The sequence below is a fragment of the Echeneis naucrates genome, chromosome 9 (genome assembly GCF_900963305.1).
Source record: "Echeneis naucrates chromosome 9, fEcheNa1.1, whole genome shotgun sequence".
Taxonomy (NCBI): domain Eukaryota; kingdom Metazoa; phylum Chordata; class Actinopteri; order Carangiformes; family Echeneidae; genus Echeneis; species Echeneis naucrates.
The window spans coordinates 10,462,500-10,606,291 of NC_042519.1; the positions used below are offsets into that span (position 1 = coordinate 10,462,500).

The 143,792-nt window shown below is 41.9% G+C and overlaps 6 protein-coding genes across 9 annotated transcripts; 4 read left to right on the forward strand and 2 right to left on the reverse strand.

Moving 5' to 3' along the window:
- Positions 1-5,113: 5,113 nt before the first annotated feature.
- LOC115048399 (aquaporin-3-like) lies at positions 5,114-10,063 on the reverse strand. Its single transcript, XM_029509844.1, has 6 exons — positions 9,802-10,063; positions 7,132-7,258; positions 6,858-6,995; positions 6,597-6,712; positions 6,289-6,506; positions 5,114-6,186 (listed from the first exon to the last, which is right to left on the reverse strand). The coding sequence occupies exons 1-6, from the start codon at positions 9,907-9,909 to the stop codon at positions 5,988-5,990; spliced, it is 906 nt and encodes a 301-aa protein (XP_029365704.1). The 5' UTR covers positions 9,910-10,063; the 3' UTR covers positions 5,114-5,987.
- A 5,782-nt stretch (positions 10,064-15,845) lies between these two features.
- On the reverse strand, positions 15,846-29,103 carry nol6 (nucleolar protein 6 (RNA-associated)). The gene is made up of 26 exons (XM_029511110.1): positions 28,972-29,103; positions 28,492-28,704; positions 28,280-28,396; positions 27,986-28,159; positions 27,686-27,854; positions 27,445-27,573; positions 27,164-27,327; positions 26,940-27,060; positions 26,760-26,818; positions 26,544-26,645; positions 26,317-26,432; positions 26,003-26,180; positions 25,634-25,756; positions 25,238-25,386; positions 22,232-22,307; positions 21,604-21,744; positions 20,650-20,767; positions 20,228-20,382; positions 19,835-19,998; positions 19,467-19,619; positions 19,241-19,338; positions 18,957-19,081; positions 17,130-17,219; positions 16,843-17,043; positions 16,260-16,361; positions 15,846-16,096 (listed from the first exon to the last, which is right to left on the reverse strand). The coding sequence occupies exons 1-26, from the start codon at positions 29,008-29,010 to the stop codon at positions 15,947-15,949; spliced, it is 3,426 nt and encodes a 1,141-aa protein (XP_029366970.1). The 5' UTR covers positions 29,011-29,103; the 3' UTR covers positions 15,846-15,946.
- Positions 22,285-24,761, forward strand: LOC115049128 (zinc finger BED domain-containing protein 1-like). 2 transcript variants are annotated; one of them, XM_029511113.1, is made up of 3 exons: positions 22,285-23,196; positions 23,287-24,017; positions 24,150-24,761. In XM_029511113.1, exons 1-3 carry the CDS (start codon positions 22,518-22,520, stop codon positions 24,696-24,698), a joined length of 1,959 nt encoding a protein of 652 aa, XP_029366973.1. In that variant the 5' UTR covers positions 22,285-22,517; the 3' UTR covers positions 24,699-24,761. The 2 variants fall into 2 exon arrangements, with proteins under 2 accessions (XP_029366973.1, XP_029366971.1); XM_029511111.1 differs by having other exon boundaries at positions 22,285-24,017.
- Positions 24,790-35,194, forward strand: wdr54 (WD repeat domain 54). The gene is made up of 12 exons (XM_029511114.1): positions 24,790-24,948; positions 25,211-25,406; positions 26,008-26,218; positions 31,853-32,123; positions 32,725-32,787; positions 32,935-33,001; positions 33,181-33,237; positions 33,343-33,470; positions 33,660-33,760; positions 34,058-34,220; positions 34,570-34,644; positions 34,786-35,194. The coding sequence occupies exons 4-12, from the start codon at positions 31,899-31,901 to the stop codon at positions 34,915-34,917; spliced, it is 1,011 nt and encodes a 336-aa protein (XP_029366974.1). The 5' UTR covers positions 24,790-24,948; positions 25,211-25,406; positions 26,008-26,218; positions 31,853-31,898; the 3' UTR covers positions 34,918-35,194.
- A 9,875-nt stretch (positions 35,195-45,069) lies between these two features.
- On the forward strand, positions 45,070-84,421 carry rhobtb4 (Rho related BTB domain containing 4). 3 transcript variants are annotated; one of them, XM_029510144.1, is made up of 13 exons: positions 45,070-45,180; positions 45,939-46,076; positions 60,448-60,912; positions 67,131-67,332; positions 67,615-67,718; positions 71,336-71,521; positions 71,813-72,632; positions 72,721-72,940; positions 73,904-74,022; positions 77,681-77,831; positions 78,072-78,160; positions 78,345-78,450; positions 78,944-84,421. In XM_029510144.1, the coding sequence occupies exons 3-13, from the start codon at positions 60,884-60,886 to the stop codon at positions 79,120-79,122; spliced, it is 2,205 nt and encodes a 734-aa protein (XP_029366004.1). In that variant the 5' UTR covers positions 45,070-45,180; positions 45,939-46,076; positions 60,448-60,883; the 3' UTR covers positions 79,123-84,421. The 3 variants fall into 3 exon arrangements, with proteins under 3 accessions (XP_029366004.1, XP_029366005.1, XP_029366003.1); XM_029510143.1 differs by lacking the exon at positions 45,070-45,180 and adding an exon at positions 45,269-45,661 and having other exon boundaries at positions 78,944-79,122; XM_029510145.1 differs by lacking the exon at positions 60,448-60,912 and having other exon boundaries at positions 78,944-79,122.
- A 4,809-nt stretch (positions 84,422-89,230) lies between these two features.
- LOC115048424 (drebrin-like protein) lies at positions 89,231-116,389 on the forward strand. The gene is made up of 16 exons (XM_029509872.1): positions 89,231-89,552; positions 104,267-104,322; positions 104,500-104,612; positions 105,434-105,508; positions 110,091-110,234; positions 110,491-110,568; positions 111,030-111,181; positions 111,342-111,396; positions 112,856-112,930; positions 113,062-113,170; positions 113,372-113,911; positions 114,470-114,907; positions 115,061-115,159; positions 115,261-115,385; positions 115,619-115,670; positions 115,785-116,389. The coding sequence occupies exons 1-16, from the start codon at positions 89,461-89,463 to the stop codon at positions 115,919-115,921; spliced, it is 2,340 nt and encodes a 779-aa protein (XP_029365732.1). The 5' UTR covers positions 89,231-89,460; the 3' UTR covers positions 115,922-116,389.
- Positions 116,390-143,792: the final 27,403 nt, after the last annotated feature.

The following is a 143,792-nucleotide window of genomic DNA, read 5'->3' on the forward strand; positions in this document are numbered from 1 at the left end:
CCACAATAACTGTTCAATATTTGAATTTAATTAACCTTGAATCTACGGTAAGATTAACCATACTTTAATTCTTTACTTATTTTCTGTCCTAGTTGCCACACAGATATCAATCCACTGTATATTTAGAAAGTTTTATATATAATTTTATGTCTTGTCTTGTTACTTTAGTTTTGGAATTGAAATAAATCATAGAAATAAGTAAAAAGCTTGCTTTCAGCTCATTAATTCAGGGATGTTTGCATACACATCCACAACACTGTAGGAATTAGAAACAGGCCATTTTATTCCTTTACAGCACTGCACAATACGATGTCAGGCTTCCTGAAAACCGAGAGTGAAGATTTGTAAGTTTCCTTACAAATCTGGTGTACCAGTGAGTTCAAAGCCAAAACAAAAGAGCTGCACCACTGTCCAAACCCAGGCAGGCTGCTCCATATATGCACAGACATGTCTTTTTACAGGTGAGGCAGGAGGAGGAGGGAGTGACCCCGTGTGAATGAGAGGTGTGACTCACTGACTCAGCACTTTCAATAGCTGGTAGATGACATGTGTCTGGTTTCACCCTCCCAACAAAGGATCCTTCAGGTCAGACCGTTCCTTCAAACAGTTTAGTAAAATATAGCCGTTGCCTGCTGATTGAAAAGTTACCTGCCGAGGATCTCACACTAGTCCGATAATATGTGAAGGTTACCCTGTCTCATTTCTTGAAGAAGGTCTTCATTGCTATAGCCTGTGTTTTTTCCCCCAATCCTCCCGAATATATCCTTCATTCACCAGGATATATTGCTGTTGGGAGACCAGTCTCCTGACTGGAAATATAACCACAGCAATATCCTGCTCATCCTTAGGCATCATAGTCATACCACATGGTTCAACTGTGATACTCGATGAAGCAGAATTCCTGAGGCCGCTTTGACCTTCAGAGGACCTTTCAGAAATGTATACAGTATCTTCTGACTAAACACCAGTTCCCTGATGGGAAAAACCTCTACGCTGTGAAAGGACTGAGAAAAGCATTTTAGTGCGTGGTCACAAGGGAGACGACGACAAGACCAAAGAACAGAAGCAACAGTAAACAGATGTGGTCCAGATTTATGGGCTTCCTCTATTGCCTTTGCAGCAATACACAATGGCCACTCCTAAATTTAATCACCAAAGAAACATGCGGACATCTTTGAGCATTCGCTTATTGCTTTTGTAAGGCTGTGTATTCCCCATGTACGTCAAAAATCGAAACTTTTTAATTCTGTTAAATTGCAACATAATTTCTGGGGGAGACATGGAGCTGTTAGACTAGACTGAACTGTCACAACTGTACTTGTCACAGACTTTTTGTGTGGTCAGACTTAACAAGGCTGACTGGCCAAACTGAACATCTGCACAGCAGCTTTAGCCCGTAATTCCAACACAAATGTTAGGAGGCATAGTCGCCATGTTTGCTGCACGACTATTTCTGCTCAGTTTTCTATGGTTGCATTTTGTTCAGGAATGATAACAGTTGTAGGTATAATTTTTTTTTTTCATGGTGTAAATCTGAGACCTTTTGAAGTGTTTCATTGGCAAAACACTTCCCAAGCTTCAAAATAATACACGTGGAATAGAAAAACATTTGCTGCATGTGTGGTATATGTGTTTGCGTGTGGGTGTGTGTGCCTGTTTGTGTAACGAGCAGATGCCCAACAGGTTGGTTTGCTCATGTAATCTCAGGTAATCAGGCCTTAAGACGGTCCAACAGCGTGGTGAATTGAATTTGATGTTGGCTGTCTCTTATTTGTGTTCACTTTGGCTTTAAAGCGCCACAGTGAATACTGCTGCTGTCACACATGGCCTGCACATGTGTACCTGCTCTTCCCTTCGGTGTTTCATACTGTGTATAACAAACAGGCCATTAGCGTCCATTGTATGGCGCGTCTGAACCAGACACTCCAAACACTCCACACAAATGTGTGATACTTTTTACTGCTCTGTAAAAAATAGGGGGAAAGTTGTTTGAACTTAGCAGGACAACTCACCTTTAACGCACAAATGTATGCAAGCTCAATACGCAACCCCCCCTCCTTCTATCCATACCAGACATGACAGTAAAAGGTAAAAAAAAATCTGCCCCATCAGTTTGTTTTTCCTGTGTAAATGAGCTATACTCCATTCAACCAGGTGGTAATGTTTTGATTACCTGGTATGCATGAGGCTTACGGGATCTAAATGAGATTTTACAGATTCACCCCATCAGATCCCGTAAAAATGAAAATACTTGGTATGTGCAGTGTTACATTTAGAGGATAATACTGTTTTATTATGAGAGCGTTCTGTTCAGACACCAAAAGCTCTTTTTACTTTTATTTTTACAGCCAGCCATCATGGGATTTAGATGTGAACTTTCATACAAGATATAATGTTGGAAGCCTGTGTGCCTCAACACAAACATTATGGTAATCTTACTCACCCTTGTTTTTCTTGTCAGTTAGAGGGCCTGCTGAAACAAGCAATGTAATTTCACTATTAACCTTTTTGGGTTAGTGTAACAAATGTAAAACTGGAAATGTGTTGTTAATAGAGCACACATTGTCTATACTTGTGCAAGAACAACACAAACCAAAACCCTTGTTAGTTAAAACCCAGTTCATTAAGACTGCATACATGTCTTCATTAAATGCTTCCTGCCACACTTTGAGCCAAATGAATCCTACAGACTCCAAAACAGTGAGTAAGAAACAGAAAAGCTGAAAAAGCAGCCAAATGGTTACTGGATCTTTTTGTCATTCCAACAAAGCCTTCATCATTTCATCGTAATTTCTTATATATTGTAGACATTGCACCAACTTGAAATATTGTTTGCTGGCAAGAGGATTTTTTGTGAATATTCCTCGATGATACGTTCAACCATGTTCCAAAAAACCCATCTGTTTGGAGAAATCTTTGATTCTTTTATCATTACCTGGAATCACTCATCAGTAACTTATATTTAGGGCATAAGTTATTTGACTTTCTTGCGGAGAGGCCCACTTGCATTTTTCCCAGTGCTGATGTTTAAACTTGATTACCCGATCAACGTTTACAGCATGCTTGGTATTTGACTTGCTAATTTCTGCGAGACTTAAGTAAAAGTCACATAACTGGGGCTAAATATTTATGAACCGTACGTTTAATCTACCTCAAGTTTGTTTTGTTTTTTCGGTGGTGACAGAGAGACAGAAGAGTATGGGGGATGGACTGCAGCAGAGTTATAGATCAGATTCAAAGCCATGGTGATGAGCCTGTAGTTCTCATTAGAATTAGTAAGTCAGTGTTTTCTGCAAATGTCCCCTGAGCATGCAGCAAGTGATGTTTAGCCACTTGGCGGAATGGATCTGTAAATACTGCGCTGACATGTCATCACCTTCTAAGCCGATATTCAGCCAACCTGCTGGCACACAGCTGGTACACAGAAACAACTAAAGTCATCTTTCAGCCACCTGGCAAATCCAAGTCTAATCTTTATTCTCTTTTAGCTGTGCAACTCCCAAAGGAAACATCTGGCTCTAGTTACTGAGCAGTCCAGTCTGCCATTGGTGCTGCACTGTAAGAGTGCAGTGCCTGAAGAAAGCTGCCTGCTGTGGCCAAGAAAGAATGCCGATGAGATCAAATCTGAAGACCTGAGGGAATCTGTGGAGTCGGGTCACAGCTCTTGATCAAAATAAGTGACCAAATTCACAAACAAACGTGATCTATTGAATACATAAAACAATAAAGGCGTCTTTACAGATGAAGAGATTAGGTTTAACTCGTTCACTCATTCATCTTCTACTGCTTATCTGTTTCCAGGTCATGGGGGGTGCTGGAACCAATCCCCGCTCACACTGCGGGAGGGGCGGGGTCACCCTGGACCAGTCACCAGTCCATCACAGGGCCAACACACATAGACAGACAGAGACCAACAACCCCTCACACTCACACTCAGACCTACGGACAATTTAGAGTCACCAGTTAACCCAAGCATGATGTGTTTGGACGGTGGGAGGAAACCCACACAGAAAGGCCCCAGGCCAGGAACCGAACCGGCAACCTTCTTGTTGTGGGGCGGTGCTAACCCCTATACCGCTGTGCTGCCCCTTTTGCAATAAAGATATATAATAAATACCTCTTACAAAACTTCTTGTGACTGATACACAATTTGTCATTATGACTCAGTATGTTTTACTGAAGCTTTCAATTGTTATCACGATGAAAAAGAGTCTTATCACCAGTTTGTTTTGACAGCAGTAATGCCAGAAAGTGCTCAGTAGAGACTGTAGTTGGTAATCTCCACTAGTGACCTGCTAAGACCTGTTGGGAGTAATTGTACAGAAACGTTGATTCATAATTATTCACTGTCAGAAACCAAACTCACACTGCAAGAACGGATTTGCCCTTTGCGTGATTTTTTTAGTCATAAATTAAACACTGAATGGGTGTATCAGGCTGAATAGACAGCAAACCTGTCCAAATTTTGTAGGCAAGAGTTCCTTTTTAAATGAAATCCTTGGCGTGGAGGACCGGGGCCGATTTGATTTAAGGTTGAAGGACGGCGGCCCAGTTCTGGTCTTTGGATAAACAGCAATGCTTGGAAATAAAGTGTAGCCTTGAAATAGCAGTATAAAATCTGCTGAGCACTGCATAATGACCAGGCAGGTTTCCTTTTGGGGAAAAAAAAAAAAAAAAAGAATATCTTTAAACCCTTTAAAGAGCGCAGAGTGAATGGAGAGCTTACTTTGTGTTGTCTCCTGCTTAGCTCTTCACTTTCACTGGCCACAACTGGTATTTTTTGTTACTTTCACAAATACATGCTCCGACCTGAAGCCATGTTTTATAAATTTTGTGTTGCCTTGTTCTGTAATGTTCAGTCAGTAACCATTCATTCTCATGTACATGTAAAGAAAAAAAAAAACACTTCTGAATAACAATGTTTGAACCCAAACTGATTTTCTGAAAGTAATACATGAACTGAATAGATCTAAACCCTGTTTTTTCACTCTGCTGAGAAGCTAATTTTACCCAAAGAATCTCATCTTACCAGTCGTCCCACCGCATGCATTGTTTCCTGATTTAATTTGATTACAGCTTCCCCCCCCAAAAAAAGAGAGAGAAACATGAAGCGCATGCTTGCAACAGTAAAAAAAACAGAACTTTATTGTATTAGTACAAAAGAATTTCCCCTTGACATACATACAAAATATAAAAGTGCTTAAAGTTTTGCACCCAACATGCATGAACAGAGTGTCACTGTACATATAACCACTTTTTAAAGTGACAGGACGCGGGCCTTCTCACAACACTTTTTAAAAGTCTAGTCAAGTTTGTTGCCAATGACACACTGCAACAGTTTGTAAGTTTGTTTAAGTAATGCTGGTTCGGCCTTAAATGGGGAAAACATGTCTACCTCATGTCTTTTACTGCACAATATCCTTTTCAAGCACCTACCTGTTTATTAACAGTTATTTGAGCAGTTAGGTTTCGGATTGAAATTTTGAGGTTAACAGTGAAAGGCCCGGGACCAGAAAACTGCAGACAAATCAGCTGGAAGGACGTGTCTCCCTGAATACATCTACTACATAACTAATCAGCTATTTAGAAAAGGAATACAGGCTATATTAGTATGAAGCATACAATACTGTTCAAACACGAGTGTTATTGACACTAAGAGCCAAATGTTTATCCATCAAAAGAATTAATGTAATTCTGTGATTAATGCTTTGTGTTTCATTCCGCTACACTCAACTGTACAACTGTTCCCCTATCATTGAATACAATCACAAGATAGTGTAAATACACACGCGCGCGCGCGCGCGCACACACACACACACACAGACATCTTAGGGCACATCAACAACTGAAGAAGTTTGTTTTAAGAAAACAAAACCAAAAAAAACAAAACAGTTGTGCTCTCCACAATTGTAGTGGGAAAATGGTTGGCCAGTGAATTTAGAGAATTTGCATATTTCAAGTTGTGTAGCAGAATATCTCTAAGACACTCAGTGGGCTTCTTTGGTTTCCTCTTTGGAATTGTTGCTGTTGACATTGGTGAGTCTGACATTTTCCTCCTCCCTCTTGTTTTTTTCACGGAACTCTCCCTCTATGTGGAAGCCGACCATCAGCTGGTAGATAATCACACCGATGATGGTGCCAAGGAATGGGGCAAACAGGGGCACCAGGAACCAGCCTTGTCTGGCCCTAAGGAGTGTCAGAACAAAACGTTAGGGACACAGTTTTTACTTTTAGTTACATTGTGGGAACTGTGACAGTGTAGCCAAGGACTTTACAAGGGCCACTCACGAGAAAACTCCGCCGCCCCACCCAGCTATGGCGGTGAAAATACGTGGTCCAATATCTCTGGCAGGATTGACAGCATAGCCTGAGTTAAAGCCCATCGACAATCCAATAACCAGAACTACAAATCCCACGGTGAAGGCCTCCAGTCCTTGGGGGATGGGGTTGTTGTATGGATCCACAATTGCCAGAATACAAACTATTAGCGCCGCTGTGCCGATTATCTGGGGAGAGTGAGATGTAAGAAGATATGAATGGGGCACTTTCAGCTGCATTATCCAGAGTAAAATTATGTCTTCGTGCCAAAAAAGTACCTGGTCAAAGAAGCCATTGACAATGGTGAGATGTCTCCCAGGGTAGGTGGCAAAGATGTTAGCTGTGGCATTAGGCCCAGTCACATTGAAACTTCCAGGTCGGTCCCACAGGGCATCTGAACGGAGACAATTCATCATCAAAAATCTATTTGAAGGTTTGTTTAAACAGAGTCTGTCTAACCTACAAGATAAACCCCTTCATACATGGTGGGAACAACACATTTCTGTAACTCAGGCATTGCATCTGCAGTCATCTCTTACCGTAGTACATGCCGAAAATGATGGCAGCACCGAAAAATGCACCGATTGTCTGAAAGAGGAAATACATGGGGAATTTTTTCCAGCGCTCTCTTCCAAGTAGACACAGGGCAAAGGTGACTGCAGGGTTCAGATGGCCACCTGAAAATGCACATGAACAAAAACATACGCCCTTCATATAAATACTGGTAGAAGTACAGGCTGATTGATATGAAGACCAACTCAGATTAATATGTGGCCCTGCAAATGATCATCTTCGGTAAAATGATTGGTTTACCTGATACCTGGCCACAGACCAGGATGCCTAAGGTGGCAGCGAAGCCAAAGGCAAAGTTAACTGTGAGGAACATGCCGTGGGAGCCCCCGCTCAACACCAGCTGGGCCACAGCACCGCAGCCGAACATCTGAAGACGGAGAGCAGAAGGACACCTTACAATTGTTCCCTATGACTCTCCTGTTCACGGACAAGCAATCTAATGGTGGTGACATGAAGTGTGCGGTTTTAAATTAGTTCGTTCTGTGTCGTATGCATTTAGTGCTCTGTCAGGTGATCAGGGTGAAGCCAAGGAGTTAATCAGAAGTAATCTGGTCATTATCAGTCACACCAGTCAAACAAAGAGCCATCCGCCCTGAAAGCATTACACGAAAGCTGAGGCAGAAGGGAAAAACCCACGTTTCTTTGGACGAAGGGATGGATTCATTTGAAATGGGAAGGTTTTAAAGGATGCAGGCTTCAGTGCTGCCAAACAGGTGCAGTACTGTGTGATCATGTGTCTTGGTATGTGTTGGGAATGTAAGTTTGTGTGGTCCAAGCCGAGGCTGCCGCTCTCTTAGCCCCCTGATGAGGATGCTTTTCAGTCAGACCGGTTAGGGTTAGGGTTATCTGAGGTTACTTTGAGGGAACAACACTAAGAGAGTGTGGCGCCTGAAGGGTGTTCATCATCCCTGGGCTCAGTCTAAACTCTTTTCCCACCTGCAGGGGCCAGTACTGGGAGTTGTGCGTTGCTGTTTTGCTTTTGGAGTGTGCCTCAATGTCCCCCTGATGTTTAGCGATGATAGTTTTGGGCGAGGTGAAAATAAAAATTCAAAAACTAGTGGTCATTCTTTAAAGTTTTTCCTTGATGTCCAGAGAATCAGATTACAAATGCTCGATCCTCACACCTCACAAGCGCCAACTTCCCTTCTTAGATCAAATTACGCGAGAAAGCGCTCATTTCCAGTTTGCACTGAATCGGGGAACCACAGGTTTTGTTCCTGATGCTGATGTGGTCATATTCACCGGTGTTTTCAGTCAGTTCAGAAGTCTCTTGAATTTACTATGTTGCTGTTATGATGTTTTATTGGGTTAACTGCACCCCGACACCTCCTCGGTTAACATCCAATATTCCCTGATTCAGCTGGTTCTGCATCCAGGCAGCTACTCACAGTTTTTAGTGCTTACAAAAAAAAAACCCAGATCAGTCGGTCTATAACACACATTTGGAAATTGTTAAGAGCTGAAGGCAAAAAAAAAAAAAAAGCTGCTGGCTGGGAAGCAGTCTGTAAATCACTACCTGCGTGATCTTTGCAAATTCAGGAAGAAGAGCCTCAGAATCCGTGCCTGGGGCTACTCTCCAGGGCGGAGGGCAGTTGTTTGAAGTGGGAAATACTGTACATGTTTTGAAAGTGCAATGAGGAGTTAACAAAACAGTCACAACAGCAAGATGGACAAATACATTATCTGCCTATAGGGTGCCTCAGCATGAACTGAATTCAGGAGTACCCTGAGTAATGATCCGCACAAGGTGGCTACAGTCATCAACACTATGACAAGAACGCCCCATTCTGTAAACACAAAGCAATGAACACACACAAACACACATGTATGCCCATACACACCCTCACACACCCTCACACACTTTCACACGCATTGCCTATGTCTCTTGGTCATCTTAGAGTCACAGGTTAACACTGCAAACAGGTTTATTAAGACACACTTTTTCACTAGATAAAAATGTATTGATTGCATTATCTCAAAAATTGCGCAAATACAGAATCAGTTCTTTGCGATACTGGAAGTGACTCCCATTGTTGTGCACCTGACACTCCCAGTGCTGCCAGTGGCATGTGTCACCAAAACTTTCTGTGCCATTCCTATGTCACAATGCATGTTCAGCTCAACTGACTGCAAAAATGTATGCAACGTTTTCAGGCCGTGGGCTACACCAGTGTTTAAAGCAATCATTAATATAGCAGAATCAACCCGCTTCTGATTCTGGTTGACATGGAGTTGGATTATACATGAGAATGAACCAGCTTCATTAATGGCTTTGTAAATCAATATTTAATACAGTGAGTCACTAAATTCAACACAGTCACGTTATAAAACCAGCAGGGGCGGGATCCTAAGCCGCTTCTTGTTCCAACTTTTCCAAGTTTTACTTTTAACATCTTTTTATCGTGTGTGTGTGTGTGTGTGTCAATTTTATCATCTTTATATGAAGCTTGCAGTAATGCTGCATCTCAACACACTTTTCAGCTGATCTGACATTCAGCCAAGAATTCAAATCCTGGATCCTGGCTCCAAGCAAATATTGTAGTGTGAATTGTAAATAAACTTTTGTCCACAGTAGGCTGCCGTCCTGTGCAACCTGGTTGCTCTGAACTCTGAACTGTAAATTATCAAGCATTTACAAACTTCATTGACTCAGTCTACAGTAGGTGTCACTCCATCACCTTCGAGCTCTATGTGTGGCTTATGAACTACACGCATTTCAATCATTCATTCGAGACAATCTTTCAGAAATGCTGAGCGTTTGATCATGTGGCATCAAATCAAAGAAAAAACAAAACAAAATAAAAACTGAGTAGTAAGGGAGGAGAGAGAGGCAAACACTCACTGGAGAGCTTGGTCTGATGGGATTTATATTCCACGTGTACACACAGACCCAGGCACACACACACTTACCACAAGGATGAGGGTGCCAAGACACTCTGCCAGCGCCTGCCGAAGCAGTAGGTTATGGATCTGGAAGAAGTGGGACATTTTGTCCAAATACACCTTCTGCTTGCCCATGATGTGTGCTGATGATAGCGTGAGAAGACAGGCGCAGTGGATGGATACGTTTTCCTGAGAGGTTGTGTCGCTAAGAGAACCGGGCTCCTCTTATAGAGCCGAGATGGGCTTGGACTCCGGACCGGTGACAAGCATGGACTTGGCCCCACCTTCTGCAGCACGCCTCCTTGCTCCTTGCAGCAGTGTGATTCACACTGATCTCTCCTTTGCTCTCATAGTTCACACACACACACACACACATATTTCCAAAGCTAACTTTACCTTTAAATTCCACCACCACAACTCACAGCTGGTCCAAATATGCTCCAGTTCTCACATGATGGATCAGATTGCTCAATTTCAATTTCAAACCTTTGTCATCATTACACAGATTGTGAAATGAAATGTGAGGGCAAGTTCTCCGGTTAGAATTAAAGTGTGGGCAAAAAATTTACAAATTAATAAGTGTTGAAAAAGATTTTAAAAAATCATATCCTCAAAAACTAAAAAAATAATCAAATAAAATAAAAAGGTCAAACTTGTTAGCAGTATTTTGTCTTTTATTTGGCTTGGAAATTTGAGATGAGGCAGATTACAGATTAATGTAGGCTACGAAAAAAAACTTTCTTTTTTTTTTTAAATGGACTGAACGTCCTCAGTTGTTGTTTCACGTCTTTGTGAGCGATTTGATCCTCGTTAGAGCAGAAATGAAATACTCACACATGAATGTAATCCATACCTGTTTGCAGATTCTGCTGGTCCATTCCCATGTGTTAACACATCGTTCTCTTTTCCCTTTCTGCCCCTCATTTCATTTTCTCTGACCTGTTCTTTTGTCCTCTGTCTGAAACCTCATCACCACACATTGTACCTTCCTTGTTTGGTTACAATAGAGGTGTGAGAACATTTCCACTATTAAAAGCCTTACAGGCCTGGCTCTACTGTATCAGCAGGAATCAGCGCACCTTTTCTTTCCACTCTGTGCTATTTCTATTTAGTTGTGACTGTGGAGATCACTATCAGCTCGGATCACCTTAATATCAGCCTGAAAAACTATTTTATCTGTAGAGCTGTGTAGACAAATCTGGAAAAGGTGTTTTTTTTGTTTTGTTTTTTGTAATATCCCTCCTCGCTGACATGCAAAGTGCATTTCAGTGCAATCACCAAATATAGAGTCCTGGCAACTTTCCTTTCTGAGGCACCCTGAGGCGATCTGAGTCACCAGTGCACAGCGACAAACCATTCATGCGTCATTCACAATGCAAACATCATGAGAAAGGGAGGTATGGTAAAAAATGACATACATAGAAATATGAGAGTGAAATCTCATTGACGTTCGCAACTGAGATTTGTGGAAATAGACTGGATGTGAGTTAGAGAAATTCAGGTTTTTCAAAATCGTACAGAATACTTGGATACCATTGACTGAAAGGTGGTGGCTCATTGTGGTAGGTGTGACTACTGAGCCACCGTGAGGTTCCTCCCAAAGTTCACTGCCTGCCGGTCAGCTGGATTTCCCATGGACACCTAATTATTTGGCTTAAGCCTGGTCTTACGTCCTCTCCAAGTCGTTTCTCTGCTTTCTACCAAGTGAATACCTGGATGGGTTTCGGTGCCCGTGGCCACTGAAGAGCAGGTATAGAAATGCGAATTGTTGGTAGTTTGCTCCAAAATCCCAATTCTTATCTGACAAATTAGTAAAAACATTTGTCTGTAAAGACTGTATCCTCATTTTCATTTCCAAAGACTGATTTAGATTTAGCTCTATTACGGATAATATTTAACTTAGTTTTTGTCTTTGTGTTGCAGTTGACAGCTTCAGGTGTCCACCAGACCAGGAAAGCTGCATTTCTGGGCTGCGTGGTTTAAAACAAAATTTTTTCCTTGAAAAGTCTCACACAGAAAAAGTACAGTGCACATTAATGCCAAGTCTCTATTGTTGCTCATGAATGCTCAACAGTAAAAAAAATAAATAAATAAAAACCCAAATATCTGTTGCCGCAAGTTTTCATAATGAAGCTGTGATATATGTTGTTTTGTGTTGTTTTTTTTTTCTCAGAACTCTAAGGTTCCAATGACAAGAAGAATAAACATCAACACAACATCCAAATGTTGTGAGTAGTGATTTTAATGTCAGTGATCAATGGGACATATATAGGTTATCATGTTTCTACCAGATTAGCTGTAGCAGCAGACGTGCCAGTGTGGACGTCAGATGTTTGAAGTCAGGACAAGTGCAGACACATGCAGAAAGATTGTTATCTGAAAGACAAACAGCACAAAGGATCACGCTGCCTCCGGGAATAGTGGTGAGTGCTGTTTCGCCACGATGAGAAGGTCTGGGGCCTTTCTGTGTGGAGTTTGCATGTTCTCCCCTTGCCTGCGTGGGTTTCCTCCCAGCGTCCGTAGGTCTGAGTGTGAGAGTGAGTGGTTGTTGGCCCTGTGTTGGACTGGTGACCCTCACCCAGTGTGAGCTGGGATTGGCTCCAGCACCCTCTGTGACACAGGAATTAAGCAGTAGAAGATGAATGAATGATTGAATGAAATCAAAGGATAAAACAAAGGCAGGAAATCGTACTGTTAAACATTTTAGATCTCTTCCTTTCTGAGCTCACAATATAGCGCTTTGGTAAAAATACTAACATAAACCTAACCTATGTAGGTGTGTAGCTTTTAGTTAACTTTTAGCCATATCATATCCACTGTAAGACACGTTGAATGTTTTTAAATGAGCATTTGTAGTTTACACTTGAGCAATAGGCCTCGTGCCATAATGTGGCCTGGCAAAACAGGATGAAAGTGTAAAAGAAAATTCTGTCAGACGTGTCAGGTCATGATATCGGTGACTAACACACTTTTCCCATTTTATGGTGTCATGCAATGAGCTCCACAGTTACCTGTGAATTTCTGGTTATTGTTTGGGGAGTCATCCAAATGTAGTCACCCAGAGACACAGATCATCATGTTGGAAAGGCCAGATACATTGTTAACAACACAACTTTTCTACTGAAATTTGGGCAAAGTTTGTAAATTCTATGCCAAGCACATATCAACTTTCTCCGTAATTACACTTGAAAAGATTGTTTTCTCTGCCAACAGCTGCAGAACCACACAAACACTAACACTGCATGGTAATTTACATTTTTTACGAGCTGCCTTTGTCATCAGGCAGCACACGTCATTACTGCTGTATGTCTGGCAGCAAGAAACAGACGGCACATCTACATGATTGACATCCTAGTCTTTTTATTCTTCTTGTCATTGGAGTCATCGCTTTTTAAAACATATTTGTCGTGTGTGCGTGAGTGTGTGTATGAGTCAAGTATTTAAGATAACGTCAGAGAAGTGATAATCACAAAAAGATATTTTTTGAGCAAAATAAAACTTAAAATGTGCACCAGCTTCAGCAATAACATTATGGCCTTTGCCTGACCCAACAAGGGCTGGACTCTAGACCTCTGAGGGTGAATGCAGTATTTCGACCACAGATACTTTAAATGGTAGACGTTATGAGCTGGAGCCTCCGTGGAGCAGACTTGTTCCCACAGATGCTGGTTTGGAATGCTTTCTGGAGAAATTTGGTGGAATCACCTCGAACCGGTTGACATTCTTGAAGCCATTTTTTAACAATTATCCCATTGTGGAAGGGAGCATTAGCCTGTTTAAACAGGCCACTGCCTTTAGGGAATAACTTTTTCTATTTTGTGTAATTGGTTTGCAAACAAGTTCAGATAGCTGGTACGTGTCAAAGGAGCATCCCAAAATGTCACAAAGGTTCCAGATCTTCGCCAGGTAGCTGATGTACGTGCACACAACCCTCCACATCAGACCAGAACACCTTCTTGCATCCAGCAGTGGTCCAGTTCTGAGGCTCATATACAGCAGTCAGCATGGCCACCCTGACCAGTCTGTGCAGTCCCGTTCACAACAAACTGCGACACCCTGTGTGCTCGGACACCTTTCTGTCAGCTACAGTAGCTTTTCTGCTTGTTGGATCCAACCACACGTTTGCCTTCACTCACCACGATCCTAAACGGGCCTTGGCAAACCCTCCCATAACTTTTGTCCTTCTTTGGAAATCCTCTGACAGGTCCTGGCGCCTGCAGACTGAGAACATCCCGCAGAGCTGCAGTGCTGGAGATGCTCTGGCTCGCTCGTCTCCACATCAGCAAAGTCGCTCACATTCGCACACTTGACCATTTTTCCTTCTTCAACACCTCATCTTCTGGTTAAATGTTCACTTGCTGCCTCCTGATAAGTTCCACCCACTCCCATGCACAGTGCCATGGTAACCAGATAGTTATTCACTTCACTGGTGGTGGTCATCATGTGATGGCTGACCGTGTGTGCGTACTGTAGGTATATTATTGTAGACCCCGCCCAGGGTTTGGTGCCATGGGATATTTTTTTCCCCTCACATGCAGACAGATACACAGCTCCAGCCAACAGCTTAGGAACCAATTTTTGGTGCGTGAGACTCAATATTTTCTGTAACAGACTATATTTATATTGTTTTTGTAAAGAAAAAGCTCACATTTCTGTGACCGTATTTTCAAACCACACTAAATTGTGCATGTTTTTACTGCAAAGGTGGATGTTTATGTTAGGAACATAATCTTCACTCTGCACTAAATTCTGTACCTTCACTTAAAGCCCCCACACCTCCATTCAAGTCTAATTTTACTGCCCTTTCAGGAACTGGTGAAGGTTGTCCAGCTGAAATCTTAGAAGAACCTCGCAGAGCACTGCGTACCTTTTCCATTTTTTGCATCTGGATCGCAGACTACAACACAAAGGCCTGTTGAAATAGGCTTTACTTAGTGCCCATGATTATTGTCAGAGAGGCTGTGAAATCTCACCGCCGACACTCTTGCACAAGAGAACACGTAGAAACAAGCAAAGGTGAACCTATTGTTGGAGATGAGCTCAATTTTACAACTAGGAAGTCTAAATTCACTGCCATTCCTAGTTCCAGTAAAGTGACAAACAGCTTCAAACTATGAATACGAGAGCAGGAAACATTCAGATGGTGTTTCAATGAAGCAATAAGGAAGAAAGCTTCACAACAGCAGTGATGAGACATGACTGGGTGGGTGGGGAAAGAAAATTATTACAACGCTTTAACAAAGGGATGCGCAATCAACCATTCCTAAAGGAAAGAAATGTTTTGTTCAACACAACAATAAAAGGCTCTGCTCTCTAAATATGAGTTAAAGTCTTCATGCACATTTGTCATACATACAGATCACTGTATTCTGTATTAAATGGAAGTCGGGGGGGGGCCTTGGGCAGGAATTGATTCAATCAGATACACACAAAGGAAGCTTGAATCTAAAGTGTTACACAACGATGCTTACATGGCACTGTTGAGAACTTGGCTGGCTAGTCTTGAGTTTATGCAATTTTCTAGATTTTGTGCGATTAGAGATTATCCTCATATTTGTCAACACAACTTAAAGCAGAAGCTTCAGCACCCATTCGCTGATTTCTTTTAGAGAAATTTGGTGAAACCGTCCTGTTACTAGAAACAAAGTGTACAAAGTGTCACATGCTGACATCAGGTCGACTGGTTTGTTTCACATCTGCTCATTGTGTGTTTCTGCTTTGGAGTTAGTCTTATAAGAAATTATGTGCAGGCTGCATTATGTCACATTTTGCATGATTGATACATAAAACTCGAACCTAAAAATTTAAGAAAACTGCAGCCAGGTAGATGCCAGGTTGCTAGATGTTGGACTCTTTTTGAATATTTACTGAAACGATTTGATTACCAGAATTATTGTATTTTCCATCGGTCCACTTATGAATGAAACTAATCATTTACACTGATACACTGAGATAGTCAGGAAATTTAAAAGAGTAGACAAGAGTAGACGTGTCTGGTCTTTAATACAAAAGGTATTAACAAGATATTGTTAACAACAATTTCATGCTTTGTTCCATTACAATAAGTCAGACAAAAAAAAAACAACACATTGTATCAATAAACCTCCTGTAGGGAAAATGAATCCATCTCTGATCAAAATGGTGTCTCTGTGTATGTGCACAGCTCAGTTGTCTAGAATGACCATCTTTCAGTCCTGGCTTCCACTGATTTGACTAACCCCTGTCCCATGATGCGGAAGTCCTCCAGTATTGCTTCAACGTTAGGAACTGTATTTGCTTCCTCCCCAGTCACTTCCACGCTCCGAGCGGACACCTGTGACGTCTGTAATGAGGTAAACATTTTAAGGAAGGTTGGTGGATTAGATGCTGATGTGGGAAAATTTACAGAATTGAAGTGAAATGAAATATCATGTTTATGATAGATCAAGCTCTCTGCAACTGCGTGTCCTCCCATATTCATGCTTCCAGGGTATTAGTGACTTTACCTTAAAAGGCATCGAGATGAAAGCCTTTGGTTTCCATAAAACTGCAATCACTGTTCCTCCATAGGGGTCACAGAAGAAGAGAGCAAAATCTCCAAACGCATCCTGAAAAAAGATGAAGTGATGAAAAGTCTGAGTGACAAGTAAAGCCCATTTATTCACTAAGTGGATTTATAAAAAACAAAACAAAACAAACAAACAGTTATTTCCAAAATCCACATAATATACCAATTCCAAAAAAGTCACGTGTGCTTTTATTGCATTAATGGGAGCTGCAGTGAAACTGTAAAACAACACATAAATAAAGACAAATTAAAGGAAGAGGAAAAGGAGAGATTCTTGTCAGGTTTTCTGAATAACAGCTCCAGACCTATCCTTAAAAAAAAAAAAAAAAGTCAGAAAAGTTTCCCAGGGTATTTCTTATCTGTTATTGATTTTCTTATTACGAGGAAATTGCTGAATACCACAACCCAGCTGTGACTTGCATGAATCTGACTAGATACTTCCTCCTTACATCCTGTGTTGACAAGTTGTTATTAAACCCTGTCTTTTAAAATGAGATGTTTTGCTGAGGGATGAGACTCACTCTGAGCTCCATCAGGTAGAGGGACACTGGGTTGTAGTCAACAACGGGCAAGGCGCCTCCTGACTGGGACACACCGTCAGTCATGGCGCCTCTGCTGAAGTTCAAAGCAGGAAGGTCCACTGCTTGGCTGAGAAGGGGAACCTGCTTCGGGTTCAGGTGGATCAACACGTCGTAGACATCCAGAGGAGGGCGCATGACCACCTACACAAACCGACATTTTCATCACGATGCTGATCTCTTAGCTCAGATGGCGAATGAAGGAAAGCTTTCAAGCACTTGTTACCCACCCTGACGTCTTGTATCTGGCTAGCGTCCATCAGCTGATGCTCCAGTACTTTCAGACTCTCTGCAGCCACCATCACAACACGATGCAGCAACTGAGCACACAACCAAAAGTAGCTTTGGACATCCTCACGTGTACAATATTATGCGGTTTCACAGCCACACTAGAACGGCATCACAATTTCCCAGGGCACAAATTATGACAAACAAATGCAGACACAAAAAGGCTATAAAATTATAAATAAATTATGACAAAGAGCAGCTGTGTTCATATCACTTAACCCAGAGAAAGCATACCCTTATATATTTTATTATATTAGAGGATAAGGTCCTTTGTATGCAACTGGGTTTAAGATAATCATAGTGAAATTAGACAAATATTTAGCTTTGTATTAATCTGAGGTGACACTGAGGCATACAAAATTCCCAAGCCATTCAAGGCGCTTTTCTGTTAAAGTAACTCCGTTAATGTGATGTCAGTCTTCTAAAGCAATTCTCCTTATTCATTTATTCCAGAACTGGTCCTCTTTCCTCCAAGTAGAACAGTGGTTTTGTAATTTGACAATTAACTTAAATTAAACTAATTTTAAATAATCAGATGTACATGGCTAACTGACATTTCTGCAGTCATGATTGTGGTCAATATTATGTGTTCAGAGGAACCTCAATAATCATTTAAAGTCCACCAGAGTCTGCTCTCTAGTGGTCATTCAGAGGAATTAAATTACACACCAGGATCTTCTACTCTCCTCATCTATGCCAATTATTTAAAAAGACATTTTTCAATTTTGGGAGTGTATGAAACTGGGCAGGAGAACTCACAAGAAAGTGATGTATTCAACCTGAGCTCCCATATCAGATGAAATGGAAATATTCCTTAAGATTGCCAATTAGACATGGAGAATTAAGCCCATGTGGACGTCACAGAGGACAAAGTTCCTGCTCTCCGCCACTGTTATAAAAAGGGGATTCTGGGAGAGGCTCTGTGTTAATGTTGGGCTTGTAGGGGGAGTGAGGTGGGCAAGTGCAGGAAGCTTATCTGGGTCAGCGACGCACCATGGGAAGCTGGTGTGTGTACCTTTTCTGTACACTACTGTGTGCTGCTGGAATATTTCACAGCTACGGTCGCATCCAAACAGAGGAATCCAAACCAAAATATCTCCCTTATTTCGCTACGACAGAGGACGGCAATGAAAAGCAACTGGTGAGCTACACATGATGGCGTTCAAAAAACACTTATCTTAGAAGGTTGTTGCCGTAAATTCTGAAAACGTCAGTAATCAATACTTCATTTATTTTATCATATATTGGGTTAGGGTTAGGGTTTTCCTAAACTAATGCAAAAATATCCAATTCCAGATCAATGACTTGCACGAGGTTTTGGAAAGACTTCAAAACAATCACTTTCCAGCTTTGAGAAAAAAGCATGGCTATCTGCCCGTGGTATGTAATAAATTTGACTACTCACCTGTTAAAAGCAGCACAGTTGTTTACTGTTCACTCTTGCACAGTAAATTTCTCATTTTGATACCATTTCATATTGTTTTCAGTGTGACCCAGGAGACCTGTGCGCACTAAGGAAAGGCTCCAGGATTGGGAAACTATGTGACTGTTCGTTGCCAAGAACATGCAACTCTTTTCTACACCGATGCTTGTGACTCTTCGTCTGTTAAGGATCTGGGAAAAGTTTGTGACCTACTTGATGACTCCATTTTATCTATTCTTTTCCTTTTTACTGACCTATGGGAAGGTTTAACCATTATAAAAACTGTGCTAATCTATTAAATATATAGCTGTGTGAGTTGTGTACTTGTATCTGTGAGTCTACTGACCTGTACACTGGGTGCTCGCTTAGTCCACATAGATACTTTTTTGTCCTTAGGCGTAGCTATAAACATGACAGGCAGTGACTCCCTGGAGGCCATGAAGTCATTCTTGATTTCTATGTAGTCGGCAGCTACACGTGACAGGGGTGAACAACAATTAGAGTCAGTGTTGAAACGGCGATGCATACGAGCAGGATGTTAAAGTATGTCGGGTGTGTAAATAGAAGCAGGTCAGGAGGGCTTTGTTTGTGTGACACAGAGGGAAAAGGCAAGCGTGTGAGAGTGCTTGCCTGTGAGCTGGTTGTTGAGGTTGACCACCAGTGGGTTGTTCCTCCAGTCAAAGGAGGAGAGCAGATGAAGGAAACGAAGGAAGCCCACCTGAGGAGAACTGAGGAATACAGAGAAATTCACTCACATGGCCTACTAAGGGATCAAAGGGAATGTGACCAAGATGTATATCCACAAATGTGTCTGGTGAACTGGACAGATTATTGAAAAAGTAGAAGTGATAGTCACCCAGGAGGAGTAAAGGGTGCAGGCTGCAGGAAAAGTGACGCCACCAGCAGGTCCGCTGTGTCCTCTGTGATGTCATCACTGAAGAGCTGAGCCCCCAGCCAGCGTTTGGCCAGGCGGCACACTGCCCCAAAACAGGGGTGCTCCTGCTGAAGCCTACAAGAAGAGAAATTTTAAAAGTTGGAGTTAAAAAAAAAAAAAAAGGGAGGAAATAGTAAATGCTGGGCACCAAAAGAATGGAGAGGAGGGAAAAAATAAAGGAACACCAAAGGAATATAAGTAGGCCATACGTTAAAACCACAAAAAATCTGCAACCCTGCATTCTCACATGGAGACACAGGTACTGCTTTATGATGTAATTTCAGTTTTACCCATGTAATGTACTGGTGAGCAGAGGCTTGTGAATGGTGGCCATCTCCAGAGCTTGAGCCTCCTCATTGTCCCTTACAACCAGCAGACCCTCAGCATTCACACTCTCCCTCAGAACCTGGGGCTCCCGATGATATGCCACCTGGATGCGGAATAACAAGCCATCCTACATAAAGAAAAAGTGGGGGAGAAAAAAAACAAAAACAAAAAACAAAACCGTGTTAATGAACAGAATACTGTGAATTCCAATAATAAAAAAATAAATAAATAAACCAAACAAATGTTCCAACAACTTGCTTGTAACTAATAACTTGTGTTCTATATTACACACATTACCTTTATACAGTCAAGTTCTCAAACAAATGTGGAACATCTACGCATACTAAATAAAATACCTTCCAGACATCCAGGTGTGTGGGGCACGGTCTGCATGTATAATTATGGTGCTTCTTGAGCAACTCTCCCAGGCATATATGGAATGCAGTGCGGATATGGCGGATGGCGAGGCGGTCATGAGGCCACTTTCCACTCCCCTCCATGTGACAGATCACTGCCAGAACAAGGATTGGTGACTTACTGGATACACTGTTTTGTATATTTTTATATCTGTGGTTAAATTACTGTAATTTATTAAGCTATTTTGTCATCCCAGAAAGTGGAAACATTTTCCGATGCACATAGTGAAATAGTGAAAACTCATATGCATCCCATTCTTAGTGGCAGCCAGCACTGAAATTAATTTGACTTTCATGTAGTTTGCAACCTATCAAACAAGAAAAAAACTTCTTGATTAGTGGCTGGTGGAGGAAAAACTAACCTGTAATAGGGGTAATATAAGCAGGGCATGGCTTGTCTTCCTTTGGTATTAAAGACCTGGAAGTCTTTTCTCTCTCAAAGAAAGAATAGTCCAACTTCAGAGGCACTGGGGGAAAAACCTGCAAAAGCTCAAATGTTAGAACTGCCACAAAACCAAAGAAAAAAAAAGTTATAATGATCAATACAGTTTCCATTGAAGTTGGATTTTGAGTAATTCTGCATTGCCAGTAGGCAGAACAGTCAAGTGGTTGTCACACTTTTTACTTTCATATGAATCCCTCAACAACTTTCCCACTTACATTTCTTTTTCACTCTGCAATAAAGGCATCATGTGTCAAAGAGAAAGGCGTGCCATTACTCCCCTTCAGTTTATTAACTGTCAAATACATCTAGTGCACCCTGTCATGGGGTCAGGAGTCACACACTATGAGGTGGGTAAAATTTGTGAAAAAGAGCAAACATTTAGTTTTAGTTTTAGTTTAAGATATTTTTTACCATTCTTGTTTAATGATGTAGAGAGTAAAACAAACTGCAATAATTTGTCACAAAGTGATAACCAACTGCAAAGTTGACAAATGTCTCCAAATAATATTTTTGCTAAGTTATTTACCATCAACATTAACAATTCATGCTTTTTTTAGTCACAGCTTTTTTTTTTGTCTAAACCCATTGTGTAAACAAGTGTAAACTTTATGGTGATGGATTGTTACATTTTTAGGAGAAAAACATTAAAAGTCCTCTCACTGGAATGTTAAAGCACTTCCTCTGGAAATGTTTATCCATGTGGCTGCAGACTGTATTCTGAGCATTTCTGTAATACTATAGTTTATAGCTGCGCCCTCTTGTGGGTGAAATTTTGATTAAAGTGACACAAAACCATGTGAAACAACCAGCCACCTCCCCCTGCCATAACATGAATGAGAGCTGCTCCCCATTAAGAAAGAAGAGGCTGTACCTGTGTATATCTCAATACAGGATGGGCTCCTTGAACTGCTGTGATGGAGAGAGGCAGCCCCTCCAGCCTCCACAGTTTTCTACTCAGGTCGTCATAGGACTGAACCACCTGTAAACTCTCCTCCTCTCCAGTGCTGGACACCTGAACAACACAAATTTAATCACACGGTGTCCACATATGTTGCCACAGAATACATGAATTAAGCACTGATAAACACCTCTAATGGTCCACACCATTTAAACACTCACAAAAGAACTTAATATGAATTCATCAATCTCCTGAGCCTGAAGCTTTTTATTTGATATTACATGTTGGTGGCAAATGTTGGCCATCTTAATTGTACACTAATCACTGAAATATGCTTTTCTGACTACAAGATGGTGGACAGTGTCCTCGAATAAGGCTAAGAGGTCTAAATGACATATAACGGCTCAGAGGACCCAAACAGTAAAGTCTTTAATATGAGCATGAAGGGCCTTAGGAGATTAATAATAAACAGCATTTCATTCTAGTATAAAAACAAATCTCAAGGGTATAAAATCAAACAAGCCAAATGTAGAGTTTCCACATAAGAATATTAATCAAAAATTGAAACAAATACAGTTCAATTATTTGACCAACTACTTACCTCACTTCCCGTCCTGATGACGTCATCCACCATCGCCCCCACATACCGTAAACTGGACGGGGGGATATCAGCATGTCTGATGGGTAATAAGTATGTTACTTTAATTTTCAAAACGATGCGTCCAAAAAAGTCACACCTACAGTCATCTTACAGTCAGTTTCTGTCAGGACATACGCTGACGTGAAACCTTTCACAACCTTTATACTCCGACAAATCCCATTTATCGATGACATCGGCGCTAACATTAGCTAGCTTGCTAACGTGAAACAGCAGACCGGGCTCGGACATGAAGCGCACCGGCCGGAGACGGAGCTCCGTGTGGGACTGCTTTGAGCAAGTGGGCAACTTCGTCCGCTGCACAAAATGCGACGCCACGCTAAAGTACTGCGGCGGAGCCACCAGCTCCATGATGAACCACATGAGCCGGCACCATCCGTCCACGGCCCCGCTGGACGAAGACGAGAAGCCGGTGATTTGTACCGTGCAGTGCCTGGAGGAGGAGAGCGCCAACAACTCCGACGTCACGCAGGTCGCCATCATGTCGCCTAACTTGAACGCGGCAGCCGGCCAGGCCGAGCGCGACTACGGGGAGAGGAAGCGGCTGAAGCGGAGCTCCGTGTGGGACATCTTCATCAAAGTGGACGACGAGGTTCACTGCACCATGTGCGACACCAAGCTCAAGTACAGGAGCAGCACCACCAGCATGATGTACCACATCAAAAACAAGCACCCAGACACCATGCCCAATGACGGCGTGTCACTGGCCACACATGCAGAGGTGACCGAGCTCATCTCCAAGATGATAGAGAAGGATCTGCTTCCCATCAGCGTGGTCGATGGTGATGGTTTTCGTGAACTACTGGCATACACAGTGCACAATTATAAAATGCCTTCTGCTTGTGATATCACACGTCTCATTGAAGGCCATTTCCACGAAAAGGTGGAGGAGCTTCTAGTGCAGCTTGGTAGGGTGGAGAAAGTGGCTCTTACTGCTGACTTCTGGACAGCTCTGCCATTTCAGAGATACATTACGGTTTCCTGCTCTTTCATTACAGAAGAGTGGCTGGGGAGGTCAGCTGTGCTGCAGACACACAAGCTGTCATCGGACGGCCACACTAGTACTGAGAGCCTCACGGAGAGGATTCTCAACACTGTACAGACCTGGGGCGTTGCTGGCAAAGTGACAGCATGTGTTCATAACAACACTCGAGACATCTTCTCGGCCAACACGTGTGCCCATGTCACCTGGGATTATGCCACTTGCTTTGCCACAACGTTGCAGCTAGCAGTCAATGATGGGCTGAGTGAGGATCTGGTCCGCATCATTGTTGCTGCAGGGAAACTGGTCAGACACTTCAATCACAACTTGCTGGCGAGTGAAGCCTTGCAGCAGAAGCAGGTTCAGATGTGCCTGCCGCAGCACAAGCTTATCCAGTCCAGCAAAGCCAGATGGGACACTATCTGTGATATGTTTGAACGGTTACTTGAACAACGGTGGGCAATTAAAGCTGTGCTCTCTGATCGCACAATCACCAACAGACAGGAAGCCCAGACCCTCGAGATCGAAGATGACTGCTGGCAAATAGTCGAGAACTTTACACCTGTGCTAGCAACACTGAAATGGGCAACAACAGTCATATCTGCTGAAACAGAGGTGTCGATTTCAAACATCTACCCAATCACATTCAGCCTCATCCAGACTCACCTCATGCCTAAAGAAAATGATGTTGAGCAAGTCTCTGAGTTCAAACTGAAAGTTCAGACATCACTTAGAAATCACATGGAGGTAGGCATTAACTAAGGCCAAATATCCCTTTGTTCAAGTAAAGTCTGTTTGGCTGTGATGTAATAGGAAGAAGTGCAAACAATTTACAACCTCTTTATTCAATTTTTGTTCTAAAATGTTTTGGGTTTGCAGGTTGACTCCAATGACCTGGCCTCCAAACCAGCCCTGATTGCCTCTATGCTCGACCCTCGTCACAAACATCTCAGCTTCCTGACACCGACGGGGAGACTAGCTGCAAAGGTCAAACTACATGAACTGGTTTCAAAATTAGATGTGATAGCTACAACGGTGGGCCCAAAGGATGAACAGCAGGAGACCCTGGTCACGCCTGATACTAGCCAGGTGGCCATGCCCTCACAAGTGAGAAGTGAAACGAAAAACACAATGATGCTGCTCCTGGGAGACAACTACAGTTCATCCTATGCTACAGATGCTGAGGCTCAGGTAGATTACTATTTAAGAGACATTGCACCCTCATTGGACATAAATCCTCTGGATTGGTGGAGAGTAAACGGACCAAGATTCCCCAAATTAGCCACTCTGGCGAGGCACTATTTATGCGTACCTGGGGTGTCACTTCCGTCTTTGTTGTCAGAGACTGGGCAAGCATTTGCAACAATGCGTACCAGACTGAACCCAGAGCATATTGACATGATGATCTTTGTGAACAGAAACGTTTAATTTAAATAACCCTTTCTTCCCTGTCATCACTGACTTCCTGCACAAATAAGGAGTAAGGTTATCATAGGGCAGAAGATGGTAAGAGTGTGAGAGTGCGAAGAGTCACGCATGATATAAGGATGGCACAACAGTATGAACTTTCTCCACCGTTGATAATATTTTATCTGCTGGTGTCTAACAAGCCATGAACTCTAGAAAAAAAACTAATTCCTCTCTAAACCAATAATGGTACCTGAGCTGCAGACAAAACGTAACTATACTTCATTAACACACCACTCATATCACTCTTATCACTTGGCTTGATGTCAGACATGCAAGTAAACATTGGTTGTACACTGTTACATACATATAGTACATAGTTTGCAAAATAGGATACATACCCTAGAGAACAAACAAGCAAGAAGTAAAGTCTATTACCATAGTTTGTATCATCAGTACAGCTAGTAACTCACTGACCATGCTCTGTATAATCACCCGTATTAATGGGATCTGTGTTTTGTTGTGTCTCTCAGTGTGACGTGCCAAGATAAAATACATACAGCTGTAGCAGGTGTGTGATGATCTGTTTAGGGACCAGGCGTTTTTGGCAGATGCTCTCTCCCTCCCACACGACAGCCTCAGTGATGGCACCATCCTGGAAGCGACGCAGCTCGGAGCGAGAACCCCACAGCCGACGAAACTCAGCCGCCTGTCAGAGGAACAATGCTGGTATTAATAATGAGTCATTGCACAAACATGGTAATGCACGAGTAACACAGAATCAAATCGAGAAAAATACAAAACCCAGTTGTATAATAAGAATTTGATTATTACAGTAGTATCACATTCTTAAATGCAGAATACAATTACTTTTGATTGATACATTGATGCAAAACGACTTTAACCTCAACGTGAAAAATCTGAAATCAAACACAGACACACACAGGTGAGGTTACCTTTGGGCTGTCTGCAGGTGGGCCTCTCTCCAGGACAGAGATGGCCAGCTCTGGTCTCAAAAGCAACCCGAAGGAAAGGGGAGGTTGAGCTTTGTGTTTTGGGGCTTCACTGTCCACAGACCACTGCAGATAAACAAATATAAGTTCAACAAAATCAAATAATTTAAACATTGTTAATATTTACAAAGCAAGACACTTTCATTAAAGATTTGTGTCAATATGTGCTTTGTTAATAGTTAATAATATACTTAATAATAGAGCTTAGACCAATAACGAAGTGAAGTGCTGAAAAAAAAATTGGCGTGCATATTCTGCTGTTGAGTATAGAAGGCATGGATAAGTGTAGCCCTTGAATGTAATCTTTCTTACCTCAGGGTCAGGAGAGAGGGAGTGTGTGAGGAGGAGGATCCTTTGGCCCAGTCCTTGCTGAAGCAGTGACAGAAGAAAAGGAAGTGCAGTTTGGACATAATTCCCACTGTGGTCCATGAGCTCACTGAGGAGATTCAGCTTCTTACAGCTGGACTGAAGCTTTACTAGCTCACAAAGTCTGAAGAGGTGAAAAGCACAAAATAGAAGATTGACAAGGTGAGGAAGTCAAGTAAAAAAACAAGCTGTGAAAATGGTACACAAGACATGTTGGTTGAGATTGGTTTTAGCTGTGTTGGTTAATCATTTGGTCATACTGGAATACGTGGTCACTTGTCCTTATCATGGGTTTGGAGGTCATGAGGAGGCTGTGGAACCCGTCCACTGTAGGGTTGTCCCAGAACTGCATTGACACAGATGCCTCATGTTGCAGCTGAAAAAGTGAAATGAAAGTGGTCAGAACCTGTTGCTGAACGTTACAGAAAAATGATCATCTTTGAAAAAAAAAAAAAAAAAAAAAAAAAAACACATTTTCGGTGTTAACCTGTTTGTATGTGCAAGCGGTCATGTCAGCGCACATGTTGAGATGTCCTGAGGGGTCAACAAACACCACCTGGAAAGCATTATGGAAGTCTGCAAGAGACGGCTGCCATGACAATAAAATAAAAAGGGGTTAATAAGACAGTTCATTCAGGAAGTAAACAAAGGTGTGAGTAAACTGCATTCAGAAGTTTATTTGTTCAAGTTTGAGCAGACTCACAGCTGTGGAGTCTGGATCTTTGGATAGGCTAATCCCATTCACTGTTATGTCTGTAGATGCTGTGGGTAGGACAGAGAAGTGTGTAATTTTTCAAAACTTTCAGAGGTGATAAGCATGTTATATATCATATCATAACATTCATCAAAACACTGTGTTTTAGTTGATTTTAAATGTTCTTACCCAAGAAGTTCAAGCTGTTTCGAAGCAGCTGATAGGCTGTCATGGTATTACTGACTTTGTGGGTTGTCAGCAAATAGGCAAACAGCATTGAAGCTAGGAAGCCATTAAAACAGCCAGTGCCCTGAGAGAGCAACACGGAGGAAAAATATAAACAGTGTCAGAGTTGTAAAAAGAAGCATTTCATCTTTATGCAACAAGAACGAGTGCCACTATAACCTTCCTACCTGGTCGAGCCCTCTTTGACGAAGCCAAACTTTGAGCAAAGCCACCCCATCAGCAAAAGCTGAGCACTGGGTGCTGACAGCAGAGAGAAACTGTTGATGAGCCCTGGGCAGTAAATCCCCCAGAACAGAGCTATTATAATGTGGAGTGGGAGGTTCGCTGCTCTCTGTAAAAAAACAAAACAATGGAAATTGGCTTGGATAAAAATGTTGCTAGACAAAAATTTGGTCCTGGATATGCTTTTCATTGTTGTATATCTAAGTATTTGAAGAACAAACTTTACCAGACTGTGGTGTCTGCAATCCAGTGTACCACTCTGTCCGGACATTATTCCTCTGGGGGTGGAAACGGCTCGGCTTGAAGAACCCAGGTGATGGACAGGCATGAATACGCACTGAGAAGCTGGAAATGTCTATGGAAGACAACATTACACATCTTGAAATTGCTACTAAAATCTAAACAAGTCAAACTAAGTGCAGTGATTGCGAAGGTTGTTTGCATGCTGTAAAGGAAAAGCTAAATACCTGGAGGAGTCAGCAGCAGAGTGGGTCTAAGTCGATTCCCATTTAGACAGGAGTATCGCATGGTTCCAATGTCAGAGGAGGATGCAAGGTACTGGGCCAGGCCTGCCAGGTAGAGAGCTCTTTTTCTTGGATACCTTTGGTTCAAAACATCCTTCGGGTGGAGGACATTCTAACCACAGAAGGATAAGCAGACAAACAGTGTCATGAACTCTTAAAATCTAGTGATTAATGCCATAATTGGTGCAATCGTCTCAAAATTTCAAGCGCTTTATATATTAAAAAAGGAGCAATGAGACTCACAGCTGGGATCGTGACAGCCAAGTCCACCACAACGCGTGGTTTGGTGCAGGTGCCCAGAGGGTAGCTTCCGATCAGGTCGACTGAAGTGGGAGGTGCCATGTGGAACTTTCCTTTTGTGGTTTTGGGGACCAGGAGGAAAGGGACCTTCACTGCAAGCCATGACAGGTCACTTACCTGAAAACAGAGCAATACTGAGTGTGTAATACATGTAATTGGAGATGTGCATGAGTTTGTGGAGATCTTCATGAAAGGAATGGAGCCAATCACAAGGCTTGCAGTTAATTTACTACAAACCTCTACTTCTGGTGAATCTGGCACAGTCTGTAGCAGCTTTGTGAGGGTCTGAATGAAGGAATCTATTTGTCGTTTCCTATTGTCACTCAGGGCGACCTCTTTAAGCAACTCCTCCATCTGTTACCAGCGAGATATCAGAAACAGTCAGAAGGAGTTTGTAGATTTTTCTCAGATTATGTCACTTCCTCATACGATCGAGTCCTGGAACTCACCTGCATTTTGAGCAGGCTGCAGTGAAACAGGCTTTCGGCCTCTTTTAGCTGGTTTAGTTCCTCTACAGTTGGGGGTCTGTAGAGATCACTTCGGGAAAGCTTCACCGGGCGATACACCTGCTCCTCCCCACCGGCCTCCTCAGATCTGCTCCTTTTGGCTTTAACCGGAGCTTCACCTTCCTCTTCCTCATGGGACGCGTCCGAGGCGAACATCTGTGACAGAAGCAAAACACGATTCAATTTAAAACGTGGCACTATGTAACAAATTATTTTATGTAGGTCTGAGAACCCTTTATTATGATGTCATCCATGGTGTTTGTCTCAAGATAGGTTTTATCGATTGCAAGAAAATCGGCTAAAATTTGAATATGTAAGAAAAGCATGCAGGCAACAGCCGTGTATCAGTGAGTGGAGCGATCCCGTTTAGCTGGTAGTTAAGCATCAAACACTGAAAACCGCAATAAATGTCACCAGTCTGACCTTTTCTGTGTCCTCCGCGACTGCCTGTTTTTTCTTCATGTCTGATGCACTTTCAAACTAATGCCAATTCCGATATGTTAGAAAGTTTAGATCAACACCGCTCTGCCTTCATCGCGCTCTCACATGTGCAAAGGGTCAGTGAAACTTGCTGCGAGGCAAAATAAGTCTCTGATTGGATTAGTGACGGTGAAGGCGCTTGATGATTGGCTCGCTGGCCGTCCTCATGACGTCAGCTTCAACAAGATAGGTTGCATGAGCAGTCTCCCACACGGTGCGTCGAGCTGGTGAAATGTGATATACAGTACATTCACTGAATACACGTAGACACAAGGATAATTCAGGCAAATTGTTAATGCAAAATGTGATTTTTAATCTGCTTTTAACGCAGTTTTCATTAGAATCACTTAGTTTTTACAGGAAATGTTTGCACCAAATGGATTTTGTCAATGACGTGTCCATACATTTATGTAACTATTAGTTTATTACAGTCCTACTTTAATGAAGGTTATAATGTGTATTGCAGAGGTTTTTATTCTAAAGCTCGATACAGAAGTACATTCCTCCTGTTTTATTTCTTCAAAACATTCCACATTCTGCTCTAAATGTTACAATCAGTTGGCATAGTTCTCTGAGTGAAACAAAGGGGTGACTTGAGGTGGTTGACCTGCAGTCAGCTGATCAGCAGAAAAAAGAGGCACCGCTATATCACTACGTATGGGCCTCAGCTTGATAGAAAGGGAGAGAGGGGTACATTTGAGAGGGCTGTCAACAGCCTGGGAATCCTGGAGAGAAACACCCTTAGACAAAACCATTGTGTCCAGCCTCAGAGAACTTGAGAACCCAGTCCCTTCTCGTCTATGTCTAGAGGGAGATATTTTCTTCAGGACATCAGCTTCATTTCTCCTCTGAAGCTTTGCTTGCTGATCCTTGGAGCTTGTTAGCAGTGTCAGGGTGGTTACTGACCTCTCAGTTTGCCTTTTGCTATATTTTTGTTCTAGTTTGGATAGTCCACTTGGTTTCTTGTGGTTGGGGGTTGTGTAGTTTTTGTCCACAATCTCATATTGAGGGAAAATGCTGTGTTGAGGCAGGCATGAGGGATCAAGTTTTGGTATGGACTGGCAGTTCTTTGGTTGATGTAATGGTCCAGTCATATGGCCATAAATTGAATATACTCTATTTCTAACGTGTATATCCACATTTGTTTTTTCTGCTGAGCAGGAAAGAACTGGCAGCAATTTGTCTGGAACAGGCTTGGGAAGTAAACTGACCTGCTGCCTTTTCTTTCTGTCAGTCTTTGGTGGGGGGCGAGGACTAAGCACTCTGCATTGCTTGTCACTAGCTGGTTCCCTGGGACTTGTTTCATTCTCATATTGCATTGGAGAGCTGTTTCTCAGAGAAAGTTTACATTTGTGGTTCACTTGCGCTTCAGTCTGTGCTGGCACCAGAAGGATGTCAGCCTCCTGTTTGAAATTAATTCAGAGATAGATATAAACATACAGCAGATATATGTGAAGAGACGATTTTACATTAAAAAAAAAATTTAGCAGTACCTGTTCTTCAACTGGATGAGGTCGAGGGATGGCACTGACAACAGGCACGCATCCTTGAGCCCAGGCATCAGGAATTGTTGCCACAGGCTCTGAGTCTTCAGTTTCACACACCCCCTCTGGTCCTTCGCCTTCATCTGGGCACAGGATTTGTTGCTGTAGAATTTGTGTGAGGTAGTTCATGGCCCAAGATGCGGAAAAAGGTGCTAGCTTTGAATGACACCATGGATGTTACGCCAACATGAGGTTGAAATTGATGAAAGCAGTAATTTAAGTGAGCTCATTAAAACATTATATCCACATTGAACTGGAATGAAAATGAAAAGTGGATAGACTTTCTCATTGTTACCTGTCGTTCAATGTACACCTTCAAACAGCCTTCCATTACCCTGCTCATCAGTTCATCCATGAGCTCCCCTACTGCCTCTTCTGCATCCTCCTGGGCCATCATGTCCGTCCACTGTGCCAGGGTTAGGCGACCAGGAATGACACCTTCCACCTCCAGCTCCTGGGGGGGAGGTGGGCTCATCTGGACGGCGGACATGCGCCTGCTCCTGTCCGTCTGGGACCTGGCTGCTGAGCGGGGCATGTTTGCTCAGAGGCTGAAACACAAACAACACAGGAACGGAACTGCAGAATCAGTGCACACATTGCTGATGTTTGCGATGAATATATATATATACATATATATATAAATGGGAAATGTATAGTGATCTAAAATGATGGTGCCCAGAATGTGTTTGGCTGAAAAGTCTCCTGCATCAAAGATAATTCTGCGCGGTGTTCTGAGACCGTCATAGCCTGAAGGGCTATACTGGCCACACACATGATCGTTTATCTGCAACACCGACAGAAATATGCCAGTTTTTGTGAAAACCCGGTGATACAAGATCAGCAGCTCAGAGGCAGGTGAAATTCTTACCTTACTGCACTGTGATTACGCGGCTTTGTGTGGTCTACGGTCTCTTAGCAACCGAGCACGACAGCGTGACGTAGCACGCAGAGGTGGCGTTGTCTCTATGGCTGCGGAGGACGCGGAGGTAATCCTGCTGCTAACGACCTCGACAAAAGTGTCTCGTTTTCGTTAACTTTATAATGTAATGGTCCACCAGGGCAGAGCCGACGAAGAAGAGCCGGTTGTTGCTTAGTCTGAAACGAGAATGTCCTCTCTTACAATCCGCTGTGTTACTACAGCTGGCCGACGTTAGCTTGCTGCTAATGCGAAGTGTTTGGCGTTGCTGTGCCAAATAGCGGTACGGCAACTTAATCAAACCGCCTGCTCGACATAACCAGACTGACCCGTCGTGTCTTTTTTCTTTTTTCTGTTGTCTTAGCTCTACATCGGATCAACCTCTGCCGCTGTTAAAAGAAGGCTGCTCGATGTATCACAAGGAAAAGAGCATCCAGATCAAAAACAGCGCCTCGTCGCTGTACAACAACCTGGGCGTCCTGCGCATCGCTCCGCGGCGCCTGACCTACTTCACGGTGGTCCATGCCAATGTGGTCAACATGGTGAGCGCGTCCTGGGACGGACTCAACTACTCCCATCGTCAGCTGCAGTCCAAGGAGCCCAACGTTGCCACAAGCACGTCGCTCATCATGCAGGTGACAGGAGATGCCTCTGTGGATTGTTGTTTGACTAATGTGATTGATTCATATGTATTGGGCCATCATTTGAAGGTCTATGATTTGAAATCGAGTTCAGACGGTGTGGGAATCCTAACCACATTTCTCTAGAATACCTACATTAGGTGACAGAAAAGTATTGAAATAAATATCATCGAGAATTGAAAAAATAAAAGATTTTAAAAGTCATTTAGTGTCTAAATTGTGACTCATAAACATCTAGAATCCCCTGCCTTTTAAGGACTGGCCATATAAAATTATTTGCTGCTTTATGTCTATATTTAGGAGTCACTGCCCCTTTACAGATTAAAATTGAAATTAAAATTGAGGAGTTGTGTATAAAAATGATAGGATATCCATACAAAACCATATAGGCACAAGCACTCTTAAACACTTAAGATTTAAATTAAGTGCAAAGTTATTCTTCGGACTTGCTCTTATCTCCAATGTAATGTGCTTGATGAAACCACAAAAGAAAAAAGGAATCACTACATTCTTTAAAAGGTTTCTGGTACATATAAAATGGTAAAATTTCTACATTGACTGAATCATGAAACTGAAGCCTGTTTTCTTTTAACAGGCTGCATTTTGTGCTCTGCCCTCTCGTGATCTGTTGGTGGTTACTTCTCAGAAAGGAATCCAGGTGAGTTTTGTTAGAGTCTACTTTTTTCTTCTCGTCAATGGCTGTTGTCAAATTTGGAGGCATTCTTTTGGACCTGTAATAGCTGATATATGATGGTGCTGAAGTAGAACGGGAACATTATCTATTATGTACATCCATTTTTGTTAGATGTATGAATCAGATGGCTCCATCATGGTGTACTGGCATGCACTTGATACCCCAGAAACATCTACAGGTAAACTCACCACATGCAAGCGCTCAAATAAGATTGATATATTGAAGATTTTCAGGTATCAACACCCACATTATTGCACCTATACAACCTCAAATATCGCCCAAGACATTTACACATAGACATTTCCTCATACATATCATATCAAATCTAGTTCACTTACGTTTTTGTTTATGTCTCAGCTCAGGCTGTGTTTGCTCGAGGGATAACAGCAGTGTGGGAGAATTATATATGTGTGGGTAAGTATGAAGTGAAATATTTTTTCCTTTAGGTGCATATCTTTAAAATATAGGGCAAAAGCTCTTTTTCTCTCTCTTTCTTTTTCTTTCTCTCACTCTCTTTAGGTGTTTCATCTGGTGTAATTCTCGTTTTTGATGTTCCCAGTAAAGGCAGTAATATAACTCTGTCTGAGGTCCTGGAGGAGCACAAGGAGTCCATCACTGACATGGCCTCTGAGTGCTCTGGTAGCCAGGTATATTATGTGTGCTTGTTAAGTAACTCCATTCTCTTGGGACTCGCTATCTCGGGTTTTTCTTTTTTGTTGTTGTTGTTGTTGTTGTTGGATGGTCCTCATTTTTTGATGAATGGTAGATTATCTAAAATATATTGCCACAACCTTTACATAACCCCTTAAAAATTATTTCTATCTTCCTCTCCTCAGGAATGTATAGCTGATCTGGTCAGTGCAGATGATGGGGGCAACCTGTGTGTCTGGAAATCTGGGGAGGAATTTCAGCTGCTAAACAAGATCCCAGGATTTGAGTAAGGAGTTTAATGTATTATAGAGTTATTGAGATTAAATAAAGTGGTGTAAGGACAGCCAACTAATGCTGACAGGTGGTCAAATGCTTTCATCTCACCTTAACCCCTTCTTGCACTCTTACTTTCCCTTCCATCTTTCCTTTGCCCTTTTAAATGTGTGACCACTTATAATGTATGATCCTTTCCACTGTCCTTTGTTTTTTCCTCATTTAGACTTCTCTCTCTAATTCAATGTCCATTATTTCTCCCATTTATTTGCTGGTGGCAATGATCCTCCATCTTTCTCACTGATTTCAGTATGAGCTGCTCATCTGTCAAGTTGTGGAAAGGAACAGTGGTGGCAGGTTATGGTACAGGTCAGATCCGTCTGTATGAGGCAGTGACGGGAATTCTGCACGCTGAGGTCAATGCCCATGCTCGCTGGATATACTCACTAGACATTGCTCCTTTTTCTGGCCTGGTGAGTTGTGTGAACAAAGGCGCTAAGTTTATTTTACACAAGCAACGTTAAAGGGATTCATAGTCTTGTTTTGTTTTTTCAAATAGCATACATCAACAGCATGGTTTTGAACAAATCTCTGTTTAAGACTGATTTTCTGCTGATGGAACTGTAAAACAAATGTATTACCCAATGATTTAGTACAGAACTTTTCCTTTGACAATATTTTATTGGGTCGTAGTTTAGCCCCACACCATGAACTTTCCACTGTGCTACTCTAAAGTATATGGAGAGATTGTTAGTGAATATTTTGGAGGTTTATCTTACACCACTGCATTTTGTAAACTGACCATCTGGTTGTGTCCTTTAGCTTCTGTCTGCTGCTGAGGACTCTCTAGTCAGGGTGTGGCACCTGACTTTGACCCCGGAGACAAATAGTGTGGAGGTAACTGGCCTTACAAAACAGTACGATTTGTTTAATTAAATGAGTCAAAAGTGCCTTTCAAAAACGTTCATCTTATATAAGAGTATTTTTCTCTTACCCACAATGAGACCCTTACTCTGTGTTCTCTTTATGTCCTCTTAGGTTGCCCATTTGCATAATGAGTGTGTGACAGACACACAAATCTGCGGCGCTAAGTTCTGTGATGGTGATGGCTATGCCTTTGCAGTGACAGGCTATGACCTCAGTGAGATTATCCGCTACACTCAATCATAGGAGATTACTCCATCTGCAAAGGCTGGAAGGATGCTAGAACAACTTTAAAATAATGCAAAAATAAGTTGTTTAAGAGTCCAGAATTATACAAATGCAAACATATATATGTGAATGTAGCTGTAAAAAGTAAAAAGTTATTCTGTAGTTCTTTCTCTCATGATTATTGTGCTAAATAATTCTTCCATTAAACAGTTTTATTAAGAATGCTGGTAGAGGTTTAATTTTGCACTTCATGAATGGAACAGTAGATGGAGCTATGGGTTCCTTATTTAGGAACAGGTTAGTGATTGTGTAGTTAAAGTGGAGGTCACCAGAGGACAGGGTGGACTTGTCCAAAGGGTTATGGACCATTGACAGATTATTCCAGTAACTCTGGAGTGACACTGGAAACTGTGCGCAGACCACAGGATGCAGGTGCATGCTCTCAATTCAGCCAGAAAACATCAACAACCCCTCACAGAGGGAGGTCTGAAACATTTTCTTTTCTTCATATAGGACAGTTTCATAGATCCCCTCCTATACGCATCTTCTTACCACATGCACAGATTTTCAAGTTAGAATTTTACGTTTATGAAATTACTTTCAAGAATAATTTCTTTTTTTTCAGCATCTATATTTGAGGGAAGAGTGCTAAATGATGTATTCATCATCCTTGCTTTCTTGTTACATCTCATTTTGTAACAGATGATTAAAGCTGATCAATGAAGTGCTTTATTGGTGTGATGGTAGACACAGAGAGTCTCACTGAAGTCTTAAAAGAGTCTTTCAAAAAATCCAAGCCAATGACAATCCAACCGCTACCATTAACTGCATTTTCAAATCCGATGCAAGCAAAAGAACAAATTTACTGTTTTTGAAGGTCAGTCGACGACAAATCTCACCAACTCACCTGTAGTCTATTCTAAAAAGAGCTCTGGTCTTTTACAGCTCACACTATTTTTTTATTTATTTATTTTCTTAGTTCACTCCAGGCAGCCAGGTATCATGGCAATCCAACCTACCTTATCGTGATAAGATAAGAAGAATTGGGCCAGTGGGAAATGATGTGTGCTGTTTTTCCAGGCTAAGCATCTGTTACATTCCCAAGTTCCCCTCTTTTCTGATTTTCAGTCAATCCTGGTTTCATAACATCAAATGGCAGGACTGTTTTGAACCCACACACGACAGGTTATGCAACTCAAACCTGGTGCGTATCAGCTGATGGCCACATTAATGCCAATGTATGGATTGCATGTAAAATTGAAAACAGGCGCAACTGTGACATAAACACATAGTTTTTCAGGAAGCTGTCATGTAGTGCCATGCCTCCCATGCCTTGGGTAAATACCAGCTAGAAAAGGACAGTAGAGGACTAAGCTATCAATATGAGGTCCCAAATGGCACAGACACTGAGATTACATAACTATCTGGAACAGTACAGGGGAAGGGAAAGGTTAGTCAAAAGTGATACATGAAGTAAGCAAATCTGTGCAAAAGAGCTTGTTAAAGGACGCTTCTAGGGTAAGAATGGGGAAAAACACATGGAGACAAACAACAGAAGTAATTTATTCCTTGTTAAATCAGTCAATAGTGCTGTGCAACACTCCAGTCCCATACACAGCCCCGGGGCCACTCATGCTGTGTGCTGCTGCAATACTTGTCAATAGTCGGCTCTTAGGTGTTGTGCACAGCTGAGCACACAATGTTGGACAGATCAGAAATCAACACTAACTCTTCTCAGATATGGATGTAGATATATCATGCATATCAAGTAGTAATGTTATCAGGGAAGCACTTTTCTAACCCAGCAGAAATGTAGAGATGTTTTATTAATGAGAGTGACAAGACAAAAGTAGACGTGTAGTGAAAAGGCCCCAGTAGCCTGATCTGTCACTTTCATAAATCACAATATGACCTTAATATGAATAGGATTTAATCCATCAGAGAAACTGCCATGCTGGTGATTAAGACAGTTAATGAAGGGATGTGCCGAAGTGTCACATTTCGATTTACTGAAGTGAATAATTGACACAACAAGTTTGTCTGTTGCACAACCGAAACTGCATACCTGGACTGCCAAGGTTTTGTATCACAACACAAGAATCTAGTGTACTAGTTGTGGGTGTGGTGTACATATATGTGTACCTGTGTATAACCAGGAAGGTGTGAATATCTCTTCGGTTGTCTGTTTGCACGCTTCTTCTTTGTTCTTGCCAACCAAGAGCAGTTTAACCCAAGTCCACTCAGCCCTGCGGCAGCCGCCTTGGCCTGTGTCATTACACCTGCTGGGATAGAGCCTCACCAAGGGGGATGAGGAGCATAAAGCCCCTCCAGCCTGCTGCCACAGACAGACCGGCTCTCTGACGAAGCAACCAGCTCCCGCAGATATGCTGTATAAATAGATCTTCCATTTTAAAGGCACTGAAATGCGAAGGAGAGGGTTACTACAAACTGCCAGACCTTGCAAGCTGCCACCACAGACAGATAGCGCATTAAGGCAGACAAGCACAGAAGTACAAACACAAACCAGGCCAAAAATAGTGTTCGACAAGAAAATAATGTATTGTTCATAAATATTTTTTATGTAAGATTGGGTATTGAATTGTTATGTTTTTTCTTTCCTTTTTTTTTAAGCACTAACTGAAATGTTTCTGTCATCACGTTGTAAGTTGATATGTCAAACATTTAGCCATGTGGCATCTTATAAGTTCTGTTTTTGGTCCCTGGCAGCTCCTGAAGGAAATATCTGGCTCTTTACCTGATTAATGCTCAGTTTTTTAAAGAGCTGAACATAGTTGCCAAGGCTCTCCATAATTAAACCTATGTGGCCTATGACCATTTCAGTGCATTATACTGTACAAGAGCAGTTAGCAGGTCTAAGCTGACCTGTCTCCACACATGTGCACACACACGCGACTAGCACATATCCCCAGTAACGTCATTTTGAAGGCATGGGTAGGCATTGGGATTTAAGTGCATTAGATTAGACTAAAATAAACATGATCAGATCCTGCCATCTGCACTGGGATGGCATGGTTGCTTAGCACTGGGTATTGTTTGGATTGTCTGACGTTGATGTGCTGACGTTGGACTGTGTGTTTGTGCTCTGGCCTGTGTGTGTATGTGATCTTATGTGCAGATGGCTCCATTCAAATGATGATGGATTCATTTTCCAGTCCTCTAAATATTGTCAGTCTTGTCTCCCTGATTTGAATTAGTGTGTCTGTTTATGCATACTTTTAATAGGCATGCCTTTTGTTTAGGTACAGACCCGGCAGATATTTAGTTGTAATATGATTAACTTTTGTATCTGCATCTGTAAAGGAGATTTATTATTCAATTAAAAATAATCAATTTCATTATGAGACAAAAGTAGGTTTTCATTTATTTACATTTTTAACTTGGGAAAATATATATATATATGAAAATATTTACTCATGAAAGACTTCATGAATTTCAAAATAATACAAATTTGGTGGCCTTTAATCCACCACTTATTTTTTAGCTCTCATTACCCCTACTGTGTGGGTGAGAGAGTTATTGAGTCTCAAAATAGAGTCACAGCAATAATAACAGCAATATCCTGGCAACCCTTATCATTTTGCTCTGGCAGTGAGACTGCTAATACGATTAATATGAAAGAGATGAATGGGCATCTTCAGGGCCCAACCTGAATTCAGAGATGCATGAATATTTCCATCACATACATAAATTTCTGTTTGTGTGACAAAGAAATTTAAAAAGTGAAATGAAGATTTCAATAAATCAACCAACTTAGCATTCACCTTGCTGACCCTCCATAATTGGCAGGTATGGAAAAAGACTGTCGCTGCTGAAACTTATCCAGGGGTTTGGTTACACGCCACCGGAAAACAGATGTTGGACAAATTATCATTAAATCAATCAAGAAGCACCAGATCCAGCAGCACACGAAACAAAAGAATACATTCAGGAATATGCATCACGACAGGTTGAAGTTACATTATGTAACTTTTCAACAATAAAATGTCTAAAGACTATCAATTTACTTGACAGGTGACGGGCTTGTCCAATCAAAAGAAATGGATGAATTTAACACATACAGTTCAGGTACCAGGTAAAAAATATTAAACTTCCAATTTAATCTTCAGAGTGGAAAACTCTTTTCGTTTTGATAAAGTAGCTAGTGTCTGATTTTCTTTTACCATTACCAATGCCAAGGGCCCATTTGTGTCACCTGTGTTTGATTCTTTGTCAGCTGAGTCACACTAAAAACACTGAACCAATTCATATTGACTTTCATTTAACATATTCGATCTTCAGAATGTCTATAAATTATTTCCTAAACAGTTTGCCATATTTTTTCATCAATTACTTGTCAAGAGTAAATGAGGCATAAGACATGATAACATGTTGTTCTTATGTATGTTTTGGGTTGGAATGGTGACCTACTGACCCTCTTTACCAGGTATGATACACATGCACCATAAACACACACACATTTCATGTGTGGCCGCATGTATAGACCATATACTCACAACCCAATACAGAAGATGACCCACAAGTACCATAAGATTTGGTGAACTCATGAAACATGAGTTTGGCCTTTCAATGCCTGAGATATAAATAAAAAATTTTGATCTGGTATCATGTATCAGTTCTCAAATATGGTGTCAGCAAAAGTCAGGCCAAAAAGTCTTGCACCAGTCTGTTGCACTGCGTTGCTTTGTTTGGTATGCCTCATTTGCCTACTATGGTAAACATTTCCAGTGTATCAATAGATTAACTTGGCTCTTTAACAGTTCCTCAAATAACTCAGGAATGATGAAGTAGAAGGTGTTACAGCTTTGTTAAAAATATACTCATGGTCTAAGTGTTTTGGAGGTAAAGATAAAAGAAGTGGAAAAGGATAATCATTGTTTTCATTTGAAACAAACCCTGAAAGCAGGGACCATTCAGAAGAGACTAAAAAAGGAAAAGCCACAGATGTTAGGGGCCAGATGCTAGAGCTGATGAGTAACTTTTAGTTTATCTGTTTTAACTTATTAGGCCCACCTGTCCCCTCTGCCCATCTGGCCTCCTAACAGTTTCCCTAGACACAGTGAATTATGTGCAGTTAAACACAAAGTGGTAAATAGAGCAGAAGCACAAACACAGCAACCTGCTCATTTGTCCTGAGAAACCTTTGAGACTTTGGTGAAAAGCTAAGTAACCTACACACCCCTCCATTATGGGCAGTCACTCCCATACTGCATGCCTGTGTGGATGGAGTGAGAAAAAACAGGAAGGAAGTTTTCCTTGTAAAGAAAGTTAGAAGAGAAGTGAGACGTGACAGTACACACGTACCTGGAAGAGTTAAGAAGCTCATGGTTTGGCAGTTGACTCGCCGGTGAAGAAACTGTTAAAGAAACACACACACACACACTTGGAAGTTTGGAGACTTGGAAGCACAAATCATGTATAAACATGATCTGTGCATTTCTGTATTTTTCATTGGCCTAGTGAAAACAGCAACAATAACTTTGAAAGCTCTGAGGATTCATTCTCATGTCTCCAGTTCCCTGCTGAGTGTCATAAGTTTGGTGAGCAACAAACAGAGAGGCAAGAGTTTTAAGGAGAGGAAAAACAGGAAGAAATAAAAAGAGTTTGTCTGTAGACCAAATTAATTGGAAGTAAGGGCAGAGGTAGCTGTGCTCATCCCTGTTTCCATAGCGACCCAAATGTGCTGTCAGTGCAGTGACGCCAGTCAGGAGCATTCTGCTGCTGCTGCGCTGACATGTACTACCCGTGCCAATGCCCAGCTGACAACACTGAGCATACACCAGTGTCTATTCATAGCACCCAAGTGACGGCCAGGAGTGACACAAGCAGCCTGGAGCGTAGTGCCAAGGAGGCCAGGCCCCCCAAAACTGGGTGGGTACAGGCTCGCGTCCCTTGATGGAGGTGGACGGGCGCATGGACTGACTGAGGGATTAACTCATGGCAGGAGTTATATCATCCTCTCTCTGATCTATGTCCACAACGACACCTGGCCCCTCAGTCATCACCAAGAATCACACAAATCCCTGCTTTTTTTTTTTTAGGTCTTCAAACACATGAAAAACATACCCGGAAGTAGAAATTGTGATCAAACCTAAATCTGATCTTGATGGGATCAAATTGCATCGTTTCAGGTTTCAAATTCATCTTTATTAAGCTGAAACAGACAGACCAGATGCAAATCGGCACCATATAAAAATAAACTAAATACTGTAAATGCGTGGCAACTTAAGAGTTTGGGTACAGAAAGATAGTTAATCCCAAAAAGGCAATTCTTCAATCAGGGGAGTTGCTTTATCAGGAACATTGATGATTGGCTGGTGTCTATTCCTGGAAGGTCAGATTAACTCCCTCTGGTTGTGTAATATTTAGGACTCCAGTGACCCAGAAGATTCCTGGGGTGAAGAAGAGTTGGCTTATCTTTGTCTCTGACACACAGTCATTTATCATAATTTGAGTCTGGCACTGTGGCTCAAACCAGGAAATATTTGTTTCCAAATCAAGAACTCAAAAATTCAAACTGTGATAATTTTCCTGTGCACATTTGTTTATGATTCCGATCCACCTTCACACCCACAGTGCGGTGAAGTTGGCAAGAGGTCTGGAAACACCAAGTCAGTGCCTCCTTTGTGAGCGATTGCTCACGCTCAATTGGTGCTTCTGTAACAAAGCGTTTTCAGAGAGATCAGGCAGAAGAATGGCAGAGGCTCCGAGGCTCCGAGCGGCCCATTGTGTTCAGTCAGCAGCCAATGTTAGATGTCTTTGTGGTCGCTCGCCGGCTGGTGTCAGAGGCCATTGTGGCTCTTGAAATGCCACATCGGAGATACAGTGTTACTGACTGAAATGGATCCGTGCGGGACAAAAATCACGTATTTTCTTTGTGTGCGCAGTGAGTTGTGTATTGTTTGTTTGTGTGCATGTGCGAATGTGTCTATGTGTATCCGGGGTGAAAAGCATAAGCCAACTGTGTTTGTTTGTTTTGAAATGTAGCTGATGCAGGATTTTCACACCCCTGGGATCAGCAGTTTGCCCTCTCAGGAGAAAAACGGACAGACAGAGAGAGGAGCAGGCCATGTGGACGCACCATTATGCCTCTATTGTGCCCATATAGCTGCATCAATAGTGTTATAGCAGGGGTCACTACCAATAGAAAAGTGCTGTACAACACACTTTGATATAAAGGTTCAGCTTGCCTGCGTATGTCATGAAGATAAGAGGGACCAATGAGCCCGAACAAAAGCAGAGTTGAGCAGAATAAACACACAAACACATTCGTACATATGTCCACTGAAACACGCTGTATGTCAGCAGAAGGCAGGAAACACCCCATCTCTGAAATGATGCTTTTTTTTTTTTTTTTTTCATTTATTTGCAGTAGCTGTTCACCCCAATGGTATCCATGCCATGGCTACAGCAGGATGTTCCATCACCCGTGTGTCCTGGTGTGTGTCTGTGTGTGTGTGTGTTCACATGAGTCTCATGTCTACTGCCGGCAGTTGCCTAGGACTTGTATGCATGCTGAGATAGAAGCAAGCCTGGGCAAGTTGCTCAGTTCCCTTCACAGGACAATGGCTATTTCAGATGCTTGGCTGAGCAGGAGCCTCAGAGATTCTGTGAAAGACCAGGGGCCTCTCACAGTCCTGCAGGTGTCTGACATTTACGCTTTTGCCAAGTTCCATTTTTTTTTTAATACAGATGAAGGCTGGTGCTGAAATGCTTCTCTGCACGAATAAACCACTTGACACTGAAGACTGAATTAAGACTGCTGTTGTTTTTTTTTTCTTTCTTGTTATTAACATCCTGCCGCTGCTTTTTTTCTCAGTGGCAATTTAATATTTCGTAATTGAATTTGATCTCCATAATTGAGTTTACACCAACAGCTTCAAAGCGTCTTAGCATAAGAAGGTAATACGGTTTTACTCCATAAAGAGGCAGCCATGGGACAGACAGATGTGATTTTGTTGTTATGTGCCCAGATTACAAATCCAAGCAATTTAAGATAAAGTTAAGCCATAGGTGTTGCGCTAAGATGCTTATTGGTTCAGGTATGTGGACTGACCTGCCAAATTTTCAGTTCAAAGTAAAGTAAAATTATAACAATGTGTTCTCTGTTGTGGTGCCACGATGCCAGTGTACAATGTGATGATACCAAGATTTGATATGGCACCTCCAGGGTATCAGTGTTCAGTTAAGAATATATTCAAAACATTTAATCTTTTTAAATTGTCACAATATTAACACTGATGAGATGGAACACTGAGCAAGTAAACTGTTTAAATAACACAAAATTGGCCACACCAACACCTGATGACACATTACACTACACCGAAGTATTGGTACGAACAATGGCTGCAGGGCGCATCCTCCCTGTGGGTGGTGAGCTGCATAATAGAGGTTTATCAGGTGTGAACACCATTCCAAACAACTTCACGATGAACTGGTTGAACAGTTTAAAATGCAGAATAAACCACACAGACGTGCCCTTCTTTAGTTGTGCACTGAGGGTTGTGTAATCTACAGTGCACAACTTGCCACTGGCAGGCAGGTTCAGCAGGCGGACACAGTGACAAAACAAGAAAACCTGTGAGCGGGCTGCCATTTTATCACAGGGCTGACATATAGAGAACTTAAACCCTCTGTCCTGAATATTACGTTCATTCATTCACTCATCCTCTACCACTTATCCGTTTTCAGGGTTAGTCACAGTCACAGGGCCAACACACAGAGACCAACAATGGCCAACACACAGAGACCAAAAATGGCCAACACACAGAGACCAACAACGCTCTAAAAAGTGCAACATGCAGTTGTTTATTCAAACTAATAACTGCCACTGAAAAGACGTTGACATTATTGATTTGAATGTGGAACCTTTTTTTTTTTTTTTAGCATTTTGAAACATCAAGCTTGATTTTTACTGAACTACTGAAGTCCCATAGCTCTCTTTCGGCGTGCTGAAACACCATTAGACATCGTGAATATCATTTACATCCTGGTTGGATTTCGCCCCAAGATAAACGTAAGAAGCAAAGCAGTTGTAGATAAATAAAGTTTTAGGATCTTGTGTTGTCATAATAGCCCAGTTTAAGCTAGCTGGCTGGCTAGCTAGCGAGCCACCGCAAACGCTAGCTCGCTAGCTAGCCAGCCAGCCACGGGTAGTTATCTTTGCATGATTGTAGCTGGAAAGCTAGTTAGCTAATGTTAGCTAGCTGACGTTTGAGTTGGTTAAAGATGTCTGCGATCCGATCACCTAATTTTCAGAGGAATTTCCTTCATTTGTTTTAATGGTAAATATGTTGCATGAGGTTCATATGTTAAATATGAAGAAATACATTTAAAGTAATCTGTTGGCCAAGTGTCTTTTTATAGAGTTTATAAGATTGGAAATGGTTTGGTTTTATGTAAATGAATTAACTGGTGCCAATGCAAACATTGATTCATATTAATTTATTTAAAAGTAAATACATTAGGTTGATTCAATTTCAATGTATTAGTTTGGTTCAATAACTGAAGATCACTTGGATCAAGAAGAAAGAATTATTGTGCAGTATATTTGTGACTCAAATTTAGATTCTGTGAAGTCAAAAATTTGATATCTAGTTACCTTTTTTTTTCTTTTTTCTTTTGAGCAAGGTTTTTCAGTGAACCACTCACACTCAGACCTACAGACAATTTAACCCAAATACGATGTCTTTGGGTGGTGGGAGGAAAAAGAAAAGGTCCCAGGAACCGACCCCACAATCTTCTTGCTATCAGGCAGTACATGAAGTGAGATCCTGTGCTGTGGATAAGGTAGACTCATAAATGTGGCGCCTGTCAAAGGTCTCAAACTATAAGTCATTTGGTCTAACATCATGAAGCAAACCCTGTGAAGCAAGATTCTCCTTCACATTTGAAGAAGTGAATTTTAGCTTTTTTCAGTTCAAAAATAACTGAGCTTCGACTGTACTGAATGTATCAAGAACCTCAGAGGGATTAGTCAGCACTGACGCTTCACTACGCTGTCCGCCCTGCAGCCTGGCACCCGCTCCACTTTATGAATGGGTGGATGGGTGTGGCACTGGTGGCTCTGCGGGGCTGCTGCTGGGGGGGGGTGGGGGGTGGCTCGTTGTCTGTGAGGGCTGGTCTGGAGTGAAACATAACTGTGCTCTGCCACAGCTCGGCAGACACATCGGAGAAAGGAAGGGGAGGAGAGAGAGAGGGAGACAGAGACAGCTGCGTCAGTCCACTCCCCAGCGAGGACTAAACTTCAGTCGAGAAATTTTGGTGAGACAGGGGAGTGGGGTGGTGGGGGGGGGCGTGGATGATAATATTATTACTTTTATTCTAAGGCGAGGAGCAAACAAGTGAAATGATAATTGGAGGGGGGTGAGATGGGATCAGACAGATGTGGATGAGGATGAAGCGCGAGCGAAATGATCCAAATTGTAAGAAAAGAAGAAAAAAATGCTCTTGTCAACCATCAACAATCGTGATTAAAAAAAAAAAAAAGACAAAAGAAAGTCAATGCCAGGGTCCCTCTTCCATGTGCTCCCTCCTCATTGGTGCGACAGAAGCAACAAAGGGACGTGGAAAGAACTCGCATCAGGACCACAGCCGGACAACAGCTCAGACAGACCCGAGAGCACAATAGGGGAGGGGCGGGGGCTGCTAATAAGAGCGTGTCTGCAGGTTTTGTAATATGCAGCAGTCTTTCAAGTAATTACATTCCTCCTGGCGTCTCGCTGCTCCCACGATCGGGGATCGGGTGTGTTTTATCTTTTCTCTCTTTTGTCAGTTCTGGCAAGATTTCCACCGAAAACAGGCGCATTTAGAAACCAAGCCGAAGATTTAAGGGCGCTCAAGTCCAGACTGAGACGGAGCACGTGCTTTAAAAATAGAGAACCCCCCCACAAACGACAAAAAAAAAAAAAAAAAAAAAAAAAAAAACAACAACATGAATTTGAGTTGTGTTGACAAGATGTTGCCATGCACAAGAATGCTCTGCAGGTGACCGCGTTTGTTTTTTGTGCCCCTTCGTGCAGTTTAATGGGGAGAAGCGAGAGAGCAGCGCTGCCCAGAATAAAGTGAGGGAAGCAAGACAGAGCGAGGTGTGAACTGAGAGTGGACGTCGAAGGGGAGAGACACCGGGACTGATTCCAGAGGTGCATGTCTTTGTAAAGGTAGGAGGACGATTGCACACACTTTGTGTCTTAAACTGACGGTCCACACATGTAGACAGGCAGAGTTGTTTGAGGGTTGCATAACGGTACTGAGTTTGGGTGGTAAATCTGATTTTGAACTGATCCTCCACAAGGATTTGTCGAGCTTTTCTTTTATATTTGGGGAATCAGTTGCATTGGGCAAAAAACGAACCGACGAAACAAACTGTAGTTTTTCGTGTTTTTATACCTTTAAAAGTTTGATTAAGCCCAATGTGGGTGTGCCACTTTGAATCAACCCAACTCAAAATGTGCACAACATTGATAAAGGTCAGTTTCTCTTCTAAAGGGATGGTTAACCTATATGTATTTTTTGGTAAATTAGGGCATTAATCAAAAAAACAATCAAATTTGTTTTGACTTTATTTTAGCATGGAGAATTGAGACAGGCTATTGAATTTTGGACACTCCCCCAATCTATTTCTACTGAATAGCCATCACACAATGCTCCACTGTGGACTGACAGCAGGCTACATTTGAGAAAAAGTAATATACTGGCTTTTTACAAAATCCTGAATCATACGGATGTAAACATCTGTATTCTCTAGGCTAGAGTATGCAGTTGAATGTTATGATTTAATATAAGTTATCTGTGGCAGTAATTGTTTAAAAAGGGGAATTTCCTTTTGTCTAGTGAAGTTAGACTTTTTTTGGTGATAGAGAGTACTCCAAACTGTGAGTTCCATCAATAGCACTGCTATTCTCACCGAATCCATCTTGGAGGAATAACTCTGGAGTGGATTTATTCCATCTGTAGAGAGTCAAAAAGTGGCCCCTGCAGTGTCTCAAATCATCTAGTTCAATAGTTATTCTTGCTATTTTACAATTATGGCAACATGCAGTGCCTGTAAGTGCCCGGGTGGTGCATTCAAAACCATCAAAAAGTTCAGTATAAAAAGTTGGAAAGTTCTCACCCTCAGTGATCCTTGTTTTGGCTGCATAGCAGAATAAGAGGAACCACTGGTGTAGATCGCAGTCTAATGTTGTGATTGTCATTTCTGGGCAGTCTAGTTATCTGATACTACTCTGTGGAAATGTATGCACTACATCAGTGAGTAAACAGTGTAGCTGGAGTACAAAATGTGGGTATACTGACTAAAGTTTCCAATTTGAGACACAGAAGCTGTACTGAAGCAAACTGAAGACCTGAATGTAAAGTTGGCATCTGAAACATCAGTCCAAACGATTCCTGTTACCAACCATTCCAACAATGCTCACATTTTTTTCTCTTTCCTTTTCTTTATTTTGTGAGCAGAGAGGAGATGGTGGGTGTGGGGGTATTCTGATACAGTTGACATCAGTTCCTCCACACTGTCCCATTCCTCTGTGTTTTTCTATCAGCTGTGGAATTTGAACCATTCTTCCTTTGGGGTGAGGCCCGTCCTTCTGTCTGCCTCTGCTCTGAGGAGTGGGTTGTCTCCAGGGGAGGCTCAAAGTGTGTGTGTGTGTGTGTGTTAGAGAGAGAGACAGAGAGTGTGGGTAACTGGGGCTTTCCAGTAGAGTTGCACACCAAACATTCCTGGCTGCTGGATGGTGAGCTAGTGGGCCAAGTCCACACAGCTGGGAGTCATATAAGAAGCTGTGCCTTTGTGCGAGTGGAGCAATAATACACACATACTCTCTCTGTGTCTCCCATCTCTCGCTCACTCTCTCACACACAAACAGTCACATGAACACACTGTCATAGCTTAAACCAAGAATATAAGTAAAACACTCAAATCAGATTTTCACCTGCAAGGAAGGGGCAGGGCAGACAGGTGAATACGAGGTGGGGGAGGCAGCAGCTAAGAAGTAACTGGAAACAGCAGCCAAGGGCAACTGAGAGGGAGTTTTTAACAAACATACGCTGTCACACAGACACACATACATTCAGAGTCCGCTCACACCTCCTCTCAACTGGATTCAGGATGACTGGGGAGCTGTGAAATGTGTGCAGGGGTGGAATAGTTTGTATTGTTTGTAAAGGCATCCACACATAAAAAAGGAGGGGGTAAAAAGAAACTATCGTAGAACAGTGTCTTCTTCTCTTTCCAGCACCACATGATGTTTGTCCTCTTAAGTAAGTTTGGGAGAACGCGAGGGAGATGGAAAGAGACAAACAGACAGAGAGAGACGTGATTGTGCTGGTAATGGCAACTGTACAGTTTGTTTCTCTCTCATTGGCTGCCTTTTTGGTTGTTTTTGAATCAAGGCGTCAGTGAGCAAAGAATGTGCATGCAAGAGCAGAAAGCAGCGTGAAGGGGCTCGGAGAAAGTTGAGGAACAGGCCTTGAGAAGACGGGAGAAGGGGAAGAGAAGTGTTTGAAACTGAATTAGAGAGAAACTGGGGGGAGAGAAGAAAGAAGGGAGTAAAAACAGAGGAAGGGGGACACGAAGGGGTTTTGGCTGAGAGGAAATTAGAGCAGGGCAGACTAGGGGGTTGAGAAAGACAAGATGAGATTGCGAAAGAGAGCAACGGAGAGGGAGAGCATGTCAGGCGCTTGACTGCATATGATAGTAAACATTATAAATTAGGGAGAAAAATAAATAGAAAAAAAAGCTTTTTCAGCTCAAACTTCTTCTTTCCATTTTGAGCCAAAAATCTGTGATAGAAGGATTTGAATTGAAGAAATTAAAATAGAAACAGTTAGCTCTCAAGACGGAAAGCAATCTTTGTTACTGTAACTTTTCAGACAAAAAATCAACTTCTTTAGAACTGATTCCACATGAAAAAGACCTCAGAACATCTGTCTTCACTTCCTCTAATGTGGTAATTCACTTCACTGGGTCACCAGTATGTGCACGCTTTCTGTACTCAGGGTGTGTATGAGTGTGAATAGTTATTGGCTTCTACAACTCAATTACTAAGAGCAAACAAATGTAATGACTGGCCTAGTAAACAAAAAAAAACAAACAAAACAAAACAACAACAAAAACACCCAAGATGAAATCAAACACAAATATCTGCAACACTCCTGCACACTCCTAATACCCTGCATGTCTTAATGTAGGCAGGAAGTAAAATCCACCTTTTCAATGCCAGACAGCTCATGTGTGTTGGAATGAGTAATTTGCATGTGGTTGTGGGTATGTGTGTGTGTTTGATAAGAAGGTGTTGCATTGCCAGTGAGGACAGGACAGGGCAGGGCCAGACCAAGAGGGAGAGAGGAGATAAAATAGCCAGTCAATTTCAGACAGAGTGCCCTCGGTGGGTCAGCTCTGAGCTGAGCTGAGGCCAGGCTTTGACAGGGGAGTTGCGTCCCGAGTACCAGTGTGGCTTCACTGATAGGGAGGTGTATTATACAACCTCACTGTTGACAGAGTGTGGACAAAGAGTTCTGGGTCAAAGGTTTTATGCAGCAAGGATTGCTTCGTTTTTGCTGTATTCTGCGCTTTTGGAGTGCACCTAATGAGCAAAAACCTTTTTTCTCTGAAAAGTGTGAAACCCAATTTCAGCGGTTGTCTGTCATTTTTAAAACGCCTTGCACAGCTGAGTTGCTTGGCTGTAGGGCTTCTCCACATATTTGTTTCTTCGAGCCCATGATGGTGAAGCTGTATCACTGCCATGGATAAAGCTTTCCTTGGATCTGATTGTTTATGCATGCATATTCTCATACGTGTGCAACTCTGTGTGCAATTTGATCCCCGGGTGTCCTTTTCTTTAGCATCTGCTCCTCTCATTTGTGGCAGAATGCAGATCCCTTTGGGTGAAGTGAGCTTCACAGTCATATGACTGAGGAAATGCCAACTAGGTATTTAAGTGTGTGTTCTGCAATCACAGATTACATTTCACACCATAAGGGGGTTTCTCTCTGGGGGTTTTATAGTAGTTGCTGGTACTGTCTGTGTGTGTATTCTGGGGTACTATCACAGTTGGATGGGCGTGGCTCCCTTCTTGCATCTCCAACAGAAGTAATGAGAAGTAACACCCCAAAACAGCCACTTCCCTGGTTTGTATGGATCCAAACAGACCCATATGTCATCTTTCTGTGTTGCTCACACACAGTGGAAATCTCTAGTGTTGCTTGTGTCTTGTCTATCCATCTCTCCTTTGTTTAATAACGAGTCATGTCCCAACACACACACTATACAGTGGCTTTGGCTTTCATTAACTGAGAATTAGGAAGCCCCAATTAGCACTTTCAACAAGATCTATGATTGGTTTTGTCTGAGTGTAGAGAGGCAGTTAAGAGGAGTTGGAGAGAGCTCGTTCACACTTATTTTCTTGCCTGTCCATTAGAATCCCGGGAGGTGCGCTCTTCCTTCCCTTCCTTTTTCCCTCACATAATTTTAACTTCACCTGTAGTTGATGGCTGGTGTTAATGGGCCTCGTGAAGGTGATGAAGGGCAGCGGTTACAGCCTTGCTTGTCTGTGAGCTGAGCTGTTGCTGTGTTTTGGCAGTATGCTAGAAATCTCTTGCAAACCCTCTGTAATACATTTTCCTTTTACACTGCTCCCTCCTGAGCCTTTCCCACACCCTAACAGCATCACAGGGATGGATCCAAAAATCCTGCAATGCTCCCAAACTCATTAGCAGTCACAATGAATCAGAGAGGCATGCAAACTCATTGCAAACCCCTAGATACAGACATAAACACAGTGACACATGCATATGCTGTTTGCCTATCTTTGTGTCTTTGTCTCTTCTTTTGTAAAAGCTGGAGGCTTTAAACTAATCTGTTGTGAGAGAAACACCCAAGGGTGCCATTCTTGCTAATCAGGGTCAGACCAGTTTCAATGTTGGCCAAGCCACTCATGAAACCACAGGATTTTAGTGTAATTGTGTGCGTACTCATATGATTGTATGTGTCAACTGGGATGAGGTGTTTCCCTTTGCTTTGTTTTTATATACACACGGTTGTGTATTTTTAACCTCCCGAATGCCATTTGATTGAGAGCTGCCTGATGAGAAGCTGATGCAACCTGACTTACCCTTGCCTGTCTCCAGATGGATGAATCAGATATGTCAACTGAGCAAGTTGCAAATGAGAACCCTGTGATCAGTGTTTGTCTGACTCCAGTCGCTGTGGTTTAGCTCCCACACAGCAATCTGAAATTGACTCACCACATGTTATGTGGTTTAGTTTGCATGTATTTTTAGCAGTTACGCACTTCAAGAGCCTTTCCCTTAATTTAAATAAAGCGAAGGAAAAACTAAGGAAGAAGAAAAATAGTTCAATTTTAGTTTCCTGCTGCATCATGCACACATGGTACATCGCTTCATTACATTGTAACTGAATTCAAAACAATATTTAAGGATACAAAGTATTCTGTATGGTGCTCACAATTTATTCCCTTCATGAAGTTCAACTATCTAGCCAGATGAACTGAATGGAACTAGGGGGCATTTGACTAAAAAGTACCTCCCTTAAATCGTCATAGACGGGACAGCAAAACAAAAACTGATCCTCATCCTCATTTTGACCCAGCTCACACACTAAACGTAGTCCTTTGGAGTGTGACATAATGCTCTTCTGAGTATTATGAAGTGATCGAAGGATTTGAATTGTCCATTGAAATGTCCCAATTAACTTTCCTTTTAGTGAGGCAGGTCAGGCATTTTCACAGGTCTATTCCAAAGACAAAGCATTTGCCATTTATGTGCGATGCATCAAGGTTCCCATTACATCTCCCCACTAATGGCTGCAGCTGAACTAAATTTATAGATCCAACAGCTCAGTAAAGTGCAAGCTTGTAGCTTGTTTGTGTTTAACCTAAACACAAGAATCATTGTTAGAAAAAGGACAGTTTTCTTAAATCATTTGTGGTCATACAAGGATAGACAATTTTTAAACTGCCATGCAATCTGGAAATATAATAACCTCCTCCCCATTTACCTCTATCTTTTCCGCCCTTGACCAGAATACATCACTCTCTCTTAAATATAAATATTTAATCAATATTATTCTTCTTTAATGCCATGAATACAGATGCATCTCTCATTGGAGGTCATGTTCTGCAGAAATATCGATTCATTGAGTGTTGATATGCTCCATCACTGCTCTGCATTTTACTTCCTCCTCCAGTATTTCTTTTGGGACACATTTTATACCCACACTAATTGGTTAAAGGACATACAGTATTGTTCAGGTCAGTTTGAGATAAGTGGAGGGTACATTTTGTGTACACATTGAGTATCTCAGTGCGTTTCATCTGAACATTTCTCTGGTGTGAATGACCTCTGTTCACAAGGTGTTAGGATTAGCCAGGATCAACAGCATTGCACCGTCCAAAAGAGCTGCCACTCGCTTGCCCCTTGCCGTTATTCAAATGATTAAAGCATGCATGGCCACGCTGCAGCTTGGCAAGTGAATGACATGTGGTCACAGTGTGCGGTGACCGTTGTAGGCTTGTTATATTGCTGGGCCACCGCGAAGCAGTGCGGAAAAAATTACATCAGTATAGATTTTTCCATCACACTATTTCAGGATGGCTACAGCGCATTGTGTGTCATCTATGTCTCTCTTTCTCTGGGTGTGCGTGCGTGTATGTGTGCTATCTGAATTGCGCATATTGACCTCAATCCTGTATTGCAATCCAACTATTCTCAGGTGAACATTGTGTCTAGATTTGGTAATGTGTGTGTTTTTTGGTCAGCTGAAAAATGACATGGCTCCTCCACTCTCAGGGTTATAAAACCAACCCAATGCCCAATTGAATAAAATTAAAAAAAAAATTCAATTTAAATATTAGCTATGAGATAAATGCATTGTTGTTTTTGCTGTGGATGTGAAATGTATGGTTTTGACATCACAACAGGTTTGTTTTTGTTTGTGTGAGTGCAACACAATAGGAGGAACTCAGCAGCACAAATGGATAAACATGCAGGCTATTTGAAGCAAACACAACAAAGGACCTTCCTGTTTTACCTTTGCCTTCTGTAATGGAGTTTATTTCTCTGTCTGTGTCTCAGTCTGAGATGTTTGTTCTTTTTAATCTCCTGTTCTTTCCCTCGCCTTCATTTGCACGTCTCTATTTCTGTATCTGTGAGCAACAACATGTTTGGAATAGAGGAAGATGGATGCTGGATTAGCTTGGCCCCAATATAGATGTCTCAGATTATAAAAAACTCTAAGTGAAGATGAAGGAAGAGGATGCCTCCTCACAAATGGAAATCTTGAGACAGTGTGATAGGACAACAGAACAACCATTTTTGTCCTGTGCAGAATTCTTACTTGTTAACCTCTTATTTCTTGTATTTATATATTTAATGTGCATCTAAACACAGCTGGTGTGTCCAACATGGGCGGTGCCAGCTGGACTTGGCTCCATTTTAACGGTTCTCAAGGCAAAAAGGTTTGGACTTGCTGCTGCAGAGAGTGGTGGGCCGATGTACTGACTGTTTCTCTGTGCCTGAAGTCCAGAAATGTTTGGTTTGGCTTCATTCTCTGTTTGATCAGGCTGTTTTGGGAATACTAACTGACCTGTGCTGAGCTCAAATGCTTCTATCTCCTCTCAGCCATAGCATTTTTTCTTTGCTCCTCCTTCTGGCTGTTGCCTTGTTATTCAGTTTCGCCCCAAATCAAGCAATATGCCAATCTCTCATGCACTACAACTCTACAATACAAGTATAGAAAATGTTGTTGGTCTGTCATGGAACTCTGACCTTTTCCTGTTTGTTGTCTGATATCAACTCCAGTCCAAGGTTTACTCGGATACATCCTCACCAGACTGTGAGAACAGCTTTGGACCTCTCTAAAGTCCACAGAGGTTATGAGCATTTCCAACATCATCACAGATAGCAGCCAGGTGTCAGTGTCCAGTAATCCCTGGAAAGACCTTCTGGCAGGTTACAAACTATAGTGCTTGAGTTGTACTTGGCAGTTGAGTGCCAATTGATTTGTCTTGAATGGACTTGTCAATAACAGCTTTTAAATGTACCTTGTAATGTACAGTGCTCTAGATCTTGTTAGCCATAAGGATGATCTGCAATGAGACATGTAGAGACATCTGGTTTTTGCTGGGTCAATTCATCATTACATAGAGAAAATTATCCCCTTAAACTTTATTACACAGAAATACAGCCCTGAGAACACGACAAAGTATATAGCATTTTTATTGTGTGATTTCAGAGTTGATCATTGCTGCAAATACATGGCTGAAATTATTTTGTGACTGTTGTGGATACTAACTGAATGTCCACAGTGAAGATTAGCGGCAAATTGTCTTTCAGCTGCCCAACATGTCCTGAGTAAACACTCATGATATTTTTAGTCTCAGTCATTTGAATAAATGAAAGTATTCATTTGCATGCTGGAACATTACACACCCAGAAGTAATTCATAAAAAATAAATCAATCTCAGAGCAGGAGCCATACTAAAGTGAAGAGAAAAACAAGTGTGTCCTTTTTTACACAAGCTGTGTAACAATAATATCCTATTTACCTGCGCTCACAACATTAACAAACTACAAAAACAAAATGTGCTATTCAAGACACTTTTGTATATAGTTCATGAAAAGCTCCAACCTGATGGATTCACTAAAGGACATAAAAAGATGTTGCAAGGGAAAATAGTTGGAGGATTAAATCACTTTCAAACTGACTTTAAACTCAAAAGACATGTATCCTGGGAGTAAGTGCTAAAAGTCTAATCAGAGGTGACAGAGAAACTATTAAGTGGATTACACTTCTTAGATTTGATAAGAGGCATGATATTGCTGAGATGGTTGACATCTGATCTCAGCTTGAGTTATGCTCTGAGTTTTTGAAGAGGCTGGGAGTCATACTGCAATGTAAAATAATGATTTTTTTTTACAAGGTCTTTTTGACTTGTGATATTTAAACTATTATATTTTAATGCTCCCTGTGAGTCACCTTGGCTGACCTAAATCCAAATAAATTGTTTAACACACACCCATCAATCATTCACATTTCATTTAGGGATTTTAGACTGAAGACAGACTTTAGCCTTTTAATCTCTGTATTTTCTTTCTGTGGTTGTAGTCCTCTTCTGTTCTGATTCCAGCACCGCCCACGACCCACGACTCGGAAATGGATAAGCAGTAGAAGATGAGGCTGTGATTGAGTTCTGTGGCTTTGCCCTCATCCTCTTTCCTGATCTTCCTTCCTGTTTCCGTACTTGTCATCATCTTATTACTCAACCTGACTCTCACCCTCCACCGTGCCCAGCCAGGCTTTTGACCGAAGCACATAGCTCTCCTTCATCCCTTCAATACCCTTAGACCTTTGCAGCCACTTCCCTTGGTAATTGAAGGGATCTTTCACTTTGCTGAAACATTAGCTGCACTATCTAGTACAGAATTTGTCATTATGTATGAATCAGCCACTGTGATCCATGTGAAATTGATGCATTGATATTTTTGTGAAATTTCTTTTCTTCCCATTGGCTTCCTATTTTGGACAGCGTACTGTGGTTGTGCAGCCCGTGAACTTGTGCTCAAACAGGACACAACTTGCTCCAACAAAAAGCATGTCCTTCACATCCATAAAGTTATGCTCAAGTTCAAAAAGTGCACATTTTCCAGCAAAGTGAGCTATCACTTTAAGAGATTTTACCAGCAGCTTAAGAGAGCCTTAATAAGATTAGCCCTGGCACTTGACAGCCACAGTTTAAGAGGCACCTCTACTGACCTGTATGTCTCTATCCAGCAGAGACTGTGCATATGTATTTGTTAATGTGTGCATTTGATTTTGAGATTTTGTTTGTTTGTATATGTCCTCATGAGTATGCACATCAGCAGTCTCAAACATCTCAAATTAGGATGCACACAGTACATTATAATTTCTGGAAGAACTAAGACAATTGAAGAATTTACAGCATCCATTTAAACCAGCAACCTCTGAAAACATCCTGTCCACTCTGAAGCACTCTCCCAACATAGATTGCTGTTTTGGATGAAGTGGCTGAAGATGAACTAAACAAGACAACAATTCATTAAACGGAAGTGCTGTTAAATCAGAGGAATTTCTTGCTGACATGTTTACCTACTTGGAACTCAGAGATTTGCTTAAGATCATCTTAAGGACACTTAACATGCAGTGAAGCTAGAGATAGTTTGGGACAGTTAGGAATTACACAGCGCTGTTCTTGTTCATCCCAGGCACCACTTTGTAAAAGCCAGGCATGTCAATGTTAAACATTTAAGTTGGCATTAATATCATAATCAGAGGTCTGCTTATCCTCAAGCAGACAGCAGGCAGTTAAGCACCAGCTCGATACCCCCCACCCGCCCACATGCCCCTTCCTTTGTCACCCTCCTTTCTTTCCTTTCATTCAGCTATTCCAATGTCTGCCCAGGACCTCAAGCCACTCTACATTCCCAAAATATTTCACCATCATGGCCTATCATCACTGGCACAGACATCACCTGATCATACATAATAGCCAGGAAACACATATGCAGCCAAAGAGTCAGATGATAACAAACTCATGTCAGTACACGTGTTGTGGCAATGGGAGAATTAAAGCTCACAATTTGTGTTTTAACTCATATTGTATTTGTGGGGTGCTGAGACATTCTTATAAACCCTCATAAATCTTTACCATACTTTATTTTGCGTTATGTTGTTTTTCTAATTTCAGTAATTGACCTCAAAAATATAATATTGTTATTAGATGCTATAAGAAAAAAAACAGCCAATGACTGATGCTAAAAAATAAGCTATACATTACTTGATTTCTGGACCATCGCTGACTCTGTCATTTTGAAACTGAACAGTATGAGTTAGAATATAAAGATGACACCAACAAAACAGGACACAGGTGAAATGATGAATGTCTTTTTAACACTGATGAATGGCCTTTTAACAATTCAGGTCAACAGCCTCTGATTGTTGCACTTGTGCATTTTACTCCAGTGTAATGCTTTTCTTTTTGCGATGTGAGCCATGGAGTCATATATCTTCATTAGTGTGTAATGAAGCAACCACAGCTGGTCACACACATGGAGTTTTCTCACTGACTGTAGATAAGACAATCCACCGATAACTTGGCAAGTAAACAGCAACCCTGGTCTCTCTTTCTTTTGCACTCCTGTCGCTTTTCTCTCTGTATTTTCTCTCAGGCCTTGTCTGGTGTTGCATGTTTTTCTCTAAAACTCATGCCCATCAAACTTGCCAAATAGACCTGCTGTTACAAAACACACTCCCTTTCATGCTGGGGTGCCGGCTCTGGCAGCACATTTCAGCCACTCGTTGATGTCAGAGTGAGAGAGAGAGAAGGAGGGAGATTAAGAGTGTGAAGAAAAAATAGTTTCAGAGTCAGAAACATAGGTACATTAGTTTTCTTTTTCTATTATTTATCATTCATCAAAAATGCCAGTTCCCCACGAGCTTGTTTCACTTCAGCCTCTGCTCATTACATTCTCACGCTTAACCTTTGCCCTCTGAATTTTCTTCTCATGGGAACAAATACCGATTCCTGTTTTTGCATTTTCTATGCTCTGCTGCAAAACAAAAATGTCTGCCAAAACAATCCTGCCAAACAAACAAGCTGATGTTGGTGATCTCTTACTGTGGATTTGCATACGTGTATGTGGTATGTAATGTTTGTTTGTGTGTGTGTGTGGGTCAAAGCTGAAGGTAGAATTTAATCTCACCTCCATGGAACTGATAACAGTTCCATGGAGCTGGAAGACTGCTTAGAAGACCCACTGCAGCCCTGACCTACTTATGTCAGCGTATGGGACTGTATGTTTATCATTGTGTGTGTGCATGAATATGTGTTTGTTAGCACATTTGTTAGTGTGTTTGAGGCGAACTCTCTGTGGACATGGGGAGTGTGAGAAGCTGGGTGTTTTTACAGCTTTAGAAGAGTTCCAGTACAGTGCTGGGGCAGGGGGTGTCCAGGCCTGCTGGATATTCAGCCGAGCCGTAGGGGTGAGAACAGGGTCAGTGCAGGAGTGGACAGGAGGGGAAGAGTTTCATTCGAAATGCTCCACGGTCATCAAAACGATACTTGATATCCATTGAAATCTATCCATCCAAGCCCAAATTCACTTGCACCGTTATGTAAAAAGGCAGAAAATTTGACATGAACAACAGCGTTGGATGAAATATGAGCTTAAGACATGAATAGGGCTGCGATTATATTACATTTGCTTTACATGATAGTCAAAGAATTCACATTGATGATAACATTTCAATCCCTAAGGAATTTTATTTTAATCAGTCAAGTTGAACCTGAACATATTCAAACAAAATTATATTTATGCATCAGAAAGTGAAGATATTAAATTTTTTTTTCAAACAGCATGGTTATTGTCAATAATGATGTATGTAGGGTCACACTTTTCCCAAAGAGACAAAGAGAAGTCCTCTTTTTCTGAAACATCTTACCTAAAATAATATATAATACAATATAATATAATACCATAATGAATACTTATAACAGTTGTTAACTGAGTCATATTGGATAAAACTAGTGATTTACTGAACCTGAGGATCAGGGAAATGAACGCAGGATGGCTGCAAATATACAGCAGACTAAACAGAGTATTTGTCCAATCAGAAGGGCATGTAGTCATGCCAAAGAATGATCTCAGCTCACTCTACCAACTTTAATCTCACCAAGGTTTAAAAGCTCTGGGTGTAGACTTCCCACACAGTTAATAAAAGAGTGATAAAACTCGTAAACAAAGCCGCACAGTCTTTTTTTATTCTACTGTAGCTGAAAAGCTCAGACATCACCTCAGCTTGAGCTTCTTGAGAGTTCTCTCAGACGTACAGCTCTCCAACAAAAAGGCTGCCTCTCCACATTTCTAAGGCCGCTCAGTGCCAGTGCTGTTGAACCCCTGCTTTTTCCAGCAGCATTCCAGCCCATCTTTCATGCGGTTTCATTCGGCCTGTGCCAGCCAGGTCAGGGGGCAGTGTGTTCTCAGGACTTCAAGACAACATGAGGAACGCAGATATAAAGCTCACATCACCATTAATTGCAGATGGAGTTCCTGTTTGCTTCTTTCTGGCGTTGTTGTTGCTTCATTGCCTGTGCACATTTTGTGTCCGAGAATGTACTTTTTTTGTGTTACAGGAGTAAGCAGGAGAAAGTAAAGAGTTTGATGATATTGTTTTATGTAAAGTTTTCCGCTGCAGATTCCATGTCTGGCAGCCACTTCGGATCTACAGTGACTGACTGGCACAGCAACAAAGGGTTAATATTGTCTTTGTCTTAGAGAGATCAGTACCAAGTTCTACCAGTAGATGTCTGCCACAGTCAGAAAAGTTAGCCCATTAGACTTTCCATTGTGCCCTCGTGACTGAGCACTGCAAAACGTAATCTTAAAATAAAATTGAATTGAATATGAAGTCCACTTTAACATATTATCTCACATTTGGGCTTTGGTCATAATGAAAGGCAGATGAACTCAGGAATCAGTTTAACATTAGATTTACAAGTCATTAAAATTAAAGTTAAAAATAGCTTTTCCAGAGAGGATAGTTAAGTATTTTTGTCTCTTGGCCACATGGCAGTGATTTTCTTCTCTGGTATGTTTTAACATTCTAGGAATTAATTCCCAGACAGTGAGATCTTGGAAAAATATGAGGGGAAAAGGCAGGTCATGTTCCATAGCAGCCCTGAAATAGATCTTTTTATTGGCTTTCATAGCAATATAGTATGCCACTATGTAGTAAGCAGTTGCTATGTCTAAACACCCAGAATGAAGACCAAACTACAGATAACATTCTTCATGTGGGCTTTAGTTTTGGTAAAGGGAGGCCTATATATATGTGAGTGGGGATTAGAGGAGAAACCGTCTAAATAAGGTAAATAAATGACATATTGCACTGTTGATTTTTAATTCATTTTGGTAAAATCTTGCCATGTTTTGTCAACAATTACCTGAGGGGAGAGTTTACAGTCAGTACTGTGGTGGATATGCCGCACCAACAAAAGGCAGCATGCTTTGTGGTGTGTTTTGGAGTTAACACAGTGTCGGGGCGGGAATACTATCGACTCTGAGGTATTTGATTGGCTGTTGCGTTGTAATCGCCCATGAGACCTTAAATGTCCCTCCTCAGCTCCACAGCCCAGCATTTCCATCATAATACTGTATATGTCTAAGGTGTTACACCCCTTTCACTGGATAGTAATAATGTTGAAGAAAAATAGCTGATGGCTCTGCTTGATTGTAGAATTCACACTGAACAACTAAATTGAAAACGCAATGAAAATATATGGTTTTAAATGTAATTTAACTCTAATTTTAATTTTACTCTATTTATAATATAGCATATGCTATATGTTTGTGGCATAATATGACTACAGGCCTAAGTATTATTTTTTTTCATGCTCTGTATATAATCGTATACTCAGCTCATGTATAATAATGATCATCGTAAAGTTTTTCCCAAGACGCCTATTGGTTACTGTAAATTCCCTTTTTCTCCGACAGTACCTGAAGGCAGCTCAAGAGGAGTTGGCCGACTCGTGGCATGACGCGCGGCGGAGGGGGCGTGTCCTTGATGAAATCAGCTGGGGAAACAACAACAGAAAAGGGGGGTGGCTCAGACCAGACCAGACAAAAGAAAAAAAAAACAAAAAGAAAGAAAGGAGAAAGAAAAGCCCTCAGGCCGCTCAGAAAGCGTCGGTGTAAAATCCGAGCCGGCTCAGATCGGGTCTGCTGCCGTGCTCACAGAGTCCTGAGACGTTAGATGCGGGAGGCATTTAGGGGAGGAATGGAAGGAAGAAGGAGGATGTAACCGGGCACAGGTCTGGGCGAGACGTCTGCAGTTGTACATTATCTCTACAAAACAACCGGAGTACCGTTCATTCCCCCCGCACGTCCTGGTCCGGTTTTGTGTGACCGGCGGAACCACGAGCAGATTGGCATGTGGGTCAACTCCGGAACCGTCGGAAGGTAGGGAGCCCTCCTGCAGCAGCACTGGGTCACATGCTCCCGGTGTAATTCTGCTCATGCACAAAGCCGCGCACTGTTTGCAATATCATTTACTCCATAGATGGTGAAATCATCCCATCACTGCGACCTCACTGCACTCTGTCCACTTCTGATCTCTCTGTGGTGGTCCCTTTATCATTCATTCATATATGTGTATGAAAAGATGCATTCAGCGGCGGAGGATCGCTGTTATCATTTTGAATCCCACACCTGCAGCCTCTCTGAGGGTTCGGCTCCGGTGGTGTAGCGGATGGGCCTGACACATTATGCAAGTCTTTATCAGCGCATCATTTCAGATGAGGGCTGATGTCCACCTGCCTTTCACAGCACCTCTGAGTGGAAGACTCCTCACCATCATATACGAGCTGTTCAGTTCTTTGTGAAAATATTGCCTGCTTTTTTTGAATTGGTTTCCAGAGCTAAGGGAGGTGTTTGTGTGTGTGTGTGTGTGGGGAGGGGGGGGGGGGGGGGGGGGTAAATATGAATGAGGCAGGTGGTTATGAATGGCTGCGGGGAGAGGGAGCACATGAGGCGTCTTTCATTGATGAGTGTAGTGATCGTAGCCTACGCCTCAGCATACGAACTGGGACAATAGATAACAACTGATAACGGCCTGGATCTCAGTTTTGTAAGACTGCAGTCGGGTCTCTTGCACACGCACGCACACGCTAATGCTGAGCCTGCGGCTGTGACGTCATGAGAAGGGTTGGGTCGTGCGGGTTGCTGCGTGGCTGAGGAAGAGGCCTCTTACCTATACGTGGGAAAAACAAAGAGATTTAATCTGAGCATATTTTTATCTCCAGGCAGCAGCAAACCTGTCATAAACGGAGGCAGCAGGAGTATAAACGATTTGGCAGGCATCTCTTCCATATTGTGCAACCTTTGTGTTCTTTGCCCATAATTATTTCTTTTGATTTTTTTCCCTCTTCTTTGGAAAGATGACTATTAATGTCCATCCTGTGACTGTGACTCATCCTTTTGTGGAAACACCAACTGTTCAAGGTTGTATTATTCATTGTAACACTATTAAATATTTGGCTCCATGTGATTTCTCTCACATCTTGGACAAAAGTGACTCTGTCGATGTTGAGAAATCTCTAAAAAGTTGCAATAAAGCCTGAACAGACTTTAGACCTCTACAACTGTCAGTGAATCAGTCGTCTGAGTTGTCCTTATGCATACTTTCGGGAACGGAACAACCTGGTTAGGCCCAACGCTTTGGCTGTGTCAACAGCTTTGAGATAACATAGTGCAGCACTGACAGACTTGCATGGAAGTGTCAGCCAGCATTAGCTGTGTGTGGACCAGTATCAGCGTGCAGTGGAAGGTGCAGAGGGGTAATAGAGCTTGAAATTGTGTGTTTTTTTTATATGCTCTATTTGTGTGCTGTCCTCACATGTGTGGACTGTAGACCTTTAGTGGAGAATATATATTTGACAGGTGGTGGTATTTTTGATTTGATAAATAAGTTTCATGCTGCAGTTCGTTTTTTGCATTTAAATCATCTGTTTGATTCACAAAGTATGTGGTCTGGGCTATCGTCTTGCTGACACACTTAAACCTCCCCATCTACAAAATTACCATAATATTTGGGTCACACACTAAATCCTTTGGCTCAGCAGCACAGTAATTCACAAAAGTCTGGAGTCAGTGTTGGAGGAAAACACAAAACACTACACTTCTTAATTTCTCAACTCTAATGTAAGAATTTTAAACATTTATACTGACATATGAGCAACAATATGATGCTGTCCAACCTAAAACATCAGACCAGAGCACAACAGTATTTTAAAGAACCAGTGCTAATCTGAAGGTGTGAGTGTTTTGTATGTACAGCATACACAGCATTTTGTATACAAGGAAAACAATTTAACAAGAATTTTTGCTTCATTGAGGTTCTGACCTGCACTGTTAAAACAAAGTCAAAAGAATCCCAAAGTGCTGTCATGGCCAGTGACAAATTGCAAAGGAATTGACAACTCATATTGATCGTATCAGAATAGTCTTGCAGAGAAAATAACAGAAAAGGTGGAGAAAGTGAAACAGAGACATTGGAGGTACTGTATATAAAATCTGCTGTGATGGGATGCTGAAAAGTATAAGGGCATGGAGTAGAAATAAGATAGAGAGAGGGAGTGAAAGCAGATGGAAAATATGGACATGTGAGATGTAGGAAGAAGATAGGACAGGACAAAGGAAATGAGGGCATCAAGATGAGTCTGTGTTTACAAAGCGTTATTGCAGCAAGGGAGAAAAGAGGAGGAGCGGGCTGATGTGCTGCTTGAGAGAGATGCTCTCATATCACCTTCTGCCACAGGCCGTGCATTAGCACGGGTGGAATCTGCAGCGGGAGCAGCTTTGTGCAGGCCTGCATGTGGATATATGCATGTCTGTGCTCGTGTGCGTCAGATTGAGGTTTACTGTCAGCCATCCAGGGAGCCAAGCCGAGGCTGCAGACCAGGTTATGTAACCAGTCTGTGCCAGCTGTGCCCCGTGGCTGTCAGTGTCTCAAAAACATACTTTTACCCCTAAAACAGAAAAAAAAAAAAACACAAAAAAATTGGGTTGCACACACGATTACACATTGTTTCTTTCAGCAATCACACATGAACACTATGCAGTCAAGCCTGTGGTAGTGTGAAGCCTGTAGGGTCGAATGAGTGTTGTGTCCATGTATAAAGAATGTGGTTAATAGGGGCTTTTTTATTATTTTTTTTACAGGACTGGGTGGAGGGAGTAGAGAGAGGTGGGCGGCTTCATTATGACATTAGGGTCCACCCAAAAGGAGGAGGACAATAAGAAAGCAGAAAAGGGCGATGGAGGGTTTTGGGACAGGCGATTGCTGCCAGTGGTTTGCTAAAGTTGTTACATAACAGAGGGAGAGAGACAGAGAGGGGAAGCAGACTGTGGTGTGGGAGGGCCGTCTGGTTAATTCTGCTCCTTGACTGCCATCCAGAAAAGTGGAAGGTCAGTGATCAATGGATGGCTGCTAATAAAAGGGGAGGAGGGGGAATGACTTTGAAAATGGGAGACGATCATGAGTCGAAATTAAAAAAGCTGACTAAAATACAGTGGATGAAATCTGGGATGGAAGAGCTGAACTGTGAAGCATTATAACAAGTGAGTGTGATATGGGAAAGAGAGTCAGTAGGTCAAAATGTGGTCAGAACAAACCAGCCAGACATAAAAGGATGAAGGAAATGACTTAGAGGATGCATTGTGTGTGTGTGTGTGTGTGTGTGTGTGTTTGTGTGTGCTAAAACAACAAAACAAAAGAAAAGAAAATACACAAGGTTAGGATACCACAAACTGCGTAATGAGAAAAAGCAGTCAGCCATTTCCTCTTGAAATCCCCTCTGGCCTTAAAGCGAAATCACCCTGTCCAAATTATGCATGAATTTCTTTGTCCGTCTGCCTCTCCTGCAACAAACGCACATGGATGGATGCACACGCTGACTAACTCAATCCACGATTTTCCAGAGTAAACCAGAGGGGTGGTGTTTGTGTGTTGAGTGGGCGTTTGAGTTCCTGTCACAGTGCTCTTATCACTGCGATCTTCTATACACACTTCAATATGTCACTATAAGAGTCACAAATACATGCGGCACAAAACCTAAGTGGGACAGAATGTCATTCCCACTCTCACACACATTTACATCCCAACACTTTTTTGTCCTTGCAGCCTCCTTTTCTGGCTCGTTGGGAAGATGACACTCGCCAGCAGACTCTAGTCTAGACATCCTGTGTACGGTTCACTCCAGCCCGTTGGCTAAAAATGAAACCTGAGTTTTATAGCTTTTCTTTTCTTTCTGAGCAGCACTGCTCTCTCCTCCCAGTCTTTGGCTCCTGTTCGTCCTGCAATCTTGAAATAAACAATAATTGCTGAGGTTTTGAAGTGTCATTAAGCTCCATAGTAAACCAGAGAGCAGGCGCATATCTGTCAAGCATGTTGGTGTGTGAGTAGACGGTTGTGCTACACATGCTGACCGATGCACAACCAGACTCTTGCTCAAAGCCTTGACGCAGATCCACAGATGGAGCATGATATCTGGGGGCTTGGTACGCTTGATCTCCCCCGAAAAACTATCTGCCTCACCCCCACCTCCACCACCATCAATGCTGTCCTGGTTACATCACTTCCTACATCATTCCATGTCTCAAAGACTGGCCACAAGCTCTTTAACACATGCACTTACATTCTCGCACATACACTAACTTTCAGATTTCCATGGGCCAGTAGAAGAGGGTCTTAAACTGTTCTCTGGCTTCTCCTCTGTTTTTTTTCTCCCTGTGTCTTAGTGAAACCCACATTAAACAGTAGAGCAGCATCAGCAGGAGAAGCTGTGATTTGTTCCCCTGAGCAGCTTTGGTCATTGTTGGCCTTGCCCTTTTGATCTCCATGACATGACTGACTGATTCTAATGCTGGGATGACAGCCCTCTCTTTTTCTTTAAGTCTGCAATAATCCTCTCTCTGCCCTGTTTCTCTTGGAATCCCTTTTGCTTATCTACCGTTGCATTAGAAACGCTGGGAATTAACAATACTATAAATCTGCTATTCCCCTGTCATGCCATTTTTTTTTCTTTTTTATGTCTTCTCACATGTCCACATTGTCCTTGACCAGCATGTCAGGCTCTATACTTTTCCATTCATTCATGTTTTCTTAGCACAGCACTAGAAGGAAGGTTGTTTTGGCAGCTGTGACGACTAGCCGTTAGATAAGTGCAAGGTTGTTGCAAGCGCACCTTTTTATTGCCTCTATCTCTCTCCTACACTTTCTGTACGTGTCTTTCAAGGTATTGCAAAAGGCAGTATCTGTTCCACATGTATCATTTAGGAATCAACCTCTTTGATAGATGTTTTTCTTCAGCTCACACAGAAAAAGGTAGGACCCCTGTGCTGTGCTCCGTGGCTGAGAAAACTGGGATTTCTTTTCACAGGGAAACGGGAAACATTGGAGTTTTTTTGTCACTGCTGACAAGGAAAGTGAACTTCTAAGATCTCTCATGAAGGTTGGGTATAGCAGCAGTGGAATTATGAACAGGTTGGAGGTGAGCGTGGACGTGGATAGCAGGTCACGGCTGAGGGTGCATATATGGCTCGTATGTCCAATGAATAGATGCCATTTTTAGCTGCTAGTGTCTGTCTGTGTTGGAGTGACGTCAGTTACACTAACATCCAAGTCAATGGAATAACCAGCAAAGGCCTTTATGAATGTTTCGGATGCTCTATTTATGGGGCCTTGGGGTGGTTCTTTGAACAAATTGCAAGGACGGTTGGACTGATTAACTGGCTACAAGTCTCTGTGTGTGTGTGTGTGTGTGTGTGTGTGTGTGTGTGTGTAGGCTAGTTATGCAATACAACAGATTTTTCCAGGAATTTTTTTTATAGTATTAACGTGTTTTGACACGTTAGAAATCTTTGTAAGCAGTTTATAGAAAAAGGATTTTGATAAGCCTTTCACAGCAGTGTGGTTTTAATAGAGGAAGACAGTTGGGTTGTAGCCTATATGTAACCACCTCTGTCTTGCACTGAGGTTAAGCTAAGAAGTCAAACCGCACGTTGTTTAGTTTCTTTATCCTACAGTAAATACACTGACCTGATTCGCAGCTCCCTGTGCTCACGAAAGACCTAAAAAGTTTATTACGGCTTTATGAGGGTTTTTACTGTCTGTCTTTTGTGCTGCTTAGTTAGCTGTTTCATCACTTTGGCTCTCTCAGTCTCTCAAGAAAAATATGCTATCAATGTATCAAAAGAGGAGCAAAAAGGGGGGAAAAGATAGACAAGAGGATAAAAGGACAGCAAGCTCAATGGAAGTCTCTCTCTTTTTGTCTCTGTTTTTCCCCCTCTCTCTCTCTCTCTCTCTCTCTGTGTGAGCTTTTACAGAAATAGCCCTGCAGTCCCTCTATTCCTCAGCCTGCAAACCATGTGTTCTGTTTAGGAGTTTGGCAGATGCCCCTGAACACTGCTCAGCACAGTTACGGAGGCTTAGAGCTTTAACAATGCTTCTCAAGCCTGGACTGGGCTGAAAGATAAAAGCTACTGTGCCTGAAACCAGTTGCTTTTTTTTTTTTTTTTTTTTTTTTTTTTTTTGTCATTCCTCCTGGGATACTTTATCAATGTGATTTTAATTGTCCATGAATATCGAATTAACCTCTCTCCTCTCTCATATTCTCCAGGGCCCTCTCCATGGATATAGACACAGACTATGAGCGGCCCAATGTGGAAACCATTAAATGTGTGGTGGTAGGGGATAACGCAGTAGGCAAGACCAGGCTAATCTGTGCCCGCGCCTGCAATGCCACCCTCACACAGTATCAGCTGCTTGCCACCCACGTGCCAACCGTCTGGGCCATCGACCAGTACCGTGTATGCCAGGAGGTGGGCACACCCAAGCACACACATCAGCATAAACAATGTAGAGGAGCCACTTGCAGAAAAACTCTGGGATGTTTCTTAGGTAGAAGACAGTTTGCTTCTATCAATAAAAAACATCTCATTTTGGACATGTAAAAGAGAAGCTTCACTTAAAAAGAATGCTGAACATGACATTTTTTAAAATCTATTTTAGAGACGGCATAATCCTTCAGTTCTACTAAAAATATGAACAACATATGAACAGCACTTTTGACTTGATTACAGAGACCTGTGTGTGTGTTGCAGGTGTTAGAGAGATCTCGTGATGTAGTGGATGAGGTCAGTGTGTCCCTGAGACTGTGGGACACATTCGGGGATCATCACAAAGACAGACGATTTGCCTATGGCAGGTGAGCATGCACACACACACATGCGCGCAATTTCAAACAGTTTAGCAGCCAGAACTGAGTTATTGACCCATATAACAAAGTTGTTGGGTGGTCACAAAGGTTAACTACCTTGCAACATGCTCCACTTTCACATTTGGAGCAGACAAAGGAAATTTGTAAGGTACTGAAACATTTTCTTTGGCCTCCTGTCTGACCAAAGTCAGTGTTCGCCGGGTCAGGAGAACATAATTTACAATGAGAATATAACTTCTCTGTCACACCTTTATAAACATGGCCACATGGGATTTACTTAACTAAAGGTTATGCAATTCAGCTGCCACACTTTTTAGTTAAACTCTGCCCTCAAGCTGTTACACTTCCTCCACCAGATATGATTGGATCATTGCTTTATCCTCTTACAGTACTCCCCGGCCCGCTATCGAAGCTTATTTATTGGCATGAAACGGAAAAAGTACTCAACTGCTAAAGCAGAACAGGAAACAGCCACGATCAAAGTTTAAATATGATTAAATGATTAATCCTATTGTATACAGGTCCGTTAATCGACATTGGCTGTTAATTGACACGTTAATCTAAAAAGAGTTTTATCTGCTTCATGACTAAATTTTAAGTGTGGAAAGTCTTCCCCACCATCAACTTACATTTTCATTTTATCTGTTCCAACCCCCCTGTTCTGTTCTTCCTCCCTCTATGTGTCTGTACATTAGCACAGTGTGTTACACTCTGTCAGTGTGTTAGTGTGTGATTTAGTGTGGGTGTACATGTCTAGCCACATGTCCTGCCTGTCTGCTTTGTCAGCCTGCAGCCAGCTGATAAAGACGCAGTGCCAGCTCAGCAATTTTTTTTTGCCTGCCTCTCTTGAGTGTGTAGCTCCAGGCATCACCCCCACCCACACTCACACCCCATTCCTCAGTGTCCTTCCCCTCCAGCTCCTCTCATCCACTTGTTCATGTGGGTCCACTTCTGCTCTTCCCCACCACCTTCATCACCTCCTTCATTACTTGCTTCATCAACTACTACCTCAGCTCCATCATTAGCCTCCTCTGTGCCCTTGACACTTAGCTGCTCATTCACCCGCTCCATGCCTTCCTTACCTCAGTAGCCTTTTTTGTTGATGTCAAAACTTCATATTTTCAGACAATACACAGACTGTCACATGCTTTGTCAGGAGAACACTGTGGTTGGGAAAACAATCATACTGTAACCTGAAAATCTGAACTCATCCTGAGCCCACCTCAACTCAAAATGAATTTGTGAAAGACTCCATGATGAGGAGTGTTCTCCCAGGCAGCGTGATTGCAGAATAATCTAGATTCCTGCGTGAGACATATTTATTTCTTTATTACAGCAGGCAATCTGATTATTTGTGTGTGTGTGTGCGTGTGTGTGACTGCCTGTGTGGATACATGTGTGGTTTCTTACATAATCTGGCACCTGATGATCTTTGTTGTTTGGATCTGCTTTGACGGATACATGCACACGTCTGTTTATGTGTAGATCACAAACTCAATCACACAGACCTAAATACATATCACATCCAACCAAATCTACTGCACACACACACACACACACACACACACAAAGGACAATAAATTATTAGTGATAGCACAATGAACTTGTTTGCCTTATTATTTAACTTGCAGGCACTTTCTCATTCAGATATATCAATTATAGAGTGTGTACATTTACTTTTAGATGCACACGTATGTTTTTTTCCATCTATAATATTCGTTATTCATTCTTTTTCCACATCACTCTGTTGCTCATATTAAAGCCAATAAGTGAAATTAGGCCTATTGGAGCAATACTTTTATTGATGATAACTGTATATTAATTTAGAGCAATAATCCAAACTAAATGCTGATGCGCATGAGATACAACTTCTGTCCCTTCATTGATTCCACTGATCCATAAACACTATGCGATCCAGGTTAACGTAGCTGTAGGAGAGATTCTTCTAGTTTATAAGTTTCAACAGCTTTTCAGACTTTCAAAGAGCAGCTTTTTCAAGATTAAGAATGGTTAGAACTGGACAGGCTATTCAAAAACCTCCTTGGACTCATATTTTCTTGGCCCTGCTGGGAGCTTTTGTAAAGCTGCTTGTAGCAAAGTGCATCCACTCAGTCTGTACAGTGGTGGTACAATGCTGCGCTTACATAAAGATACACTGGCCCAAACTGTGGCAGTAAGGATTAAATTTAACCACAAGAGCAAAGGCACGTACACATAACATGACCTCAAAAAGACTAGGCTATGGTAATGATCCTTTCACAAAGTGCTAATGGGAATTCCTGTGACTGTGTGTGCGTGTGTGTGTGTGTGTGTGTGTGTGTGTGTGTGTGTGTGTGTGTGTGTGTGTGTGTGTGTGTGTGTGTGTGTGTTTGTGTGTGTGTGTGTGTGTGTGTGCTGTGATGAAATGGTAGTGCATATTATGTCCTTGGGCATAGGAGCATATCATAGATTACATTAGTAATCTAGTAATTACATTAGTAATCTATGAAATCAGGAAGGACAGAATATGGAACTCACGTCTGCACTGCAAAAAATGTCTCACAACTAAAGTTTCGTCCAAAAAGAGAGGACATCAGTTTGAAAGGTTATGTTATGCTTTCACTGCAATGTAAAGTGTTTTTTATGACCTCTTTAATGACAATTATAATATTTCAAACTCTTCTATCTGTGCAAATTTCTTCACATGGTCTATATCTTTTATTCAAGATTAGCCTTGAGGTTAAATTTTAAATGCAGAGATGATTTTTTCTTTATGTTGGCGTCTTTTTACTGCTTGGTAAATAGGTCCTGTACCTTTACTACAGGTAAGGGCAAATAAGAGCAATTGGTGTGAAGCAGTGCTGCTCTCAAGTTCCAGATTCAGTTTCCCGTCTTCTGATGGACACTCAATGCTGACATATGTCAAAAAACGGGAATATTGATTTTTATTATCTACAGCCTGTCTGTGATGGGTAATGTAGTACAAAACTTACATAAGTGATGCTACGTTACTATACCAGATCTGCTAAGGTCAAAATCCCTGTGTAGCAATATTTTCCACAGGGAGGCCATTTAGGAATTGTGGATGTCTGTGCTGTCAGCATTGTACTGATAACAAATGATTTGTTAGAGCGCTATCAAGCATTACCAAGAGAAACATGTCACAGTGTGTGTGTTTGTGTGTGTCCAGATCTATCCTTAGCTTCCTATTTCTGGTCCATGTAGCCTTGGAGGGCTTAGGGAGAATTATGTAAGAGGGAGAGAGAGAGACATGGGCCGAACAGATCACCAGCCCAGAATTCCCCCCCAACACACACACATCTTGTGACCCACCTCATACCTTCCTCACCTTCCTCAACACACCCTACATGCTCCCACAATGCCTTGCAGCAGCTGAACAAGCTTTCTCCATATACACATCACAGATGTTTTAACATTAAGTAATAAGATGTTCGGTGACTCAGCACTGACTCCATTTCTGTCTTTTTTCCATCTCCTTCACTCCATGGAAGATTGCATGTTCTTGCTGCTGACATCTTTTCTTTTACTCATGACACAGGAAGTCCTCTCTCCTCTGCCATTTTTTTCACCCATCTTATCAGTGATCTGATCTGATCCCCTCACAGGTCTGATGTAGTGGTGCTTTGCTTCTCTCTGGCTAATCCCAATTCCTTACGCCATGTCCGCACCATGTGGTTTCCGGAGATCAAGCACTTCTGTCCTCGGACGCCCATCATCCTGGTTGGCTGCCAGCTGGATCTGCGCTATGCTGACCTGGATGCAGTAAACCGAGCACGACGACCCCTAGCCAAGTGAGACACTTTTAGCATTAAACAATTTAGCATTAAATTTTTACTTTGGTGGTTTTCCAGGAGTTTGGTGTTTGCTCAGTTAATCAGTGAGTGGTAATATCAGCATGACTGTAACTTTTTTTGTTTGGCATTATGTGAGTTAACTCATCTCAACTGTTGCATAATATAAATGAGGTGTACTTCAACTAAGAAAATGACCACATTTCTTGTGTCCTGACACAACTCAATTCCAATTTCTGTTGCATTTCCTTTCCAGCATCATTAAGATCATTGTCTCTTCCCGTCTCACAGACCCATCAAGCCTACTGATATCCTTCCTCCAGAGAGAGGCCATGAGGTGGCAAAGGAACTTGGGATTCCCTACTATGAGACCAGCATTGTAGCCCAGTTTGGAGTCAAAGATGTTTTTGACAATGCCATCCGAGCCGCCTTGATCTCCCGTCGACACCTGCAGTTCTGGAAGTCCCACCTGAAAAAGGTCCAGAGGCCACTTCTCCAGGCGCCTTTCCTGCCTCCCCGCCCACCACGCCCCATAGTGGGCATACCAGACCCCCCTCCCACAGAAGGCGAGGGACCTGATTCCCTTTTCTGCCAGCCGCTGTGTGCAGATGTTCTGTTCCTCCTGCAAGGTGGCACTACTCGAGTCTTTGCACACAAAGTCTACCTGGCCACTTCCTGTTCTAAGTTTTATGACCTCTTCACCCTGGATCTTGGTGGTTCAGTCACTGTGCCACAGGGGGAGGAGCAGGAGAGCACTGAGAACTTGGAGAGCGGGGAGGAAGATGAGCAGAGCAGGAGAGGAGCCAAGGAACAAGCTGGGCGCACTAAGAGCCTGGACATTGATAAAGATGGCATTGACGGCAGGGTACGGGGTCTTCATCGACCCCAGCTGCTCCAGCAGGGCTTTTTGAGGACTTCCCAGAGTGATAATGCACTCCCATCAAGAGCCCAATACTCACTGGGAGCACTGGGTACTGGCCGAGCACTTTCAGGGTGGGGGAGAGGATTTCTGAGTGTGTGTCTGGAACATGTTGACGATCCAATGACAGGACGACCACGACTCATGACTGTGGTGGCCATGGATGAACTGATACAGGAAGAACCATTCAAGGTGAAGATTAGAAAAATATATACATGATAATGGCAAACCATAATTCTGTGAATACAAATATTAGAATTGTTCTGCATTATTATTTCAGGCAGTGCTTCAGTACCTGTACACAGGAAGTTTAGATGAGGGCCGAGGGGATCTGATGCAGGTGGCCATCATTGCAGAGCTGCTTGAGGTGTTTGACTTGCGTATGATGGTGGCCAATGTCCTGAACAGAGAAAGCTTCATGAATCAGGAGATAACAAAGGCCTTCCATGTCCGACGAGCCAACCGCATCAAGGAGTGTCTCAACAAAGGGACTTTTGCTGGTAAACTATATTACAAACTGTTCAATGCCTCAGTGCTCTCTATAGCATTTGTACCATTTTCCATTTATGCATCAGTAGCTGCCTGTGTACGTGTGTGGGCGTATGTGTGTATACGAGCGTTGAAAAGGTTGATGACACAAAAAGTGAAAGAAAGACAGAAAAGACTTTGCTAATCTCCAGCATTCTCTTTCAGTCTCTGGAAATGTACACTCTGTGTACATTTGCTCCTGATGTGTATTTTCCATTGAATATCTCCTATGTAATATGCATTTTATCTGTTGTTGTTGTTGTTTACTAATCTTTTTATAGTCATCAAGTTACTTGATGACTGCCTTTCTAATGTCTGATTACTGTTTCAGTCTGCTTGGTTGTCTTATGTGTTTTTGTATGTGCTTCCTGTCTTTTGTGTTTGTGCGGTGTCGTTCTCTCCCCTAAACTGTGGTGTATGCATGTTATCAAAGCATTTGCAGCCAATGCAGACATCTTCTGTCACTGAACATAGCCTCATACTAACTTCCGTCTTCATCATTATAAAAATGGTAAACTTGCTTTAGAATATTTATTTTGTTGTTAAATCAAACTATTTAACTGGTTGAGTCATCATTTTATTCCATTTGTCATTGAAGGATTGCATTAGAAATACACCTTCACTACCAATCCTCTACTCCAGAGTCCAGATTGGATATACTCCATGCCCTACTACCCTACCTCTTCCCTTACTCTGTGTCAAAAGCTGTTCTGTCCTTCTGTCAATTTATCTCTCTGTCTGTCTACCTGTGTCTATGTTTCTGTGTGTTTCTGTCTGGCCTTCTGGCTGTCTGTCTCCCTGTGTGTGTGTGTGTGTGTGTGTGTGTGTGTGCGCTTGTGTGTCTGGACGTCTGCCTTGTCTGTCTTTCCCCCTCTGTAGCTTCGGCTTCTGTGGCACTCCACGAGATGAATGCTCTTTTCCCGCCCCGGTTTTAGATGTGGTGTTCCGGCTGGACGATGGCTGCCTCCCAGCCCATAAGCCCCTGCTCATCTCTAGCTGCAACTGGATGGCTGCCATGTTCCGTGGCTCTTTCATGGAGAGCTACACTGAAGAGGTGAGGTCTGGAAAAGACAAACTTGAGTCTCGTGATATTTAATATAGTAGACTGAGATCAGCATTTAAGAGCAACCAAATCACACACTGTGCTTATGTGTCACAGTAGCACTCACATCCAAAGATCAATAGATAAAACACTTTTAAAAAGGTTTATTACATCTGTTAAACCTTGAAGGAACAGATCAGAAACCTGTATATGTCTGTTCTCACTGTAAGTACATGTGTGAAGGTTCGCAGCTCAGGGTAGTTGAGTTCTGTTATTGGTTTGACATACAAACTGTTCATTCACCTGTGAATATGGGTGAAGGGCTGTAGTCAGAGAACCCAGAAAAACTTGCAAACACACATGCATGCACACTTCCGCATGCGCGCACACATGTGCACTCACAGACACACATTGACTTTAGTTATGGTTTCAGAAACAGAGAAACCACAGAGTTTGGTTTCGTGTTGCACTTGGCTCCTCTCCAATGGTCTATCAGTTGTTACATATGCATCAGCCTATCGCATTGCTCTTCTTTTCAGATACCACGACTGCCACATTGTATTGGTGCATTAAAGATATTGATTTGTGCGAAGTATTAAACTGCTGTCTTAGTAAAGAGTGTCTCTTGTTAGAAATATTTCAACATATGAGGACTCAACCTTGAGATACTTGAATGTGGATGTTGCACAAGCCCATGCCAATGCCTCAAGAAAGACCAGAGAAGGACCTCTTTCGACGTCAGCCTTCCTCAAGTGGCAGGGTCTGGTTACTTTGGGTGTATGTGCTCACCAGCTTCTGGTCTCTTGGTCCTCTGAGGGTAAGGCCTTTTCACAGGACCTGTACTAGCCAGAGAGGAAGTTCATGACTCTGGCTACCTTTACATTGATTCTCCCGGGCTATGTTTCGGAACCAGATCCCCTGGGGTATGATTACTTTCAAGGTCAGCCGGGTAAGGTTACACAGACTCAGGTTTGGAAGTCAGAAAGAAATTAAAAGAGGAATACAAGGAATAAAAGTATTTGCTGCAGAGCTCAAAGTTAAAGAGGGAAATAAGAAGAAAACTGAAGTAGAGCTGGGAAAGAAAAATATTCCCATGTTTTGCTTTTTCGATAGATAATCTGGATTTTATTCCAGAACACACCCTGTGAGATGTTGTGAAAAATCCATTGCAGCTATTGTGGCCGAGGGTGAAAATGGGACATTGGCATCACTGAGGGGGCAGAGTGTTTACTGCTGGTGGGCTGCCAGTGTCTGTGGTTACTCTCAACACTCCATGACAGTGACTATTGAAGCGTTGTTTATGGCATGAAGCTGGCACAGCATAGGAGGCAGGTGCCCCGGGGACAAAGATTCAGACTGACTGCACAACGAAGCTGTCAGAATGTCCATACATGTATAAGCAGGAGGGTGTCTGTGTTTGCATATAAATGTGACTTCATTTTCAAGATGCTGAAAAGCTTTGCAGCGCTAATTAGCAAAATTTGATTTTGGAAGTCAACAGCAAGCCTGACTTCTGGTGTGGAAGGTTGCCTCTTTTCTTCTTTGGACAGGCAAATGTTGTCTTCTAGGGGTCATTGAGTTGCCATTCCATTGGCTTTGTATTTATTTTACTATGTTTGAGTTACAGATAAGTGTTACTTTGAAAAGGAGTGTAAGCACAACATAGCAAAACACTAGACAGTGGCCATCCAGTGAGAGAAGAACTTTGATAATTGTACAAGCTTGATGCACAAGTTTGTCTCGTTGTATTCCATTTGTCACAAAGAGAATCAGCATTAGCGAAACTATTACGCTTGAGACGAACAGAGGAGGTATGGTAAAATAGGGTCTTGATTAACTATTATTGCTCATCAGTTTCCAGTGGATTCAAACTGAGGAAATTTAATATAATCACATTATAATAATAATAAGTACTGTTCTCACGTCCAGGAAACGATTGTATAAATGAATTATGTTAAAGGAGCCTGCAGCTCTATAACTTTGAATGTAGCACGTAACCAGCAAGTTTTGATATGCAAAAGTGGCTGTTCTATTTCTACCCTGAAGTCACACTTCCTTCTCAGTATTTTTAGGATCACACATTTCAGTGTCATTTTCAGTGTCTTATATGGTTATATAGCTATTCTAATTGTGTGCAGAATCTATGTAATAAAAAGAAGTTATGATCATTATTACTTAATTTGCAACAGTATACACATTTAATACAGAAAAGTAATAATAATAACAAAAAACAAAAGTTTAATCCTACTGTCGTAATCAAAAAGACAATAGACACTTGTTGAGCTTTCACGTGTGTGTAGACAGCTAAACAAACTGACCACTGAGTGTGTCATGGTAAACCCTTAGATTATATTCAACCTGTGTTACACATTGAAAAGAGTGGCTTGTCATCCTGTTTAGTTCATGAGAAAAGAGGAAATGGCAAAGTCACCAGGAGTTCTTATCTGTGTATGTTTTTTCACTGTCTCAGTTGAAACTTCCTGTGTTTGAAAATGAGCTGAGCTGAGTTGTAGGGACAGCAGACTGAGGGAGCAGAGGAACACCTGTCACTATAACCGATGGATCTTACCCATAAATGTCCTGTCAGTGGGGATGTGTCCACTCATTAATGCTTCCTGGCCCCGGCTGGGGCTTTGAGCTCCAGGGACCACCCTTGTCTAGGCGTTTTGATTATTTATTTATTTATTTATTTTCATAACGAGAGGTCACACCAAGCTGACATTCTCCTAATTGGTTATGGAAGTGGAGGTTAAAGAGCGCCTCAGTGGGTACACTCAGAGAGCTCCGGGAGGATACAGGTCATCACTCTCATCACTATTTACCTTTCTTCCTTCCTTCCTGTGCTTAGACTGTGTTATCTTCGAAAGAATCGTCTCTGGTCTGCCTAACAGTAATTATACCCACTAAAAGGTCTTGGTCATCTGTATGAATTAGGAGGTGATTGGTTTTATAGTTCACTTTGGTTTGGTAAGAAAATGTACTTGTTTTATATGGCATGGTTCTGAACTAGTTAAGTACATCCGCAGGTGTGGCCTATAATAATATTCATTCATCTTCTACCGCTTATCCGTTTCCAGGCCACGATCCAATGCCAGCTCACACTGGGTGAGGGCAGGTACACCCTGGACAGGTCACCAGTCCATCACAGGGCCAACAGACCAACAACCACTGACACTCTCACTCAGACCTACAGACAATTTAGAGTCACCAGTTAACCCAAACATGATGTGTTTGGTCGGTGGGAGGAAACTGGTGTACCCGGAGGAACCCACGCAGACACGTGGAGAACATGCAAACCAGTGCTAACTATGCCACTGTGATGCTCTCTATAATGTTAGATAATTTTGGTCCAACATTGATAGCGTAGAAAGTGAAATTGGATACACTGTCATTGATATGGCCTCTCCATGTACCTCATTAGTGGAAAGGGTCTGAATCTTCATGGAGCTATAATGAGTACTAAGGCTTTGCTTGCATCTCCTTCGCTCTACATTGAAGGATCACCTGCTGTCTGCACATAAATATATCCCCAGAAAGTACTTACATCTGAGACTGTATCAACGGGAACATCTCTTCTGCCCTTTAGCACAAAATGCAAAGACAGGGGCAGATGTACATGTGCACTGCTCATATGTATAATTAATGTGTGGATGATCTGGTCATTTCCCAGGTACCCATTCCCAACACCAGTGCAGCCTGTATGCGCGGGGTGCTGGAGTTCCTGTACTCTGGTCTGCTGACGCCCTGTCCTGGTTTAGAGCCAATGGAACTGATTATTTTGGCCAACCGGCTCTGTTTGCCACGTCTTGTTGCCCTCACAGGTAATGAAACTTTCTGGAGTTTTAGAAATTGAAATACCTACTTAAACAAGCCTCTTGTCCTGTGTGTGGCAAAAAAAAAACTTTCATAAATGACTTAGTAAGACTATAGTTGCAGTTACTTTTATTTAGTTCAGATCAAGAATTCATGACTGAAATCTAAAAATGCTGGCCCATGTGTTTGATGTGATGTGTGAACAGCCCATTTTGACTCATCAGTATTTACTTTTTATGCATCTACAGAACAGCATGCTGTGGATGATCTTCTCCAGATGGCAGTGAAGGGAGTTGACATTGATGGGCAGGTGCTGTCTTACCTTGAGCTTGCACAGGTCTGTCCCCACAAAATGATTTCAGTCCTTCAACAACACATTTCAAAAAATTATTAAAGTAGTTTTCACTTTAGCCAAAAGGATATATATTTATTTGCCTCGTATAACTGATGTGTGGTAATTAGTTTTGAATGAATTTGAATTGTAGTGACGCTTCTTTTCTCCTCTGTTTGGTCTTTGGCAGTTCCATAATGCCAAGCAGCTATCAGTCTGGTGTCTGCATCACATCTGCACTAATTATAACAGCATCTGCCGCAAGTTTCCCAAAGACATGAAGGCCATGTGTCCAGGTAGACACACCTTCCCCCCTGTTTGCCCTCATCTTCCTCTCACACCCCTTTCATGAAATGACCTTTCCTCACGCAGTGAGTGTTTGAACAAAAACCTCTTCCTGTTTCCATCTCTGGGTTACTCCACTTGGAAATTGTTCCACGCTGTTCATACCAAGCACGCATATGCTGCTGGGGAATGTTTGTGGTAGTATCAGAGAGCCAAAGATCAAAAGCGACATCATTTTCTGATTTCACAAAAGTGTGAAGATAGATCTATAAAGTGACCATGGGAAAACACAACCCACCTCATGAGTTTTGTGGTTAAAAGAATTTGCTCATTGATGTATGCTCACTTTTTAGGGGTTATATAAAAATCACTTGACAGAAAAACTATTTTCTTTGTTGATACAATCTCTTTTACAACTCATTTAATGACTCAGTGCATATCTGAAATGAGAACTGGACTCTTTAAATGAATCCCTTTTCTAAACATACCTTTCTCTGGCTCTAGAAAACCAGAGGCACTTTGAGAAGCAGCGTTGGCCTCCTGTGTGGTTCCTGAAGGAGGAAGACCGCTACCTGCGTTCTCAGAAGGAGCGCGAGCGGGAAGAGGAGATCCTGCGCAAGCAACACACCAAACGGGGCTGGTGTTTCTGGAGACACCAGTCTTCGTCTCCACACGTCTCTTAAAGGGCGTACTCCACTGGCTTTTTCCCTCCTGACCTGGGTCATTGCACCCAGGAGAAGCAACCCCCATCTAACGCGTATAGGGGAGATCCCCTATCACCTGAGCCCTAGTGTCGAAAAATGACTCAGTGCTACTATGCCTGAATGTCAGCATGTTTGGGGGAATGTATGTGCCTCTTAATAATTGTGGGTGACTGAATGAGTGCATTTTTGGTGTGCTTCTGCAACAAGGGTGGACTTAAACTAAAGGGTATATGCATGGACTTGTGAGTGTATGTGTGCGGTTTGAGTGATTCTTCTGAGTTGAGTGCTTCCCAGGTGCCCTAATCTCTTAAGGGTCTGTGGTTTTGCCGTGAAGCCCCTTGTTCCCTCCACAAGAGCTCTGTCCCTCCAGCAGCACTCCCAGTGTCTCAGCCTTTGAGTGATTGGACTGGAAGCATGGGCTCTCTCTCGCTCCCTCAGTCTCCATCCTTCCCATTGACCTTAATGACTATTACACATTGACCACTACAGCTCCTCTCAGGGAGCTACCTCTGCCTTCACTTTTACACAGACTGTTAGCTTGCACACAGAGCCATGCCCAAGGTCCAGCCCTCTAAAACCAGCACTGGGTTCCCAGGAACTGATGCAGACAATGTAATGATTATTATTTGTCCTTTTTATATATTCTTTGCACCTTCTCGGACACTATTACTGGGAGAAATAGTGCACACTACTTCCCCAGTAGTGTTGACGAATTTTGATGATTGCCATTGCAACCACAAAGGTGAGACTGTTGATTTGGACTCCAGAGATGGGTGTATGGATAAAGTTAACTGCAAGTTAGGAAGCTCCAGTGAGGAGCCTTAATCATAGCTATTAACCTCCAGTCTTTTCCTAATCACCCCTGCTCCTCCTGCATACCGCACCTGCAAAAAAGAAAAGAAAAGCAAAACACAACTTATCTCCTTGATGAGTTGGATTCACCAAACTGCACTTCAGAGACATTCAAAGTGACCACTCTATAGCAATGATGGAAGGGTAAAGAGGGCTAGCCTTACTTGATACCTCTGCCATGGAAGAGTGGTGGATACAGTATTAAACAAATGCGCTTGTGACGTCCATGACCACTAGGTCGTGTTTGCGCACCTCTGCCAGCCTGCCTTTACACCCCCTACAACACTGGGGGCCGCACTGCTCAGGACCCCGGCACTAACCTTCACGCTAACAGGGCTATGAATACCTGTGAGTTCTTCAGTCTAGTTTTAGTTAATAAGATCATTACTATAACTTCAATACATGCAAAGTATTAGTAGAAAGCTAAAGCACATGCACAGGGTTGTTAGTGCATTTAAGAACTATACCTGACTACTGATTCACATAATTTTGAATACCAAAGCTGTGACTCTTTTGATGTCTGATTCCCTGCTTCCTTTACAAGTAAGATCGGGATGGAGGAGAGAAGAAAATATGGCGTTGGTGAAGGAGGCTGGATGATATAATATTTGAACTCCTCCTCCTCATGGTGTTTTTTTTAGTTTGTGGTGGTGAAGAGACAAGTGTCACTGCTGGACATTGCCTTCTATTCCTCTTGCTGGATTTGAAACTGGTGCTTAAGACACAAAAAGACAATGTCCATAAGAACACACAGACACACATGTTTTCCTTTTTAAACCGTACGTCTTGTCGTTTAGTGTTTGCCTGCAATGAACATGTGGAAATCTAATGATGGCATTCAAATTTGACACATTAGAGTATTAAAAGTTTATTTTTTCCTTTTCAACAGAGATTGCATTAGGTCACTGGTTTTAGGGTGCATAGATTTCTGCATTTATACACCGTTGTTTAAACCCTGTGCTCTTATTTTCTGTTAAAACATGCTCTCTGTTTTGCTTGTGTAGTCTTATCTGGGGAAAACAACATTATTTTAGATTGAATTCACAATTCGGGGTGTTGTCCCCAATGACAAAATGTGAGAGCAAATCTGTTTTTGTTTTTTTTGTTTTGTTTTTTTTTTGCCAAGGATGCTTATTTCTTTGGGCGGTAGTTAAGAATATGAAAACAAGATGATGTGTTGATGAGTTTTTACTAGCACGTTGTTGTATTTGTGGGTTTGTGCCCCTCAGTTTTACCCAGGTAACTGTAGGTGATAGATAGATAGATTTTGTGAGTCGTGGTGTGTTCTGTGGTTCTCCATGGGAAATGTGTTAAAGTCATTGTCAGCTACTGAAATAGAAGTCTGACAGGATCTCATGAGACCTAAGTGAGAATAGAGCTGATTCCACTCTGGAAAGAGTCTAAGAGTCTAGTCTAAGATGGTATTACATGCAACATACATGCATGTTGCATTTATTCCTTGGACATTTAAGCTCATCCCCACGCAGGCTTATGGGAATTTGGAAACCCGACCTAAAGAGGAGGACAACTGTGGGATTGTTTTAGTTGGTTGTCAAAAAAAGGCTATTGGAATTGTCTGATTGGTTTGCCTCTTCTCTCGGTCCATGTGCCTTATAGTTAGACAAAACTAACAAAAACTAGTTTGGGATTTTAGCAGCATCTTAGTTCAGCCCTGCAGACAGGTTCTGTAGTTGTTGATATGATAGGCACGGTATAAAAATGGCGATAATATAGCAGTAAAATGAATTATGGTGTTACTTAATGCACTCTCAGTCATTATCCGTCTTGAGGGCTCAAGCAATGACTGTGGAAACTCTTTGGGCATACTGCTTGTTATATACAGAGAAAATGCCCTTGAATCATCTCATAGTAGACTACAGTAGGTCAATTGGTCTATTCAAAAGGCCCTAGATTGGTGTGTTTTTTCTACACTGGTAATTATTTGGAGAGGGACTCACATGATGGTTGGGATTTTCCACTGACCAGGTGATTGAGAGATGGTGAAAAAAAAAAATGAATCAGGTTGATTCCTGGAGTATAAAACCACTGACTTTGAGAAAGCAAAGCTTTTCACTGAGCGCTGGCTGGCCTGTCTGCTGGGACAGTGCAACCACTTTTGGAATGTAGTTCTTTTGCATGGTGGCCTAACTTTGTCATTATAATGACGCTTGTTGTTGGAATGCACTTCCTTCTTATTGTATTATTATTATTATTATTATTTTTTTTTTTTACTGCATCTTCCTGTGCTTAGCATAAATTGTTACTTATGAAAGACTCTTTCTAAAACTAATGATTGTAGCCCATTATTTCTGTTTGCATCTTTTGAAATTTCTGAATAACAGAACTTGTTCAGCTACTTGCTTAAGGTCTGGTTACCCCACAGTAGCTTTAGCTTTGCTGTGTGGTTTTATGCACAGTTTTCCTAAATCAGCTCAGCTCAGCTGACGGTAGCATTACTATATAAACAGCTTGAAATAACATGCTGGATATCTTAAGACATTTGCTTGATAAACTAATGCAGATGATCTGATCCTGCTGCTTTGCAGGTCTCTCTGTGAAGTTGTTACTGTAGTTAATACAATAAATAAAGCTCATTCTTGTGTTTTTAAGATACTGGGTATAGGACATACAATTTAGAAGCATAAAGAGTAAAATATCACATGGAATTGAGTTATAATCTACCTTTTTTACGAATGTCCAAAATGACTTTCTGGCTACTGAATATACAGTTTGTTAACATTGGGATTCTGACCTTATCTGAGGTTGTCTGATATACTCACAGGATAATGGAAAATGTGTAAAATGAGAAAATAATACAAAATAAATGATAGCTCTTATTGGAGTATTGCAAATTGTGGCATTGAAATGGATGCACATGCCTGAAAAGGTTGCGAAATCTTGATTTACAGAGAGGGAGGGATGGAAATGCAGCATTTAAAACTGTAGCTTTATTCAGCACTCAGCAAGAGCTCCCCACTATGGATCTTAGTTACATCTTGTCACACTGATGTAGGATGTTGAAGTTGATGTATTTGTTTGGACTATTTCACGACTTTTTTACTCTCACATTCTCAACACGTTAATTTAGACAGAGCTTCCTTTCCTTCTTAGAAGGCATGAACTTTATTCTTTAAGTGAGGCCTAGTGACCGAGAGAACACCTGGTTTATTCGTCTTTAGTGTCTTTCTTTCCGTGCCTTCATGGGACTCTCACTAGCTCTGTACAGGCTGACAGCACTGCACATGCAGCCACCTGGGCTCAAACGAACCTCAGCAAAACCAAGAAATACACATAGGACACACAGAAATAATAGCAGGCAGCTGTATTAACTGTATGGTATATTAGAGCTAATGTAGAGTACATTACGTTTCTTCAATGTAAATGGGTTGCTGGCTATTGATGTCATAATGTCAACTTCCAGCCCTAAAATAAGATATGGAGCTTTACATGTTCAGTATGTAGTTTTAGCTGTTGTGTAACTACACAACAGATTATACTTTAAACTATGAAATGACCAAGAAAACCCAGCAAACAAGCAATTAATGAAAACAATGTTTTTGCACTCTTTCAGGTGCCTGCACTTCCTATTATGTAGCTTCATACTACTTTTTTATTTGATCTGTAGCTTATGCTAAAGTCTTTATATTTACTGATTAAATGCTAGTTAAAATATCTTATCTCACTTTTCCACTTTCTCATAAGCTCTTTCTCTTTAAGCCAAATTTGCTGGTATAACCAATAGCTTCTGTTATTTAGCTGCAATTTACTATGTTGCATAAAGTCACCATATGTCTAGTTGGGGAACAGCAACTGTGAACAATTGGCTGGATTAAAGACAGATATTAGCTGTGAGAGCTACATATATTATGCTCTAATGACAGTGTTTGAGTTGTTATCCTGAGTACAGTACAATTTTACACATTTAAAATAATTCCCAACTGGAAGTAACCGCTCACCTTACCGCTCACCACGCTTTATCTCTTTACTGAAATGGTGTATCCATAGGATTGTGTGCACAGAGAGGACAGGAAGAGTGTTCACATATAGACATGGTGTGGATGACTCCTGGTCCATATTGTAATTTTGATGTGGGGGGGTACATACTAGTATTTTTATGCACTTTTGTTTCCATTGGCTCTAAGGTGTTTTATTAACTTTTACTGCTCATCTTGTGTAAATAAAAATAAAAATTTAAAGGAAAAAGCACACCACACTCAAACTATTAAGGGCTTTCAAGAAAAAATACAACAATCAGAATGTTTTGCTGCTCTGCTGTTGCAAAAATGTTTTGAAACTAAACATTTGTAATATTTTTGAACCACTGTGATTTGTATAAAATTTCGAAAAAGTAGAAACTTTTTTCTTTTTGCCATTTCAGTATTTTGATGTTTGACATGGATTTTATTAAAACTGTTAATCTTTTGGACCCAAGTCGTGTATTTGTTATTGTGTGCTCTTCTGTGTAATTCATCAGCTTGTGTAAGATAAGTTATTTCAAAATTGGATCAGGAATTCAGTTTCTTTCTTGTATTTAGTTTATTTATTTTTATTTTTTTTAAAGCTTTCACATACTACTAATTTTGATACAGTTGCACCACCTAGTGGAAACAAACAACAATTACGTAACCTACCTATGGGATACGATAAATCTGATCTTTTTTTTTCTTTTATTTAAGCTTTTGTGGCACCACTTGTAGTGTATGTATCAAATAAATAAACAAAATAACAGATACTGTTTGTATAATACAAACAGGAATCATATATATTACCACTGTTTCTCCCCATGACTAGAAAGACTGCAGCAAAGCTAAGCTCAAAGTTCCTGACAACTTTTCCCGCACACGGCAATCCTATCAAATTTAATTGGTCAGCTTTGAATGTCCAGATCACAAAGTTTTATCCTGTGTGAATTATCCCACGTGGCTCCCTGAACATCAAGGACGTCAGCATGCTGTAAGCTGAGACTTTTAATAAAGTCCACTAAGCATCACAGAGAGCCACACAGTCGTGGTCAGGGTTTGGGTGAGTGTTTCCATGGTGATGTGTAGTGATGTGGCTGATGATGGGAACTCGACAAGGGGAGGTGGTGGTTGCGGGTAGTGGGATATTTGTGTCTATATGCCTTATTGGCATGTGTGCGTGTTACATTCAGTAGTCAAGCTGCCCACCAACAAACTATTAGCAGCCATGACGTACAGCAGTTTCCCTTTCATTCGCTAGTAAAGGGAAGGATTTACTAGCCTGTGTTTCTAGCAGTGACCTCAGCGCCTTGCATGGTCACGAGCATCATTGTAAACGCTGATTAAAGACCTCCATACTCTGTCAGCTGTTTGATCTGTGGAGCTGTGTTCACATTTCCCACCAGCCTTGCCCCTGCTCCTGCGCCGCGACCTTGTAGGTTTGAGTCACTGACAGGCGCTGACATCACCGCATCTGGCTCTTGTTTGCCAAGGCTCCCTCTGGAGATGATAAGAGGATCTGAATTTCAGAACAAAAAGAAAGAAGAAGAATCTTACAGATTAGAATAGAACATCGTGCTGGGGCGTGTGTTAGGGCTCATCATGCACCATTCAGATACTGTATTATAACTGCTGAAGCTTGAGGCCCTGAACTGTAAAGAAGGAGTGGGAGGATGCATAGCGTCTTGGCGAGGGTGTGAAATTCGTGCAGTGCATTTTGGTGCTCATGCCATATGTTGTTTGAGGAAGAGAAAGCATTTTCAAAGTTTGCAGGCATAAAATAACACACTCACACACATAAGCATACACAGATTATGAACAATTTGTGAAGTGGACCAACTGGTGAGACTGAATGTCCAAAGGAGGTCCATTGGTCGGCAGCAAATTCCTCCGTATATTTCACCCTACTCCACGTACGTCTCATCTGCATGTTGTTGAGCCAACCCCCCCCCAAGGTCTGCTCCATAAACAAAACTGAGGTCCCTCACACACTCACAGAGAGACAAAAAAACACACACACGCGTGTGTACTTCTAAATCAGGGCCTCTCAAAGCAAAGTTTATGAAAACGTCCTTACCATGACACTATGGTCTCATTTAGGGGCTACTTTGTAAGGGAAAGCAGAAATGCAGCTCCTTTTTAACTGAGATTTGTTGTCTCTTTATTCCACTGTACCCTGCCATTTGTTTATGTTTGTTGTAATTAACCGAAGCAACGCAGACTACAAACTGCAAGGAAGCCTAAAGCTCAGGTTTGTTCATTTCTAAGATGGCATAGCAAAGAGAAGAGGCAACCCCGTTTTTTCTTGGTGTCTATCGATGTGTTTGCATTTACCAGGGTGAAAATATAATTTGGCACATGCAGACACAGAGAAACACGCTGAGACTCAGGGGAACGATATCTCAGAGTTGTTGTGAAGGCTCATAGCTGAGTAGTGACCTCACCTGGAGGTCTGATGAGAACACACTCAGATTCTCTCTCTCTCTCACGCACATGTAGGTAAATGATATGTTTGACTACGTCTCTAATCATGCCTGTCTGGTGTCTGATTTGACCTCAATTGTTTTTTAAGACAACACCCATGCCATTTTTGGCCCTAGTGCGTTTGTGAGTTCAGTTTTTGGGTTAATGATTGTACAGTACTGGTGTATCACCCGTGACTAAGTTGTATCATCTCCATCAGTGAGCCTCTCCCACATCCAGCTCATTATTGACTTTCATGAAAAAGAATAACACACCCCTACTATTACCATGCGGGTAGGAGGTGAGACAGTGGTGCGGTCAGGCTTTTGAACTAAAAAAAAAAAAAAAAAATCTCCCACTGACACAAATGAAAAGACTTACAGGATGTGCTACAGTAACTCAGTCACTGTGCTGGTGGGTGGAGGTGTCCCACATGGATCTTCGAAATAACAAAGATACAGTTGTGGTTGTGAAATATTTGTCACAGAGTGCACCTCCTTACCCCGGCCTGGGGATATGGAATATGGAATCTTCTTCTATCCCAAGTCTGACACCTTAAAAACTGAGATGACTAAGAATCTTTTCTTAAAACAACTCTGATTTTTGTCACCCAACCTTAAAACACTTTAAAATCATTATACAATCTACAAATCCAAGCAAATGGCCCATTAAAGAAGCAGCCCACGCTGTGCAGCAGCAGACTCATGAGAAAATGGGACAATGTCATAGGAAAGCCTATATTTAGGACAGTTTGAACAGAAAATTACAACCATTGCAACGGTTCATAGTCACGCAAATTTGTCAGCACATACTCACACACAAAGAGGCACTGGAGCAATGGATCATTTATTTACTTTGGGTTTTTTTGAGAAGTGTAAAGAGAACCAGGAGGACAAAGATCAAACTCTGACTCCTGAATCCAAACACATCTCTGGCCTTCTAACATCCCACATCAGGTCTGAGCAGCCATGAACAAAGTGGGATTTTAGAAATCCATGCCCACAAAGAAGTGGTTTGTTTCAAGAAAGAAGCTTATTTTGCAAGTTCAAGAGACAATTATATTTTCTGTGTCATTTAAATCCACACATCATGAAATAGTCACATGCATTGCAAGGACTCAGAGGACTCCGTGAAGTGGCGAGTTGAATGGTTTGTGAATTTAAGAGTGCTCTCAAAGACTCTGAGAGGATGTTCCATGTGACTGGACCACTCAACACTCTGTCACCCACACTCTGGTTGAGTACAGACAAGGGCAGGAAGGCAGGAAGCTGAGCAAAAAGCCTGTGACAATTAGAGAAGGAGTTTCAGTAAATGAAAAGAAAATACACACACACACACACACACACACACACAGGCATCCAAATCCCAACTGGACTTAGAATCATCCCCACATTTAGACCCCTTCCCCAACAACAGCTGCCACCGCACCCCAGCAGAGGAAATGCCAAAGTCCTCTGAAGTGGAGCATAACAGCATCACAGTTCACATCCACTGTGAAGGTCTGAGGAGCTGGAGGGGCAGGAGAGCCTCTAATAGCAGGAAGTTGTAAGAATAATAGCGGCATGGGGATGTCATGCCCCCGTCCCTCTGGCATGCAAGCATTGGCCGAAGCAACATGTTCACATATACAACTAATGGAGCGATCTTCACACAGCCTTCAATAAGGGTTTACCAGATGTGGATCTTATTTTGGGGGGAAATGAATCATTTCCAAACAAAATCTGATTCTATAAGTCTAACAAATCCTGAATATCTTTTTTCCCCGATGCTATCTTGTAATCTAAATAGGCTACTGAAAGCATGACATTAAATTACAATGTATTTAAATGTATTTAATTTGAACAGCCTGACTCCTGACAATGAAAACTGCATCCAATGGAAAGGAACAAAGAGATGAAGGTGGAAACAGAATTTCCTTTACTTTCAGCAGTGATACGTTGAGTGGAAAAAACACCTGAAATCAAACTCGATGAGGTCAAATGCCTGAGTCTCACACATCTGAAAATAAAAACGTGTGACTAAAAATCCTCTACATCTGCCCTGGATTATCTAAGAATGACTGCTAAAAAAATGACAGAGCTCAGGAACGTTCCCATAATCAGAGATCTTAAACCCCCGTGCCACTGACCCACAGTCAAATTCCAGTCTGTGTGAGTGTGTCTGCATGTCTGGAGGGTGTGTGTCCAGGGCTCCCAGGCTGTGCATGTGTGAGCCTGCTTGTGCATCAATTCATTGCAGCGTTTGTGTGCACGATTGTGTGGTCAGTTTGGGATGTGTGCGTGAGTGTCACTTGTGGGTAGCCACTGAACAGACCACCAGCTGTTCCTAAACACTGAAACAGCCTCCCTTACTCCTTTTTTTTTTGTGCCCAGTCTACTTCGGACTCAGTTCCCATGAAATCGGTCCTTCATTTGCCTGCTCAGAGACCTTCCCTGGAGCCTGCCAAGGGCCAGTGGGGGCCAATTCACAGACAAAAAGAGAGAGTGACAGATCCAAAGTTGCCCCTGTTGCCCCTTTAAATCACATCTGCATTTCTTCCCAAACAAAAGTAGCAATCACGTATGGAGTGAGCAGTTGGACTGTATATTTATCAGTGTGATACCATGCTGTCCATCATGTGTTATTGTGTTATTGTTAATCGAGGGGCTGACACGTTGTGGCACTTGCACAGGTCCCGTTTAATGGCTGCATGGCTGCATTTTTTTTTTTCTTTTCACGGTGACCCAGCTAGTGAAGTCATGACGCTTTCCACTCTCTCAACGGGAGGTGGGGCTTTTTTTTTTGTGAAAACTTCTTCTAGCCCGCTGCACAAAGACCAGTGTGCAGTCAGTCGCAGTCTCCTGCACCGAGCGCACACGTTTGGGAACTAAAGTCCTCTCTGCATGAACCTTTGCTGCAGTTTTTCTCGGGTTTTCTTTCTTTCTCTCTCTCCCGCTGTAGCTGTTTTCCAGCTGATACACTCCGATCCCGAAAACTGGAAGCCCTGGAAGCTGGACCCGTGTAGAGAGAAGCTGCGGGAGTGGTCTGGAAACTTTTTGCCATCATGAGCAAGCGAACGGTGAACCTTGATACCTACAGCCTGTCGCTGCTCACGGCCAAGGAGGACATCCTCAACCCCCGCTCCTCCACCAACTGGTAACGCAAACCCAAGATTGTGGGATTAGATGGAGGGTTTATCATAGATGTGTCATTAGACTGGGAAAACGGCGAGGCAGAAAGTTTTCCGTGAGACGTTCACGTCCTCCCGTGGCGTTTCAGGTGGGCTGTGCACCCGGATCATAGGCCTATTTACAGAACAGGCGATGGCTTTAGTGTCACCCTGTGGGTGAGCACCACACCTGGCCGGGCCCTGAGCTCCATGACTTTGCCCCCCCCTCCTTAATTCTCAGAGCTGGGGTCCACGTTTCTGCCATGTGCTGATCTCTGACAGGGTTTGTCTTACAGAGAGAGAGGTGCCACTCACCGATGACACCAGCCAGCCACCGATGACTCAAATAGATAATGTTTTGAAGGATCAAAATATGTCAGACCAACTGTGGAGAGAGGACTTGGAACATGAATGCAGAAGTATTTACAGCCGCTCACCGTTAACATTTCTAACTGTTCGAGTATTTATGAAATATTCCTCATCAGACCTGTCACATTGCTCATTGTGTCCTGCTGTCATAGGGTTTGGCTGGTCTGTCACCACGGTGCCCAATCCTCCTTTTCCAAACAGTACCACTTGCCAAACTCTGCGCCGTCCTCCTTCTCCTTCTCTTGTACTGTGTGAATGTGTGGTATTGTCAGCCTGAGCGACAGGCACGTTCTCCTTTTGGAGAATTAGACGTATGGCAAAAATATGAACCCCCTCTCTGCACGTATGCACTCACTTTGATTAAGTTACGGCTTAGAGAAGTAAGCCAAACGTTCGAGCCCAAATTTGGGTTCATGTGGCAGTGGCAGACTGAGTCTTTCTGTCCCTATTTCATCTTCCTCTGCCCCAAATCCCACTCAACCTCTACTCTATGACTTCCCTGCCCACTCTCTTCCGGTTTTGTCATGATGCCATGCAGAAAATGAGATTGGGGAACTCTGTGTGTTAACAAACTCATATTCTGATGTCTTTGTGAATGGGGTGGAAAAGAAGTCTCCTCAGTCTAGAGCAGAACATACACAGTTTCCATTCTTTTTTTTTTTTTTTGCATGTGGAAAAATCTCTAAAAGATTCCATGTTCAGTATCACGATAGAAGTTTTGTCCCCTGGCAACACCTCCGTACTGATCCAGGAGTTCTTCCCTCACGCATTTGGACTGCCTGCCAACAATTTTGGAAACTGTCTCACACTCAGACGTGCAGACACATCTATCCGTAGCATGCACATGTTGAGTTTTTATTCCCAAACAACAAAAAAAGACAAATAAAAAACAGAAACAGGGTAGTGTTAGAATCTCACAGCATCCATTCAGCCCAATGTAGAAGGCCAAATAACTGCTGGAACTGAACTGAGGTGGGAGGGGGACATGATGATGTCATGATTCCCACTGTCAAACCGGAGAAAAAGAAACTCATGGTGTCTGTGAGCGTGTCTGGTTGTGCACTGAAGGGATTTTGTGTGTTCATGGGAGTTTGCATGTGAATATATTTGTTTCTGGATGTGCATATGCAGAGGCTATTAAAGTGAGCCAAGGCCGTTGAGAAGTTTGCATGGAGAGGGTTAGGAAGCTTGTTTTGTTGAACAGTCCCGCCCCCACTGTGTGGCCTTGAGGTCCCTGCGTGTATTATCTAATGACCTTGTGTCCTGAATGGGAAACAGACCCTTTGTGGGTGAGGCTCTGAAGAAAAGAGAAGTAATTTCAATGCATCCCTCATTCAAACCTCTCAGCTCAGCATGCAGCCTTGGAGGTCTCTCCTCAATCTCCCAGACCACTGAGGACACAAAGTGTCTCAGTCGTAGGCTGGAAACTTGCACCCGCTGCATGTGTTCAGTGTTTGCATCTGCTTTGAGAGACACAAGGAAGAGAAACAGTCAAAATGCACGCTCCCAAGGACATTGTCTAATCCTGCGAGCAGGAAATACTTATAATTCCTGGCAGCAGAAATCATGATTTATGTCCAGTTTACACCAAAACAGATGAGTCACTTTAGATAAGGTCTTTGTTTCCCAACGCAAACTATTATAAAGAATCTACACTTAAAGCTTAGATTTTCATTTTGCACGACAAAAAAGCAGCAAACTTAAAGTTGCTGCACAGACTCATTTTTAACCATTCCAACTGTCCCTTTGTCAACGGCACATTTTACACATTCGCAGTTCAGCTTGCACATCAGAGAAATTTTCCCAACCACCATGTAATAGCAAGGGTTTTTTCGCTGCCACATATCAAATAGGCTGCGGCACCAACCTAGCCAAGCACGCAAAAGAGGGAGGAAGAATCAGTTTAGAAAATGTTTACAGCATTGTTTCAGCCCTGCAAAGCATATCAGATGGAAATTCCTATCGAGCTGTGAAGCAGTTTAGCCTCTTTTCATCTGAATTGGGTGTGGGCTGTATCCAGACATTAGTGGGCTCCGGTGACTCTGAACACACCTTGTTCATAGACATCTGTCATGCAATCCACACTTGGATACTGTGTGCTGTGCTTGTGTTAAGTGTTTCACTATGCTCTCTTTAGAGGATTATTACAGTGAGGCACTGGCGCATAAAGTAAATACCAGACTTCTTTGGAGGAGCTGAGTAATTCAGTTTTCATTGAGTATTCAGAGAGCAATCAATCTTATCTTTATTCATTCTTGCTGAATATTTAGGTGCCATATCTTTCATTTAAATCTTTTTGAATGAAACACGTACTAAAGATATATTTCCATAAATAAAACAAGCTGCTCGTAGAGTGACAGTATATTACATTACACTGTAAGGAGGGTGTGACGACAAGATTGATTGCTGGGAGAAATATACTAAATTCAGGAATAATGTGTGAGTCAGTATAGATATTACATTATCAGGGAAAGACTTGTTAGTTTGTGAGTGAAAGAGTTTTTCAAAACGTTGAAAAAGATGTAGAAATCTTCACTTGCTAGTTTTTGGCAGCAGTGTATCTGTAAAGTGATCTGTTAGCAGCTGGTCATGGCAGTCATTGAATCACAGATGTTAAATTTCAGTTGGAGCAATCGTGTTTTGAAATAGAACTCACCATTGGAAATACCCCAGCGCACCCACTTCATTTTTAACACTTCCCATCTCTTTGGAAATAATCTTCTGGTAAGGTAATATGACACATTTCAGCAAGTGAGTTGTTTTATTAACGTAATAAAGATTCAGATGGTGACAGCTGGGACTGTCGGCATTATAGCTTAAGGTTGTCTTTCCATCCATATATGCACATTTGCACTTAAAGATGCTTGTACGTACCTTGTAGGTTGTAAAATTGATATCTAAGTAAGGCCTGAGGGGATTTCCTCAATTTTCTTTTTTTTTTTTAGACTGAAGGATGAACTAATTTAGATTTTCGTGGTCAGTATGACCGAACATTGTTGTGAGTGCCAGATATCCGGCACACATGAAGGTCATTTCATCACAGCAAAGATAAAATTGTTCGAATCTGGAAGTCAAAGGTCACAAACACTGTGACCTCAAAAAGATAAAAAAACAAACAAACATATTTTTCATACACTTAATTATAACATAACTCAACACATACGTCTAGAGGTTCGAATCATCAAAGGTTTGCTTCACTGGGAACATCATAATATTCTGCAAAAATACTTTTTTCCTTGATCTTGACAGTCTTTTAAAAGCACAAGTAATCATTATGACTACTTTTCATTTAAGAAACAACATCCAATCCTCTCTGATCTCCTGTGAAGCGACTCTCTTGCTGATGATAAATGGAGCAGCCTTCCCCTCGTCATTGGCCCGGGGTGTCTGTGATGGTGCTGCTTGCCAACATTTCTACAGGCTCATGCATGATTAACCGAGGCCCAAAGAGTTCCTGGGTCTAATGTTACATGCTAGAGTACACCTGTGGGTGTGAGGAGAGGATTGCAGGAAGGAGGTTTAAGTGCAGGGCTGCCACTGTGTGTAGATGGAAATCCTTCAGGACTAGCACTTGTGTATATTGTAGGTGTACAGCCATTCTTGACTCCAAAGGAAGATTATCTGGGCAAATGCAGTTAGTCAGTTGTCTTGGTTGTAAAGATAAACAGCTATTATCATCATGCTATTATCAAGAATTTGCCTACTGTCCTTTTGGAACTTCCTTTCCCGTGTTCTGCTTTTTTTTTTTTTTTAGTTCCTTAATTATTCTAAACAAACCACCTGTCTGGAAACAACAGCAATATCAATGCAAGCTGTTGACACATGAGCTGTTGTGTAATTTTCATTTCTTTTGGTAAAAGTTAGCATAGCTTTAAACAATGAAACAAAACCTACTTATCACCTGACCCTATAGTCCCGAAGAAGGAAAACAGACAGTCTGGCTTGTTTCCTCTGGCTGTTCAGGAAAAAGCTGCAAAGGCCACACACAGTGTTGTTGTCAGGCTCAGTGATAACAGGACGTTTAATTGATCTTTGTTATAAATAGTGATACACCAGCAGATATGCTGGACCAATGCCCTGTCTCTCTGTGTGACATAGATCTCCTCTAATTTCCAAAGAGGTCCACAACCTGTGATTTACTGTTGCTGTGAAATCATTGAGGTGCCAGTTTTGGGGCTTAAGCGTTGACTGAGCAGAGGAAAACTTGTCTTCACTGTGACATTAGGCCAGTAAAGAAGCAAGCAAGGCTTTTTAGACCTCTTGCACTCCACCAGCACACGCCTGACCACAGCCTGCCACAGTGTGCCTTCTGCAAATCAGTACCTTCACGTTGCCTGGCTGCTTGTATGAGCAAGCGTGTGGGTGGCATGTTGGAAGATGATGACAATGATAGCTATAATGGCTGTTATAAGTATCTCTGTTTAGTTCACTTTGAGGATGATTTGAGAAGTAATCGCTAAACAACTGCTTACTCCTCCTTTAAACATTGTTTAGATTCATCTGGGGTCTAAGATGAATCAGCGAGGCAATGGTGAGCCTCCCGCGCGTGTGTGTGTGTGTGGGTGTTGTAGCATCCAAACTGTTGGGTGGAAGACCACAAACTGACCGTATTGAGGTGTGACCTGTAATTGCCTAGCAGAAGATGGAAAAGGTTAGTTATGAATGTTTCATGAGTTGGTGGCACTTTGTGGCTACTCCTCAGCTAGGTGTCAGTTTCCTATTGGAAACAAAATAACTCAAACATTACTAACACAAAGGAGACATTGTACCCAGAAGGTGTGGCCTACTCTTATTTTTCTGTAGCAAAAGTTTTATATAAGGTTCCCGTGAAGTATTCTGTCAACCATTCTTGCACCAGATATTTATTTATTTATTTATTAATCAAATCCTCCTTTTGTTCTTTTGTTCATTCAACAAAAGATGTGCCTCAGAGCTGGTGACCTTAATCTAGATGCCATCTACACATTGTTTCCACTGGAGATCTGTCCTTTTTATGCCTACAGCTCTGGACACAACAAATATGGTACTGTTGCCCTTTGCAGCTCAAGATAAAGAAGAGTGTTGGAAATGTTTGGCTCATGAAATCACAGATTTAATTTTTTTTTTTTTAAATGCTAATACAGTGCAAATGGAAACTGCGCTGAGGCAATATTTTTTGCCTAATCCAACTAATTGGCCTTGAGTGTAGCACAGTGTTATTTTTATGGGTGTGTCAGATAATTGTCTAAAAACATCTGTATTTAGGTGTTTCTTCAAAAATTGGCCAATGGATGCTGGGTGTGTTGATGTCTTTCCAGTTCAAGCAATGCACAGTTGTGAGTCGAATATGAGGCAGGCCTGAATCCACGTCCAAGTCAAGTCAAAGAGCAAGAGCGTCCCCATTCACTGAGACTGAGCCATCAAGAGTCTGAGCTGCGTTCCAAGTGCAGGACTTGAGTGATACAACACTGGACATCTGAGCCACAATCTTTAATAAGATCCTCGTGTGATATCTTATGATGAATGTTTTCCTTTTCATGGTTATGTGTGTCTGAGCTGCAGAGCTTGACTTAATTCTCTTGCTATTAACATTATAGAACTGACCCAATGACCTCATACTTGCACTGCAAAAATCCAGAGTGAGCAGATAGTGAGAGAGTCTCCCTGGTTCACTACCTCCCAAGTATCACCCAGACCGCCTCCTCAATGCGGAAGAATTAACTCACAAGTGTGAGGTCAGAATAAATAACCATACCCCTCAATTCTGAGAAAAAGTTTGAAGTCCATGTCATCTCTCCTCCATCTTTATTTTAATAAAGAACCTGAATTACCGTTGTTGAACTAACCAAACCCAGGCAGACGCGTCTCATCATGTTCTGTGTGGTCGTGGCTCACTTATTAGATGAGTGAGCCCAGGACAACACCAGCAGTGTCTGACAGCCATGAATCTTCTGACAGAACACAATATATTTATTGTAATTTTGCTCCTAATTACACAGTTATTAGGTCATTATGGATTGATGCTTTATTGCATACGAGTGTGAACTGACACTGACAATTTTCCCAGAACACCCTTCTTTCTTGTTCCCAGGCACTGTGAGGTGTCATCAGCTGTGTTTGCCAGGTTTCCTTAAGCAATTGCTCCCACTTCACTAAAGGCACAAAGGACCAGCGCAGTTTAAATGATGGCTTTGACTGAGGGTTAACTATTATGGTCTGTCACACTGGATGCAGGGTCCCCTTTCCCCCATCTTGTTTGTTCACTTGCAGGTGGTCGGATTGGGCTGAGGAGAGTCTGAGAGACTCTGTTGTCCTGACAACCCTGGTGGGAAACCTATGTTGTTTGTCAAGAAATAATGAATGGATCGGAGGGAGATGAGTGGAGTAGGACTGATGGCTGGAAAGGCTTACAATTAAATGGGTGATGAGGCAAGGACACTTGGTGAGATAGGATAGATAGGAATAACAAGATTATAAAGAACAACATGTGAGAGGCAAAAGAAAGACATGCACCGCTTAAAGACGAGTTCAGCAGGGTGGTCTCTGCAGGAGGTTGCTGAAAAGCAGAATCAGCCAGTGATTGAAGTTGAGGGAGTGATGGAGTGGAGAAAAGGAGAAGGTTAGATGACAGGTGAAGGGGAGGAGAGGAATGAGAGAACGATCAAAGCACTGAAAGAGACTGCAAAGAGGATGGGCCAAGTGAGGTCCAAGTGGATAAAGGATACTTGAGAGCGTTTGTTTTGTTTAGCTGAAGGAAATTGTTGATGATAAGATACCATCGCATTTTTAATGATCCCATAATAACGGAGGCAATTTGTGTGTGTGTGTGTGTGTGTGTGTGTGTGTGTGTGTGTGTATGGACAGGAAATGCCAGTGTTATCCCAGTGGACAACAAGACTTCCACTTCTCTCCTCTTCTCCCCTCCCCTCTCCTGTCCTCGCGTCTCTTTCAGTGTATGCCCTCCCATGCAGGGTACAGGAAAATAAATTATGTTCCCATCTCCTCCTCAATAGCTCTCTGAACAAAACGTATGCCTCCCTGTACCATAGAAACAACTGCCCTGTAATGCTTCCATCAAGACATCTGCCCCAATAACACATAGTGCTCTGCCCCCTTGGAAACCTCCTATACGCTCTGGATGTTTCCCATTGTGTGCCTCTGTTAAATGTGCCCCTCTTAGTCTACCCATTTATACCAATCCACAGCCCCTTGTGCTTTTCATCGCTTTGCCCAGTATGACCCCAACTTTGAGTGGCTGTGGTCCAAAATGTGTCCCTCCCTCTGGTGCACCCTCCTCATGTGGCCCATCTCCGCTCAAAAGAATAGCCTGCTAACTTCTTGTACTCAGCTTCTATTAAACTCTACTTCTATTTTTCGTTTCGGCTCCATGCCTACAGGACACGATAGGATGAGCCTTATAAGGGTTTAGCTTCCATTGCTGTAATGCTTCTATTAACAGATGTCGCTTTGCATATTTACACATTACGCACAACCGGTGCTCCAGTCTGCTTCCTCCGCCTGAATTCATGCTAGGTTGTATGCAAGGAAGGATAATCTGTCTGTACGATTCTTTAGACAAGCAAAACAGAGCTGCTCCAAGAGATTTTCCAGGCGATAACAAATAGTGACAGGTCAGAGTGTGTGTGATAATTGACAGAAAGTATGCAGAGTAAAACATGGACACACTTATACAATTACTGGCTCATGTTACCTGTGGATTAACTCCCACCGTGTCCGCTGCATCACCTGACAGCGTGGCCCTCACGGGTCAGCTGTCTCAGCCCCCAGATCGCAGCGTTCACGATGTGTTTGTTTCAGGCCTGCACATTCTACACAGCGGCAGAGTTGATGTCTCTTTTTCTCTTTGTCCATCCCCCACTCTTTTCCAACCGCCTCAGCACAGAGAGGGCTGTTTTCTGTCACATTGTCCTTGGCAGTGCTTTAATTAGCTATTTGTTTAGTTTGTCATCTTCTAAACTTCTTTGGCTCCGCGTTTCGCTGAGAAGAGACATTTTCTTCCCTCCCTTCCTCCTTTCTGCATTCCATCTCCACCTCACCCCCCCACTGACTGATACTGTGTGCACTCTGTTGTCTCTTCAAGTTTTCCTACATTTGATTTAGCAACAATTTCTGTTAAAATTTAGTTCTCTACTATTTTTTGTCACGTCACCCATTGTTTTCCGTCATCTCCAGGCCAGCGATCTGTAATAGTCTCCAGAGGAGTGTGATGTGTCCTCCGCCCAGTCACATATAATGCTGATTAGTCAGTGTTACTCTGAGAGTGGATTTGGGCAAGTACACTTATGTTGCAAATAGGCAGCCCAGTAACACATCAAATTTATTTGCACAACTGTTGTGAGTTACATAGATCTGTCATCAATATTAGCCGTTATTGCACCAATAAGGGAAAAATTGGATTGAAGAAAATGAAAAAATGTTGTGACCTTGGACTAGCTGTGGACACACTCTTAGTTCACAGAAGCATTTGAAACATGGGTTAGGGTTAGGGGTTTCAGTTATGCTGTTTCTGTGGAATCACTGATGTTTACTTAATTGGTATTTTTTCTTAATTGGTGTTTTCTTGTGTTAAGGATGCTATTTTATACTAATGGTATGGAAAATTAACACTATGCAATTATTGGCATTAGCATATATATATATATATATATATATATATATATATACATATATATATAGTTGATCTGAACTATCAAAGCAAAAGGAAACTCTTGAAGAACATCTGTCATCTGCAACAATACCGGTGTAATTTATCAAACCTAGTTTTAAGCTTTAGAGAATCTGAGTCATTGACTGAATCAAGCTCTTTGTGTGTGTGTGTGTGTGTGTGTACAGGACATCCTGTCAGCCTGTTTGGCTACTGTAAATGCTATTGATTGGGACTGGGCACAGATGGACTATAGGACCAAGGTTTATGTGCTCAGCACCACCATCACAATAACCATGTTATTACATAATGACTCTCCCTGGGTCAGCTTTCGTTTTTGATGTAATAAGACACGTGGAGCAGACTTAACACTGTACAGTGGAGTTTGGCCATATCTTTTAAAATAATCACATGCTTTTGCTTATTTGTCATGTTAATGGGACATACTGTAGGTCCTATCTCAGCGGGACAGGCCCACGTGGGTGGGAACAACAGCAGGAGGATATTACACCTTACTTCATTAATCACAGCACTGTTTGCAGATGTTTGTCTTGTTTAGTCATCCCACATCATTGTGGGGATCCACAAACATCAGGTCATGACCTCTGTCTGCTCTTTGCCTTGTGACCTATTCAGGTAAACAAAACTTTGAGCAATACGTCCTACTGTAAATGTCATCAATAACCAACATGTGTCTTGTTAGTGGCAGGTAGAAGAATGTAAACTGATGTAAAGAATCTTTGGTTCTGTGTTTGAATCCCTTCCTGCAGAGCAGTTCTTCCCAAGGGGCCCTGTTTTGGTCGGAGGGGATTACTCTGTACCAAGCCATGAGTACGAGGACTAAGAGTGCCCCTTCCTCTTTTCACACTTTTGAAGAGGCACTACCAAATCTTTTATTCTTTGTCCGAGCGGGTTTAGTTCAGTTCTGATGTGGGAGAATAAGCACCAAAAGATGTTCACATAAACATCATCCCTCAGCAGCAGACTACATTATTTTGACATTTACTTTTCATTGCATTAGAACGAACCAAAGAAAAGAAATTCTGCCGTAATTACTCGGGTTCATGGATAATGCTGGTTGTCATGCATTTAAGTTTCATGACCAAATTTTTTTGAATATAAAATCTGATAAAACTTGTATTCTATTCTATTTTTTAAGTGTGTGCGATTCCCCACAGATTCTGCCACCACATTACAGTTCAAACGCGCCCGTGGCTTACCCTTTCACACTCACTGTATCAGTCTTGATGTTTACACTGATCTTTTTTTTTTTTTTTTTTTTTTTTTACCTCAGAGCACCCTGCACCATTCAGTAGGCCTCCTCCTCTTTCCTTGCTCTTTTCTTCTTTTGCTCTCTCATCTGACACTTCCTCTCTCATACTCGCATTTCTCAAACTCTCTCTACTCATAAACCCGTAATGCCTCTACATCTCTGCAGCCCAGACAGGCCCGAGGAATGTGTGCACCACTGAGGTCCCTGCATGGACACTACATGAGTAACATGCTGGACCGGACAAAGGTGGGGTGCGGGGGGGGTGACTTTTTCAGAAGTTGAGTCTGGCTGGACTTGCTTTGTCCATGTTTGGCAAGAGGAAATGAGCCCTGTGTGCTGCGGGGATGTCGCTCACAGAGAGAGGTAGACTGAGAGCCAGGCTAAAAATAGCATTAGTAACGCAGGTCTTCTTAAAGCTAGGAGTAAGAAGATTGGAGGGGGGCTGGGTGGACCAACTCAAAGATTTCATTGGTAAAATCTTGACAAATGCCTTACATGTAAGTTAGATGGACCCCTGGGTACGAGTGTGCAGTATGACAAGCAGGAGAAGAAGATGCAGAGTTTAATGTGGGCAGAGCATCCCGGTGAGAGTTCTCGGCCTCTCATCCAATTTTTATTAATATTCACTTCATGCACAGTTTATCATACCATAACCACAAGTCTCTCATATCTCCCCCCGCCGACAAAGACGGAGTGAATACCCATGAGCCCGTAAGATCTTCCTGTCAGAGACACACAGGCTAGGAAGTGTAGTCAAGAGAGAAAAGATGAGATGAGATATGGGGTCATGATGGGGAATGAGGTATGGTGTGCTACAGGATTCAGCAGCAGAGAAAGAAATATGCTGTAGAAGATGGAGGTCAGAATAATGAATCTAGAGTACGATGATGAGAGATTAACAGAATTTAGGGAGACATGAGGGATGACGAAGTGAAAAAGGAATGTGAAAATGGCAGCTGGTGCTAATGCCCGAAATTTATTCCCAAAGATGGATTCTGTTTTTTCTTATTGTATACCGACACAAAAGTAGAAAGAAATGCATCCCCCTGAGGGCATTGAAAGAAAAAAATGGATGAAAGCACAAGGAAGGAAAAATCCATCAAAGTCTTATACAACGCTGGAGAAGTGTGTAAAGTGTGCTCAGAGTTTCGCATGGTGTAGTGGAATGCCTGGATAAGTGAAAACAAGGCCTTCTCCAGCACAGCTCACCATCTGCTTCTGTTATGTTCATCTTGAAATGGTGGAGCGTAACATGTTTGGAGGTATTACAGGGGCTCTGGTAGTCCAAAACAAACCATCCCTATTGTTACTGGCTCAGACTTACAGTATATTGTGTGTGCGTGTGTGTGTGTTTATGTACTGCAGAGATGCCTGTGTCTTTCTACACCCTGTGATAAATGGCTGTTTATATGTTTTAGAGCTGCTTTGTGTGGCTGGTTGTGGGAATGATGCACAGATTGCTTTTCTCATTGTCAACTACTACAAAAAGTTGATGTTTCAAGTGATGACATCATAGGTTTTCCTTCTCTGTCTCTCCTTCTCCTGCATACCTCCCTCACCCCTGTTTCAGACTCTTCTCTTCTCCACCCTCTGCCCCTCCCTCTCACAGAGCTGAGGTCATAGCTGGCTGGCTTTGGAGGTGGGCTGGAGTACAGACATAAGAGAGTCTGTTTTTTGCATTAGTCTGTGCAGCTCTCAAGAAACGTACATGTGCGAGGGGAGAGGGGTCTGTCTGATATCCATTGGTTGGGGGAAATGTTAGTACCACTAAAACCGATGCTGATGGAGACAAAGAACCAGAGCAAAGGGCACCAAACCAGCGGATTTGGGTCAGCTACAAAAAAGACTCACTGTCATGCTCAAGGATTTTTAATCAGGATAAACATTTGTTGTTGATGTGAACTTGAAGCCCTAAATTCTGTTTGGTCAACTATACTCACTTTAACATCTCCACCGCGACATCCAGATAGCATTCAGTGGTTTGCCACAGGTTTTTGATATTATCCTCCACTACGATGAATGTGGTATAGGCTCAAAAAAGCAGCACGTTGAATGACTTTTGATGTGTTCACTGAACCAAAGATATGATAACACATTTCATTTAAGTTTCAACCAGGCAGTTACAGTAATCTTTTGTTAAAACTGATGAAGCATAAACAGGTCCAGGAAAGAGACTTTCGAAATAAGCAGGCAAAGGTTCAAGACAGTAACTTGATCTGCTCAGCAAACCGTTTTGTGCCAGTGGATTTTTTTAGATGTGAGTCCTTCTTTAAGGCAGACTTATGGAGAAAGAAGAATCATTTCCTTTACTACTTTAAAAATGTAATTCCAAAACATAATTACTAAGGTTTTGGCTGCTTTTGCTATCATTGTATCTGTAAACTCCTTGGCCTTGTTATTACCCAAGAGAGATTAGGTAAAGTCCTGGGGAGAAGAATGTCTGAAAACAGCAGCTTTGCAAACTCCATCTTGGTAAAAGCTCTGCTAGAACAAAGAGACCTCCACAGCACAGTGTATCCTCATGTGCCAGCCTGTTCCCTGTGGGTGGAAAATTTGTGCATGTAATTAAGACTCCTTCAGAGGGACAGCGACCTTTGACCTTGAGCGCTTGTGAACGGTGACCTTTTGGAATTTGTTGAGGACTGAGGATCAGTGAATGTGGCGTGGTGTCTAAGCTCTGGATCCTGGTAAGACTAATGAGGGAGTGGAGTGTGTGGTTTTGCCCAGACTAACCCCTGGCGTGATATGTGAATGATCCGAGTGACCTAAAGCTTAAGGCTGGAGCCCGTGGATAATGTTTCCACAAATTGTGTAATGCTCTGACACAAATGTTATTTCAGATAGATGGCCTTCATTGCCAACTTGATAGTTGCACTTGCCGGCTTTACCGACGCAGTAAGAAATAATGAAAGCACAGTGTCAGCGTCTTCCTCAGCTTAATTAATAGGATGCACAATATGATTATTGTGTTCTCAGCAAACTCACTCTCACCCTTACACACACACACTGATTGACTTTTGTCGCTCTGTTCTTTGGACAGACAGAGACTTCTTGTTTCAGGGTAAAATAACAGTGACCCGACTGATACTAAGTGAGTTAGCTCGCCGGGTGTTTATCTGCACACAACCAAGCTGTTGTTCTTCTCACAGTACTTTTTATATGATAAGAAAAATTGTTTGTGTGTGTCTCTTGTTGGTACTGTCTCTTTCACACTCCTTCCTCCTGGCACAAACACACATGTGCACAGGCAAACGCACAGATCATTCACCTTTGCCCCATTGTAATAGCTGCTCATGGCCTCATGCTCTTGTTACCCAAGTCCAGATGTTCTCGACACACTACCAGGAGTCCTACAGAGAGACATTTACTCAGACACACAGACACAGACATGTGCACAAAGACAGACACATAGTCTTAAAATGCTTTGACAATTCATCTCTCTGCAGGCCACCTATTAAAGTCACTTAAACTCAGGCACACATTTTCACCCAGTTATCCTTCAAACACACGTGTCTTCCCATGTGAAGTCTGTGTAGGTTTTCAGCCATCCAAGTCATAGTTCTCAGAGAAAGTTAAATCTCAAGGCCGATTGTTGGTTATTGAAGATGTTTCACCTTTAATTCAAGATGCCATATAAATAACATTTAAGCTACTCTTTGCCTTACTGGTAGTAGAAATAATAATAATGAATTTCTTTCTTTCTTTTTCTTTTTTTTTCGTCACACTTTTCTGCACCAGAACTAACATGCATACTGATATTTATCTTAAAACACACTCATAATCTCATCAAAACACAGGTAGTTGTTGAGTTACCACAGTGACCTGCAGTTTGACTGACTGAAGGGTGCGGTCGGACAGGTTTTCACCTGCAAAATTTCTAAAACCCTGTAGTTGTGAACAGCACTGGCTACAATTATTTCAGGAGCCATGGACCTCTGAGGGAAACACAATGAATAAAGGTTATTGTGCTGCTGAGTGCTTTCCTGTTTTACACATGTACTATAAAGGCCTTTTGGGAACAAAGGCTGGAAGGGAGATACAAAGGAAAAAGTGTATAACTCAATGTGTCACAGATGCAGAGAATTCATTTTTACGGTGCATTGTAGAGATGCTTTGCACTGCAGGGAAGCTTGTTATGGTTTAAACAAAGTGTGTGAAGAAAACATCTGGCTATAAGTATGTATGTGCCTGTGTGCATGTCTCTAGTGCACAATGATAGACTGAACACATGGTGTGCCCAGCTGTCCGCATGTTCATGCTTGGATACAAATGTTTTGGATGTACCAGCTCTTAGACACACAGAAATCAAACAAGTAGCTGTTAAGAAAATTAAATTGTGTTTTCTAGCACTTAACTTTACAATTGATTCTCAATTGTCTCAGTTGATTCATGTGTGCTCATCTGTATGTCCACAGGGCATTATTTGCATATGATGGAGTGACCAACAAGCTGAAACTGGCTGACTCAGGAGGTAACATCAACATTTGTGTGCTTTTCAGGAATTTAGTACCTAAACGGCACTAAGAATAACGTTTCTCAACCTCTTGACTTTGGCTTGAAAGGAATTGACACATCCTCTTACGTTCAGTGTCCTGTTTTCCTTTTATCTCCCTCCAACTTCTCCTGATCGCTGTCTTCCCTCCAACAGCGGGTGGTGTGGCAGAGCTGGCAGGGAAGTTTAACATATCCAAGCCCCAGTATGGATTGTGCAAAGTGGGAAGTGGGGAGACAGGAGGCCTCCGGATTGCTATGATCAACTGGGTGAGTTGCAGACCGACTCCTGGGGCTTAGCTCATGTAAGCATAATGCACATACCAGCACAAATTATAGAAAGGCACATGTATGTGCTTGGAATGTACACAAGCACACACACACACACATATATATATATTTGTGGCTATATATATATATAGCCACAAATTAATTTAGTTACAGCAAAGTCATTTAGCAGCTCTGAGATAATGGGTTTTACATCTTAAGTCGCCATATGCAGAAAATTCCATACCCTTATTAACCTGTAAAATGCCTTAGAGAAAATGCTAAGCTTCTTGGCTTATTCACATCTTATGCCTCTATGGTCTGTTTTGACATCGACTTACTTGGCATCCAAACTGTAGGAAAATGTGGTATTATGTAATTGCAGTAAAAGACATTTGTGGGGCACCTAAATGATTCAGAATGTTATTTTACACAGGCAGGTTAGTGCTGCCTGTGACTGGCTTAAACTCACATAATTACACACTGCACACACCCTTATTATCCATTTACATATTATAATAATCAGTATTATTACCGCACTATTGCACTATTGTACCATATTCCACTACAAATATTTCAAATTTTAATGTACATATGTATAAATATTTCCTTTTCTGTTTTTTATTTCTTTTTGTTTATCCCTTGTCCAAGACTATTTCTGATTTCTGATAATATTTGCGCATTCAGTATTTTTCAGTTTTACGACGCTGAGATGAGTCTTTATGACATCACTCTGAATCCTGTTGTTCCTAAGCTTCTCTTTTTTTAGTCTCCACAGAGAGAGGTATGAAATGAATTCATCTACATCCTGTGTTTATCTGTAGGTTGGCCCAAATGTGGACGACTACCGGAAGACAGAATGCGCCAGCCATGTTCCAGCCATCAAGGGCTTCTTCAAGGTCCAGTAGATCACTGTGTTTCAGCATTTATCGCTTACCTTTGGATCTGACTAAGGGTCATTTTAATCAGTAGTTTGTTGTGTTTGTTTACTCCCCTCACTATCTTGTGAATTTAAGGTGATCGAGAGAAAACATTTTGAACATGCATGTATTCCCCAATTCCATCTAAAGATGGAATTCAGATAAATCTGGTGTCTTCATCCCTCTGCTCTAGACTTTGTGCCCTGAAAATGTACACAGAGTAGTTTACTTTGTATTGTTTTGAGAGTTTCCTGTCGTCAGTCCACTTCCTGTTCTGTTGGTGTGCTGATCCTGTCTATGATTGGTCTATCTGCCTTGTCACTACCAAGGGGAGCCTGCTCAGTTATGGGTTGAAAGCTCCATTGTTTGTGGCGTAACTGGGCTGCTGATCAGTGATCGGAGAGACAGGAAGCAAAGAGAGGATAGAACATATGTGTATTTATTTTATTCAGGTGGATGCATGTGCAAACAAGAGGAGAAACTGCCACGAACACATCACCATGTTAACAGCAACTTCCCCTCACCATCTGTGCTCTTCAGCGGTGTTTATTTAGTGTTTCAATCGAACTAAAGTTCAGCTGACCCCCTGGTTCACTAGTTTCCATATAAAGGCATCATCCAGTCAACTGCAGAAGCATTTGGGGAATGTTTGTTGCTTTTTTGTCTCTCTTTTTCAAACAGTAAATGCCGAGTCTGGAATTTTGTGAGCTGCTGTCTGAAAAGCCCTAACCCCTCCTAGATACTGTGTGTGTGTGTGTCTGTGAGTGTGTGTGAGCACCCTCAGGCCTCTGTACATTGTCATGTGGGATTTCAAAATTGTGGGCTAGAGAAGTAATATCATGCTCAGTAAGGAAGGGGGTGGAAAGATTTGTTCCTCCTGTGAATTCTGGGAGAAATGTGACCTCTAGCCTCAGCAAACACACTTCGTTTAATGATCTGTGATATGACAATGCAAATAACCACTGGTCACAATACGAAACTGTCTGTGTGTGTGTGTGTGTGTGTGGAAAAAAATCAAGACCAAAAAAAAAAGAGCACTTTTACTTTTCCATTACTCAGCAGTTCAAACTGGTATTTATTATTTAAAGATGATTCAGGCTGGAAGGACACTCTGCATCACCTTGCACCGTGGACATTACAGCCAAACATATGGACTGCATTTGGAGAAATATCCTGACCCAAAGACTGTGGTGATGATACATTACTCTGTTATCCCATCTAACTTTTCCAGCAGATGTGACGTTTTTCACCCTCTAGTGAAGCCATGTAACTGCCTCTAATCACCTTTCCCATCAAGAACAGAAAAGCCCCCCCCCCCTTTTTTAACCTACTTCATATGTTCACAAGGAATAACTAAAAGAACAAGGGCAGCTGGTAAAATGGCAAAATGCTTTTCTTCTTACGTCAGCCTTGGAAATCATCTGGGGTTGGATTGTGATAAATTCTTGAAATTTGATCGTGCACTCACACGTTTATTTTATCGTATTTCAATGTTTATTTTTTCAAGAATGTGGAATTTCACAGCCACCTTGTAAAATGAGTGGGTCAAAAATTGACGCTATATATAGTTTCATATTATACATTTGTGGAGACCTCACAAGTATATATTCAATAAAAAAGCATTCAATTTCAGTTTTCATTATCCAATAAAAGTTAGTGGTAAAACATTACTGATGAATGAATCAGATGATGAATCAGTGACTTATTTTGAGTTTACAGAATTAATTGGACAAAGCCAACAATTCATCACTATTTATATTATCTCTACATCTATATCTATACATATCTATATCTCTCTGTATGTTTATTTATGTATAAATCAATGAATTAGAAATAATTATTATTTGAAGGTTTTATTATTATACCACTTCACTAATGCTTTAATGAATGCTCTATGAATGCATTTCATTTCTGTTGATTATATAATTTGAATTTACAAATGTGATGCTTGTACTTTTAATCAATTTCCACACTGGGTGAGGAACATCAGAGAACAACAGAGCAAAGTGAATATGTGATACTACTTGCTTTAAGACCACTTCTTAATTTTTATCCATTTGGAGGCCCGTATTGTGTGTTTCCTTACAATTTTGGCTTTTTTGCCTTGGATACATTTAGTAAAACTGTCCTTGGCCACTTTTATTAGTTTTTTATTATTTGTCTCCTTCCGTCCCTTTTTTTTTCTTCCACATCTCTCTTTTCTGGATTGATTTACTGCATGTCTCAGCTGGCACTAAGGGGGTTTTGTCAAGGCGAGTCTGCAGAAGGAGATTAGGGTGTGTTACATAGCATACTCTCATGTGGCATTAAGTTATAAAAACTAAAATATGAATAAGCTGCAGATGTTTCCATTGTTCGGCATCTCCATTTAAATAGCAGCAGAGTCGAGTCAGGCGTGCTGTATGTGTGTTTATGGACATTAGATGTTTGATGATGTTGCTGTGAGCCATAGGCTGTTGGTAATGTGTGGGTGGATATGACAAACAATTGGCAGATATTACAAAGTGCAGTAGAACTGGAAATAAAGATTCCATCATAGAGTTAAATGTGTTTTATATGCTCCATTGTTAATTAGCAAAATATATCTCAAGTTTAATCTTATTTGACCACATGACAGTTTGGCACAAAGTCTGATGGCTTTCAGAACAGGGGTTCTGTTGTCAGTAAGGACTAAAGCAAACAATTCTCTCAAAGTGCTAAACCCTGAAGCACTTCGAGTCATTCACATCTGTCATCTTGCCCTGCTACACACTTCAGAACAGGCTTTAGTTCATGTCAACCACCTTAAGCCATTCTCATCTTATTTCAGCCAGAGAGCTATTATTGCAAAATTAAATGCATTTCTTCAGAGTTCAGTTTATGATTAATATAACCGCAATATCCTTTTTTTTTTTTGCTTTATTATTATTTTTGCTTCAAAACAGTAAGCACTGAAATTCACTGAAATTCTAAAATGAGTATCCATGAGTATCCCATCTATCACCCACAAGAAACTTCAATTAGGGGAGCTTTCATATCCCTACATCAACGTACTGCCTCGCACAGTGTGAAAAACTCCTGATTAGGAGAGAGACTGTGCGGAGCAGTTTGGTTCGAGAGCAGAGAGACAGTTGGTGCAGAGTTCAGCCCAATTATGCCTGGAGAGTAACTCTCAACCTGTCACATCATCTTGAGCTCCTTTTGCTCTGCGAGAGTTTATATCCTTACACCAGTAGTGAGTTTTCTTGCCAGGGTCATCAATGCCATAAATTCTGAAATGGTTGCACATGCATAGTATTTGACCATCATTTTGAGATATCCCCATTAAAATTTCATCAGATCAATATAGGGGGGAAGTCTTGTTTACTATCAGCATTAATAACAGGTAGCAAGATGCACCTTACTAAAAAGAGAGCTTCATGAAATCACTCCATTACTGTGAAACAGATGCCAGGGCCTAAGACAGGGTGTCTGTTAAATGATTCCCAACAGAGTGATATACTGCGAAAAGATGTAGGAAAATAATTAGAAGTACAAGATTTGTGTGAAGCATGGAAGGATGAACTTAGAGACCAAGTCCAAACTGTTTTGATATCTTGATGTAAATATGTCAGCCTGACAGTCTTCTGCATGTAGCTGTCAGCACCTGGGCAGCTTTGATGAACCAGCCTGTGTGACATCCTCTAATTTAGACTACATTAGGATGCAGTTGTGGTGTCAGTAAAGGGCCAACATAGTGCTTTTTAAATATGACTGAACAATACACTATATTCTTTCCCTGATCTTCCCAGCAGCACTGTGGACTGCTTGTCTGGTCTGTGTGTGCATGTGTGCATGTGTGTGTATATGTGTACGGTTGGCAGCTAGAGTGATATGGACTATACACTGCACTGACATGTATTACGGGGCACAGTGGATGCTCTGTTCAGTGTCAATGTCAGTGTTGTCACTCAGATAAAGCTGTGGTTTCCTATTGGAGGCCGACAGACCGCATTAACAAATGCAGGCTCAGTCTCTTAGGTCCTGGCACAAATGCCTGTGTACAGGTCCGATGTTCTACATGTCTGGTCTGTGTAATAGAAAAAGCAGCAGATTGTTGATCGGTCTTCTTTTTACTTATCTCTGAATCTCCCCGATATTCAGCTCCAGATATTGAGCCTAGCGTTGCATTTTTAATGAGGTTTGCTCTTGTCTTCTACCTTTTTTGCAATCGCAGTTGTTTTTTTCTCCCTCTATTTCTCACTTTTGCTTTTCAACCCTGACTCTTTCCCTTATATCCCCCTCTGCTGTTGTTAGCCATCCAAACCGATTCATTCCTGTCCTCACACTAAAGCCAGGGAGTGTTTTCATTCTCTGTCCTTACAAGTGAAGCCTTGCACAACCGTTTGACTCCAAAGTTGCATAACTTCACACCAGACCTAGAGAAAACGGCCAGAGGGACTGTGTGTACTTGTGTATGGTTTTCTAACTGTTGTGTACATGTGTGTGGCTGCAGCACAGTGTGTGTGGGGGACCAAACTCACATCTGCATCAGTCTACTTGCCATCTAATTTCAAATCATTATATAATGTTGTTGTTTTAGGAGGCACATGTATTCATGAGTGCAGAGAAGGCGGAGGATGTTACAGAGGAGAAGCTAAGAGCAGAGCTCGGTAAGGCCCATGCCCATGCTCCTACACAGTGGGTGAGGAAAAGCTCCAGGTCTGCTGACAAGGAGGAGCTAGTGGTGAGTCTCCTTGAATACCTCCTCTGTCCATTAGATGGCGGCAGAGACTTTCAGAAACACATTATGACACCAACTTACGGTGGGAAAGGTTAGCGCTGCAGTAGCTTCAGGGTTATGACAGTGTGTGTATTCAAACATGCTCATGAAAATAATGAAAGTAAAATTGAATTTAAGAATAGCTGCTGAAGCTCATACAGCATAATGTAGTCGCATGAGTGGAAACTTCAAAAATGTTTCCTTCTTGTTTTCCTTGTAGGGTACAAACTACAGAAAGACTAATGCTGCAATGGAGATGAGGCTAATAAACAGAGACTCCTTCTGGGCACGTGCAGAGGTATGCTTATGTGTAATTGGCTGCATTTGAAATTGGTTAAAATGCACCACAGCTGGATCATTACTGCCATTTAAATGAAACTTATCTAGGAGACATGTTTTTAAACCTCTGTTGATCCATCAGTCTTGAGGGAATATTGTTCATTCAATCTCAAAAATGAACTGAATGGATTTTTGTGGTCTAAGATCAAATGTCAGTGCTTCGCACAGTATGTTTTTAGACATAACTCAGTAACTGATGAAATGATTACGCGGTCATGATATTTCTTGTCCACGTGGTCAAAGGTCAGCTTCACAATGATATTATAATGCTCTGCAAAAACACAATCATTATGCCATAAACTGACACACAGAAAGTTGACTGTCTACAACCACAACATGGTAATTGTAGTATATATTTGAAAATGAAATGAAAATGCAGCACACTGTGGTCTCACATTGCTTAACCTTTGTGTGAGTCAGCGTGAAGAGGAAGAGAGGAAAGATGAAGAGAAGAGGCGAGCAGCAGAGGAGAGAAGGCGCCTTGAAAGGGAAAGAATTTTAAAGGAACGAAAGGATGCTGAAGAGAGAGACAGAAAGATGAACGAGAAACTGCAGATGATTGAGGAACAGAGGTGGGAACAATGCTTTTGCTTTCTATCACTAGTGCCCTCCAGTGGCTGTCTGTTTTTGGATTTGTTGAACAAAGTTGATGATCAGGTCCATGATTATTAGATAAAAAAAAAACAAAAAACAAAAAAAAACAGCTATTTTTATTTCTTTTGTGTTTCACAGAAGAAAACAGGCAGAAGAAGAAGAACAGCTGCGCAGAAAGGAGAAATTAAAATGGGTGAGTGATGAGTCGTTGTTTCAGACTGAAAGAAAAATAGTCCCATTATTTATATTGTAAAGTGACAAAAGCAATGTCGCCCAGCACCATGCAATGCTTGCACTTTACTCCATTTATTGCAATCTTACACTGATACATTTTGGATTCATTTCAAATAGCCTTTATCGCCTTAAAACATGAAATGGCCATTTAAAGACATATAAAGTACAACCCCCGATGCACTTTGGCATTCATTTAACTGGATGCTCTGTTCATTATTGGTCTTGGTTAATGACTATCAGACAGGCACATTTAGTCTCTTTTAAAACTCTACTTAAAACATTGCTTTATCGTAAAAGCTTCTTTTAATGTGTGTTGTCGTCAACCGCGTGGAAAGTTTATATTTTCTGTATTCTCTGGTTTATGATCTGTTGACTTTTCTCTTATTTTTGGTTTCTGTTTTTCTTAATCCCTGTTTTTGGTTTATTAAGAAACTTATTATCTTCTTGGGATAGCATAATAAAATGAACATGTTCATACCGATTGTGATAAAATAGGCCTTACTTCTGGCTTTTGACTTTGGAGTTGGTTGAGTCAAGCTTGAACTCATTATACCCCGATGACAGAACTGGATTGACCTTGGGCTGTGGGAGGTCTGACATTAAATCCCTAATTGTCTCTGGGGGTAGGATAGCTAAGTCTTTTATCCATGTGAGTGCCACAGTTGGCTGCGACAACATCTGCTGATGTGCAGAGATTAATGGATTGCCATTAAAAAAAAAAAAAAAAAAAAAAAAAAGACACCATCGGACTGATTTAGACTTACGGGGTAAAGCCGGTTACACACCCACTGCTGATGATTCAGTTAATAATATGAAAGGGTATACTATTGATAAGTAGTGTATGAACCTGTCACTGAATCCTTCTAGCATGCTCTGAATGGCCTCCGTGCATAAATCCCAACAACATATGACACTTCCTTACATTCTGCATGCAATTATACAGTATAATGATTGTATAAATCCTGGCTTGTGCCTATCGTGTGTCATAAATAGGTGTTATTGCAGGGTAGAGAAGGAGAAGAATCTCTGGTGGGCTGTATGTATAACCACGGCTCGGAGGAGGTGTTTCTCACTGGTGTTACAAAAGTAGCTCTGGCATTTACTCGAGGCTGTCTCAGTGCAGAGTGCTTACAGTAGCTATGTCTATATCTGTGAGGTGAGGGTAAGGGTTACACTTACACTGAATAGCGAGGGTTTTGGTTGCTGCCTCGGATGCCGGAGGGAAAAGCTTGGTTTAGTTCACTGGACAGTGATTTCTGTCTCACACTAAGAGATCAGTGGTGAAACATTCACGCTTTTCATTGTTTGAAGTGTCAGGTACAGAGTCCTTTGCTATGTCAATCAGTACTATTTTAAATCAAGAAATTAAGGCCAGCAAATCTTTCTGTGAAAATATAAATATGTTTCTGTACCGACAGGAGCAGCAGCAGAAGGAGCATGAGGAAGATATGAGGGCCCGTCTTAGAAGGAGCGAGTCCATCGAGAAGGCAGCGGTAAGTCAGTTCTTAGGCCATAAACCTACAGATAACCACGTATTCTCCGTGATGCTGGATTTTCATGAAGGCTCTTGAATTATTTCAGTTCCCATCTCGCATTGATTTTCTGTTCATTAATTGACCTGCAGGAGGCAGCAGCATTAGTGTCCCAGCGATCCATGAACCCCAGGGAGTTCTTCAGACAGCTGTCATCTTCATCTTCACAAAGTCCCACCAGCCCCGGATCCTCCCGAACCGGTAGGTCCACATTAGCAGTTCCATTACCAGTGTCACTTTGAACTGGGAGTGGTGCTACTATTCTTGGGAGACCCAGACAAGCTCATTTAAAGTCAATGATCAGCCTCAGATTTGTTGATCTACAATATGTACTTTTGTGTCTGACCCCCTCACAAACAGGTTTTTGTTTTTGTGATTTTGTTTTTTTTTTTTTCTGTTCAGGCAAACCATTCAGGCGATACCAGCGCAGCCTGACGGACACCGCTTTTATCTTCTCCAAAGCAGAAGAGAGCACGGCGTCCTCCCCTCGTAGCTCTCCCCTGGTCTCTCCCTTCTCCCGGCTTCCTTCCTCACCCTTCTACCGTGCTGTTTCTCCTCCCACAAGCCCTGATTTCCGCCCTGTTAGCTCTCCACAAAGAACCACAGCCTCGGTGTCCCCGCCCACATCACCTCTTCTTCCTGCCCCTCCGGTTTCAGCTCTGCCCAGCGTTCCACAAACTAGTGACCAAGCGCTGCCTGTTGATGAGCCCAAAGCTCCATCACCTACACAACCTTCAGCACCTCCTGCTTCCCCCACCCTCTTGGCTTCCTTGTCCACCAATTTACTAAGGAACAACCCCTCTCAGGCACAGCCAGAGGCCGTGCCATCCTCACCCCCAAACACCCCAAACCACCCAGAGCACTCAACTTTCTGCTTTGAGCCTGGTCTACCTCGACAGGCTGCAAAAGCACTTCTTCCTGAGAGACCACAGCCAAGTGCAGGTATGCTGAGCTGTGAAGTATTGAAGTGTTATTTTAGGATCTGATTATACGATGTCATTATTTGTCCTTTTTGAAGTTATCTGTGTTTTATTGCAAAAACAACAAAATGCCCTCTCAGGTTTATTCAGTCACTTACTCTACTTATTTCTTATTTGTTTGCCAAAGACATTAATCATTAGACATTAAATAATGGTTGTTAAATTTTTTTTATTACACACTGAAATTGCTGAAAATGCTTTTGCCAAAAACTACTCCTTATTCTCCAGACTATCTGAAGCAGCCAAGGCATATGAATCAGAGGCCTGTTATACAGAAACGACAGAGCTCAGAATAATTTTACAGTCCAGTCACAATTAAATATTCCTAAAGTAACCACATATACTCTTGACTCATGCCAAAATGTGCAGCCAGACAACCTGGCGTTGGGATTCTTTACAGTCCTCATTTTCTACAATAGACACACTTAAACTGTCCTGCGCGCTTTTCTAGCGTTGAGGCTTATTAAATATACAGTTGTTTGTTTTATTCTCCTTAATGTTTTCATTTTCCAATCAACAGACCTCAGCACAGCCACTCATGTGCACAATGAGCTGGTCTCAGACAATGGCTACAAAGTACAGGCTGTGCTGGTGGAAGAGGATGAAGAAGAGGAGGTGGAAGAGCATGAGGAAGACAGGGCTGAGGCACAATCAGAGCCTTGTGCCGTGACCACAGAGGCACAGGAACAAGAGGAAGAGGGGAAGGAGAAGCAGCAGCAGCAGGAGGAGGAGGAGGAGGAAGAAATAGAAGAAGAAGAAGAAGAAGAAGAAGAAGAAAAAGCGGAGGAGGACAGTGTCAAACGGGAAGCTGAGCCTGCATCGCAGGAGGAGCCAGCAGAGGTGGTGCAGGAGGAAGATGAGTCAAAGACAGATGGAGAAGAGAATGACCAATCACAAGACAGTCGGGCCATGACTGAGCCTACAGAGCTTTCAGAAAACAAAGAGTCAGCAGTCACAGGTAGCCCTCATGTTATTGTATCCCGCCTTATTTATTTATTTATTTATTTGTCCGTTTGTTTATTAATGAATGTTGTTAATTTAGATTACCTGTCAAGAATTTAAAAGGACTCTGGTAGAATTGTACCCAATGACCACATGCTCATTATTTCAGATGCCAAGCCACTGTGTCAAGATATCAGACACGAGGCTTTTGTCCTGTCAACGAACGGGATTACAAATGGAGACGACGCACAGGAACAGAACGGCATAGGTTTGGCGTGATTCCAGCGACATTATTAAAACACATTCAGACATTCATTCTCTGTGCTGTTCGGACTGTGACAAATGCTTTATGGCGCTGCTCTTCTTCAGAGAGGTCTTTGAGTCCGTCGGACACTGAGCTCAGCTCACCGGAGCTGGCTGTTTGCTACGATGTCCAGGAGGAGGACGAAGAGAGTGAGGAAAAGGAGCAGGGGATCTCAGAAAATGGACAAGAGGTACTAACTCTAGAAAAATGCACGTTGCACAAGTTTCTCGTTTGGCGAAAATCTCTTCTTCAGACAAAATAATATTTTAAATAAGACAAGAGGTTTTAGAGTTCTTTGTTCATATGAAAGAGGTTTCCATGGAAATACACTCTCCTCCATTCTGTCAAATGAACTTCCATTCAAGAAAACATGCATTTAATAATTACAGCTTTTCTTTGAATCCATTTTCCTCTCCACCTCAGATTTTAGCTGAACGACAAATGTGCGTTCGAGCTCTGTACGACTACCAAGCAGGTAAGCTGCCATTTAGAGGATAATCACCACACATGTGCAGATAAAGTGGCTCCACTTAGAGTAATTGCACTGTGATTAGCGGGTCTTCAACATGTTATCTTGTGGTTCCCACAGAGGATGAATCCGAGATCTCCTTTGAACCCGGTGACATCATCAGGGATGTGGAAACGGTGGACAAAGCCTGGTGGAGGGGGTGGAGCAAAGATGGCCACCAAGGCTTGTTCCCTGCCAGTTATGTGGAGACCATATAGACAGACAGACAGACAGACACACACACACACACACATGCACACACAAATTAGCAGACACACTCAGGGACACCAACTTCCCTTACTTTAATACATGTTCACCTTAATCCTCCCACTGAATCTTTGCGCTCTCTATTTTGTAGAAAGTATAAAGAAAAAAATGTGACTCCCAGTTTTGATGTTTTTGAGAAAAACAAAATATTCTCACAAGTGTTCAGAAATTACCCAGCCTCATTTTCTTGGATAAAATAGCAAATACCTTTTGCTTGGACCAAAATAACTTAATCCTTTTGAGATACAGTAGGAATGTTGGCGGGAGGGATCAGATCATGATGACAAATGATCACAAACTTGCTTTTTCTTCTAAGAAACACAAACAGATTTTTATAGTGTGTAGTCCTCTTTTTGATCCACACATATAACAAGCATTCCATTCTGCTCATCATTTGCTTTGTGTGTTACATTGCTAACGAAAAAAAAAAAGGTAATTTACTGCTCTTGACTGGTATACTGCTATATAATCAAGATTCATGTATCAGACATCATCTTATTATCATCTTCCTGTATTTTCCGGAGTTATTCAGTAGCTGTGTATTTGTTCCTGACAGTCTCACAGCACATTTTAACTAAACAAACCACAATAAGAGCGTAAGGAAAGCTAAGTAAGCAGGCGAGACGGAACCGCACTGACACCTGTCTTTGTCTGTCAGTCTTCTAATGGACTAGTGTCTGTTTTGTTCTTATGGTGACATTCTTTCAAACATTTTGTGATATATGTCTTATCTTAATTTTAAAAAATTAAAACAGTGTCAACACACAGATGCTATGAGACATCTCCTGGTTTTAATACCCTGTAATATCTTAATACAATGCACTGTATATAAGAATGTATAAAAAAAACAACACAAAGATCTTCTCTTTTCCTATACTTGGCTTGTATGTTTGTATGTATGTTGTGTGCTTGTTTGTTCATCTATATGTCCTTTGTATTTACTCCAAACTTAAAAATATATAGCTCCTACAACCTTAAACTTACTCATTATTATTTTATCTTTTTTTTTTTTTTTTCAAAATATTCATTTATAGTGTTTTATGATTTCTTTTTTTGTGAGTTTCTGCAGCCTGCGTGGAACAAACAAAAACGACACAGGGGAAGAATGTATTGTTTCTTAATAATAAAGCACCCTCCAGTCATTCTGCAGGGATTATTGGTTGTATAAAAGAAACATTAAATAGGTGCATTGGTTATTTCCAATTTTTAAATAACACGTTCGAAAATGAATAAATGCACTTAGCCATCGGTTTTACTACAGACAGAAAATGCGTATATGATTTTGAAATTGTTTCGTGAAGAATTTTCTGTTTAAATGTTCCGAAGTGATTTGACCTGAGTAAACTTGAATTCAGTATTTTTTCTTGCTTACATAAATTTAATTCTTAAATGCACTTAGTGGGAGAAAAAAAAGTTGTATGACCTGTAGTGCTGTGTTTGCACCTATAGGTGGAGACATTGCATTTTCCAATTAATCTCATTGAAACAGGTCTAGTTATTTCCCAGGACAAAAGACAAAATATTTTGACAGGCAGAGAGGGGGCTCATTGTTACACACATTTTAAAACGGGATATCCAGACACTTCCAATGCTAAAAATTGCTAATACTGCTACACTTCAAACAGGATTTTACTACAGGGTTGAAATGATTGATTGAAAATGACATTAATATTTCTAAACCATACACCTTTAATATTTATTGGGGGGGGGGGTTATGCTCTTGAAGTGCCAGTTCAATAACAGTGTTTGGCAGATGTGCCACTGTTCTGAAATAGGTAATGTTTGACATCCCACCTGAACTGATGCCTGTTGACAGACTGACTTAATCTATCCAGGAGACTATTCTGTCGAGGTTGTCCCAGAAGGCTAATCATCAGTATGTGTGAAAAGGTGATGAGCCTCTTATGAAATACTAATTGGGTTGCAAGGAAAAGACTGTGAAAACCTCAAATGAGCATAAGATTGAGAGATAGAACATCCTTTTTTAGTTTATTTCAGTTTTATAGTTATGGTTGAGAGGGAAATACCTTTTATATATATATATATATATATATATGTGTGTGTGCGTGTAAGAAAGCCATAAAAAGCCATGAGTGAGAGATAAAGTCAGAGAGAGTGAGGACATCTGTGTGTAGAGAACATGAAGGCAAATCAGTCTGGACAGCCCCCCCCCCTCCTTACTTTTCCAAATCTCTCTTCTCATGGTCATCCCCACAACTCATCTCCATCCCTTGTCTCTTCAGATTAAACAGAGTGATACAGGGACACCGGCTAATGTGCCAATCAACTTTCCCTTCCCCTTTGTCTTTAGGCTGTTCCTTCCTTCTGTGACTCTCAGCAGTAACAAAAACCTTTTCAACAGGGTGCTAAGCTAACAGAGGAGACCCCCCTCACTCCCCTGACTCCTGACTTTCCCCTTATCTCTTATTTAACTGACAGACCCTATCTGACTGGTGGAGGGCTGACAAGTGTGGGATGGCCGAGGTGAAGTGGCGGTAGGGAAGTGCCACTCATTGTAGTGTTATCAGCACAAAGGCCAACGACAGAAACCTAATCTGACCTGGCTGCTGATGGCCTGTGGCTTATTGGCTGCATTTCTGCTCTGAAGCAGATCCTAGCAAACCCCAAGATAGTTGGGAGGGGAGGATAAGCACAGAGACGCACACGCGCGCACACAAAGTGTATGCACATGGGCATGGATACACGCACACGCAACCGCAGACGTGCACTATTCTTAGCCCCCATTTCTGGAGCAACCTCCCTCTCCTTGCCACTCCTCAACCTCTGCCTGTCATCATGTTAACAAAGATTTTGCTGCATCTTTTTGTGATTAATTATGCGTTTGGGAGAGGTGTCAGTTTAAAGGAGACAAAAATCTTACCACAGCAGTCTCATAACTCTGAGTTCTGTTTTCCTTTTTTGTTTTACCATAGCTGCAAGCACCTGTGCTCAAGTGCTAGACTGGGAGTTATATTTCTCTTTTTGGTTGTTCTGCAGGAGGAAACATGAAGGACAGGGTCACTGTGTCTCTCCTGAAGGCTTATGGTTACCTTACCAATGTTTGTGCCAGAAGACTGCCCGGTTGGATCTTTCCCACTCCAAAGTGCTATGAAACTTACAGTACCCATAGTGTTCTGCTTCCGTAAAGGTTTGGCAGAGTTTGAACATCCAGCGATATTCTCAAAATACTTACGAAGCTCCTGTTTTGTTTTTTTTTTTCTTCCCCTGCTGATTTAAAGATCGGTGCTTGTAAGCACCTCTATATAAGAACAGAACATGAGACAATGGGTCTCATCTTCTTGCTGGCTCTTTGTTCTGCAGGGGCACCCGATACCACAGGCACCATTTCATCCATTGGATCAAACATTACCCAACAGTAACAGAAACTCCATTGCTAGCCCTGATGGTGTCTCATAATGTGAATCCACTGATGCTGTTTGCTTTTGAGATGATCTCAAGGCAACAAAAGAATTTCTTGAAACTATTATGTTTCCTCAACATAAATCAGCTTTAGCTTGGTGATAATTCCATCTGGTATAAGTCTTGATTAAACCTTTGCTTTTAGACATCTCTCTTGTTCTTGACATTGTCAGTTTCTGTTTTCCCTTTAAAGATAATCTTCAAAACCGCTGAAGTAGATAACGCCTCGGAAGCTCCTGATGGCTCCAGCCAAGATTTTACTGTCAGCATAGAAACCGGCCCATTAACTTCTGAAGCCCTCTTTGGCAAAGCTCCCTTTCCCCTCCATTGCCATCAAAAAGCTATTTCCTTCGGCCAGTCCCACACAGCCCTAACAATGAACAGAGGATTAGCACATCTCTATGTCTTCAAGCAAAGAAAAAAAGTAAAAATGGATTTTAAAAAAAAGATCATTGGTAAAGACCAGTTGGCAGCATTCTCATCCTTTTGGATTTTTCCTGACATGATTCCCAAGAGGCGGTTTTTGCTTTTACGATACAATTCCTGCACTTGCAATCATCCAACATGTGGCATTGTGATCCAATCAGAAAGACCCCCCCACCCACCCAATTCAGTTACTAAATGGTTAAGTCTCTCTGTCCATTGTGAAGGAATCTTCAAAGTAGTAGGAAACCACAGGGGAACATTGGTAGCTGTTAATTAATGCAACAGACTGTACAAATGGTTTATTTTTCAGAGTCTAAAGATGGGAAAAAAAGTTCTCATGCTTTGAATGTAGCAACAGGCTTGTCCAAATCTCTTACCTCACATTCAAGCCATTACCCAGGACAACGAAATGCTGTTGTTTCCTTGAAAGCCATAAATGAATTTTATTAACTCTGCTGTGGTTCCAGAAGAAATATCTCTCTCTCTGATTTATGTTTGTTGGATATTTTTTTCATACCAATCATTTATGTTTCCATTCGATAAATTGACATAAAATGTGTTTTGCTAAAATGATCTTTTCTGGTCTTTACGACTATCATTGAATTTGAAAGGAATGGGAAACATGACAGAGGCTGCGGTAAACGCTGAATGGCATCTAAAGCAAAATTGGCCAAGATAAATGACGGATAATATGGTTTAATCTTAAGATTTTCTAAATTGCTTTCATTCCAGTAAACGACTTTAAATGTTTTGGATTGCTTGTCATTATGTACAATTTCATAATTTTTAATAAACAGCCATGGTAAAAAAAAAAAAAAAAACACGAAACAGAGAAATATAGTCAAAGTAAATCATGTCCTTAAAATAAAGACTGAAACAAGTCACAAGTCAACATACCAATGTAGGTAAGGTCTCAGAGGTCAACAATGGGGTGAGCTGTCCCCTCCCTAAAGACTATCAGCGATGAAAGACCTTGTCCCCTCACACACGCACGAGCTCTGGGTTTCACACACACTGCCTGTGGCACCACAATCGCTGCCAGATGCTGTGACTTTCTCGAAGACAATTCATTTCACAAGTATCTCTGAAGGAGTGATGCCGATGGTGCTATTTGAGGGAGACAAATGTACGTAAGTGTGTGTGTGTACTGTAGTGAGTGCTGGGGATATGCCGGTGGCAGTGCGTGAAAAGGACACATATGAGATCAGATAGAGTTGAGACTAATTCACAGCCTGGCCTGCGGACATCAAGCAGGATAATGTGAGACATCTTTTCTCACACCATTTAGGCTAAGCCCATAGGGACACAGTGTTTATTTCTTGGCTGAACTACATGATTTCAGGCTAGAAGTGTTGTTCAGGGAAAAAAAAAACAACACAGAATCATTTCAGGTAGAAAAAAAAAAACAAGAAAAAAGTCACAAGGATAAGAAGAAATAAAAATTTTATGAACCTAACATTTTCTTCACCCTGCAATAATAACTTGGTCCTTCCTGTTCCAGTGATCGTGATGTTAACCATGCAGATTTATAGTGGATGAGACACCCAGAGCCAGCCCTTGGCAGCCCAGGCACAGTGCCTTCCCCAGGGGAGGGGGATGATGGAGAGCAAACAGCTAATAATTAATACCATGATTACACAGGCTGCAACAACACAGGGAGACAAACCTTCACACACCCTGGCAGGGACCTGACCAAGACTGATATCACAGGAGCATGCAAGTACACACACAGATGCACGAATGTACAAACACGGGTCTGAATGCGCTGTATCTACCACATTCACATACCAACAGCAACCAGGGGCAGCACTCAGGCAATTAATAGCACAGCATCTAACATCTCTTTGTTCACACAAAGATCAATTAGAAAATAGAAAAGCCACGCTGGAGCATTCAAGGAAAAAAACAATAATATTATTGCTCAGTGCGGATTTTACAAGTCCTGTGCAGCATACATCAGACATTAAGCCATATTCTATTCTGCTTTGGTCAGCTGAATCACTGCTGTTTGTTGGTTCAGTGTAAACTAAACAGCTGTCCCTCTTTGTCAGTTTGGCTGCTGACATTTTAAAATAAATAAATCCAGCTTGGTAACCAACCACCAGCCCAACCACCCTACCTGTTATGTGTCGAGTCGATACTATAATTCAAACGCTAAAAAGACCATAAAAATGTGTTTAGGCTGTAACAATACCTCCCAGACCCCCCTGTGTGTGAGTGTGTGCGTGTGAATGAAACCTCCCTTCCTATACAGCCATTACCTAAGCCACACAGTAGGATAACAACATTAAAACGTCACGGTCACCCTCATTAGCAGCTGGGCCCGAGCTCCTTTTTAATTTGGACGTGTGTGCACAGGTCTGCGATGGCTTCCATATGGGCACCCTCTCATTTTTTAATATAACCAGCATCATGTTACTTCAAGATGAGGTGATCCCAATTCCTCCAAAACCTCAAGTATTTTTTTTTTAATGTGCTCGACATGTCCAGGATTTCCTCGAATTTGAAGAGATGCAGGGGCGGTGTGTGTTTTCAGTGCGGCTCGCCTAGCTCCCTCATATATGTGTGCGTCAGATCCAGAGAGCGAGCGAGGGCAGTTTGTGTGCAGTAATATGTATGTTTAAATGAATGTGTGTGTGTGAGTGTAAAGGGATGCCAACCATGGAGGGGCCACGCAGGGCCCACCGGCCCACATCCCCTGGCCACCACTTCCTCTGTCTCCTTGCCACATTGACTCTCTTTCCATTACCACAGTGGAAGGAACAATAAAGGGCTGATGTGTGGATATGTGGTCGACAGTACTAGCACAGCAGAGGCCTGGACAGCCTGGGACAGACTGGGCGAGCAAGTTCAACCTTTGTGTGTGTGTGTGTGTGTGTGTGTGTGTGTGTGTGTTCACAGTTGCCTTTGGGCATACTGAGAGTTGTAGATGATGACTTGTGATGACAAAGTTGAGGATTTATACAGTGATCTTATTGCTAATTGTTCTAGTTCAATGTTAACATTTCTAGCATCTCAGCCTGTTTGGCTCAGCTCAATGGCGGCGGAACGGAAACTTCCCGCAGTGGCGCAGCACTTCCGGCCGGACGCTGCACGCCGCGCAGCTTAAATGGCGCGCACAGTTCACCGAGAAGAAGGTTTGAGCGGCTGCTTCAAGCACACACGCTGACTTCTCTAACGAACCAGGTAAGCTGAGAAACTGCATTTCAACACTTTTTGAACTTCGATGATTTTGTAAATCGTTTTGCTGCAAACCACGATCATCGCAGAATGCAGTTGTAAGACGGATGTGTGACAAATGAAATGCGTACAATGTTCTCATAATAGTTTTGCGACGTTTGTTCATGTTTATTTTGAAATTGAAATTAAATCAGACGTTGATTTAAATGAACCAGTATTTTTCTTTTTCTTGTTTTCAACGATGTATCTGTCTCTGTATTTTTGATGATGCACTGATAGGCTGAGCTGAACATCTGCTCCTAGTAGTTGTAATAATCAGTAGTTTGGGACACTTATATTATTGAATGGAACAGATTGCCTTATCACAGCTGAAATTCTGTGTAACTTCCCAGTAGCAGGCAACATATATACAACAGTCAGCAGCAACGAATAAACTCAACAGTTATTATCTGAGGCTCAGATAATAACTGAGATTTGACCAGCTACTGTAGAGTTTATGGCTCCAAATCCATTTGCTGTAAATTTAATTCTATTTTTGCTAAGTTACTATGATGGCCGCATGGCGGCGTAGTGGTTAGCGCTGTCGTCCCACAATAAAGTGGTGGATTTGTTTCCCGGCCTGGGTCCTTTCCGTTCATGTTCTCCCCGTGTCTGCGTGGGTTTCCTCTGGGTGCTCCGGTTTCCTCCCACCATCCAAAGACGTCATGTTTGGGTTAACTGGTGGCTCTTAAGTTGTCCATAGGTCTGAGTGTGAGTGTGAGTGGTTGTGTGTCTTTGTGCGTTGGCCCTGTGATGGAGGGTTAGGGGCCTGTCCAGGGTTAACAGCTGTTTTGGTTTCAGAACAAAGACTAACCTGCGTTTGCAGAATAAAGGAGCTAAATCAAAGCCAAAAATGAAAATAAATGCAATGAAAAACTTTGGCTGTGGTATCAATGAAAAATACAGCTTATGATACAGAAAAGAGTCTCTCACCTCTTTGTTTCTTTGTTTAAAGGAGATGATGACACATTTGATCCTGTCTCGCAGCATCACATGTCAACATCCTCATGCCCTGTCACTCTGACAGCTCACAGCCCGCGAGGCAAAGGATCATGGGTGCTGTGTCAGACTTGGCGGGGAGGTCGGAGGAAGGCAAGGTAAATGCACGATGTGTGCTGTGCGTGTGTGTGTGTGTGTGTGACTGCATGAGTTTGTGCATGTGTGTCAGTCTGAAGGGATGGATGCATGCCAGAGGCGAGAGCAACACCATGTCAGAGTGCTAGCAGACGATGCCCATTTCACATACACTAATTCAAACAGTCAGCTCAGCCATGAAACCATTTCCTCCCACGATTCCTCCGCTCCCCTCCTTTCTGCTCCGCATGTGTCAGTAAGGTATTGCAAGGTGTGGCTACAGTCACACCTACCTGATTCTTAAGTTCGAGTTTTGTTATCTTGAGTTCGTTCATCTTCTTCCACTAATCCATTTCTGGGTCACAGGAGCCAGTCCAAGCTGACATTGGTTGAGGGCGGGATACACCCTGGACAGGTCACCAGTCCAGCACAGCTCCGACACACAGAGACAGACAACTACTCACACTCACTCAAATGAGTACAGCTAACCCAAACATGCATGTCTTTGAACGGTGGGAGGAAACCCACACAGGCAACTGGGAAGAACATACAAACTCCGGAACCGAACACACAACCATCTTGTTGTGGCGCTAACCACTATGCTGCCGTGCTGTCTAACTTGAGGTCATCAGGTTGTATGTGCCTCCAAGAAAGTGGATATTGAGTGGCAAGGTTTTCACCATCCTTGTTAAGAAAATGTGTTTTCCCATTAATCTTTCAGGCTTTTCCATTAATTGATCACCCAATTCTCAAGTGTTTTTTTTTTTTTTCTCCAATTCCACTACCTAAAGGTCACATAGTTTTGTTTTTTGTTTTTTTTTTAGTTCAAATCATCACAAAATCAGAAATCCTAACTCTGATCTTCAGTTTTGAAATTTTGACTCAACACACGTGATTTTTCTTCTTTAGTGGAAATTTAATATTGCTCAGAAAGTCCAACTAATATGTGGATCTTCTTGCTTCAGCTCCTTCAGCTGTGCCTGGAGACCGTGTTTTGTTTTGTTTTTTTTTTTATAGGTCATTATGCTCGAGGATAAACCCCCAACATAGAATGTATGATGGTATGCACATTTACATATATATTTTATATTTATAGTTGTGGTTCTGGTCTGGTTCTTGTTCTCACTCTAAGGCTCTCGAGGATTATCATTGGTGCAAGAACCCCGCTGATACATGGCCTATCAAAGCCACAGGTTAATTGGAAGTTGAACATTTTGTGGGGGTATTGGACTTCTTGGCTCCATCTGTGTATGTTCCCTGTGGAGGGATGTTTCCTTACATTAAAGGAGGTTCTGTTTAAGTAATATCTTTTTTATGAGATGGTTTTATCAATAATCCTCTCCCAATGAGTAGATTTTCTTTTAATCCCACAGACATAATGTAAATACAGTAAATGATTTTGAATCTTTGCCCTGTAAATATCCTGAACTGTGCGTCTGATGGTAAATGACAGTTCACAATGAAATTTCTCATTCTGTCAGTCAATTAAATGTTTTTCTCTTTCATAAAACATCTACTGTAGCTCCAAATCCACATTTGTGTTATTTTTGTGCTGCCATTGCTTGTCAGTGCTTGTTTTGCTCTTGTTGTTCAACCTCAGGTCCAACTTCCAGCATACCAGACCACAACTATTACACACTGCCCAGTCCTTACATGGCATACACTAGGTATTTTACCGTAATCGCCCTTCAAAATTATTTTCTTTTTGATTCTGAAAATTTTCCACACATATGCAAATAGACATGAAGAACAAACCTACGTCACAGAATTTTCCCAAAATGTGAACTTCAAATGAAGGAAAGTGCCTTCTTTGTTGACATGATGATGTTTATCTCTTTGTGACTCATTTCTCTAAAAATGTGGAGATTTGGGTAGTAAAATAAAGATAACTAATGCCATGCAGGCTTGAATGAGACAAATGTCATTGCCATGGTAGCACTGGTATTAAATAAATGAGTGGGCCTACAGTATAATTGCCCATTACAGCCCAAGATATTACACAGTTATGAGATCTGTCCAACAAAGGCCATTCTGTAGTTTAAACCAGAGAGCAATCATATTACATACGGAGCTAGTATGGAAATTATGATGGCCTCATGCAAAGATATGAATAGTAGGCCTGTAATAGTTGTGGCTTCGCCTGAATGATCCCCTTTGAACTAACAGTTGGTTATAGGATTGCTTTCAAATCATTTAAGCTGTCCGCCACTGTCAGACAAAAAGAGTACCACCTACTTTCAGTGTTTTGGTCAAGATGTAATGCGTTTCACAGGTGTAGGAGGGTTGGGGTAATTGGTAATGGACAACGGCAACTAGGGCCCCTGTGTGCCACCTGGAGAATCACACTACCCCTGCCAGCCATCAGCCATTTGCTCCCCTAGCACCCACCCTGAGTCGCACACACACATGCACACACACACAGTAGTCACAGAAGGATGTTCCTTGGAAGCAGCAACAGTGAAAACTGGCTCTCAAAGTGGATGTATAAATAGTCCCCACACTGCACAACATGTTCTGTTTTGATGTAATTATGGTGCAGGAAGAGCCTGGTTTTAGCAGTGAGGCTCTTAGGCAACGATTGTGGGGTCTCTAACATGGGATTTGGTGAGGAAAACGGCTGCACCTGGCTGAGCCGCGTGTGTTTTGGAGTAGGAGGGAAATGAAAGAGAAGACAGAGCCGTAAGAGTGACAGACACCGAGCGAGAAGAGGTGAGATGCAGAGTAGGTGCGCACACACGCACACACATGCACAGGCACATGCACGCTCATGCTCTCACTGCTGCAGGAACACCTGGACTTGATGAGGGCCAGATGTTCTGGCCAGTTAGACCTGCTGCAAAGTGGAAAACAAAGAGGACTGAGGGATAACACAAGCTGCGGCATGAAGCAGATACTCTATCTGTAATCTTGTTTAAATGGATCATTTAGGCCCCCCACGCTACTTGGTGTCACTTGCCAACATGTTGGATTGATTTGGTTTGCACAAGTCCTCTGAGAGCAATCTGCTTGCTAACAAAAGTTGAGGAGACAGACATTTCATTGGCAGACTTTACTCTTTTTCATATAGGCAAATGAAAGATAAAATGAAGTAGCACTTACTGTGCTATAAAGAGAGGAAGATGATGAAAATGATGTGCTAAACTGTGTGCAGGTATCCATTGTGACATACTGCAAGGTTATTTTAATGTGACCTGAAGTTACACCTGTCCTACAGAGAACGATCATAGTTTATGAGAGAGCAGACTGAGGCAGTTTTAAAAACAGGAGTATGTGCGTTGAACACAAGGGGGAGCACTTATCCTTTCCCTGTGCTTCTCAGGCTGCCCTTACTTCACAGCGAAGCAATCTTTTCCAGTCCATTGTTCCCTCTTATAAATCATGAAGTCTTGAGTCTCTGTGTGTCTGTCTGTCTCTGTGTGTGTGTGTGTGTGTGTGTGTGTGTGTAAAAATATACTGAACATAACCTATCAGTCTCATCAACCTAATCGCACCCACCCACACACCGAACGAATATGGAATAGTAAGAAAAAGAAAAAAAAAAAAAAAAAAGACAACTATTGTACCTTCAACTCAAACTTTTCTAAAAATTTAACTGAATGCTGAAAAATGTATATAAAGAAAACAAGCACTATTCAAATACTGAAATGAAAGCTGTAACCTTTTCAGGACATCCAAAGCAACTGTAGTAATTCCAAAGCACAATGGACCTCAACACGCTTCCTCTTAACACTTGTTCAGGCCTGTGGCATTGAATGATTTGAATTCTTACTCTGGTGAGTTTCCCCCCTCTGTGAATTAATTAGTCTTTGCCAAAGCGGGCCACATTTGTCATTCGAATTTATGCTAATGAGTGCCGAGGTCTCGTGGAAGAGCTGATAGGCCGGAGCAGCTGCTCTGTCCTTGCGGGGCCTAACTGTCTCCCCCTTTTTAACTGCTCCATCTCCCTGTCTACTCCTCTGTCTGGTTCCTCATCCCATTTCTCTCTTTCAGGTTTTGTCTGCTTCTCCAACACCACCCCACCTCCCTGGTTCTCTTTACCTCCAGCTCCATCTCTCTCTCTCTCTCTCTCTCGCGCTCTCTCGCTCTCCTCCTTGTCTCTCCTCCTGTGGCCTTATCATTCCACCTCCTCCTTGTCTCCAACCTCCCGCTGGTCCTGGGCTCCATGACCTGTCAGTGGAGAGGAGGCTGCCCGTGTCCCAGGCTGATAAGGCAGCTAATTATCCAACACTTCACACACCGGGGGAAGCGGTTCGGCAAACAGACAGCCACACACATAGAGAATTATATGGGCTGAAAAAAAAAAAAAAAAACACTGGGAGATATATACATGCACCAGGAGCATACAACACATCTCAAGTAGGTATAGATACCCACCTTTAGATTTATACTGATACATCTTTAAGATAAAAACCAGCAAAGCGCCTCTTCTCTATATTATACTGTTGTAGTCTCTGGCAAATCTTGGCAGCAGTTTTAGGAGTTGAGCACTCCAGTCCAGCCTGCCAGGCTCCCCATTTGATGGAGAAGAAATAAGCACTTTCGTGCTCTTTCCGCAATGTTCAAATGCACCGTTGGTGGAGGGAGGGGTCCTTATTCTGTAATGCTCTATTTTGAAGTTTGCTGCAAGTAGTGGCCAAGTGATTGAAGCAGTGTGACAACCGGGCAATACTATGAAATGTCCTTTCTTGTCCTTTTATCTACTAAATAAAACTGTTTTATGACCTGATCTTTCACTGAGGTGACTTAGTTTTTGGGATACATTATATAATAAAGCATGGCATAGAAATGGGACTTAAATCCAGTGTGATTTATGCAATTAAGCAGTCTTATGTAATTACATCTCCATATAAAAAGAAATGTTTAATGTTGGTGTAGTTTCAAGGAATCAAGATTACAATGACCAACACAGGACGATGAAAAGTTTCACATGACAAATGTTCGCTATTTGATGAGACACCTTTTGACTACTGAGGAAGTCAAGTCAAACTATATAGACCAAAATTCATTTACTGTAGAGCCTCTAATGGGTTTAGCATGGAATGCTGAGCAGACACCATATTTATACTTTTTAGACTTAATCAAATTACATTAGGAACTTCATGTGTTTATCACATCGTTCCCAACACCCTAGAGTGTCTTCAGTAATTTGGCTCAGATACATTCCACCTACTCAAAGAGGAGAGTGAGGACTAATGTCATTTCGAGGGGATTATTGTGATCTTTCAACACATCTTTGGGGAGTTAAGCATGTTGTTAAAGAGAGGAAGGGAAGAGCAAGAAAAGTGATAAAACCCCACCACAGAGCCTCTATTTTAACTTTAACATTTTCTCCTCTCTCTCTCCTCCGATCTCTCTCATTTTCCCCCTCACACACCAAAAGCCATATTATGTGCTTGTCAAGATGGATAAACCCCTCAGCCAAATGTTCAGATGAAAACAAATAAGTAGGAGACGTTCATGTAATCGCTTCTGCCAGAGAAAGGCTTTAAGAAGAACATAAACACTTTCTGGAAATGTGCCTCGCATGTACTAATTCCCTCACGCTTTTGTTTGAGTCTCATTCAACTTCAGGACCATTTCATACTGTGCCATGATGAGATGTCACCACTGGAGACACGCTTAAAACTACTTTGCAACACGGTTTGGAGCAGCAAACAAAAATATGAGATCATATTACCTTGCTGCTTGTGCAACTGTCATGATTATATTCTGGGGAATTAAGAGAAGCATTCTTTAATTAACCTGGCTATGATTACAAATGTGGAAAAGGCAAAAAAAAAGAAAAGACGACTGCTACTCGGTTTTAAAATGATCCAACTCAGAGTGCTTCATTATCAGGCCACGGAAGCTTTTTATTTGTAGTGGTGTGTTTTTCTATGGAACGGCTTGGCCCTTTTCACATGAGAAAAGTCCCCCAACTGTCATTGCACTCCCACAGTCTTTCCAGCCAAGCCCTCTAGTAAAGTTCCCATGGTGGTCCTTGGACAGCTCACAGATGAATGCTTAGTCAGATAGGGAGTTTGCTTAGGTCGTCACACCATAGTGTGACATAGTGTGAGATTAGACTAACTGGCACACTGTATGCAAACTACTGTACGGAGGAAACATTTTCAAAACATTTCCTCTTCTGTGCTTTTTTAAGCCGAAATTATAAATATATATAAATATTACTCTTGTGAGTGATGAGTGAGCATATTTGGTTTTGGTGTTTCCTTTTACCCTGTGTCTGATGTAAAGACTGTCTGCAGCAAAGGTAATACAGAAATAGCAGGCAGGGAGAGAGAGAGAGAGAGAGAGAGAGAGGAAATGGGTTAGTGAAATGGGAAGAAAGATCCAGTGACCAAAGGGATGGTGAAAAGCTTCAGAGAAAAAGCTCTCCTCTTGTTAAATATTAAAGTGAGAGGACATGCAACTTTCCTAACAACTTCTGTGAGTTTCTTAAACTCACTCAGTGTATGTGCAGCACAGAGAGTCCATTTCTTGTCTGAACTCTGGCCTGAATCTATAAAAGGTCTGTATCTTTGCCTCGCCTCAGTGCTCACAATTACAGCTTCAAAGCAAATGTCCGTTTCGGCTAAATGTCACATCTATATAAACAAATCAAGAAAAACCTTACATGACTTTTAACACAAAATCTACAAACATTTTGTGTTTATACAGTGAAATGAAGCAGCTCAAGAATCGATTTCTCCGACATCTGAAAAGAGAAATAACTCCATGTGATGTGGTTGGAATTTTAAGGAAAACTGTAAAGCCTGGCAATGGGTAAATCCCAAAAACTAACATTCTGCTTGTTAAAAAGGGAGCATTGAGAAGTCAGCGCTTTGGACTTGTCTGATTTCAAAGTGATGTAATACACACACAGCACAAATAGCAACTGGATGAAGGGCTGTGGCCATGACCTCTCTGTCTAGGGAACTCATTTTCATAGTAACTAAACACCAATGAAATGTCTTCCCTGGAATGAGCCAAGCCAGAGCACCAACCATCCAATAAAAGGAATAGGGATACGTAAATATGCTGAACAGGAAATAATATTAGGGATGTAAAATGAAACTGCACAAACCTGTCCTGATGACCTCTTTAATTTCCTCTGAACTCCATTTCGTCTACAGCTAATAAATGTATCGAGAATATTCTGCAGCATTCGCTGAAATATGAAATAGACTACTGTCTGCTTTGTTAATCAGGCCGGTTTTATGGTGCTGATAAAAAGTATTTCTCTGGGCATTAATTTGGTAGCGCAGAGGAATTGCATTTAACTTCCTGGACCTCGTATATCCTGCCTTTTAATAAATACAGTGCTTTGCTTTTCCAACAAAATGACATGATCATGTATTAAAAGCATTCCACAATATGAACCTTTAGCTAAATTGGTTAAATTTAGTTCAATTACTCCTCAACAGGACGGCCAAAATGACTTTGCTGTGGAGGGCCGTGTAAGCCTGGTATTAGTCGTGTTAACTGATAAGCAGGCAGACCATGTCAAGCTTGTGGGCCAGCTGGCAGGGCTCTTGTGTTTGTGTTGGGCTTGTTGGGATGTCAGGGCTCGAGTCAGCTGAAGGGGGCTGGAGGGGCTACAGGAGGACCAGGCCTCCTCCAGACTTGGCTGCTCCGACTAAATGGACCAGATCAATCACATTGGACGGCCCTGTGACAGTGAGTTAAGGTTCTGCGGCACGGCACAGCGTTTTTGGACACAACGGCCCTCAGTGAGGCTAGCTGGCTGGCTGGCAGACACATGCAGCCGTTCCTCTCGTTTTCCTTGGGCTCACCAAGCAGATGGCGATGGCAAGGACGGAGGCGGCAAGCCTGCCGTCAATCCCAAGTCCCCATCCATCCAGAGACAAGTGATGAGAGAGATTAGGGTGCGGGTGATGTGGAGAAGGATGGACTGGAGGGTGGACTTGTGTCAGCCAGTTCTGGGCTGGTTCACACACAGCTGGGCAGAGCTGGCCTGGCCTGAGGCTGGATATGTGAGGTGTGGCACTGGATAGCAGTCTGTGGATACAGTGGCAATGGAGGTCCCAGACAGTGGTGCAGTATGGTAACATGTCTGAGGTCTGCCTGGCACCACTTCTGTCAGAATGTGTGTGTGTCCCGAGAGGTATTGCCAGCTCTGTGTTTGGTGGCATTCAGAGATGGGGCAGGGCTCGACTCATGTTGAGACACTCACGAGGCATAGTTGGAGGAAAATATGACCTACATTGCCATAAGGGAAGGGAGAATGATTAGTTTTAGCAAAGTACACAGAAGCAAACAGAACACTTTTAATGTGAATGTAAATATTATACAGTTATTACAAATCTTTTCTCATAGATATTTCTTACATAAATTCAGGAGCAGTTAACATTTTAATGACTTTTAAATGACTTTTCTTTCTGCACAGATGTTCGTCTGCCAACAACATTTTCACCAGTGATGTCAGTCTCCAATACTAGTAAAAAGTACATGTTTAAGAATATGACCTAATTTCTGTGTAAATAATGCCATCCATGTAGAGTACAGTTATACCAGATGGTTCCTTCATAAGTATGTTAGTGAATTTTGCAATCTTTACGGTTGGAAGGTGTGTGTAAAATGCTGGAGGCATTTTCTTTTTAATCCAGATTTGATCTGATTCTTTACTGTGTTACAAAAAAATGTGGGGAGGGGTATTAGCTTGTCACACCGCTTTGTTTACTTACTGACAATGAATCCTCCCACTGATTTCTATGCTAGTCGCAATGACTGTCTTTTTTTTTTTTTTTTTTTCCTGAGAGGCCGAATTTGAAAGCTCCTACATAACGGAGGTTTCTGTGGAAATCTGCCGTATTTTCACCGTGCAAGAGGCTTTTCGGCATTCATTGATTTTTCTATAATTATGTTGTCAGAATTGATTTTAATTATTATTCAATCCATGTATATCAAGAGTATCTAATCCAGCCATTGAGGATCCATCATTCCTTTCAATGCGCAGTACAACTGGTTGAAATCATAAAATTTGGCTGAAATAAATGATGTTGCAAAATGATTTTAAAGACACAGTGGTTCCATAGTGAATTTTGGCTAAATTTAAATTGGTACCTACTGTATACCCATAAGAGAGAAAGAGGAATAATTAAAAAAAAAAAAGAACAGATAATGAAAAGAAACAGCATATGAGCACTTATATACACACTGTTCATTCAATGTAACAGCACTTTATTTTACAATTTTTTTCGAGAACAAAGTCTTTATTGCTTTTACACTTTCTTTCGTGTGTATTTTGAGAAAGTAAAAGTTTGCAAAAGTATTCAACTCATCTCCTCCAATAACCTTGGACGATGCCCAGCGCAAATCAATGGGCTCTATGGCATTACAAATATTTATCAGAACCGTCACAGCTGCCTGTGTCTCACCTTGCTCTGGACACTGTAACTAATTGGAGATCCTTTTTTGTTATCGCTCCTCTCTTGGTGGTTGAAATGTAAACAGGGTGTTATGAAAGTGCCCTTATGGTCGTGGAGGGAAGCGAGCGAGGCCACTCTGGCACTTACACGGCATGCCTTATAAATAAGTAATGGTACTGGACGTGTAGCGGTTAGTCACAGAGGAGGAAGGTCCGCGCATCAACCCCACCTCTGTTTGCCTTGTACATATTTCATAAGATGCTGGGGTGGAGGGAAGTGGGAGTTGTGGGGTATATGGAAGGGTGGCTGAAATAAAAGGCAGCTCACACAGGCTCCTCTCTGTTCACTGTCATGGGCCTGTTACTATTAATAATACCAAGTGTCCTCTCTCTCTACTGATACGATTTCATGGTGTTTTTCTCCTCCCAGCCTTCCTGGATTTGACAACAAAATTGAGACAGCTGTCTTTGTGTCTACTGTAACACAGGGAGAACACAGTGCAGGTTGCTCAGTGTTAGTTTTAACGATTAAGACAAAGTTTCCTTAACAGAGTCCAGATGACCGTTCCCTAAAGGTCTCTGATGAAAGCTGGCATGGAAAAGTACACCTAAGTTTTTCTTCTTGGGGCTAAGAAATTACACTCAGTAAGACAATTAATGTGTTTTTAATTTGTTAAGTGCCATTCTGTATTTGCTTTGCTGAAAAGACACTCAGGTAATTTTATTTTCTTTGTGAGCTTTGGTTATGGTCATACGTATTGATTATAATCCATAGGGACTCGTGGAACTCTTTACTCACAGCCTTGTTGCCTATTAAACGGAGCTGCAGATGAATCAGCTTGACAGCCACTAATGATTCCCCACCAATCAATGACCTTCATGTCATCATGACAGCAAAGCATGTTATCTGAATAGGTCGGGATCCTGTTTACTGTTTACTCACTGCCTTAAAAAAAGGCCATAAGCAGAATCATATTATTAAAGTTGCCCCTCAGTGGAAAGAAAAATATGAAGTATGTTTCATAAACTTGTGATGTGTATGTCCAAATAAGTATCTATGACATTAAATGGTGAATAATGATCCCAGAGGACGTCTGGAGATAAGAATTTCACACATAAATGTATAACTTATGTTACCACATACTACAAAGGAGGAAAAAGAATATGCCTTCACCCTCCAGTGTTCTCATGCTTTACCTACCAGAGTGATAAATGGCCATACAACCAATCAATTCCAGACAAAGGTACGCTCTCATACCAACGTTGAGCATGAGTAATGTTGGGGATAGGATTTCCACCGAAGAGTGGAGCAGAGGGAGCACGAACACACCACAGATCTGAATACCAACTCCAAGTAAAAGTGCCCATCTTGGCCACAGCTTTAAATTCACAGGCCATTTATACATGCAACAAGTTTTCCTCTCTCCCTCCCCTTCCCTTTCAGTTTGGTTTGCTTTGTTATGAGTGTTTAACCTTCAGTTTCCCACCTGGCAGTTTTCCGGTGATCAAAAGCAAATTCAACCGCACACCTTCGGACAGGATTTTGCTCAAGAAGTGGCGGCGCTTACCTGACTTTTTCAACTCTGTTACAGAGGTAAATGTGTTTATTTGTGTTATAAAAGCACACGCTGAATGAAGAGTACCTAACCTGTTGCCAGGTTACAGCTAGCCTGCAAGCACTGCCTCTCAAGGCGGAACAAAGACGGAGCAGATAGCTAGCAGAGCCTCAGCAGCACACCTCTAAATATAAGACTCCAGCTCTTGTCTGTTTGCAGTTCTCTCCCCCCTCTGTGGAGGAGGTTAATGGGAGGCGATGGTCGCGCAGTGTGTTGCCATAGGCGAGTTGGCCTCGGGCTAAGACACACATTTGGCTGCCCTTTCTTTGTGTGTGTGTGTGTGTCTGGATCTCTGTAACTGATCAGTTAAAACTACTTTGAGAACAAAGCGTTACAGTCCAACTAATGCTGAAGGCTGCAAATTACTCAACAAATTACAGGGATAGTGCACAAACAAGGGGATTACTGCTGCCTTTTAATGTCTTGAGAGCTTCGTGAGCCATGTGAGGTCAGCCTGTTCAAACAGCTATTACCTACGCAGGCAGTTCAGAATTCTTTTGTCCGTGCAATATTCACCCAGATGAGAACAGAAAGGATGCGGCTGTCTTTTTAGACTGTGCCATAGCTGGTCCGTTCAAACATAATGTCACCAGAGGTGTTTAATTAACTTCAAATAAAGTGCTGCGAAACTTCATGTATGCTTGTACTCTGTTGTACCTTGTACTGAGTTATGTGGGTCAGACATTGTGCTCCTAGGGGCCTTTTCCAGCCCGCAGCTGAGGGATTTGGCTGAGTCAGTATCTCCAGTCCACTCTCTGGGACCAGGATGCTGCGCCGTCTTCCGCTGTGACGAGGCAACCAGCCTCAGTGTAATGTGCACACATGCAACTGCTGTGCCTCTCTCTAATTTAAGCCTGGCTGTGTCCCACTTTTACCTTATGGAGTCAGGACAATACAGTGAGACTTTGTAATACTGTATCACTTCACAAAGGTGACTTCCACAAATAAAACATCCATGCATCCTCAGTGCAGTTTATAGGTCCTCCACTGTTACTCACTAACCTTTAGTCTTCGTCTTTGAATACACCTCTTAATGTTAAGGTTATTTGGAGATATGTAAAGGTTTGATTGTGTGAATTCTAGATGTTTTCTGTGTGATCACTGCAGAAAATTTATACAGAATGGGCACGAAGCAGGTGACTTTTACTTTTTTGAGCGCAAAAACTAAATCATTTCAATTAAGTACTGTGGAAAGTGAAACAATCTCTGTCACCAAACGCCCAGTTGACTGAAGTTCAGTCTTATCCTGTCCACGTTCCTGATTTGTTACATTGTTTCTGGAGTTAACGTTGATATTGTAAAACTCACTCTTCCAGATTTTCTTTGTATCAAATGTTCCCACAAGTCCGACAACATAGCACAATTTGGAGCTGTTATCTATCCCACCAGTACTGTGTCATGCAAATCCACAACGATAAATTGTGTTTTTGCCAGTGAAATAGAACACAGTGCCAATAATGTGGGAGATGTCCACCATAAAATAACCCCCCAGTGTTTTATTGAGGGTGCAGAGATTGGAAAAGGACAGGTCAGGCTCGATATGTAGAGCTCAATTCTTAATGCTGAGGATGACAGAGGGCTGAGTTGTTAGGCTGATGCAAATGGATATATTGTGTTCAGTAGTTCATCCTGCCAACCTTGTGATGAATAATAAAATTTTTTTCCTTTTGCATGTGATGAAATCTCACGCTGACGTTTTCCCCGTTTGTCCTTTATGATAGGGTACATGTCAGGGAAGTCCAGAAAAAAAGGGGGCTTTGCAGAGCAGTGATGGTTGCTATTTCCTGAGTATCAAAAATATTAATGTGAGGGAAAAGTGAGCGTAGTGGCTATGTGAAAAACCAACATTTACTGAAAGCCAGCTTAGTTACTCTCTCAACTAAGCGTATTGAAACTTACAGCATACATCCCTGTGTCGTAGAAGCAGCGCCGTGTACTAGAACAATTAACAATTTCAAATCAATCTTATTTCAAAAAGAATCTCTCTGCCAATTTTGTCTTGGTGTTAAAGACACTGATGATGATCTTCTCTGCTCCCCGTCTCTGATCAGACTGGGCCACGCCATACAGACGTATGACATACTTCTCTACAGAAAGGTTACTGTGGATATAAGGCCATTACTTAATACCTCAGCTTGTGGCATTTAGAGCCCCCGCTGCCTGCCCCTATAATTACTCAATTCCAACAATTCCATCTGTTGCCCTTGTTCAGCTGTGATATGAATAATTGTACAGTGAACCATCTCGGGGCCCAGTGGAGTGCCTTGGACACTGTTATGGGTCATTGTGATTAAGAGGTATTGAGTAATTGTGGGAGCTTTTCGAGTCAATTGAGGTTGATAGCATTGGCTGTCGCTGGTCTCCTTTGCTGAATCAACACATTGGTAATGGTAATGGAGCACATGAGGGAATCACAGGGTTATACAGTGTGGTTAGTCTGTGGCAATTGTTAGGAATCGTGTAGTTTAGTGAGCTGAAATTCAATTTGATGTGGACACTGAAATGTGCTTCTTTGGGGAAACTAACTAGCTTGGTTCTTTTGCAGGGGTTGTCTACACCGCACCACAGTAAGAATACGAGACGCGTCAATATTTTGAATGCAATAAGCACATTCACCTCTGTGTCTTTGTTGCGCACACAGTAAACACGTTTACATACACGCACAGATATTGGGAAGGAAAAACACCCGATGTGGGCTTGAGACATGTGTTTCATAAAGTATTAGATCACAATATGATGGAAGAGAATCAAGACAACACCAAACAGCAGCGTTTCATTACATTTCATTCACAACTGGCATTCCATCAGCCTGCCTTTATAGGCCCCTGCACTCCTTTATGTGTGACTTTGCTACTACACACGTTTTGTGTATGTGTGTGTGTGTGCGTCAAGAGCTCACATTTCAGAGGCTGCCGCCTTTTACTGTAACTCCTGACGACAATGTCGTGGTACAGAAATTACATACACATTTTTTCCCGGCCCTCCCCGCAGGAATAACAATTTGTTTCTCCCAACATAAACACAATGCCATAATAAGGGCTCATTATGAGGGACCAGATTCATTTTGTCTGTAACTGGAGAAAATGCTTGGGAGATTTAACATGACAGGTCTTTTGCAAGGATAAACATTTTTCTTTGATGCGGCGTTGAATTTTTACATGTCGTGTGTTCTGTTTTCAATACTGTTTCACTGAATTACTGGATGGAGAAAAAAAATCACGTGCAATATATGTCTCTCATTTTAAAGAGAGATGAGAGTCATTAAGCACTTGACTCAGTTCCTATGGTTACATCTTGGATCAGTCTCAGATTTAGGAGATAATGATAGAGTAGATCAAGTAAAAGGTGAAACATTTTCTATATGCGATGTGTGCACTGCTTGTTTGACTTTGTGTTAAGTGAATTATGATGGAGGAACTAAAATGTGACAACACAGAATCCAGGTAACCCAGATACAGTCGGTGTTAAAAGCTCTCGGTAGACTTTGAGGTACTTAGGCGATGAAAATCAAAGAATTTGGCGCTTTCTTTTTGCACTCCCTCTGTGCCTTTATCTTCTTCTGAGCCCTCTGTAGTCCTCGGCAGACAAGAGCAAGAGGCCACTTGTGGTTGATGCTCTTCAGTGGAGAATTCCAAAAACGGATAAGCAGTAGAAGATGAATGATTGAATGAGTGAATGAATGAATATAGTGCATCATGCCAAAGGAAAGACTTCCTGACCCACAATCCGCTTAAGCCCTGACCAAAGGCACAGTGTGTTACGACTCCCCACAGCATGGTGTCACAGAGAGAAGAACGGAGAAGCAGAGGTCTGAGGAACAGCAAGGCGCGTTGCAATCGATTGCTCCTTGGGAGAATGCAACACAGACACTGTCATCGCCTTGCTGATTCCTCTCTTCCACCTCTCTCTGCCCTTTACCGCTCTCTTTCTCTTCACTCCCAATCTACTTATTTTGCCTCTCTCCTTCCTTTTTGTCTCTTTCTCTCCTTCCTCGGGCCCACCTGTCAGACTCTCATCTACAGGGATGACTCCATAGTATCTGCTTCCTCATATCCAACAGGGTGAGCTTTGTGGCTCTGGCCTGACCCAGCCCTAATTAAACACAATTAGATAAATCCCATGGACCTCTGTGTAATCCTCTGGACTGCAGCAGAAGCAAGAGAGAGCACAAGCAACAGAGATATAGTCAGGGGAAAGAGGGAGACTTGGCATGAGAAGGGACAGCACATCCCTGCAGAACAAAGCCAAGCAGAGCGTCTAATGTATCAAACACATGGATTAGCGGTTAGCTGGGAGAGCTGGGGCTGAGCTGGGGCTGAGCGGGAGCCTGCGGTTTCCAGTTTTCTTGGAGGCTGACTTGGCCCACTGAGACACAGGGAGCCCCGGTTAGTCTTGTGGGAGGCTGAAAATCCATTTCTGAATGTGTAAATTGACAACTTTATAAAGATAAGTAAGTAGATCATAATCCTGCCTGGGAAGATTTATTTTTCTTGAAAAGACATATTGATGTAACCAGAATACCCTGATGAAACATGGAAAAAAGGAAAGACAGAAATGAGTTAGGCATGCAGATTTGTTACTCATGCCATCCTGGGCACCGCCGATGAAAAGTTAATGAAATGAGATTAGTACATTTCTACTTCTTCAAGGAGGCTTATACCAGAATTAGTTTCTCTGCACAATACATGACATAACCTAAGCAAGTCTCAAGCACCTTTCGGACACAGCATTTCAGAAACAGCTCAGGTATCCAAAACAATTAGAAGGGAAAGTCTTCACACAAATCACAAGCCTACTTCATATGATCATCTTCTCACCTCTCCTATTGTCTTACGAAGGCTGCAATATTTTCATAACCATGGAAAGATAATCTTGCACTTGACTCCGAGTATTGAGTCATTTCAACAGACCCACTTTTGGCCATGTATTATTCACGGGTATTCAAGCCCCACTCTGGCCCGGAGAGGAAGTGCTCTCTCCCAGTCTCCGTCACAGGATATCAGCCTCTAATTCATTATTCAACATGCTGGAGCAGGGCCACTCACTCTATCTCAGTGAGATGCCGCCTGGACAGGGGAGGATATTGTGGTACTACAGAAACTGGTCGGAGGCCTCCAGTGATTTTTTTTTTTTCCCCTGCTCTGCTTTTGAAACACTTCTTTGCCTTTTCTTTTCAGGATGGACCAACTGATGGATGGTTGGTTGCATGGATTGCATTTTCTTTAGGCTCCAGATCTAAGTACACAATTTATGCCGTGTGGTACCCAGTCAGCGCAACTGTGTACTCAAGAGTAAACATTACAATTGTGTGATTAGAGACTCTAAAAAATATGATGCAGCTGTGGCTGCCGCTGCTGCTAAAAGTGATACCAATGATGCATATGACAGCACTTCTATTGACAGCCAAGCTCAACATTCATTATTTCATTCTTTCATCTTCTACCGCTCATCCGTTTCTGGGTCGCGGAGGGGGCCAATCCCAGCAGACATTGGGTGAGGGTGGGGTCACCCTAAACAGATCACCAGTCCATCACAGGGCCAACACACAGAGACCAGCAACCACTCACACTAAGACCTATGGACAATTTAGACTCACCATTAACCCAAACATCATGTCTTTGGACGGTGGGAGGAAACCCATACAGACATGGAGAGAACATACAAACTCCACACAGAAAGGCCCAGGCTGGGCGACCTTCTTGTTGTGAGGCACCAGCGCTAACCACAATGCTGCCGTGCTGCACTGCCAAGCTCAACAATTACAAATTTAATTTAAAAATCACTTCACCTCACTGCTGCAGCTTTATTGATGTGCACTCAAGAACAAGACTTCTTCTACATTCAAACATACCGTAATTATGCAATGTATTCAGATTTCCCACATTTTCTGTTGTACTCAGGAATGGCACAGGAGCAAATTATACTTCTCCAGCACTTTTTAATGCTTCACGCTTCAAAATTCAGTGGTAACAGCATTTACATGGTAATATGATAAAGAAGTAAAATATTTATTTGATCTATTACAGTTTGACAAAAAATACGAACACAGGTTTCAAACAAACATGCACTTCAGCCCGTTTGAAATGTTCTTGTAAACTGAATAAGTTTGAACAGGTTGACTAGAAATCTTAGATTAAGCACACAGAAGTATTGAAAAAGAAAAAGATATATGAAACAGAACAGGGAAGCAATTTGTAATATTGTAATAATAATATAATAGTAATATTGTAATTGTAATGTATGACCTGAATTTCTCTCTAGCAGCCCCCATGTTTGTTCTGGGAGGTAGGAAAAACAAATTAATTCACAATTACTGTACAACTTCAAATTGGATTATCAAACAATCAAAGTACCACATCAGGATGCTTCTTTTAAATGATAAAGTTCCTTAAAATAAGTGAACAGAATATTTTCCTCTTAGAAGCCAGCTATTATCACAATTTCTGAGAGATAGTGTTCCTTTTTAGCATATTAATCCCAATCAAACCTTATACACTGAGACTTTCAATATTAGCCTGCTTTCTCAGAGTCAAGTGAAGCCACCATGAAAAATCAAAAACACAATAAGTAGACCAACAACAATCCAACTTATTTGTGGATAAATGCATTTTTTTTTCTGCGTAAAAAGTGTATTTATATAAGTAAATGACAGGTCTAAACCAGTTGAAAACATTAATATTGGTCAAAAAGAAAGTTTTTCAAATTTGTTGCTGTGTTGAAGAGAAAAGTGCTTTAGAGGTCACATTTGAAGACTTGGAAGAAGATCAATCAGTATGAATTAGGTCAGTGCCACGGTTGTCTCGGGAGGTGGATGACAGCTGGGAGAGTTTCTGGTTTTGGGGTCATCTGTGCCCCTGACACAACTAGCTGTAGACTAGTGGGCAAACAGCTGACCACCATCTATTTCTTCCCCATCATCCTGTGAATTTCCTCCCTTGCATTCTTTTATGGAGCTTTGCTCCAGCGCCTTGCTGTCATCCTTCATTCATCCCTGGTAACTCTCACTTCCCTTTCTCATTTCCCGTTCTGCCCCATTATAATCAACCCCTCCATATTTTAATCACACTCCAAAAAAACCATTAAACCTCTTTTATTCTTGTTGGAACAATAAATTCAGTAAATGTAACAAAAATACATCCTTCCATTCAATTCATTTTCATACATATTTAGACATCTTACCCAGTCACACATTCCACCTGCTGATACCAGCTATTAAAAACAATGGGTACTCAATAATATATAGCATTTTAGTAAAACTACCAAAAAAAGGAACTTAATATAAATAAATAGAAATCGTTGGTACAAAGTGGGTCATGTTTGATTAGTTTGCAGCACAGAACAAAGCTTAAGATCCATTTGAAGTAAAAGAAAAGAAAAAGAAAACACTTTTTTGTGCATATTTTTCTATTTGCCAAAAGAGGATACAACCATGTTTTTGAACACTTTTGTGATAAAAATGTCTAACATTTCCTGGGAGGGTATTTCTCCTTACAGCTTTAATTAATATTTTAAGATATGTGACTCTCAAAACGTTAAATTCATTCAACATTTGAAAAAGAAATTAAGAAATGCCTTTTTATTCCGCTGTATAAGTGCAGCACAATCATCTAGGCTGACTACGGACAGGTCAAAGAAAAATAAACAGTATGACAATGCACTGAGTATGAATGTGAATTACACACTAAGGTCTACACAGTCACCATGTCGAAATGCAGTGAAACACATATGAGGGATGTTGGATTGCCGTGTTAGTCACAGCGCGCCACCGCCATCACCGAAACACCAAATGAATGAGGTTCTTTTCTACAGAGCTCAGTGACCTGTAGACTTCATGCCAAAGAGCAATGAAGCCGTTTTTTGTCTTTTGTTACAGAGGACAGCCTCGCGCTACACAACACTTAATGTTGGTTTGCCTTCTAATTTGTTCGGCCGTTGGAAGATTCTGCACACTCTATTCTTACATTGCTGAGAGGCTTCTGATTGATGATTATTTTAGCTTAGCTTAAAGACAGAGAGGTGACACTACAGGACATGCCAAACTACATAAACACAAGCTGTCGTTTTTTTCTGTTTCTGGTTATGTATATGTTGAGTCTCTTCCACTAAGTTAAGCTAATCACTGCTGGCTCTCATTTAACACTTTGTCTGTGTTATAGTTATGGAAAGTGGTGTCAAAAAAAAAAAAAATGTACAAAATGTCAGTGTTAAAAAAACATTTATCAGCAAGCAAGTACGTTAACTGAAGCCTAATGATTGTCCCGGGCCTTATGAAATCAGGTCTACTTCTCTGACAATGTGCCACAGACGAACATCAGATGTGCTAGAGGAGGCAAGGCTGAGGTTATAATTGTAGTTTGCTTCACAGCCGTCCCTGAGTATCTAATCGCAGGTGCAGTAGGGAGGGGGTTAGGTACCAGATGTGTCCCAACCATAGCCTACCTTCAAATAGTTAGGGACAGAAATCTCCACTTGCCTCTCATATCATTCAAGGCTCATTAAGTCCACACTGTATGCTGGGCATCTGCTCTACTTTGTGTGTGAGAGTCACTGTTTTTTTTATGCACACTAAACACTCGATACTATGTCAGCTCTTCCCGCTCTCCCTCTCTCTCTCTCATTGCACTTTCTGTGGCTCAGGGATCATTGCTGAGATGACAGAGGTATAGGGACAGTGATGTAGGATTAACAGGTATTTCA

Coding starts and splice junctions, on each gene's coding strand:
- LOC115049128 (XM_029511111.1), top strand. CDS start 22,518: ATGAAGCGCACCGGCCGGAGACGGAGCTCCGTGTGGGACTGCTTTGAG. Junction 24,018..24,149: donor CACTTAGAAATCACATGGAG/GTAGGCATTAAC, acceptor TTGGGTTTGCAG/GTTGACTCCAATGACCTGGC.
- nol6 (XM_029511110.1), bottom strand. CDS start 29,010: ATGAAGAAAAAACAGGCAGTCGCGGAGGACACAGAAAAG. Junction 27,061..27,163: donor GTCAAAGAGGGCTCGACCAG/GTAGGAAGGTTA, acceptor TTGCTCTCTCAG/GGCACTGGCTGTTTTAATGG. Junction 16,362..16,842: donor TCTACCTGATGGAGCTCAGA/GTGAGTCTCATC, acceptor ATCTTTTTTCAG/GATGCGTTTGGAGATTTTGC.
- wdr54 (XM_029511114.1), top strand. CDS start 31,899: ATGTATCACAAGGAAAAGAGCATCCAGATCAAAAACAGCGCCTCGTCG. Junction 33,002..33,180: donor TACCCCAGAAACATCTACAG/GTAAACTCACCA, acceptor TTTATGTCTCAG/CTCAGGCTGTGTTTGCTCGA. Junction 33,471..33,659: donor CTGAGTGCTCTGGTAGCCAG/GTATATTATGTG, acceptor TCCTCTCCTCAG/GAATGTATAGCTGATCTGGT.
- LOC115048399 (XM_029509844.1), bottom strand. CDS start 9,909: ATGGGCAAGCAGAAGGTGTATTTGGACAAAATGTCCCACTTCTTCCAG. Junction 6,507..6,596: donor TCAATGGCTTCTTTGACCAG/GTACTTTTTTGG, acceptor CACTCTCCCCAG/ATAATCGGCACAGCGGCGCT. Junction 6,187..6,288: donor TGGGGCGGCGGAGTTTTCTC/GTGAGTGGCCCT, acceptor GACACTCCTTAG/GGCCAGACAAGGCTGGTTCC.
- rhobtb4 (XM_029510144.1), top strand. CDS start 60,884: ATGTGGGTCAACTCCGGAACCGTCGGAAG. Junction 71,522..71,812: donor GCACGACGACCCCTAGCCAA/GTGAGACACTTT, acceptor CCCGTCTCACAG/ACCCATCAAGCCTACTGATA. Junction 78,451..78,943: donor CATGAAGGCCATGTGTCCAG/GTAGACACACCT, acceptor CTCTGGCTCTAG/AAAACCAGAGGCACTTTGAG.
- LOC115048424 (XM_029509872.1), top strand. CDS start 89,461: ATGAGCAAGCGAACGGTGAACCTTGATACCTACAGCCTGTCGCTGCTC. Junction 104,323..104,499: donor GAAACTGGCTGACTCAGGAG/GTAACATCAACA, acceptor TCCCTCCAACAG/CGGGTGGTGTGGCAGAGCTG. Junction 105,509..110,090: donor CCATCAAGGGCTTCTTCAAG/GTCCAGTAGATC, acceptor TTGTTGTTTTAG/GAGGCACATGTATTCATGAG.